The sequence below is a fragment of the Oryza glaberrima genome, chromosome 11 (assembly GCF_000147395.1).
Source record: "Oryza glaberrima chromosome 11, OglaRS2, whole genome shotgun sequence".
Classification (NCBI taxonomy): Eukaryota; Viridiplantae; Streptophyta; class Magnoliopsida; order Poales; family Poaceae; genus Oryza; species Oryza glaberrima.
In genome coordinates, this window is record NC_068336.1 from 19,437,862 (window position 1) to 19,578,096 (window position 140,235).

General features: G+C 43.1%; 13 protein-coding genes, 1 long non-coding RNA gene, 2 other non-coding genes and 6 pseudogenes across 21 annotated transcripts in view; 13 read left to right on the top strand and 9 right to left on the bottom strand.

Moving 5' to 3' along the window:
* The window catches only part of LOC127755953 (kinesin-like protein KIN-7L), a 5,431-nt gene extending 1,684 nt beyond the window's left edge, over positions 1–3,747 (bottom strand). Inside the window, exons 1-13 of the mRNA XM_052281558.1 lie at positions 3,480–3,747; positions 3,195–3,403; positions 2,980–3,093; positions 2,807–2,888; positions 2,636–2,703; positions 2,454–2,516; positions 2,225–2,367; positions 1,651–1,753; positions 1,472–1,552; positions 640–708; positions 501–560; positions 212–364; positions 1–65 (exon numbers count right to left, since the gene is read on the bottom strand). The exon at positions 1–65 is cut by the window's left edge and continues 166 nt beyond it. Coding sequence (XP_052137518.1) covers positions 1–65; positions 212–364; positions 501–560; positions 640–708; positions 1,472–1,552; positions 1,651–1,753; positions 2,225–2,367; positions 2,454–2,516; positions 2,636–2,703; positions 2,807–2,888; positions 2,980–3,093; positions 3,195–3,403; positions 3,480–3,651 — 1,382 coding nt within the window. The 5' untranslated portion in view covers positions 3,652–3,747. The remainder of the gene's footprint in view (positions 66–211; positions 365–500; positions 561–639; positions 709–1,471; positions 1,553–1,650; positions 1,754–2,224; positions 2,368–2,453; positions 2,517–2,635; positions 2,704–2,806; positions 2,889–2,979; positions 3,094–3,194; positions 3,404–3,479) is intronic.
* Positions 3,748–18,021: 14,274 nt separating this feature from the next.
* Positions 18,022–18,860, top strand: LOC127754142 (phytosulfokines 4-like). The gene is made up of 2 exons (XM_052279615.1): positions 18,022–18,372; positions 18,544–18,860. Exons 1-2 carry the CDS (start codon positions 18,229–18,231, stop codon positions 18,685–18,687), a joined length of 288 nt encoding a protein of 95 aa, XP_052135575.1. The 5' UTR covers positions 18,022–18,228; the 3' UTR covers positions 18,688–18,860.
* A 7,496-nt stretch (positions 18,861–26,356) lies between these two features.
* On the bottom strand, positions 26,357–31,018 carry LOC127755427 (uncharacterized). The gene is made up of 3 exons (XM_052281103.1): positions 30,458–31,018; positions 30,190–30,377; positions 26,357–27,378 (listed from the first exon to the last, which is right to left on the bottom strand). The coding sequence occupies exons 1-3, from the start codon at positions 30,921–30,923 to the stop codon at positions 26,740–26,742; spliced, it is 1,293 nt and encodes a 430-aa protein (XP_052137063.1). The 5' UTR covers positions 30,924–31,018; the 3' UTR covers positions 26,357–26,739.
* On the bottom strand, positions 27,387–30,183 carry LOC127755426 (uncharacterized; annotated as a pseudogene).
* Positions 31,019–33,050: 2,032 nt separating the features above from the next.
* On the top strand, positions 33,051–35,516 carry LOC127755035 (lysM domain receptor-like kinase 4). The gene has a single exon (XM_052280667.1). It carries the CDS (start codon positions 33,278–33,280, stop codon positions 35,333–35,335), a length of 2,058 nt encoding a protein of 685 aa, XP_052136627.1. The 5' UTR covers positions 33,051–33,277; the 3' UTR covers positions 35,336–35,516.
* A 1,358-nt stretch (positions 35,517–36,874) lies between these two features.
* TRNAE-UUC (transfer RNA glutamic acid (anticodon UUC)) lies at positions 36,875–36,948 on the top strand. Its single transcript has one exon. It is a non-coding gene; the product is annotated as a tRNA-Glu (tRNA).
* Positions 36,949–37,405: 457 nt separating this feature from the next.
* LOC127753703 (uncharacterized) lies at positions 37,406–41,636 on the top strand. Of its 3 annotated transcripts, XR_008012686.1 has the most exons (8): positions 37,406–37,665; positions 37,775–37,871; positions 38,010–38,151; positions 38,279–38,367; positions 38,783–38,917; positions 39,186–39,290; positions 39,459–39,779; positions 41,051–41,636. XR_008012686.1 is itself a non-coding variant. In XM_052279114.1 (7 exons), the coding sequence occupies exons 1-7, from the start codon at positions 37,610–37,612 to the stop codon at positions 39,582–39,584; spliced, it is 750 nt and encodes a 249-aa protein (XP_052135074.1). In that variant the 5' UTR covers positions 37,406–37,609; the 3' UTR covers positions 39,585–41,043. The 3 variants fall into 3 exon arrangements, 2 of the variants coding, with proteins under 2 accessions (XP_052135074.1, XP_052135075.1); XM_052279114.1 differs by lacking the exon at positions 41,051–41,636 and having other exon boundaries at positions 39,459–41,043; XM_052279115.1 differs by lacking the exon at positions 41,051–41,636 and having other exon boundaries at positions 37,413–37,665; positions 38,279–38,361; positions 39,459–41,043.
* Positions 41,637–46,324: 4,688 nt separating this feature from the next.
* On the top strand, positions 46,325–48,377 carry LOC127753987 (actin-related protein 2/3 complex subunit 5A). The gene is made up of 4 exons (XM_052279435.1): positions 46,325–46,521; positions 46,631–46,703; positions 46,787–46,887; positions 47,925–48,377. Exons 1-4 carry the CDS (start codon positions 46,418–46,420, stop codon positions 48,058–48,060), a joined length of 414 nt encoding a protein of 137 aa, XP_052135395.1. The 5' UTR covers positions 46,325–46,417; the 3' UTR covers positions 48,061–48,377.
* A 1,983-nt stretch (positions 48,378–50,360) lies between these two features.
* On the bottom strand, positions 50,361–51,126 carry LOC127754080 (uncharacterized). Its single transcript, XM_052279543.1, has 3 exons — positions 51,012–51,126; positions 50,849–50,917; positions 50,361–50,753 (listed from the first exon to the last, which is right to left on the bottom strand). The coding sequence occupies exons 1-3, from the start codon at positions 51,124–51,126 to the stop codon at positions 50,566–50,568; spliced, it is 372 nt and encodes a 123-aa protein (XP_052135503.1). The 3' UTR covers positions 50,361–50,565.
* Positions 51,127–51,909: 783 nt separating this feature from the next.
* Positions 51,910–54,510, bottom strand: LOC127754079 (transcription factor MYB60-like). The gene is made up of 3 exons (XM_052279542.1): positions 54,142–54,510; positions 53,821–53,950; positions 51,910–52,905 (listed from the first exon to the last, which is right to left on the bottom strand). The coding sequence occupies exons 1-3, from the start codon at positions 54,275–54,277 to the stop codon at positions 52,179–52,181; spliced, it is 993 nt and encodes a 330-aa protein (XP_052135502.1). The 5' UTR covers positions 54,278–54,510; the 3' UTR covers positions 51,910–52,178.
* Positions 54,511–60,529: 6,019 nt separating this feature from the next.
* LOC127754303 (probable CoA ligase CCL6) lies at positions 60,530–65,177 on the top strand. Of its 2 annotated transcripts, none has more exons than XM_052279782.1 (19): positions 60,530–60,810; positions 61,018–61,081; positions 61,221–61,310; positions 61,428–61,484; positions 61,574–61,622; positions 61,820–61,896; positions 62,113–62,152; positions 62,240–62,334; positions 62,434–62,598; positions 62,744–62,854; positions 62,942–63,029; positions 63,118–63,184; positions 63,291–63,366; positions 63,449–63,566; positions 63,825–64,070; positions 64,163–64,260; positions 64,388–64,570; positions 64,664–64,783; positions 64,942–65,177. In XM_052279782.1, exons 1-19 carry the CDS (start codon positions 60,662–60,664, stop codon positions 64,990–64,992), a joined length of 1,944 nt encoding a protein of 647 aa, XP_052135742.1. In that variant the 5' UTR covers positions 60,530–60,661; the 3' UTR covers positions 64,993–65,177. The 2 variants fall into 2 exon arrangements, with proteins under 2 accessions (XP_052135742.1, XP_052135741.1); XM_052279781.1 differs by having other exon boundaries at positions 60,531–60,810; positions 64,163–64,302.
* A 111-nt stretch (positions 65,178–65,288) lies between these two features.
* LOC127754302 (receptor-like protein EIX2) lies at positions 65,289–68,892 on the bottom strand (annotated as a pseudogene).
* Positions 68,893–71,632: 2,740 nt separating this feature from the next.
* Positions 71,633–72,164, top strand: LOC127754306 (uncharacterized). The gene is made up of 3 exons (XR_008012802.1): positions 71,633–71,838; positions 71,916–72,020; positions 72,108–72,164. It is a non-coding gene; the product is annotated as an uncharacterized LOC127754306 (long non-coding RNA).
* Positions 72,165–72,387: 223 nt separating this feature from the next.
* LOC127754305 (uncharacterized) lies at positions 72,388–76,326 on the top strand (annotated as a pseudogene).
* Positions 76,327–77,218: 892 nt separating this feature from the next.
* Positions 77,219–79,241, bottom strand: LOC127755406 (uncharacterized). The gene is made up of 3 exons (XM_052281081.1): positions 78,977–79,241; positions 78,599–78,801; positions 77,219–77,874 (listed from the first exon to the last, which is right to left on the bottom strand). Exons 1-3 carry the CDS (start codon positions 79,170–79,172, stop codon positions 77,254–77,256), a joined length of 1,020 nt encoding a protein of 339 aa, XP_052137041.1. The 5' UTR covers positions 79,173–79,241; the 3' UTR covers positions 77,219–77,253.
* A 6,735-nt stretch (positions 79,242–85,976) lies between these two features.
* LOC127756119 (small nucleolar RNA Z247) lies at positions 85,977–86,115 on the bottom strand. Its single transcript, XR_008013158.1, has one exon. It is a non-coding gene; the product is annotated as a small nucleolar RNA Z247 (small nucleolar RNA).
* Positions 86,116–87,100: 985 nt separating this feature from the next.
* LOC127755283 (disease resistance protein RPM1-like) lies at positions 87,101–89,986 on the bottom strand (annotated as a pseudogene).
* Positions 89,987–99,603: 9,617 nt separating this feature from the next.
* LOC127755284 (uncharacterized) lies at positions 99,604–101,763 on the top strand (annotated as a pseudogene).
* Positions 101,764–104,336: 2,573 nt separating this feature from the next.
* LOC127755768 (receptor-like protein EIX2) lies at positions 104,337–105,255 on the top strand (annotated as a pseudogene).
* Positions 105,256–108,433: 3,178 nt separating this feature from the next.
* Positions 108,434–109,489, top strand: LOC127755769 (receptor-like protein EIX1). Its single transcript, XM_052281423.1, has one exon. The coding sequence runs from the start codon at positions 108,434–108,436 to the stop codon at positions 109,487–109,489; it is 1,056 nt and encodes a 351-aa protein (XP_052137383.1).
* Positions 109,490–110,331: 842 nt separating this feature from the next.
* Positions 110,332–111,412, top strand: LOC127755486 (receptor-like protein EIX2). Its single transcript, XM_052281160.1, has one exon. The coding sequence runs from the start codon at positions 110,495–110,497 to the stop codon at positions 111,383–111,385; it is 891 nt and encodes a 296-aa protein (XP_052137120.1). The 5' UTR covers positions 110,332–110,494; the 3' UTR covers positions 111,386–111,412.
* Positions 111,413–137,396: 25,984 nt separating this feature from the next.
* The window catches only part of LOC127754440 (achilleol B synthase-like), a 17,268-nt gene continuing 14,429 nt past the window's right edge, over positions 137,397–140,235 (top strand). The window contains exons 1-5 of one of the 3 annotated variants that reach the window (XM_052279978.1): positions 137,397–137,639; positions 138,018–138,218; positions 138,310–138,399; positions 138,974–139,162; positions 139,855–139,939. In XM_052279978.1, coding sequence (XP_052135938.1) covers positions 137,442–137,639; positions 138,018–138,218; positions 138,310–138,399; positions 138,974–139,162; positions 139,855–139,939 — 763 coding nt within the window. In that variant the 5' untranslated portion in view covers positions 137,397–137,441. The remainder of the gene's footprint in view (positions 137,640–138,017; positions 138,219–138,309; positions 138,400–138,973; positions 139,163–139,854; positions 139,940–140,235) is intronic. The other 2 variants (XM_052279979.1, XM_052279977.1) reach the window with 2 other exon arrangements.

A 140,235-nucleotide genomic window follows, 5' to 3' on the forward strand; every position in this document is an offset into this window, starting at 1 on the left:
TTCGCACGACTTGCAACAAACTCAGCTGGTCTCTCTTTAGAAGTTGGAGTTTTTAATGATTCGAACTGCGACAGGCCAATAATGAAGGATCAGAAACAAAAAGTGAAAAATAGAGCAGAAGCTTTGAATGGTAGAGCCAACACATGGCATGAGATTGCACTTAGTGAATCTGATTGAAGTTGTTATGATGCTACTTCTCCAATAAACATACCTGGATAGAATCAGTGAACTGATCTGGTGATATGCTGGTATTGCTAATGCCATCTAACATTTTTTGTTGCTCAGCCAAACGGTGCTCTAGTGTTTCCCTTAACCTCCTTTCTTCGTCAAGTTCCATTGCTAGTCGATCACGCTCAAGTTCAGACTACATGAAAAGAATCCACGAAACTTTGAGTTAAGTAAAAAAAGATGGTTGTATGCAGTATCCACAAAAGGATGCTCATTCTTAAATGAGATATACATGTTCTACAGGAATTGTAGAACCTTTAATCTTTACCTACCTTGTGCATGTCATTGCGCTGCTTTAGTATAACCTGCTCCAACACTTCGGAATGAGAACCCTGCATTCAGAAAACAAAAAGGTTAAATAATGTTATCACACCTGGGTTTGAAGAGAAACCTAAAATAAACACAAATAACCTGCAACTTTTTGCGAAGTTCTTCTATTTCCTGCTTTTGCCTCTTCAGCAGAGCTGCATCTGTTAAAATCTGGCATGCCAGTGACTATTATTAGGTACTCAACGCTTGACATGCTAATAAATTTGAACTTAAAAAAAATAGTCATTTAATGTAGTAAGATAGACAGAGGGCAATATTTGGATGAATACTGAAAGAGCAATGACTGTTATTAAATATATTATACAAGTTATACCTCATCCTTAAGAGACGTAAAGAAACAAACACAAGACATCTTATAATAGTGAGACTTAATAAGCGGTAGGTTAATAGTGCTACAGGAATTAGTTCAGAACAATATACTTAGGGCCCCTTTGAATCGCAGGGTAGAAAAAACGGAGGAATAGGAAAAACACAGGATTCTGACAGGAATTGAAGTGTAAAACAGAGGATTGTAAAACACAGGAAAAACACAGGAATGATCATTTGATTGGAGCGCAGGAAAAACGCAGGAATCAGATGAGAGAGATAGACTCAAAGGAAATTTTCCAAGAGGTTGGAGCTCTTGCTAAATTTCCTCCAAAATCCACATGCAATGTGCCATTCCATAGGAATTTCATAGGATTTGGAAAGCTTCAATCCTTTGAATCAAAGGGCCAAATAGGAAAATTTTCTATAGGATTTGAATCCTATGAAATTCCTATATAAATCCTTTGATTCAAAGGGGCCCTTAATTTTGATGTTTTAGGGCCTAATGGGGTATAACTGAATAAAAAATAACATGAATTCATAGGTAATAGTTTGATTCATATAGGTGAACAAAATTCCATATTCCAAGCAATGCCTTAACACTTACCTCATTCACTTGAGCACAGTTGCTGACACATTTTGCTCTACTTGCAAATTGAAGAGTTCCTCTGGTTTCCTCAACATGAATCTGTAGGTTCATTTTTGTTGGGAGATGCAATAACAAAGAAAAGTAAGTACAAGAGATTTATTAGTACATGATTTAATTTGTAAGTACCTAGAGCATACCTCCTCAGAAGCAGCAGTGCAAATGATTGATGTTTTTGCATTGCCTCCAAGTGCAGGTTGTAAAATGCGCGTCAACTTACTATCACGATAGGGGATGTGCCCTCTGCATCAAAATAACTAACCACCTCTTTATCTAAAAAAAAATACCTAAGCAACTAAAACTACACAAGATCTTACAAAGTTTCAATATTCGTAGAATTTTTCTTCGATTCAGATAGAAACTACTCATTGGCGAATTTTTCTTTGGATTAGTAAAATGAAGGCAGAATTGGTTAAAGTTTATCTTTTCTTCAAAACTCCGAATGTTCAAAAAATTCGCAATAATTTCTGATTACAACATTCTTTGGTTATTAGACTGACTATTACAAGGCCTATGTTTGATTTGCAACCAAATCTGTGCTTTCCTCCTTGCAATAAAATTATAACTTCCATAGCAGTTTATTACTGTTTGGATAGCTATTGTATAATAAATCAGAGCTACACACAACTTGCAGATGTCATCACTCATAATTGCTATATGACTATGGGGGGAACCAAATGAGAAAGAAGTCCATGCCATACTCGATATGTGTACCTTTGCTTTCCATTCTCACTCAACTTATTGATGACATTCCCAAGAATCATCAAGCTTTTGTTAATATGCTTTCCCTCCTTGAGACGCACACCTCCAGCTCCGGTCTTGGCAATTCTTTCTGAACCAGCTAAATCCACCAAATTCTATAAGTAAGGCAACATTGATTAGTCATACAATTCTCAATAAATTTGTTTTTACTTAATACATGTATTGAGAGAGCAGTACATACCAAGACAGATACACGGATAGCATCTCCAGAATCCATGTGGTTCTTTGCGCTGCTTTCAATGACCTGCAACCAATACAATGATATGAAATCACAAAATTGGCATCATCTGGTATCTCAACTTTACTCCAACTATCTATGGACTTGAAATTGGTGGAATGACTAAAATATTGAGTATTCCATACCATTCTGAAAATAGTATGTGATCTGCTGCTCCGCACATTCATATTTGTCTCCCCAAAATGCCTATTTGCTATAAGAAAAGCCAGACCATGTTTCAAGAATAAAAAAAGCTTCTAAACTCGTGAAAACAGGTAGCTTGAACAGGTATAATGTTAACCTGTCGGAAATAGTACCTTCTCCAAGCTCCAAGAGCTTAAACACTTGCTCGGCACTGTTCACAATTTCCTCCCGTAGCCCAGACACATAGACACCACGCTATGGAAAAAAATAACAGAATTGTATAAATCTATATCGCAATTAGACGAAAACCCACCAAGCATTTTCATCAAAGAGAAGCCATTTCTACCTCTAAGCTCTCATGAATCGGCAGCTTCTCGCTCCCGAGCGTCAAGAGGTCATTGATTTCCTCGTTGTAAATCTCCATGTAGGAGACCCTGATGAGGAACTCGCGGTCCGAGACCTGCGCCGAGAGAGGTCAGCATCGAATCGAACCGACGACGGAAGCTTCAGCGTGGCCGCGACATCGGAGAGAGCGGCGAGAGTTTAACCGAATTAATTTACCTCGCGCGCGGTGTCGAAGACGTCGCGGACGGCGAGCGGGATGATGCCTGGGTGGTCGGCGGAGCCGTTCATGGTGAACGTCTTCCCGCTGCTGGTCTGGCCGTAGGCGAAGGCGGTGCCGTTGAACCCGTCGACCGCGGCGCGGATGAGGGAGCGCACCAGCACGCCGTAGATCCGCTCGTTCGTGGCCGCCCCGTCGAACACGTGGTCTGCATCGAAGGCGTGAGAACGCGCGAGGCCGAGGGCAACGAGGAGGGAGGGAGGGGGAGGGAGGGGGGAGCATACCGAAGGCGAAGGAGGCGCCGGGGACGGGGGCGCTGCGGTGGAGGAGGGTGATGCGGGTGTCGTCGTCGACGCGCCACTCGCGGTCGCCGCCGGTGGAGGAGGGGGACTGGTCCGCCGCTGGGGCGGCGGTTGTCGGCGGGCGGAAGCGGACTGCGACGGAGATCTTCTCCATCGTCGGCGGAGGAGGAGGAGGAGGACGGCGGCGAGGTGGGCGGCGGCGGCGGAGGATTTGAAATTTCGGGGAGGGATGGAGCGGGGAGGAAGACGAGGCGAAGACACGGGAAAAATATAAAATGTTTTGGTTTTTTTTTTTTTTTTTGGAAAGGTAAAGAGATGTGGGTTCCTGGACCCTGGGACTTAGGCCTTGGGCCTTATTGTTGGACAGGGGGAGCGGCCCATGTAGGCCCATAGATCAAAATCGGCCCATGTATAATTGGATGTGATCCAGCCCAATAGTTTATGAGGGAGTGCGGGCTTTAGGCCTACCACCTACCAGTGGTATGGACCTCGTAGGCCTGGTTGTGCACCACGGGAACGATAAATTTTTTTTTACATTTTTTATTAAAATATTTCAAAAAAAAATTTGGTTTAAAAATTTTACAAATCTAGACACCGCATGTCCTTTAGGGAATGCCTTTTTAGAAAATTACCTTTCTGCGAGCGGTCACACGTCCCAGGCAACACGCATCACACGGGGCCACCCGATAACACCCCGTGGTGTGCAGGGAGAGGCCGGGGGATGGGGACAAGTGTGACATTCATGTGTTTTCATATTCCAGCGTTTCCAAAATCCTAGGAGTATTTGTATTCCGAAGGAGCCCTAAATCCTACAATGGTGACATTCAAGAATGAGGAGGGAGAGAGGGGCAGGGTGGTGACCCAATCGCCTGTAATTGCACACGCGGGCCTAGCCGAGCAGCGAAGCTCAAATCGAGTGTTCTTGCTCAGACTGGCTCACGTGGCTTTTTTGCATCCACTCGGTCAGGTTGGGAGCTACGAGCAGGCAAACAAACGTCCACCCAGTGCATTCACGCATGCGAGCCAGGGACCATACAGGCAACCAAATACACCCTTATTGACAATAAAGTGTTGTATTGGATGTTACCTATTAGTGTGAAGTCCTTGTGGTGGTGTCTCCGTTGAATCAGGTTTGATGATAATGATGGGTTGTAAGATCTAGGCGATCGAATGACCAATCTACAACTCAGCTAACTTCCAATGTTTTCTTTTGATTTGGTTCGACATCAGTTTACCGACAGTGATGGGAGTGAAATTCGATCGACAAAGGATCAGAGCTGGTTTCAGATATGGTGTTTTTCTGGTTTGAGAAAGACAAGAAGTATGTACAACTTGTAAGCCATTGATAGAAATAACGGTTATGCATATTATAACCAATCATAGGATGGAGGCATATAAGTCTTTAGGTTAGTAATTGTTGCAGTTCTCTTTTTTGTTGCTCCAATCATCTCTCTACCGGTGGCGCTCATCTCCATGTACAGCTGATGGAACTTGTACATTTGTGTGGGTAGGGACTGCAGCAGCTCAGGCTTGACAAGCGGTTTACCGAGTTCGTACATGTATTTCACTTCCGCCTTTTTGATTGGTGCGACTCCTAGCAATTGATCCGTAGTTAGACCGGTGTCACTAATAAATTCTTCTATCGTCATTTCTTTACCGGTCACCAACAGCTCGATCTCCTAGTTTGGTTGCTCTCCAAGCTAAGGGACTGGTTTGGACTTTCCAGAAGATGCTTTCTTCAGTGTTCGCTCATAGTCCGATAGCTTAATGGCCTCCTTGGCAGGTGCAGACATACCCCTAAAGAAGTTCATGACACTCGGGTCTATAGGAATCTTCTTTTCTGGACTTCGAGGCTTGAATTGTCTCTTGACTTCTGATGCCACGTAAGCGTCAAGCTCCTCTTGCGTGCAATCGTACCCCAGGTCCTTGTTCTTGGCGGCGTCAATTTTCGCCTTCTTCGTTGCCCTTCTGTGGGCAGGCGGTGGAGCTTGGGGGGCCCTTGACTTTGAAGGTGCCGGAAGAGGAGCTTGCGGAGGAGTTGGTGTAGGAGACCGAGGAGGAGTCGGTGTAGGAGCCTGAGGAGGAGTCGGTGCAGGAGCCTGAGGTGGAGACGGTGCTGGAGCATGAGGAGGAGACGGTGCAGGATCCTGAAGAGGAGACGGTGCAGGATCCTGAGGAGGAGATGGCGGAGCTGGAGGAGATGGTGCACGAGACGCCGCTTGTCGCCCAGGGAGGATGATGTACCGCCTGCGCCATAGAATAATGGTATGGCTTGTGTCTCGTAGATGCGTCTCACCGTCTCCTCCAGGGTAATCCAGCTCGAGGTCCTCGTACGCGCCTTCGACCAACTCAACTTCGACCTTGGAGTATCCTGCTGGAATCGGCCTGTAGTGGCAAGTACCTGAAGGGTCCGTTGGGATGGCCATGCCCGACGCCATCTTCATGTGGTGAGAGGTTATTTATTAGTAATCAACATATATAAGCAGCAACTAGCGGAATGGGCAAATCAAAAATATATAAACTACGAGCTTACCTTTATTGATAAGTTCTTGAAAGGAATATGCAGCTCACATGGTGTCCGCTGAGTGATGTCATCAACGGGGCAGGTGGATTCGTCCTGGGTTTGCATGGCGTCCATGCTCTGTGATCCTACCTGCCCCGTTGAGGCGCAACTGCTACGGTTTCCTGACGGGCTCACCATTGCAGGAGGAATGGTCGACTGGGGATCATTGGACCGATGTGCGGCCATGCGTTCATCAACCTTCCTTGCCACCTCCTCTTGCATGCTGAGCTCGTAGCTCGATACCCTGAACTCAAGATCTGCAATCTTCGCCTCGGTATCTCTCTTGCTCCTCATCCGACTCCTGTACGTGTGGATGTCCTCCTTGAACCCAATCTTCCAAGGAATCACCCCTTTCCCTCGTGTTCATCCTGGATGCTCTGGAGTCTACAGGGCGAGTCACAGCTCGTCCCTCTCTCTGTCCAGTCGGAACGTGCCGTGAAAGGAGGCTTCCACTGCGTCTGTTAGTCAACGGGCAGTCTCTCGTATCTGATCGCCGAAGACCAGTGAGCCATCAGCTGGGTTGAGCGTTCCACCATGAGCATAGTACCAGAACTTCGATCGTTCTGGCCAATTAGCGGTGGCCGGTTCGATACCCCTCTCAAGCAAGCTAGCCTCCATCTCCTCCCACTTCGGCATCGCGACGCTATAGCCGCCTGACCCCAAGTGGTGATGGTACTTCTTCTTTGCGGCATTTTCTTTGTTTCTTTCCATCATCGCCTGCCCTTGTTCACCTGTCTTATATACAACGAACTCGTCCCAGTGATCCCTTAGCTTTGGGAATGTGTCAAAGTTCGGTGTTTGCCCCTTCAGGATATATTTCTTGTACAGCTCTCCCTTGAAGCTCTGAAACTGTTCTGCCATTTTCTTCAGAGTCCACCTTTTCACTTTGTCCTCTGTACCCGCGGGAAGGGTGAATGTCTCGAGCATTGTGGTCCACAGCATCTCTTTCTCCGAATCTGGGACAAAGCTCTCATGATCTCCGCATGCCCTTGTTCTTCGCCAGTACACCGTACTGACAGGCACGTTATCCAGCACAACCCAACCGCTGTGACGTACATAGTTCTTGGTGGCTTCTGCCGGGGCACTAGGTCGTCCATCTTCTTCCATTTCCGTTATGATGTGCCGACCCTCAAGCTTCTTCGCGGCACCTCGTTGCCCGCGTGCCCTCTTCTGTCCAACGGAGGGTTGACTTCCACTAGCCTCCTCCTCCTGGTTCCCCTCCACATCCCTTTCCACGTGCCCCTCCTGGTTCCCCTCCGCATCCCTCTCCACGTTCCCTTCCTCGTTCAAATACTGGTTTGGATCCTCGTTCCCCTCTTCTTCGTTCCAGTACTGGCTGCTTCCCTCCGCGATTGTATCGTACAATATCTATTCCTCATCGCGATCAGCCATCTGTTCATACAGGAAACATCTGCTAAGTCATGAGACATTTATGTTTTAACAATCTTATATTAAAACTCAAATAATCTTATATGCTAAGACTAAACGAACAGTCATGTATGCTAAGTGTAACTGTCGTATATTAGAACCCTACACAATCTTAGAAGCTAAGTCTAATTACAAATCTAATAATCTTATACTAAAACTCAAATAGTGATATATGCTAAGTCTAGGTGACGTATATTATAGGACCCTAGCTAGTCAATAATTATATACTAAGTCTAATTACAAATATAATAATCTTATATTAAAACTCAAATAATCTTATATGCTAAGACAAAAATAGCCATGTATGCTAAGTGTAACTGTCGTATATTAGAACCCTACACAATCTTACATGCTAAGTCTAATTACAAATCTAATAATCTTATACTAAAACTCAAATAGTGATGATATATGCTAAGACTAGGTGACGTATATTATAGGACCCTAGCTAGTCAATAATTATATACTAAGTCTAATTACAAATATAATAATCTTATATTAAAACTCAAATAATCTTATATGCTAAGAAAAAAATAGCCATGCATGCTAAGTGTAACTGTCGTATATTAGAACTCTACACAATCTTACATGCTAAGTCTAATTACAAATCTAATAATCTTATACTAAAACTCAAATAGTGATATATGCTAAGTCTAGGTGACGTATATTATAGGACCCTAGCTAGTCAATAATTATATACTAAGTCTAATTACAAATATAATAATCTTATATTAAAACTCCAATAATCTTATACTAAAACTCAAATAGTCATGTATTCTAAGTGTAACTGTCGTATATTAGAACACTACACAATCTTATATGCTAATTAAGTCTAATTACAAATCTAATAATCTTAATTGCATTACAAATATAACAATCATATATATATAATTACGTCACTTGCCTGGGCGAATTCCTTCGAGGGCTAGCTCTACCACTTCGGCTTGAGGGACGACTCCAACAACGTCTTTTCTGCAAGATACAAAAAGATGTATTAGGATAAACGCGAAGTAACATATATTGCATTTGACGTTCACGTTTCGTTCACGATATCGTTCACGTTCGCATTCTCGTTAAGGTCACGTTTCATTCACCTACGTTTGTTCGTTCACGTTCATTAACCTACCTATAATTGCATTTCACGTTCACGTTCGTTGGCTCGTTCAAGTTCGTCCGACAACGTTCTCGTTCACGTTTATTCACCTTGTTCTCGTTCATGTTCGTTCTCATTCACGTTAGTTGGCTCGTTCACGTTCGTTCGCTCGTTCTCGTTCACGTTCATTCACCTTGTTCTCGTTCACGTTCGTTTGCTCGTTCTCATTCACGTTCGTTGGCTCGTTCACGTTCGTTCGCTCGTTCTTGTTCACGTTCATTCACCTTGTTCTCGTTCACGTTCTCGGTGTGGCGGCAGCGAGATGGCGGTGTGGCGGCAACGGGGCGGCGCGGCGGTGGCGTTTCGCCGCGCACGGCATCGGGCCGGCGCGTGGCGCGGCGGCGTGGCGCCGCGCGCGGCATCGGCGTGGCGCGGTGGCGGCGTGCGGCGTCGTGGCATCTCGTGGCGCGGCGTCGTCGTAGCGCGGCGTCGTGTCGTGACGAGGTCGGCGTCGGCGTCTGAAACTCGGCGGCCGACGGCAACCGAGAGGGAGAGAGAGAGATCGAGATCGGAGAGAGAGATCGAGAGGGAGGCGGCGCGCGGCGGCTCTCACCCCAGAGATGCGGCGGCGGCGGAGGAGGCGGAGGCGGCGGCAACGACGACGAGCGCGAGACGACGGCGAGATACGGCGGCGGCGGCGGCGCGGGGATGCCCTAGGCAGTGGCGGCGAAGGAGAAGCCGAGAGAGATCGATCGGGCAAAAACTTCTAAGTGCTGGTGGAGAAGACGAGGGCGCGCATCGGGAATATATATAGCCCTAGATCTTTACTCCCGGTTGTTCTCAACAACCGGGAGTAAAGATATCTTTACTCCCGGTTGTTCTCCTCAATCGGGACTAAAGATCTTTTCCGCTATTTCCAAATTCTTTTTAAACCCGGTTAGGGTTAAGAACCTGGACTACTGATAAGCGCACTGAATATTATTTTCCATTACATATGTGTTTCTAAAATAGAAGATAATGCATTACAATTATTTAAAGTACAATGATTAATGACAATTACTTCGAAAAATTATTGTTGTCTGTAATAAATTAAGTGGATAAAACGTAATAAGCAAATATATGATTTAAAATTAATAAAAATTCTAATAATCATATATACTTAGCATATGAATGATATTATTAAATTGGTAAAAACTCTAATTAACATATGTATATACATAGGGCATGATTTAAAATTAATAAAAATTGTAATCATCATATATACTTAGCATAGGAATTATATTAAATTAAATTGTGAAAAACTCTAATTAACATATGTAAATGCCACATGCATGATTTAAAAATTTTAAAAATTCGAATAGTCATATATAATTAGCATATGAATGATAGTAAATTAAATTGTGAAAAACTCTAATTAACATATGTAAATGCCACATGCATGATTTGAAACTTTTAAAAATTCTCTAGTCAATTATAATTAGCATATGAATGATAGTAAATTAAATGTTAAAAACTCTAATTAACATATGAAATTGCCACCTGCGTGATTTAAAACTTTTAAAATTGTAAGTATCGCATATAACTAGCATATACATGATTTAAACTTGTTAAAACCTCTAATAATCGTGCGTAATTAACATATGCCATACATCAATTGATTTATATGGATAATCAATACATCCAAAATAGTTTACATCGTGTACACAATAATTACGGCAATACATCGGCGGTGACGGTTGACCGCACGTACTTTCTCCTCACTATTGTTCCCTCCTTGTGATCGCTACGTGAGTAAGGGTGTCTTCATTTGATAGGAGGATGCTAGGGTCAATCGTCACCGTGAAAGGGGGTTGCCCATCCAACTGATCGTAATCCTCGTCAGTCTTGTCCTCAACTCCGACGATTTTTCTTTTGCCTGGGAGAACCACGTGACGCTTAGGCTCGTCAGGCCCTCTGCCCTTCTTTCCTTTGCTAGACATGTCCTTCACGAAAAAGACTTGCGTTACATCATTGGCAAGGACAAAAGGTTCGTCTGAGTATCCAACCTTTTTAAGGTCAACCGTTGTCATCCCACTGTCATCAATCATTACGCCTCCACCAGTCAATCTAACCCATTGGCACCGGAACAGAGGGACCTTGAGAGGACCATAGTCAAGTTCCCATATGTCCTCGATGGCACCGTAATACGTGCCAGTTGTTCCATCGTGTCCCATGGCATCGACACGAACAACGCTGTTTTGGTTCGTGCTCATCATGTCTTGGGCTTTCGTGTAGAATGTGTACCCATTGATCTCATATCCCTGGAATGTCGCGATCGACCCAGACGGTCCCCTCGCCAGGAAGGCAAGTTGTTGTTGATCGACTCGTTACCCATGAGATGTTGTCGTAGCCACGCGTGGAAAGTATCAATGTAATGCCGTGTAATCCATGCATCGGACTTACCGATGTTCCTGGCGCGAACTAGAGCCAAGTGCTCCTCGATGTAAGGAGCTACCAATGAAGAGTGTTGAAGAACCGTGAAATGGGCTTTACAGAATAAATTGTTGTCTACCGTCATTATTGCTTTCCTTCCGAGAGTTCCCTTTCCCCGTAGTCTCCCTTCATGGCGTGATTCAGGTACCCCGATTGGCGAAGATCTTCGATAAATTCTACGCAAAATTCGATGACCTCCTCTGTTCCATAACCCTTGGTGATGCTTGCCTCTGGACGAGCACGATTACGAGCATACTTCTTCAGAACGCCCATGTACCTCTCGAAAGGAAACATGTTGTGTAGGTACACAGGCCCGAGAATACTGATCTCTTTCACAAGGTGACAAAGCAGATGCGTCATTATATTGAAAAATGAAGGTGGAAATATCAACTCAAAACTGACGAGACATTGCACCACATCATTCTGAAGGGCTTCTAATCTATCCGGATCGATGACCTTCTGCGAAATTGCGTTCATGAATGCACATAGCTTTGTTATTGTTGCCCGGACATTGTCTAGATGGATACCCCTTATTACAACTGGTAGCAATTGTGTCATCAACACGTGACAGTCATGAGACTTTAGGTTTGTGAACTTCTTCTCCTTCGTGCTTATTATTCGCTTGATATTCATGGAGTATCCAGACGGTACCTTTATGCTCTCCAAGCATTCAAACATACTTTCCTTCTCTGCCTTGCTAAGAGTGTAGCTGGCTGGACTCAAGTAATGGCTTCCTTTCTCCTTTGGTTCCGGGTAAAGGTCGCTGCGTTGTTCCATATGCTTCAGATCATTACGTGCTTCCAGTGTGTCTTTCGACTTTCCGTATACACCTAGGAAGCCAAAAAGTTTTACGCAAAGGTTCTTAGTGAGGTGCATCACGTCGATTGCGTGGCGTATGTCCAAGAATTCCCAATAGGGTAACTCCCAAAATATAGAGTTCTTTTTCCACATCACCGCGTGACCATCTTCGCTCTCTATAGGCTGGCTTCCAGGCCCCTTTCCAAACACTACTTTAAGATCTTTAACCATAGCAAACACTGTTTTCCCGTTGCGATGTTTAGGCTTTGTACGGTGGTCAGCCTTATGTTCGAAGTGCTTGCCTTTCTTCCGTACCGGGTGGTTTGCTGCAAGGAATCAACGATGACCCATGTATACAACCTTCCTACAGTGCTTAAGATACGTACATTCTGTTTCATCCATACAGTGAGTGCAAGCGTTGTACCCCTTGTTGGACTGTCCGGATAGGTTGCTAAGTGTAGGCCAATCGTTGATGGTTACGAACAGCAGCGCTCGTATGTTAAACTCCTCCTGTTTGTCCTCGTCCCACACGGGGACACCTTCCTTCTTCCACAACAGCTTAAGATCTTCGACCAGTGGTCTTAGGTACACATCGATGTCGTTACCAGGTTGCTTGGGGCCTTGAATAATAATTGGCATCATTATATACTTCCTCTTCATGCATAGCCAGGGGGGAGGTTGTAGATACACATCGTAATGGGCCAAGTGCTATGGCCGCTGCTCATCTCTCCAAAAGGATTCATGCCATCCGTACTCAAACCAAACCGTATGTTTCGTGCGTCCTTTCCAAATTCTTTAAATTTTCTGTCTAAGTTTCGCCACTGCGAACCATCGGCGGGGTGTCTCAGCATCCCGTCCTGTTGACGCTCTTCAGCGTGCCATCGCATCATTCTAGCATTCCCCTTGTTCCTAAACAAACGCCTTATCCATGGTATTATAGTGAAATACCATATCACCTTAGCAGGAATTCTCTTCTTTGTTAGCTGCCCGTCAACTTCTCCTGGATCGTCTCGTCTAATCTTGTATTGTAGTGCTTTGCAAATAGGGCATGCTTCTAGGTTCTCATACTCCTCACCGCGATATAGGATACAATCATTCGGACATGCGTGAATCTTCTGAACTTCCAGTCCTAGCGGGCAGACTATCTTCTTAGCCTCGTACGTTGTCTCGGGCAATTTGTTTCCCTCCGGAAGAATGTTCTTGACGAGTTTCAATAAATCGCCAAATGCCTTGTCACTAACCCCATTTTTTGCCTTCCATTGCAAGAACTCCAGAATGGTATCCAACTTTTTGTGTCCCTGCTCGCAACCTGGGTATAACGAAGTTCTGTGGTCCTCTAACATCTTGTCCAATTTATGGGCTCCCTTTTCACTTTTGCAGTCCTCCTTGGCGTCCTGCAACATCTGACCAAGATCATCCGCAACGTCGTTACCATCAGCATCCCTTTCCTCCTCGCCCGTTTGATTTCCTTCAAATCCAACGTACTGAGCAAAGTCCGGAATATTGTCGTCTTCCACTTCATCTTCTTCCATTTCAACACCTTGCTCTCCGTGGGATGTCCAACAGTTATAGCTTGGCATGAACCCCGACTCAAACAAGTGGAAATGAATAGTCCTGGATGCAGAATACTCCTTCTGATTCTTACACGTATTGCATGGACAACAAATAAAACCCCTTTGCCTGTTAGCTTCGGCCACTCTCAAAAAATAGTGCACGCCGTCAATAAACTCTTTGGACCACTGGTCAGCGTACATCCATTGCCGATCCATCTACATGAGTCGAAAAAAAATCGTACAAAAATAATTATTCTTACAATAATGACAGTCATACAATAATTATAAGATAATTACAAATTGTTTCAACAGTCATACAATAATGACATATCTTTATTCATACAAAAATCATAAAATATTACACCAAATAATTCTTATTTACTATTTCTAAAGTTTTAAACTAATTTTAATGTGTTTTACTTCTTTTAATTTTCATTTTAGTTTGTTTTCTAGTATTCAAGATTAACTTTCACTATAGTTTTCCTTCTCAACTATTTTATAAAACCTTCTTTAGCAAATCAACTAAATATCTATATATTCTTTCTTCCCCACACAAATTTTCTCCCTCATCAACTTACAACTAAATTTTGGAGACAAAAAAGTGTGCAAAACATAGCTGCAAATGTAATATGACAAAAAAAACATTGGAGGATGAAGTTGCAAACCTTTTAGGCACCTCCGATTTGTATGTAATCACCAAAATAAATTCACTACAAATTTTGGCATGACCTCCCCTCTTTTTTGAAGAAATTTTGAAGCTTGCTCAGGCAGCTGGAGGAGGAAGAAAACATATATATAGGGGTGAGACTTTAGTCCCGGTTGGTGTTACCAACCGGGGCTAAAGATCCCCGAGATCTTTAGTTACCAACCGGGACTAAAGTTACGATCTTTAGTTCCGGTTGGTGTTACTAACCGGGACTAAAGATCCGGGGGGGGGGGCCTGACAGGCCCTGACAGCATTTGAACCGGGACTAAAGATGATCTTTAGTCCCGGTTGGTGTTACCAACCGGGACTAAAAATTAAATATTCCCGTTACCCTTTTTAACCGGGACTAAAGATCATCTTTAGCCCCGGTTTTTATTGCATCCGGGACTATTGTGGAATTCGGCCGACCGACGAAAGATGGTTTCTCCACCAGTGATATACATCTGTTTACATCCCTCAACTATATGTTGAGTTTAATTCACATCCCGGCCTCAACTACAAAATCGGATGTGGACCATCCTCTAACTACCAAATTAGTGCAAATCAAGTCCCTCGGCAGTTGGGACAATGGTTTCGTGAAGCGGTGCAAACCCGGTTTTGTGGTTAGGGGACACCAATAAAACTCGACCTATATTTAATGTACATAAGAGTATCTCCAACGGTCTCTCTAAATCTGACTCTCAACATTTCTATTTGGCTAGTTTGTTAATTTAGAGAGCCAAATTTGCATTTTACTCTAACAGCCTCTCCATTAAACTATCCAATCTGATGCCCCATTACACTCTCCAATCTGAAAATGTGTCCCACATATCAGCCCCTCTTTACTTCATCCTCCTCCTCCCATATGCCATTCGCAGCCACCAGACCCTCCCTGTCTCGTCATTGTGCCGCCACCATGGCGTCCTCCCTCCCTCGCCACCGCACGCTCCCTAGCTCCTTCGCGTTGTTGATAGCGGCTCTCTCTTTCCACCCGCACCCAAATCTATGGCGTCGGCCCATCTTGAACTCCCGCACAACTGAGATGGTGCATGTACAGAGGCAGTGGAGGCCGCGGGTGTAGGAGCCGTGGAAGCAACCTAGTCCATGGCCATGGCCACAGTGGGCGATGAAGCAGAGGCCATCGACGGTGATGCACACCTTCTTCTCGGGCAGTCAGGCTTCCTTGCTGAGGCGGAGAAGCGATGAAGGAGGGCATCGGTCCAGGCGGCGGTGAGGATAGGATTGGTGGTGGTCTCGGGCGAAGCTCTTGGTCGAGCACTCCGATGGCGGCAGCGGTGGTGGTGGATTGAGAGGTCGCGGTGGGAGAGAGAGGGGGGACGTGGAGAGATGCATAGGCGACAAGGTGACCTTGCCATTGTCATCACCGAGTCGCTCATCGTCTTGCTATTTTTGTCGCCGAGCTGCTCATCCCCATCCACCCCACGGCCCCTACACCCATCACCGGACGATGAGCTCAATGTGGAAGACAGTGACAGTGACGGGGTCTAGAGGCTATGGGCAGCCGTGAATGGCTGTCGTTGGGATCTAGACGCCGGCGGAGCTCGGAGTGGAGAGAAGGGCGGAACCGTATGGAAGGGGGGGCAGCGCCAAGACGATGCACCGCTCTCCATAGAGCCATCAAGCGATGCAAGGATGGGGGAGGTGGTGGGATCCACTTTTGGCTAGTGGAGGAGGCTGGTAATATTTGACCATTCAAGAGACTTGTTTGGCCATCTAGATGGCTTGAAGAATTTGATGGGTAGTCTGTTAGAGCTTTTTTCCCCTATGATGGCCAAATTTTGGCTTGAAGAGTCAAAGGCCGAGTTTAGTTCTAAACTTTTTCTTCAAACTTCCAACTTTTCCATCACATCAAAACTTTCCTACACACATAAACTTCTAACTTTTCCGTTACATTGTTCCAATTTTAACCAAACTTCTAATTTTGACGTGAACTAAACACACCCAAAATAGATATTCTGTTGGTGAGACGCTCTAAAGTGGACTTTTTTCCAATAGGGATGGCAACAGGAAGCACATTAGCTGATTAGCAAGAGCATTGTAGCATAGCTGCATAGGCCCGTGGGCATGTCCTTAGCATATAGAAACTGTAAGCCGCGTGGTCCACCAAATTAACTAGCCCACTAAAAAAAGTAGAAAAAGAATGTTTATGGGCTCTTAAGGCTGGTGATCCCCGATTCAGCCCACTCAAATTTGGATGCAAATCGACCCAAAATATATCAGGAAATGTGGTGCATTCATCATTTTATCTCACCTCTGTTTGTGCCGCGCTTGAGCACATACAATTCACCTACAACGCTACAAGTGCACTTAAAAATTAAACTTCAAAGTTCCAAAAATTTCGGGTTATACTCCAAAGCACAACCAAACCAAGTAGTCTCTATAAGGCCATCTTATTAATTGCATTGTTCTCCTACAGTGATAAATTGACGCTACATCACTACTACGGAAAACCTAATGGGTGTTGGTTAGGAATACTATATAGGAGTTGGATTCCTAACGGCACCCCAAATAGCTACACTGATGAGGGACGTCGACACCTATATCATATTAAGACCCTACACTCATAAAGTTCCACAAGCCAAAAAAAAAAGAAGAAGAAAACCGACTTGATGAAACCGGTGTGATTCATCAAGCTGATGCGTCGAGTGATCCACAACATCCACATCTAAGAACAAGTCAAGAACACGTCACATCCACATACAAAAACACATCAGGTAACATTTAATAGACCTCCTCCTCCAACATCAAGAACAACTATATCATTACATCAACACACCAAGAACATAAGATACATGGATTGCACTTACTGCCACACCATGCTAGAGAGAGGGAGGGTGCAGTTACCATTGCCAGTTCCATGCACAAGAGCCACAGCCGCCACCGAATCTGCCCGCGAGAGCTTCCGCCATCGTGGTCAAGGATTAGGATATGCTGCCCTTGAGTACATCGACGGGGAAAAGGCCAGGCACCATTGAGACGGAAGAGGCCACAATGCTGCAGTGGTGGAGAGGAGAAGAGAATGGGCTATGGCGGTAGAGAGGAGAGGAGTAGGGGTTGCGGTGGAGATGGTGGCTTCGGTGAGGAGACAGGAGGACGAAGAGAGGAGATGGAACAGGGATGGACGACGAAAAGGATAAGGATGAGGGGAAAGGAAGCAAACGTGGAGAGAGGATAAGGAAGCAGGCGGTTTTTTTCTCCCACCTCACTCAGCTCGGTGTATCTGCTCGATATGTGTTAGTTTAATACAAAAAAGGCATCAATGATAATTTTATATGAGACAGATAACTTTAAAACAGGCATAAAAAACCGACACCAGAAGATGTTACAGGTGTCGGTTTTTAATTTTGAACTTATGTGAGGGGTTAGGAAAACATGAAAAGCCTCATATATATCACTTTTAGATGAACTGGCATCTATGAGTGTGTCTCCTATCAGGGGTTCTGTAATAGTGCGTCTTTTTCGTCTTCTATTAATGCTGCCAACCAAACACCCATTTTCAAGAATCGTTCGATCCTAACTAAAAGTATTAAATGCATACTAATGACAAAACACATTTCATAACCCCAGACTAATTCGCGAGACGAAACTATTGAGCCTAATTAATCCATGATCAGCCTATGGAATGCTACAGTAAACATGTGCTAATTATATATTAACTAAGCTTAAAAAATTTGTCTCACGAATTAGCTCTCATTTATGCAATTAGTTTTATTATTAGACTACGTTTAATACTTCTAATTAGTATTAAAAATCCGATGTGACAGGGACTAAAATTTAGTCCCTGGATCCAAACACCAACCTGCCCAAACCGCAGCAGTTGGAAAAGGAAGAAACAATCATCATGATAAGAATCCTTAGCCCACAGCAACAGCAAGTCATCAGCTACTATATAACTAGCAACATTTATGCTCCTCTACCTTCTCTCTGACTCTCTACTAGTAATACAGTACTATACTACTCTTCTTCTTCCTTCCAACCTCCTCAACTCCAAACCAACACCTCCCCCATAAATCCATCCATCCAACCCCATCACACAACCACCATCTTCTCCCTCTCGTTTTGTCAAACCAAACCAGACAAGCAGAAGCAGCAGAAGCTAGCTAGATATAGCTACTCCAGCCATGGCGCCGCCACGGTGCACCGCTCTACTGCTGCTGGCGTCTCTCCTCCTCTTCTTCCTCTGCATCTCAGCTACTGATGAGGCCGCAAGAACAGCATCAGGCCAACCGATCCAAGAACAAGAACAAGAACAGCATCATGGCAAGGTACGTGGCTGGCAGCAGGCCATGTCGCCGTCGACATTCGTTAGAACTAATCGACCACCGCATCGGTTCATGAAATCATGGAGATCGCTCGCTGCCGTCGAGGGCTGATCGAATTCTATGGCGATTTAGGTTTTCAATTACTCTTTGTATGCATATGTGTACTTTGTGTAGGTAGAGGAGGAGACGATGGCGGCGAGCTTCGCGGCGGTGGAAGAGCAGTGTGGGGGAGAAGGAGAAGGAGAAGAGGAGTGCTTGATGAGGAGGACGCTGGTGGCGCACACAGACTACATCTACACCCAGGGAAATCACAACTAGATTGTTAGTATAATCTACTATAGTAGCCTAGCTCATGCAGCAGCAAAACTGGATCAAATTCGATCGGATGAATTTATAATTCGCTTTGATTTCTGTTTGTTCCAATCAGTTCACTGTGATCGATTGATGTCATCTTATCTTATCGACTTATCCAATCATTAATTGCTGCTGCTGACTTCTCTCTGCATGATCAATGGATCAAAATGCGTGTCAACTTCAGGGGTTTTTTTTCCAGATAATGTCTCCTCAGTTATAGTATATCATATCACAGGTGTTCTTTCAATACTTCTTTTTTTCGGAATTGCTACAATCTTTCGATTTCTTGGCCCTTAGATGATGCTTTGAGATTCATAATAGGCATGATCTGAAATAAAAATCGCGTGGACGTGGGTGTGGGGATTAATTCAAACTGACAACCTGCTGGTTATGAAGTGTGCCACTGCCGAGTGAACTAGCCCCTCTCTGTGTTCTTACAAGTTACAAACAACTTACATACTAGTTGCATACCCATTACAGTTTAATTATACTATAGTTATATAATTGTTACATTTGATAGAGTTTTACATAAAAATCAGTCGAATGTTATATAGCTAGTCCTTTCTCTCTCTTTTTTTCTGAGTTGGGTGTTCAATTATGTAAAAGTTGGTGATCGATCTAGCAAACTTAGTTGTTGTTTGTCTGGTCCAGAGTCACTGTGTTTGGATTGAGTAGGAACACGGGGAAGGGGAAGGATCTGCTGCTTGTAGGTCATCTAGGACACATGGGATGTTGGTCTTTATAGCCATGATTGCTCAGCTTTCGAGGAGGGACACGTGTACACGACTCACTTGCTCGCATGAGTGATCTCTCTCCAACCAATATACATGTTGTCGATAGCCTATTCAATCTAAAAGCTTATGTTTTTGCATCTTTAGCTGGTAATAGTTAAACATAATGCTAAATTGATAGCTAGCATTATTAGGAACCGACCAAATAGATATGATTCATCATACAAAGTCCTCTTTCTGAAACACATGGCATATATTCACATGGTCAACTAAAATACTACCAGAGCATAGAAGTGTATGGATTATAAGCGTAATGCTTAATAGCCAAAAAAAATAACAATTTATAGGTGGCATTTTTATATAATTATGTTTTTAGTGGCTCAAAGGCTAATATAAAAAAAACTAGGATGAGACGGTAAATGTTGAGCATATGGTGTGTACATGAGACTGTGACCACGCCAGTGGGTTGTCAGTAGAAACAGATTAATTAGTTCAAAATCGATTCAAAACTTCACACAACCACACTTAAAATAAGGTTAACCCATACCTAATAATAATAGATCGATCAATCAACCGAACATGGACCTTGTTTGATGTTGTCATTCGCTAGCTTGTGAAGCTGCATCACAAGCTTGTGACCCTTGTCGCATGTGCCACAGTCTTTGTCATGTTCTTAAGAGTACAAGTTGACTTGCTTGCCACATGAAAATGGACAATGAGTCAGAGCCCAAGGCTGAAAGCACGAGGCTCACCTAATTCGTCTTCTTTCCAAATGTTAATTCAACTTGATCGCTAGATTGATGAGCATCTAATATGGAGCATATCTGCCAAACTACTAATCAAATCGTCTTCACCGGCCAAAGGTTTCAGCCGTACGGCTTTTAATCAGTTGTAAACTAGGAGGAAATGGCCCTTTCTGCCGACGAATCTGGCGCATTCTCTGCCAAATTTCAGTTTGTTGATGTATACTGAATTACTGATCAAGTCATTAAGTCAATCTTGGATTTGTATGCATGTATATTCTGATCTTAGACTGATCAACATAAAACAAGTCAATCTTGGATTTGTATCACTGAAAAAGAACACAAATTGAATTCCATCATTGGAGGATGGTGCACATTGATCAAATTCCTCAGATGATCTAGTCTAATAAACACTGTTCAACTGATAGTCCCAGCACTAGCTAGCACACTTCAGTAAAATGGGGGGTCTTTTGGCCAGAAGTTGCAAAACTAATGTTTAACAGAAATTTTATGGTCTTTGAAAAAGTATCTTGAAGTATCTAAATTTTACACTAAATTTTTTGATATCTGGAGGTATCAAATTTTATATTAGAAAGTGTACTACCTCCCGATACTTTTTTTAAGAATGATAAAGTTACCTAATTAATGTTTAATTACACTCACTCGTGTAGAGGTGAGAGGAGAGATGCCAATTGAGATACCGATGGCATATCTTAAACTTTGTAAAAGTACAATGGCATGGTTCCAATTTACCCTTTTGCAACAGCAGCAGCTGATGCACAGTAACCCATCAGGCCATATGTATACAGTCGAAAACTCAGCCAAAGCTCATTGTATTTTACCATGTCATGGAATCAGATCAAAATATCAGATGCAGCAAGAAACAGCTAGCTAAAGTGTCAAACCAGATAATGATGTCATGCCGTGGCGTCATCGATCTTGCTCCAGATCACTAGAAGACACATCTTCATCATCAGCTATCGGAATTCGTAATCGTCGTGCTTCATGTGCCACCGGTCTCCATTTTCAAGTTCCAACCATTCATCCAGGTCATCATTATCGTCGTCATTATTTGTCTTCTCTTTTTTTTTTCAGGTCATTATTTGTCTTCTGAAAGAGCGAGTTTAATAGTATAGCCCTACTAGCTCTAAATCATATATAGCCAATGTAATAGCCAATTTATATAATAGTTACCTACTATACTACAAATATTTAGTCCCACCTGTTATACACACATTACGTCTTGGAGCCCGTGCTGCAGCTAGCTACAGATCTGTAGCCCGTTGCTCTTCTCTCTCTTCCTTTATCTCTTTAAAATATGTTTATGTCTGACTTATAGCCTGCTATTGTACCTGCTCTCATAGCTCTTGATTAATTGCTCATCGATTGTGGCGGAGCTAGGAAATCTTCAAAACTCAAAAGCAGGCAAAACTTGCTTATACATCTTATATCTTCAAGGTTTCCACTAAATTTTGACAGAATCTAATAAATTTTGAGAGAATTTAATAGAAATTTTGGAGACAAGCATGGCTGCATGAGGTTTAGAATTATGTGAAAGTTAGATACAAGTTAAACTGTAATTACATAAAATAATTACATGTAAGTTATAATATAATTACACTATAATTATACCATATTATACTCAATATTTTTTAAAAAAAATTATCAAGAAATATATAGCAAAATCTTTTCCGACTCATCTGTGGCCATGGCCCATGGAAACGCGATGGGCTGGGCCGCTGTTGTCTAGGATCGGGAGGAGTAGCTGTGGCCTGTTCCCGCTGTTTGGCGGGCTGCTGGGCCTAATTTACGCTCACATATTTCATGGGCTTTGCATATTTCAAACAGCCGATCGATTGTTAACACAGGCAGGCAGGCAGGCAGGAAGGCACACAACTGCAGAAAATACAACATGAGCTGATAGGGGAGCTGGATTCATCTCAGCTCGCAGGAAATCGATCTGAACATTGCAATCACCAACGTGGAAAATGGGATGATTCACCCATTGATTCACTGTCTGCACAACACGTTAGAAGGGAAATGTTTCCTCATCTCTAATATATCATCCAAACAACTATAAACAATAAAAAGATATATTAATATGTACGATACTATATCAGTCCACATATATGTCAGTTCAAATAATATTTATACAAGCTGTAAATATGTCAGTTCAAATAAGATTTATACAAGCTGTAAAAAAACAAATATGATTATGAATATACTTGTCAGAGTTTAATTTATCTTTTTTTATAATTTATATAAGTCATATATGGATTTACATGTTTAGTGATATGTATATATTCAAATATGAACCTATCTCTTGTTAAAATTTTGCAATAACTATTGGCATATAGAATTTGAGGGAACATGCTCTCAGGAGTTTAGAATCTTTTTCCCAAGCTTCTGACTATCTGAGGTCGATCCAGGCATCCAGCGCATGCATGTTTGCTGATTAATTATCTGGCACAGACATGAACTCATTTCCCTGGACTTGAGGCCTTCATCTCCTGCATGATCCAACTTCCAATTCCAAGAAATGCCTTCCCCAGTCAGACTTGAGTTCGCTCCAAGAAATGACACGACTGTAGTATATATTCCCCTCAGGAAGAGAGTTGACCATACCGAGGAATGCATGCACCATCCAGTGGCGGAGCTAGGTTTGGAGGAGAGGGGGGGGGGGGGGCTCAGCCTTCCTCTTCCTCCTCCAGCCCCCTCTCCCCCCCCCCCCCCTCCTCCCTCACATTTCCGGAGTCCAGTGGGGTAGCGGGGGCTCGAGCCCCCCCCCCCCCCCCCCCCCCCCCCGCCCCCATGTTGGCTCTGCCGCTGGCACCATCCGACCATCCTGAAGGGCTTATCCTCCTCTGATTGCCTCGACGACTAGATCAGTGAGGCATTTATATAATTCATCTGTTTTTATATAATATACTATATCCGTATTTTAATGTAAGACGTCGTTGACCTTTTCATCAGCATTTAATCATTCGTCCTATTCAAAGTTTTTGTGCAAATATAAAAATATTCAATGATAAATCAAGTCACAATAAAATAAATGATAATTAAAAAAACTAAGAGGAATGGTCAAACATTGGTCAAAAAAGTCAAGGGCATAATACATTAAAATACAGAGGAATATTAGTTATATCATTTTTAACTAACTAACTTAAGTCAACGGCGTCATACATTAAAATATGGAGGAAGTATTAGTTGGATCTTTTTAAGTAACTAACTAACGTTATACTCCTATATTTAAAAATAGAGGTGATACGTGATACATTAATCTAGTGACCGATCCATACACAATCTGTGGTATCGGCTTACCCCACAGTTTTTTTTTAAAACACCCCTACAAACCTTAATTTTTATATATAAATTCTTAAAAATTGGAGGAATAATCCCACTTAAATACAAACCGGTAGTAATCGACCTCATAGGGTTAAATTCCTCGCTCCGCCTCTTAGTATATGTCTCAAACTAAGCCGAGCCAGCAATAGCTACTTCGATCTGTGACTTGCAGGTATCGATGTTCAGTCAATGTAAAGTATCTATTTTCTTTACCCACTCAATTTATATTCAGTCCCCCCCTCCCACCCCCCACCTCTCTCCTGCCAACACCCTCAACTCCAAACCAATGCAACACACCTCCCTATAAATAATCCAACCCCCCATCACAAAAAAATCATCATCTCATTCCCTCTCTCTCACTCACTTGATTGATTAAGCTGCAAAGCAAGCTAGCTTGCAATGGCGCCACCGCGGTACACCGCTCTACTAGTGGCGTCTCTCCTCCTCCTCCACCTCTGCGTCGCCCATGCAGCAGCTACCGAGGCCGCGAGATCGGCATCAGAACAACACACTGAGGTAAAATCAGGGTTCAAAATACCGAAATGAATTTCAAGAATTTTGGTATTTCGGACCCCCAATACGATATTATTTCGGTCGAAATTTTTAAATTTTTTTAGTTTTTTTTTTGTAAATTTTGTAATATTTTGTTTAAAATTTCAGAAATTTAGGACCGAAATTTCGGTATATCGGTGACCTCCGTCATTGCATGCTGTTTAATTTCCTGCATGCAAGATATATAGAAGAGTGATCACGGTCATTGTTCATGCAGATCACTAGAAGCTAGGAGTTTTGTACATATATACCAAGAATTAACTGATCGAGACTTGTATGGCAATATAATTAATTAGGTGGAGGATCTGGTGGCGGCGAGCTTCGAGGCGGTGGAAGAGCACTGCGGCGGCGGCAGCGCCGGAGGGGAAGACGAAGGAGAGGAGTGCTTGATGAGGAGGACGCTGATGGCGCACACCGACTACTACTACTACGAAAATCGCAACTAGCTAGATGTCCTAGCTAGCTAGCATGAAGCAGCTAGCAAATTTATAATCGAAGTTCAGTTCAGCTAGTAATATCAGTTTCTATGGCCGCCAACAACAACCAAATTAACGAACGGAAGAATTCGCTTAAATTAACTTTCTGTGTGCATTAATCAGTTTGCGGTGGTTGCTGTAACAACTTATAAAAGGAGAAAGAAGTTAAAAAGCTGTGATTTTGACAGCACCAAAATTCTGTTTCTCTCGCTGATTTGCTCGTTTTATAATTTTCTTTCTTCTTCCGAGTGTTTTTTTCAAGAGAAGGGTATCTTCTTATCCGGCCTCTACATCCAACCGAATATATGCATCCTTTTTAAATTAGAAACTTAGCCTATCAAACAGGGAACTTAGCCCTCAAATAACTTAATCTTAAATTCGCTCCTATAGAGATTTAAACTCAGGACCTTGAGGTACTACTCAGGTCACTGCAACCACTAAGCTACATGCCCTCGTGGTTGTTCGACAAAATAACAGCCCCATCGTTTGGCCTAAACAGCCAAAGAATAAGCCAAATTTTGAATTTTTGAAATTTTGAAGTTGATTTTGAAATGCTTTTAACGTAATTTTTGTTAATGTTGGCTTTTAAGTCGCTACGAACAAATCTACAAAAGTTTTACTTATAAATTAATTTTAACTTTTTAATAAGCCAAATAAGCCATTTTGGACAAAATGGGCAACCGATGGGAGCCTAAGAATGAGCGGGAGAGAGTATTTCCTGACAAAAATTAAACAAATTTCAATTTCATACTAGCTGGTTGTTTAAGCTATATATATCGTACAAATATTTGAGCTCTTTATACTGACCAACTCATCCCGAACCAAAAACTTGATTTCCCCGTATCATGTGCATATATATAATAATCGCTTAAACTACTCCCTCCATCCGATTTTTAGTATGACACAATTAATTTTAGAAATACGTTTGACCAAAAGTTGAAGCGTCATCTACTAAAACCCAGATGGTATTATCAGTGTTGAGTAGTATATATATGGTAGATGGGGTGGGTTCCCATTAGATTAATACTTCCGTCGAATTTCTATCATTTAGATCTTATACCAAAATATAGTGATTTTTAGCATTATTTACAGTATTATTTATCACATTAATCACCTCTTTTTCTCAAAATTCTTCCCATCTTTCCCCCACCCATCCCTTTGTTGAGGGTCACTAGAATGGTTATTTTTTTCTTAACTTTAATCTAAACAACCCAGAAATTTTTTTATATTTTACTCCAAAACGAAGGGACTATTTTGTAACCACAGCCGCTTGGGCATGTGGTAACCTGCAGGCCAGTGGGTTGTCAGTAGAACTCGAATCTCGGATTTGATTCAGAACTTAAATACAGTACTAAAATATAATCGAGTACAAGTTGACATGTTGCCACATGAAATGTATTCCCTTGTCCCAAAATAAATCAACCTAGAATGGGATGTGACTCATTCGACAGGTTTGTCCATATTCGTTGTTTTAAGATGGGTCATATCCTATCTTAGGTTAAGTTATTTTGGGACGGAGAGGGTACAATGAGTCTCATTCTGCTTAAGAAAAACTGGACTGCAAAGCCTTCGGTCTAAAAAAACAAATGGGCAATGAGTCATAGCCCAGCTGAAAGCACGAAGCTCACGCCATTCGTTTTCTTCCCAGTATTAGCTCAACAGTTCAACCTGATCACCAGGTTGAGATGAGCATCTGTTTCTGCTGAAGAATCTGCAGGCGCATTCTCTGCCAAATTTTCAGTTCGCCCCTATGTATTTAAGTCAACCTTGAGATTTTGATGATATGTATAATAATATAAACATGGACTGTATTTTTCTTTCACTGAAAGAGGACGAATTGAATTTCATCATCTTGATACACGTTGGAGGAATCAGATAATATTGATCAAATTCCTCAGATGATCTAGTCTCTACACACTGTACAACTGCTAATCACACCACTAGCTGGCTCACTTCAGTAACTTCCCCAAAAAAAGAGAAGAAAATGGGGTCTTGCATAGCAAGTTGCAAAGCTGATATTTGCATTCACTTCGTACAGAGAAGAGAGGAGGTAAATTTTGCAACAGCAGCATGTAGTCGAAAACTCAGCCAAGCCCATTGTATTTTGCCGTGTCATGGAACCAGAACATCAGATGCAGGAAGCTAGAGTATCCAAACCAGCTAACGTTGTCACGCTGTGGCATCATCTTCCTCCAGATCACTAAAAGACACGTCTTCATCATCTGCTATTGGAATCATCGTGTTCCCTGCACCACCAGTCTCCTCCTCTTCCAACCATTCATCCTCGTCATCATCATCGTCATCGTTACTGTTCTTCTGAATGGCAACTCTTGATTGCTCACTGAGGTTAGTGGTCGATGGCTGTTTCTGTCGTTCTTCAGAATTATCCTCTAGTTTTATCTCAGACAACTGTCCAGGCTCTTCATTTGCTACTGTATCTTGTGCAGTGAAATCTTGGATCCTTTCTTCCATCCTGGCTTGTGAGAACTCAGTAGCATCTTTCAATACTGGCACAAGTTGTACAGGTACACTGCTGGTGATGTCATCTGCGCAAAGACCTCCAGAGTCATTGAGTGTACCATCTGATTGCATTTCCAGAATTACTGGTTGAGGCGCGCCATAGTTGACGTTGCTGAAGGATGTGGCCCTTGCAGAATCATCTTCATTCTTTAATATGCCCACAACCTCTACAGGAGAAGGCACATTACCATCTATATTACTGGAAGAAGCAGCTACCATGTCTTCGTTGCTGTCTGGCTTTGACTCAGATTGCAAATTGCGTGATAGCTTCTTTCTAGCTTCCAAAATCTGTTTCAAGTCAATCAGCAGTAAGTAAGAGTAAGTATGGTACTATCAATCAATGAAATGGAATGGCAGCAACTGATTGTCTTGATTTGTGAGAAAGCAAAACCATCAAGCAACAGGGAAAGAAAAAGAATGAAAAAGCCCGTTACTTATTATCAAATAGCCACTAGGAATTTCCAGAGAAACCATTACAAAACTTTGTAATTAGGCCAAAAGTAATTCATCCAACAGCGGTAACAGTGAAATAGTCGCTAACTTTATTCATAACTTATAGCAGAACTCAGGATCGCACCATCAAAAAGAGGAAGAGAATATTGGAGGATGCATTTCTTGATAGACTTATATGAAATATAAGAGTTGATTAGCATAATGCAACACAGACTAGATAGGTGAGAAGTTCCACCTGGGCACGGACCTGCAAAGTTGGAACATATCATTTGTGCATTATATGATATTTCTACGATTAGACAATCATGGTTTGTGAGGATGCAATCATATTTTACAACTGCCTAAAAATCCCAGACTCGATATTTTGACAAGATTACACTATGCTTCTAGAGAACATCTTCTCAAAGCAGTAATACAGATTCAACTGAAGGGAAAAAGTACCTCACTGAATCTCACTCATTCATAACTCATTGAAAATGATGCAAAATTCCCATACATTTGGGACTACATTTTCCATGTCGTACAGCTACAATTCCCACATTAGCAAGAATGCCTACTCAGAACACTAACATAATCCCGCACCTAATAGTCTACCTTATCCATCTGGAGTCTGGACCATATCTATCCAGATTAATTGCCCCAAACTAGAGCCTGGACCTTCATGTATTCTCACGCAGTGACCAGTAAGCCCCAACGGGAGCGAATGGCAAGATCCACCTCCTCAGAGCTCCAGCGCAGGTTCAAGTGAACTCTCCCACTCCGAGCATAGACAAGGATACAACGCAGGCAGTTCCATGTGGCAAGGAAGGCGGCTCCTCCAAGCTCTGGCGCTGACAAAATCTGACCAAGGTGCAGACAAGGACACGAGGCAAGAGGTGAGGAAGGCGGCTCCAAGCAGCAAGCCAGCATGGTAGGCAGTGATGGATACAGCATACGAGGGGAGCTGCTTGCGCGCTTTAGCTCTCTTTCTTGATACGAACATTGAGGAGAGCAAACTTGCCTTCATCCCAGCCTTCAGACCTTTACCTTATCCATTAATCAACATTCATACCATCCACCATATTATGTACCATGCGGATTTTACACTCCTCCTTGCAAGAGGGTTCCAGCAACAACATCCTTGATCTTTTTCGGTTTCCCTTTATACCTGGAAGCATGTTCAGATATTCAGAGATCCCACTTTGCGTAAAGGCGTACCTTAAGGCGATCACTCTTTCCGCACTGAATTCAGCAACACCTTGTAATGTGCTGTTCCTCATGTCAATGGCAAGAACCCATGCTTTGTCATCTAAGTAGTTGACCTTAGTCATGAGGTAAACAATGTCATGGTCGTGCATGCTGAGAACAGGATGACCTGTGTGGAGCCGCACCATGGTTAGCTGAGGTATGCCTTGGTCGTCTAGCAGCTCAGGCAGCTTTTCATAATGCACTGGGTTATTTTCAAAAGAGACCTGAGAAGCATCAAGTTTACAGTTCTGGTGCCAATCCTCAAAAGGATTAGAGCTGATCCTGCTCCATGTGGCAACTGTCCAGCCATTGGAAATGTAGTTGCCTCGGGTAAACGAGCCTGGCTTGATGTGAATCTGCAGCTCAACATACCTGATAAGACCTTTGATGACACTAACGTCACGAGTATTTCTTGGGCAGCCTCGCAGCTTCCTGGTTGCCATGAGGGGGGGTGGGAGTGAGACATAGAGGAACACTGGGTTGTCCTTGAGCACGTCACAGAAGAGGATGCCCTTCCAGAGGTCAACCCAGCCTATGGTGCCAGCTTCTCCTCCAACAGTGATGACCTTGGCAAAACTGTGGTCGCCGCGAGACATTGAATGTGGACGTGGCAAGCCCCGTTTGCTGATCCAGCTCTCGGCATTCGAGTGTAATAGGTGGAGGTCGTAACGCCCAGGCACTGATCCGTTAGTGAGGGCGGCGATGACGTACAAGGCAGGATGGTCGATGTGGGGTTGGTAGCGTATGATGCCAACACTGTGGTCATCGAATAACGGGGCATAGGGATCATTAGGATCAAAGCAAGGGCCAGGGTGCGGGAGCAACTTGAGCGAAGGCCAGCCAGCCTGAACCTGGTAGAGGTAGTAGTTGCTCCTGCTGGGCCTGTAGATGGTGCCGCGAGGACCTAGCGCGATGCAGAGGACAAGGACGTCGCCCTGCGTGGCGACGACCTTGGCACACACATAAAGACGGTGTGATCGTAGCCAGGGCAATATACACAGACATGGGAGATGAGCGGCGGTGGCACGGCGCAGATGGTAACCTGCACCTCCATGCCGCAGCTGAGCCTGCAAGTGGCGGTGGTCGCGTTGCGGCAGTCGGCAATGTAGGTCAGCAAGTCAAGTAGGCACGTCGCCGGAAGGGCATCGTCATCGTCATCGTTGCGCCGTGGGTGTGTCGGTGGACACAGCCGCAGAAATTGCTCATCCTCCATGACTCTCATCTCCTTCTCCTCCTTCTCTTGCTATGTTTCTCCAACCCGGGCAAGCGAAGCCGTGAGGTTTATAGTTGGGAAGTGGGGATTTCAGTCGGCTACATGGACATGGATTCCCAATCGGATTGGAAGAGGAGGAATCCTTCCCGATTCGGATTCGTGGAGGCAATGTGGTGGTGGAGGAGGAGGAGGAGGGGAATGACTACCTGTGGGGTGGAGAGGAGGTCGGCGTCGTCCTTGCTGAGCTTGGGATGGAGCAGCAAGAAGTAGATCTTCCAGAAGCATCCCTCGCTCATGTGGCTCGGGCAGAGCTCGATCCGCAGATCGGCCAGCTCCGGCGCCACGCTCTCGACGGCGAGCGCGTGGTCCTGCTGCGCATCGGTCATGTCGAAATCTGCGATTCCCCACATCCATGGATCAATGCAAACGCCATTAACAAGGCGGAGCGAGCGAGTGGAGCACGATGGCACGAACCGTCGTCGTCGTCGGGGAGGAGGGGGAAGTCGAGCCAGAGCTCGGGCCGCGTGGCGGCGTCCCGCGCGAAGGCGACCGCCTCCTCGGTGAACCCGGCCGCCTCGGCCTCCGCCGCCTCGGGGGGAAGAAGCGAGGAGGCGATCTTGGCGAGATCCGCGACGGCCTGACGCCCGGGGAGCCGCGCGAGGCCGGCGCGGAACCGGCCGGCGATCTCGGCCGGGTCAGGCGCGCGCGGGATCCCTCTCCCGCCTCCGGCGTGGGGCGGCGGCGCGAGGAAGGAGGCGAGGCCATGGAAGCGGTTGGCGAGGGCGTCGGTGAGCTCCGAGAGGTCCTCGCGGACGCCGCGAGGCGGGGACGCGGATGCCGAGGCGGAGGCGGAGGCGGCGGACGGGGGGAGGTCTTCGCCGTCGTCCGGCTCCTCGGGAGCGAGGAGGGAGTTGGCGATAGAGCGCGCGAGCCACGCCATTGCCGGCGGCGAGGCGGCGGCGGCGGCGGCGGCGAAGGGGGAATTGGTTTGCTTGTGTGTTTTGCTTGGCGTGTGCGTTCTGCGTTGTCTAGTCACTGTCTGGTGGGGCCGGTAGTTGGGGGAGGTTTAGCCAAATCGCAGTATAAGCGCTAATTACGTGGATACGTATTCCATGAAGGAATACGTAAAATTCGATAATACGTCTTCGGGGTTGCAAAGCCGCACGATTAGAGCTGATTTGACATGTAGCTTTGATGCCTTTCACGTTAAAATACCTTGATTGTCTAACATTTACATGTAACCTTAACTGCCTTTTTCTACCAAGAGTTTGGCGTAATTTTTTTTAACATCATGATAGCTCCGTTTGATTCACACTTATGCAAAAAAAAAAAAAGATTTATTTATATATATATGTTTGGTGGCTGCATATCGGCCTTTGGATTTTAATCCAATGATCTGAGATTTGCAAAAGTTTAGCTTTCTGATAGATAACTTAGGAAGCTCCTAGACCTTGCGATTTAAAAAAGAAGTCCTAGATTTTCTTTTAAAATAACTTCTGAATTTTATAATAAATAATTCATTCATTCTTACCATGAAATCTTATTATAATATATAAGATAATCTATACTTCGTTCATCCATTCAGACCTTTCACATTGGGGGCTCATATCCCGCATGTGCGCATCGCGAGATTAAATCGCGCGCGGGATCGACGGTGCGGAGTCGCCTTTCTCTTTTTTTTTCTTTTTTATGTTTTCTTTTTGCTTTTTTTCTAGGAAAAAATAACCTCCCACACATTTTATTTCTTATTTTAAGACGCGGAAAATTTTGATAGGTACAGAGAGTTAACTACAATAAACTTTTAAAAATTTAAGATTTAAAACTTTTAACTCAAGATTTCAAACTTTCGACGTAGGTTTGAAAACTTTTAAGTCAAGATTTGAAACTTTCAACTCAAGATTTTTTTTTTTGAAATTTTCACTTAGATTTGAAAACTTTCAGGTTAAGATTTAAAAATTTTCAACTTGGATTTGAAAACTTTCAGTTCAGACTTGAAAACTTTCAAATCGGATTTGAAAAATTTCAAATCACGATTTGAAACTTTTAACTCGGATTCGAAAACTTTCAACTGAAGATTTGAAACTTTCAACACAAATTTAAAAAAAAATCAAGTCAAGCTTTGAAAACTTTTAACTTAAATTTAAAAATTTTCACTCAAAATTCAAAATATTCAATTTAAATTTGAAAAATTTCATCTCAAAATCCAAAACATTCAACTTAAATTTAAAAAACTTTCAACTCAAATTCAAAACTCTCAAGTCTCAACTGATATTTAAGGTGAAAGATTCAATTTATAAAATATCACAAAAAAAACCATGCACGTGTGTGGAGAAAAGAAAGGGAGCAATTTCCATGAAAAAAAAGGGAAAAAGAGAGAAACTAGCCGATTTCTCTCTCAAAAAAAAGAGAAATTAGCGCCGTGGCCGTTGGCATCACAGACGCTGCTAACACTTACGCGCTAATTAGCAAATTTGTTCACATTGGTCATAGACCCCAAATTTCTTATATGCATGAGGCAGTCAATATTTTTTTCCTTTGCAAAATTTCAAACGCGTGTTGATGTGTCGCTGTTTGAGTTTGACTGTGAGTCTCTGACTGCTTTAGAGGAAGGCGTTTCCTGCCAAACGGGAAAGCACATCCTAGTCGACATATCCTTTTTTAATTTGATGTTGTCCACGTTCAAATATCTTGACACTGATATGTCTAAACCTTATATACCTTTATTCCAGCAGAGTTTGGCATGATTTTTCTGTTAATAACTAGAGTACTTCAATATGAAAGCTCCTATTGGTTCACACTTACGCAAATCAAGCATCTCTTCAAGACTTCAAGACAATAACTTGACTAGTCGGCTACTTAATTAGCCATCCTCTCATCATCCACACATTCAACCATTTTCAGAGATAAGTTGTCTCTGAGAATGGTTGAATAAGATGGCCACGGTTGGGAAATGTGCAAGAGAAGATCAGTTGAAAAGTACAGCACTGAATTATTGACTTCTTATAATAATCCTGCACAGTGGAGTCCAGCTCTACACCAAGATATCTAATCCCCTAGTAGTGATGATTAAGCACTAAACATTATTGGTTAACAAATCTTCCAACATTGACACTATCTTCCTTGCTGTTACCAAGTCAAAGACCCCATCATCCCCTTAGTGTTCTTATTCCAAGCTTCATTAATATTCCTTGGAAAAGAAATTATTTGAGCTTCTCATTTTCTCAATCAATTCCATTTCAGCTAGCCTGCAGCTACCATGCAATTGCTTCCAAGCTGAAGCCAAGAACAGCAGCGATGGCGCAATGGCGTTCACACGCCATGGCCGCGTTCGCCTTCGTCGTCGTCTTCCTCCTCTCCGGCGCGCCGGGAGCCCGGTCGCAGCAGCCGTACGGCTCGCAGGTGGCCGACTGCCCCAACAAGCACAACGACACCGGCCTCCTGGGCTACTTCTGCAGCAGCGGTGGCGGCGGCGGCGGCGCGCCGTCGTCGTCGTCGTCGTCGTGCCAGACCTACCTCACCTTCCACGCCACGCCGCGCTACCCCGACCTCGCCGCCATCGCGTCGCTACTCGGCGCCGACGCGTCCAGCCTCGCCGCCGCGAACTCCGCGGCGTCGCCCACCGCGGCGCTCGCGCCGGGCGCCAAGGTGCTCGTCCCGGCGACCTGCTCCTGCACGGGCGCCGCCTACTACCAGCGGAACGCGACGTACGTGGCGGTCGCCGGCGACACGCTGCTGGTGATCGCGAACGACACGTTCCAGGGCCTGTCCACGTGCCAGGCGGTGCAGGAGCAGGCCCTCGGCGACGCGCCGGCGAGGTCGCTCCTGGCGGGGCAGCGCGTCACCGTGCCGCTCCGGTGCGCGTGCCCGAGCGCCGCCCAGGCCGCCGCCGGCGTGAGGTACCTGGTGACGTACCTGGTCGACGAGTTCGACGAGGTGGGCGCCATCGCTGCGAGGTTCGGCGTCGACGCCGGGAACATCTCGGCGGCCAACGAGATGGCCATTACTGACACCATATACCCTTTCACGACGCTGCTCATCCCCGTCAAGTCCAAGCCCGACGTGTCGCAGCTCCGGTCGCCGCCGCCGCCGCCGCCTCCTCCGCCGCCGGCGGCGCCTGCTCCGACCACGAACCGCAAGAACCACACCGGAGTCTACGTCGGCATCGGTGCGGCCGCCGTGGCTGTTCTCGCCGTGGTCACCGCTGTTGTGGCTGCCCTTGCTGTGAGGGCGAGGAGGCGGCGACGGCGAGCCACCGCCGCTGTCGCCGCCGCCGGAGGCAAGGGCGGTAAAGGCAACGACAAGGCGTCGCCGGCGTTCACCGGCGGCGAGGTGTCCGTGTCGATCAGCGAGGCGTTCTCGGGCCTCTCCGACATCAAGTCCTCCCTGAAGGTGTTCACCTATGCGGAGCTCGCGGCGGCGACCGACGGCTTCAGCCCGGACCGCCGCGTCGGCGGGTCGGTGTACCGCGCCGTGTTCAACGGCGACGCGGCCGCCGTGGAGGTCGTGGACCGGGACGTGTCGGCGGAGGTGGAGATCATGAGGAAGATCAACCACCTCAACCTTGTCAGGCTCATCGGCCTCTGCCACCACCGCGGCCGGTGGTACCTCGTCTCGGAGTACGCCGAGCACGGCACGCTCCGCGACCGCCTCCTCGCCGGCGGCGGCGCGCCGCCGCTGAGCTGGTCGCAGCGCGTGCAGGTGGCCCTCGACGTCGCCGAGGGGCTCCGCTACCTGCACGGGTACACGCGGCCGCCGTACGTGCACATGGACGTCAGCAGCGACAGCGTCCTCCTCGCCGGCGGCGCCGACCTCCGCGGCAAGCTCCGCAACTTCGGCGGCGCCAGGGTCATCCGCGGCGGCGGCGGCGAGGCGTTCACGATGACGAGCAACATCGCCGGGACGCGCGGGTACACGGCGCCGGAGTACCTGGAGCACGGCGTCGTGTCGCCCAAGGCCGACGTGTACTCCCTCGGCGTCGTGCTCCTGGAGCTCGTCACCGGCAAGGGCGTCGACGAGCTGGAGGCCGACGGCGCCGGCGACCCGTTCGCCGGCATGAACGCGCTGGCCGGAGACCTCGATGGCGGCAGCGAAGACGACGCGGCGGTGACGAGGAGAATGGAGGAGTTCTTGGACCCGGCGATGGCGGCGACCGGGAGCAGCTGCCCGCGCGAGGCCGTGGCGATGATGGTGAAGCTGATCGAGAGGTGCGTCCGCCGCGACGCGGCGGCGCGGCCGGGAATGGGGGAGGTGGCGCAGCATCTGCTGATGTTGCACGGCGTCTCCGGCGACGGCTGGCACAGCTCGCTGGAGCACTACCGGAGCTCCGGCGGCGACGGCGGCGAACAGCCATAGTTCATAGCGGTGGCTAAGCATCAGAGACGATTAAAGATACTTATTAGTAGGATTTTAATTTTTTTTGAGATGAGAAGATACATAGGATGCAATTAGTTCAGTTCATATTATCAAAGATGATTTCACCGTCATTTCAATTTTTCAGCCGGTATAAAAAACAGCAAATGTATTTAAGTGCTCCTATACTTATTTGAAAAAGAATGAAGCGTATTTACATTCTACTATGGGTATTATGGCTCCCATCGTTTCGCTTATTGGTACAAACGAAAAACAATTTTCAATTTGTGAATAAAACTTTTATATACACGTTCTTAGCGATCTAAAAGCAAAGCTGAAAAATAAACTTCGATGAAAAAAACCTCAAAATCAACTCCAAATTTAAGGATGAAAATTCAAATTTTAGCTGATAAGCATGAGCATAAGCGAACTGATGGCCGCCTATGTCGTCTGTGTCACTGTGTGCTCCCCCATATTTAAAATTCTAAAATCACACAACCTAACATAGGATCAACATGACTAAAATGTTTTTTTATGTAGTATCGTATCATATGAGTTGATTTTATGGATTAGTTTGTACAACAACTATCAAAATGTTCTTCGTAAAAAATAAATTAGAGTGCACTTGTATTGAATATATTATAATATGTAATGGCAAGCAATTACTCCATTTATCAAAAAAAAGTCAAATCATGTTATCCCCAAATTTGATTTTTTATGGAACAGAGAGATTATATATTATTGTTGGGATAACCTCGACGGTTGATTTAATGGGATCCCCTATGTCGTGAGTCTTGGAATGCACTTCATTATTCCTATGCCACAGTCCGTCCCTAAATTCCCTAACAGCATACTCCTTTCATTTCAAAATAAGATCATCTTTTCTCATTTATTTGTTCTTGAATAAGTTCATCTTTAAGCAATCATTGTATTAGTATTTGTGAAAGTAAGTAGAGAAAATGGAGGGCAGTTGCATTGCGATTTGATAAATTAAGGGTAATATAGTCTTTTTATTTTTTTTATTGATATGTGTAGGACGGTTGAAAAATAAACTTTTTTTTTTGGATGAAGTTTTACTCCTGGCCATTTCAAAAATCTGATGGCTCCGTCATCAAACGCCGCTTAAAAATTTAATTCCCTCTAAATTCTACATCTATACTATTTATAAAGTTACAACCCATTACATTCTAAAATTTAACATGTAAAGTTATCACATCATCATCCATTAGTAATTATTACCACATCAATTTAAATGGTTTATAGCCTTTTCCAATGATCGATTGAAAATATAAATTCTATACATTTACGTCGTCTAGTTATATTACACGTTACTTTTATTATAATCATATTAAATTTTTACAGTAACACACAGGTTCTCATCTAGTTAAGTAGATGTTCATGTCAGTTAGTTGGTGCCTAATTTTTACTAGCAATTTTAGCTTGCTTATAGGGAGGGGGTTACGGGTTTTGTGGACTCACTGGTTGAGATTAAATCGACCTGTTGTTGAGCAGAATAAAATCACTACAACAACTGAACAGAAATCCATTGTCGTCTAGTCCGGTTAGGATACCTGGCTTTCACCCAGGCGACCCGGGTTCAAATCCCGGCAATGGAAGCTCTTTTTATTTTTTTATTTTTAGTTTTTTGCCTTTTTGGCATTTGTTGCGTTTCTGTTTCACCTAACACTCTGACTGTGAGCATACTGAATTTTTTAGCACAAATTTGTTCATCTTATTAATGTATATGTGTTGCTGATTCAACTTTAAATGCCTATTTGGCATGGCTCCAGCGCCAGCTAGAGCTAAAATGAAAGTGGAGCTAGATAAAGTACTCTCATAAAATGAAATAAAAAGATAGAGCTGGGTTTCGGTAGTTCGGCTGCTCCGCAACTACATATCCAACTCCTGAGTTAAATTTTATGAGTTGAAACTCTATCAAATGGACCCTAAGATTGTGTTCAGGAGTGAGGATTGGGAACGTGATGCAAAGAAAGCAGCCTAAATGTTTCCTTAAACATTATCATAAAAAAGAAAAAAATATCACCAAAGATGTACAAATTTCGATGAGAATTTTCATCTTTTTTTGTCACTGTTTGTCTAATATTGCAATTTTCATCTCGGCCGTCCAATCTCCGATCCGACGACCACCGCTCACCGTTGTAGGGTTCAACGCCGCCGCCGCCGCCGCCGCCGTCTGCACCCGCGTCAGCGCTCCACAAAGCAACCCGGCTGCGGCGGCGGCGCCACCCACCTGCTTCATTGCTCACTCCGGCGGCGATGGCCGACGACGTCGCGCCGCGCACCGCCTCCGCCTACCTCGACCCCTCCTACTGGTTTGGTTCCCCTTTTTTCTTTTTCCTTCTCTTCTCTGCTCGCGGCTCGCCGGCGCGGCAGCGGATGGGTCTCGCTGATGTGATGGCTGGCCTGTGTGCGCGCGCGCAGGGACGAGCGGTTCGGGAAGGAGGAGCACTATGAGTGGTTCAAGGATTTCTCCCACTTCCGCCACCTCCTCGCCCCGCTCCTCTCCCCTTCCATCTCGGTTCGTCTCGCCTCCTCTCTTCCCCCCACGAATCCCTTCTGATATCATCTTTGGGTGGGGGGAATTTGTTTTTTGTGGGTTCTTGAAATTTGAAGTCTGGGGGTGAAATGAAATCATCTCGAATTCGTGTTGCGCTAGGTTCTTGAGGTTGGGTGTGGCAACTCGCGGCTCGGGGAGGAGCTGCTGCGGGAGGGCGTCGCCGGCGGCATCACCTGCGTCGACCTCTCGCCCGTCGCCGTCCAGCGGATGCGTGACCGCCTCGCGGAGCAGGGCACCGAGGGTAACTTTTTCACTGGTTTATAGTCGTTATGAATCACTAAAATCTGAAGAAATTGTTTGTGGTCCTTACCAATGGCACTGCCATTTGGGATTTTGGGGGTGAAATGTTGGCCTTCTGCTTCTTGCAGGTGTGGAGGTTGTGGTGGCGGACATGCTTGATCTGCCGTTCGATCGTGAGAGCTTCGATCTCGTGATTGAGAAAGGCACCATGGTATTGGTACTGCTGAGTTTGATGTTGCCATAAGAAATGAAGATTCAGCGTTCATGAATGCGAAAGGAAAAAAAAAACTTAGCATTGAACTTAAACACTAAGATTTATAGGAGTCAGGCATCCAATATATGACCTGAAAAATCACTGATAGACCATGGTGTGTGCTGTGTTGATTGCAATTCAAAGAAAACAAATTAACTATAAACCTTACTTTATATATAAGTTAACATAAAAAATGTTTACTTTTGGATATTTTGGAAATGCACATACAGGGAAAGGGGACTGGTCCAACACTCATGCTTATAAATATTTCGTCCTTTAGAACAACTCAATGAGATGCTTTCTGTGCTCACTTCATTCTGAGACCCTTGTCCATCATATAATTCAAATGTTGTGAACCAATGCTGTATCTTTTTGTCAGGACGTATTATTTGTGGACAGTGGTGATCCTTGGAACCCAAATCCTACAACAGTGGATAATGTGATGAAAATGCTTGAAGGTATCCACAAGGTTTTGAAGCCTGAAGGCATATTTGTATCAATTACCTTTGGACAGGTTATTGAGATTCCGATTCATTATGTCTGTTATCTGTATTTGATTTCTGGTTTTTCAGTATGATATTTGTGCATGCTACAGAAATTCTGCAAATATGTAAATACCCATTATGTATAATTACATATATATGACTATATTAAAAAATGATAGTTGCCAAAGAATGTTTCCAGAGGATTATGGAACTAATGTAACTTACCTCACTTTATGGCTTATTCGTTCATCTAATCTTCTCTTTCTAATATTCTGTTTATCTAATCTTATCTGGCAGCCACATTTCCGTCGTCGATTTTTTGAAGCACCTGGGTTTACATGGTCTGTTGAGTGGAGCACCTTTGGTGATGGCTTCCATTATTTCTTCTATATTCTTAAAAAGGTTTAATTGAAAAGCATTCCTTTGATTTCTTGGTGCTCATCAATTCGGTTAAGAGTTTTGCACTGTAGATGTTATGACTCCATTAAAAGTTTTGCGCTGTAGAACCTAACTCTAGATGAAAGTTGCCCTCCTCCTCATGGGAAAGTTTATCTTTTGATTAATCTCCAGGGCAAGAGGTTGTTGGATTCCAACAGTAACCAACATACACAGCCTGCTGCTCCAAGCATTAATATGTTCCATGAAGAGCTTGAGAGTGAGGACTACATATTCCGAACAAATGTTGATGAGTTGTAACTGGCAATTTAACAAGTGCATCATCGGCTTGGGTGGGAGTTTTGATGAAGCTACTACACATCAAGAGAGACGTCCCGTCCAGCATCAACTTGGTAGATGAATGATCTTGGACAGATGCATGGAAAGATCTTGCTTGGTGCTGTACCATTGCCCTGGTTAGGGATTTCTGTGCCAGCTGAATTGACTAGAAAACAGGTACCTTTATCATTGTTCCCAGATTTTTAGTAAACCTTCCAAAGAAGTTCCCTTTTGTTTCCAAACAATGCACTTCTTTGCTACTCCCTCCGTTTCATATTATAATTCGTTTGACTTTTTTAAATTCTATTTTTTTAAGTTTGACCAAATTTGTAGAAAAATATAGTAACATTTTTAACCCAAAACAAACATATTATTAAAATATATTCAATGTTAAATTTAATGAAACTAATTTGGTGTTGTTAATGTTGCTAGTTTTTTTTTATAAACTTGGCCAAACCTTAAGAACTTTGACCAAGTAAAAAGTCAAACGATTTATATGAAACGGAGGGAGTACTAAAGTAGCAATTATGTTATCCGATGCTGCAAATATGCCTTCTGACGGTGTCAACTGTGGCCTAGTTTGGCACGTCCAAAATCCTGGTCTATCCCATGGGGTGAGTAATTTGGTTCAATTTCCTGGGCATTTGCAAGCTAGGCCTTCAGTTTCATGTTAGGACTTGTCTGGAATTCATGGAAAATTTTATGGGAACCTTGCTTTGTTCTATACTCCCCACTACTAATGACCTACTTTGTGGAGTTCCTAAAAAATTATGACAGATGCCTTAATCAATGCTCCATTTATTTCAAAATATAAGGCAGATGTTTCATAATATAAGGCGTGCATGCATGTATTATGTTCCTAGAATACAAATTACTCGGTTACACTAAACACCCCTAAATCCATCATTGTTTTTGCATTAAAAAAATTATAATAGTCCCAAATTGTCTGCTCCAAATCACTAACTATTGCCGTTTTTATGAAAGAAAGAAATGACTGGTAAATTACTTCCATCCAGTGAAACTGGCACTATTTCATAGCATAAATCAAAACCTTTCGGGGAAAAAAAACATTTTAATAGCCAATAGTAATTTGCCTTGCTTTCAACTGTAGGATCGAACACAAAGAATATGTAGAAAACAGCGACATTTATTCACCAAACAGCGACATGTTTTGTTATATTATATTGAATAAGTAAAACAAAATATGTAGAAAAAAATAATACTAAAAAAGGTCCCAAATACTACCCATCAAGTATAACATGTGAATGATTATTCAGACGATTAAATGGGATATGGCCAATTATTAGCTAAAAATGGAGTTTTGATTCGGGCGATCACGTTAACAGAACGGACCGTTTTCCATGGCCTTAAGGCTTACTCTCTCTTCCAAAAAAAATCAAATTGTGAAGATATAAAACTGAACAAACATTATGTCTATATATTTTCAGGATTAAGTTTTTAATGGACGGAGGAAGTACTCCAGTAATTGCGAGGAATGCACCAGTCCTGGCCATGTGCTGGATCCATTTCCGGCCAGTACTGGCACACGTAGTTGTCCGGGTCGCAGCAATTGGTCCGTTCGAACGGCCAGCCGCAGTTGCTGCAGCAAACATTGTAGTTAGGGATGCAGTCGCCGCCGTCCTGAAGGAGCCTCCTTATCCCCACCTTCGACGCCAGGTCGTCGTCGGCGGCGGAGATACTGCTGCCGGTAAGGGCGGCTCCGACGACTTCGCCGCCGCCGCCGCCGCCGTTGCCAGCAACTGCACCATGATCGCCACTGCCATCCTATTTGTCGCCATCTCTCGACCTCTCTCTGTGATGGTATTTGCTTTGGTTTGCATCTCCCCTCTTACCATATTGCGTCTTATATAGCCGTAGGATATATCCGAAAATATAACCATTTTTATAATGGTGACAAGTCAAATATTCTTATCTTTAATTATTAATATTAATTTTTTTAAAAAGATCAATCATGTAAAATTGATGTTACTGTATTTATCATTAATCATAATATGTAACTTTTTTTATTTAAAATATTATATTGTTGTTCAAAGTAACATCTCGAAGATCGTGTCAAAATCCAAAAATACTTATATTTTAGGACGGAAGGATTATATCTTAAACAACTGCTAAAAAGTCATAACCGAGAGATATCATCAATCGATCTGATTATAATGTATTATAAGGCTATTTGGACAAGTGGCCATGACCCGATCATTGATACAGCTAGTGGCCTTGTCCTTTTTTTTTTTTCTCTCTTTTTCTTTTTTCTTCTGAGGGAATCAATCGATGGAAGCTTGTTAATTAGCTATATAGCTGGTAGACCTAACCCAACCATATGTGACTGACCTGTCAGTTTTATATGAGAACGTTCAGATCAACACATGCAATCCCTAAGAAGTCAGCAAGTCAATTTTGAGCAAATATTTTTACGAACTAATCTCTATCTCTTCTCTATCTCTACTATTATAAAAATTAAAGATGTTTTCACGGTCTGTCATCCGTGTTTGAGTCGGTTTTAATTTTATGTTTTGGTTTTAATCTATATATACCTAATAAATAAATAAAATAAATATTATAAATAAAAAACGTCGACTCCCCCCCCCCCCCCCAAAATAAAAAAACGTCCGACTCACTTCTGGTTTGTAAAATAAAAGTGAAAAAAGGCGAGAAAAATCCTTCTGTCAACCAAAAACCAAAAAAAGGTCCGACTCCCCCCCCCCGGGCAAAAAAAAACGTCTGACTCACTTCTGGTTCGTAAAAAAAAAGTGGTCCCGTAAAAAAAAAAGAAGAAAAAACATCTGACTCAGTCCGTAAAAAGAAAAAGAACGTCCACCTCAAAATCTATATACATAATAAAATGTCTACCCATACATTTTATCCTCTAACTAATTGCAAAAATCGATTCTCTATCCCTTCCCACATGATTTCTCCAATCAATTTAGCTTTAATTCACCGGATTTAATCTCCGAACAGTTGTCAATGATGGCGCGCCCGACGATTTTTCCCCCTTTTTATCCCAAGTATTGCGGATTCGCTCCGATTTTGAGAAAAATGAAAGGAGTAGATCAAATGGATCAAATGCCCTCAATAAATTTTCCAGAGATCGAGTATATTTGATAGGGATGATCGGCTTTGTCATCATACGGACACAACTGTATTCCGTAAGCTAGAAGAGGAAGGCCGAGCAAAAGGAGATAGAACACAACGCTTCTTCAATTTATTCCTCAACTTCGGAAAAATCACCGAACTCAACACGGGGAGAAAAATCGTCGGTTATAAAAATACCGATTTAAAAAAACGTCCGACTCAACGTGAGATAAAAATCATTGTATATAAAAAACAGATAAAAAAAGTCCTAATCCACACGAGAAAAAGCGGATCGAAAAAACTGTCTGACTCCACGTAAGAAAAAAACATCGTTTATAAGAAAATTGCTCCAAGAAAACTGTTTGACCCAACACGAAAAAAAAAACGTGCTTATAAAAAAGTCCGGTTTGGCACTGTGCAATGCGAAAAAAAAACTATCTAATTTCAGGAAAAAAAAAACATCCAATTCCATGAAAAATAATATCGTTTGTATTGTCCATCATCTACTGCGTCGGTTTGGTTTTTCCAAAACGTTCGTGGAATGTTCTGATGTGAATTCTTGTTTGGGCTTTTATTATCGGAACGAGATCAAATTGATCGAGGCTTGGGTCGGATAGGATCATCGATATGTTCCATCTCCTACACGCCCTGTGTTCCATGATCCATTCTCTTGTATTGGAGGTGCAGGAGAATAGATCATGCAATTATCAGACTACTGTTAAGTATAGCTAATATTCTTGATAGGTATCATATAAAAATAATTATATATTAAGAGAATAGTTCACGGTGGCTCTGTTTTGTCTAGACTTGACCATGCGAGATAGTGTAGGATTTGATTAATCCTATTATTTGTTGTAAGAATGAGACTGAAATAGTATTTCAGATTATATGTGTACAACCACATCAATAATCAAATTCTTTTGGGTAAAGGAGGCATAGGTAATGTTGCCATCGTCGAGGTTGGGCTATTACATTGAAGATGTTTTAAATTTTTTTATGATATGTCTTAACTGTAACGATCGATACAAACATTATCATTGACATGGTTATGCATGTGAAATGCATATTGTCATTGAAAATTTTTCACCCGTTGCAACGCATAGGTATTTTTGCTAGTATATTAATAAATAAATCTGAAGCAAACCGCCCAACAAATAAAATATCGACTAGAGCAAAGAGGGACTCCCATTGGTAATAGATAGGAGATATTTGATGCACTAAAAATTGGAAAACGCTAGAGTTGACTTCAACTTTAATTTGAAAAGGAGCGGTCGTTCGAGTACAATTTGACAACAACCAAGAGTTGTTCAGTAGATTGGCTGTTTACCATTTAAAAATAGGGTTGAGTTCGGTTTACACTCCTCAATCATCGCAAAAGTCCGATTTACTACTTAATACCGGGCATCTTACATCCTCCATTTTTTTTAAACTGGAGTAATTTTTACATCTTAAATACCTAATTCTCGGTGCAAGATCTTGCATCCTATTGGGCCACATGGCGCCCTATAAATCAGGCAAAGCCCATTCCAAAATCTGCCACGTGTCTAATGAGATGCTATAGTATAGTACATCTGTGAATGTTTAGGGAAAAAAGTTCAATTAGATTAGCCCGCCCTCTGAATTCGCTAGAAAGGTAGAGAGATTATCAAGAGAAGATGAAGGTGAACGCGTAGTGATGTAGCCTAGGAGGGGGGAGGGGTGAATAGGCTTTCCTGAAAAAATTACTCAAACAATCGCAGTGGTCAAATTCAATAGGGCCCGGAACTTCCTAGTGATAAACACCGGAACTTCCGGGTAGGTATATGTGGCCCGGAACTTTCGGAGTTCTTTAGCCAGGAACTTCCGAGTGACAGGAAAGAACAAAAACGACAGGGCATTTAAATCCTAGCAAAGTAACCTCAAGCACATAGATGCACATGATGTTGAATGCAGAATAAAAGCAGGCACAATCACAGCACAAGAGAGACAAGGACGATTTTTTCATAAAGTTCGGATCACAAGGATCCTACTCTCCGTTGAGGTGCTCCACAGAGCCAGGTCTCGATTAATCCCTTGCCTCACCTGTGCAAAGATCCAGAAGAGGTTCATAGCCTTCAACTCAATACCTCTAGGTCATTTTCTAGAATTGAGTGACCACCAAGATCCAACTCAAAATTCCTTTTAGAAAAGACCACAAGTGCAAGTTGCTCTATCTAGGACAACCTCTGAGAACTCAGCACAAGAATCCTTACTCACCTACCTCGTTTCCTTGCGGAGGTGAGGAATACCTTCACAAACTTTCCCAGGACATCCACAAGATCTTTGGAAGCTCGCGGGCGACATCTAATCGTATAGGAGAAGATCTCCAAGAGTATTAAGCTCAAGTGACAACCCTCAAGGTATCCAAAGTGCTCAACCAAACCTAATCTTCACACCTTCTCCAAATCACTTCTACACTCTCATCTAATCTCTCAATATCACAAGATAGGCTTTATATTTGAGTGGAGGAAGCAAAGGCACCTCGGGAGAGGCTAGAAAACCCTAGGAAGTGAAAGAACTAAAGTGGAATGGCAAAAAGGGTGAGCTGGGGATGAAATCCATATATATAACGGCTAGATGATGTCACTAGCCGTTACTCACAAGTTTGAACTGGAAAGCTGTCCGGAGGCTTCGAGCCAAAGTGCCAGAAACTTCCGAGCAGCACTTAGGAAAAATTCTCGCTACACCTAGGGGCCCGGAAGATCCGGACAGAACCTCCGGGTGGGACTTTCTGTCCCGGGGGAGAAAAATCATTTTCCAAAAATGATTCCAAAAATAATTTGACTCATAATAAAATAAATAATATTTATATATTTTTAGTAGAATGGATGGTCTAACATCATATCAAAAGGCAATGGCATCATCTTTTAAAAAAAAATTGAAAATGGAGGGAATACTAGTTTGTTGTCTATATAGATAGTGATATAAGGGAGTATCGCATTGCACTTTACTTCATGGTCATATTTGGTTTCGTTAGATTTACTTATATTGCAATGGCATTAAGAAAATTAACCCTTGCCATTAGTACCCATTTTTTTAACATGACTGAACGAAGACTCGGCCATTCAATTTCATCATGAATAATTAAGATGCAACCATGATATGCCACGCAAGTTTTTGTAAAAAGTTTGTAACAATTTTTTTAGCGTGTATCATTTTCCTTCTAACAGGTATAATTAGTTGTTTATTGAAAATCTGTTTTGTGGTGATAGAATTGGGTACCGATGAAATTTTTTTATTTTTTATTTTATTTATTACAATATTTTTTTTAAAAAAATATTTGAAAAATTTACAAAAGTAGTCGCCCATCGCTCTCTGGGAGGGCAATTTTGCTGATGTGACAGACGGCCGTTGGCTCTTCCATAACGGCTGGCCACCGAGGGTGCCGAAATTTTGCAGGTAACCCTCTTACCGCTCTTTGTTCTTTCTGCTTTTTGAGAGGACGATTTTTTACTGTGCGGGGGTCGCCTGCAAAAGCGCTCGGAAGGTGGCCTGGCATTTTTATGGGTGGCCCTCGCCGCCGGGAAAAATGCCACCCCTTCCTGACATCAAGGCCCATCCACGTAGTTGGGCCGGGCTCAAGGCCCATTTAAGAGCTATCCCCACGAACAGAGCACACGCAGCTTGAGAGAGAGAAGGCGGCTCCACCTACCAGGGCCAACACACACCCAGACGCAAAATCGCCCTCCTCGTCGCCTGCCGGCGAGATGGCTTCGTCGGCGGCGGCCTACCTCGACGCCGACGAGAACCTCGAGGCCATCATCTCCCGCATCGAGCAGAAGTCCCGCAAGATCGAGACCCTCCTCAAGCAGTAAGCGCCCCCGATTCGTCTTCTCCTTTCTTGATCTTTTTGATTTGCTGGGTTGGAGGGTGACCCATCTGTGCGCGTCGCGGCGCGGCGGCGGCGGCGGCGGCGGCAGGTCGAAGCCGGTGGAGGCCCTCAAGACGGCGCTCGAGGGGACGCCCCTCAAGACCCGCGACGAGCGATGCAAGGTATGGGATTTGGTTTCCGCCATGGATTCTCTGAAGAGGCGCTGAATTTGGTTGAGATGGATGGATTTTGCTTTGCGGCGCAGTCGGCGAACTGGATCGTGGTGCACCGCGCGATGATGGCGATCAGGGACGTCGACGGCATGTTCAACTCGCTGGATCCCGAATACTACGACATCCTGATGAAGTGAGCCGCGCATCCTGCCTTTTTTTTTTCTCTCTATGACATTTCCATTTTTTCATTCAAGATCCAACTGTATTGATCTGCCCGGAGTAAATTGCTGTGTGCGAAAATGTCAGGGTAGGGTTAGTTGTTTGGAATATGGGTGTTGGTGATGATCAATTTTGTTACTTTAAATTCAACATGTGGCATTGTAGCTTACAATTCTGTTCTAATCTTCGTTGGCATTGTAGCAGGTTTTTTTCTTGATATTTGATCTGCATATTAATTTCATGTTAACACAATTTATCTACTGTGGAAAACTGCGGTGTGCTATTTTGCTCCGCCGTTACTGTTTATATTTGCCAATTTGTTCGGGAACTGTGGAGTTTACAGGCCCCCCTGGCCCCCCCCCCCCCCCATCTCAAGACTGCAGAAATTGCTTTCCTATAAATTGAATTACTCTTGTTGTTGAGTTGCTAAAGTGTTTCAATCTGGTCTGCTTTCTTGATGTGTGTCGCTTATATACGATAGTTAAGGATGCAAGGAAACTTTGAGAGAACTGCAACAGTTCTACAAATTATGTTCTGCAGTATATGCATCAACAATGCACTTTACAATTGAACAATTATGGCCATTTGCACAAAGACTTGATGAGTAGTTAAACAATTTGGTTTTAGATCTAGTAAAGCACTACTTGTGTGCACTTTATGTTTTCATGCTTGAACAGTGAAATCAATACTGAATAGATATCTGTACTCCCATCTGCATTGCCACTTCACTCATCTCCATTTTTTCTGATGTTCGATTGAAAATTGCAGCAGCATTCTTCATATTAGCCATGTGGCATTTTTCTTATTTATTTTTACTTTATTTATTTCTAATGGGAGTTATGTTGTCCCTGTGTGAACTGCGAAACGATATAGATTGTGAGGATTTCCTTATTTGCCCCTTGCCTTCAAACTCTACTGCAAAAGCAATGTGTTTCTGATATTCAGTCTGAAGATGATCTCCTTTTAATGATATACATTAATTGTTCTGCTCTGAACTTTGATATGCTGCAGGTACCTGTACAGAGGTTTGTCAACAGGGGATCGGCCAACATGTGACCAGTGCCTCAAAATTCATGAAAAACTCACCGAGAAAGCAGGCTTAGGATGTATATTGCGCTCACTTGCTGATACCGTAAACACCGTGTGAGTTTCATCTCTGTGGAGGGTGGGCAACACAAGGTTTTTTCTCCCAGCTGCCCCATGATATGAAAATATCTCATTAGGGCCAATTAGTTGTATGGAAAATTGTTGTCTAGATGATGTTGATTGTTATCCTCTTCCCTTTCCATTTGGCAGCTAGCTTCTGATAGAGAGCTTCCTTGTACTCTAGTACTAGAGTTGCTGAACTGCTGTACTACTAGTATATATATATTGTTGTTTCCAACACGTTATGTGGCATGAACTATGATAATGAAAATGTTGTGGTTTTCAAGTGAATTTATGTACAACCAGAATTGGCTGGAACTTGTTTCCCACTGTTCACCTTCCAACTGTTTTTCATGTATTACTGATGCAGAATGTGTACAGTTCTTAGTAGTGGTTACTCAGTATAATGTATCTGTAACCAATACTCCCTCCATACCCACAAAACAAGTCGTTTTGGGCTCTTATCCGTTTTCACAAAACAAGTCGTCGTTCCTCAGTGGGGTTTAGTTTGGACGCGTATGCCCCTGACGCGAGAGCCGAGCAACGAGCGGCGAGGCAAGAAACGAGGCGACGTGATTAATGCCGCCTTAAGCTGAATGGACGGGATTAATGGTGCTCGATCTTTCCTCTTCGTCTCCCGCATGCAGCACACGCTCGTCGCTTGCCGCTCGCACACGCGCGTCTCTCTTCCTCGCCGCCCGGCTGTAGTTAGGGTTTAGAGCTTGGTCGTGCCATGGAGTACGTCGAGTCGCTGAAGTCCGTCGAGGTGCCGGACTCTGTCGATGCCCTGGACATCGTCAACGCGCTGGACTCCGTCAAGGGGCTAGAATCGGAGATGGCGTTGGACTCCGTCGAGGTGGCGCCGGACTCCGTCGAGGTGGTGCAGTGTCCTCGCTGCGGCACATTCCATGCTGGCGGCGTCTTCGGAGAAGCATGCTTCCAAGCTTGCCGCCGTGCTCGCAGGTGTGCCCGTTGTGGCCTTTTACATGAAGACTACGACCTCATAGCAAGGTTTTTTGCATAACATGGAAAAGTTTGATTGTGAGTTATACATTCCTGATGTGGAGAAACTTCAAATGGATGGTGAAACCATACTTCTTCCTGAGCACGTTATCAAAAAGTTGGACGAGATCTACAGTATGAAGGAGTTGGAAGATGCAAAGATGAAGCAAGAACAATAAGTTACATGTCTCATTCAATCGACCTAACATGCAAGCAAAAACTAATTTGCTGCTAATATTCTTGCTTCGGGTAGCATCTGCAAAGACTAACATGCTTGCATCATCTAATATTCTACTTCTAATTTGCTGCAGGGAGACTAGCAATGCATTCAGCAAGCAAGGATGCTTCAGATGAGATTTGCAATGGCAGCCGATCTTCTCTCTCTAGTTTTTCCTTTTGCATGTGAGGAATTTTGATCTTGTTGCCACCTTTTACTTTCATGGCTTCCTTCAAAACAGTTTGTAGTGTTACAAACATTCTGTTTGCTTTCCATGGAGAGTACTCTAAGAATGCCTACAAAACATGTGTGGAATAAATCTTTCACCGAGTACTCTAATTGTTGAACAAAACAATGAAACAAGTGAACAATGGATCCATTTACCTGTTCCACGGCTGGAACTAGATATTTTATTGTCTTTGCCTCCTTTTTGTATTGAATTGCTTGAATAGCTCGAAAAAACCCCAAGTCTAGAATGTTAAAATCCGGAGAATTGGGTGGTTGACAAACTAGGCGAATGTCAAACCCTTCTTCCCTAGCAGCCTCACAAAAAACAGGATCATCTAATTTCAAATGGGAAGGTGCATTATCTTGTTGTATAAAAATTGGTTTGTTCACATCTTCTCTTGGCCATTTGGCTCGAATGGCAGGCAACACTTTGTTTACCATGAAATCTCTAATCACATCTCTTGTTATTGAAGTTATTGGCTTGATTACTAGTTCTCCACGAAGACGATTCTGACTACTTCTCACAGCATGTTCATAAGTGACAAGTGGAAAACAACCAATTTTACCATCAAAAACACGTTCTCCATTCCTAAACCTTGGCCGAGCACAAACACATAAGAACATGAGCCTAGGGATGTAATTCTTGTTCTTACAAGTGCGATGTGGTTCATCTTCCTCGGGTAACAAGTAATACTTCTCAGATTTTTGAGAGAGGTAGAACCATTTTTCATCAATGAACACATAGTCAAAAAAATCCTTAAATCTTGGATCACCAACCAAATCACACCACTTCAACCTAATCTTCTTGTTAGCATCTGTGAGGTATGGTTTGATGCTACTAGAGTGCCGTCTAAGCAAACCTTTTTTCAAATACCTTTGTATCCTAGATTTGGAAATACCAAGTTTACTAGACACATCTTCTATGGTCATTCTTTTCTTGAGAGGAATGTTGCGCAATTGTTCCAAATCAAGAGGGATTGCCTTACGACTAGATCTACCCTTCTTGTGACTAGCAACCACAACCGGAATGTTATGAGCAAGTTGGATTTTACCTCGCTTTCATAAGCGCTGAACTGATCGAATGTGCACTCCAAATTGATCAGCAACCCTTCTTTTATCTTTCTTGCCTAGTTTCCCATTCTTGCTGTCCTTCAACAATGCTTTGTACACTTGTTTTGTGACTTCTTCTGTCATGTTCTTCCTTCGATGCTGTCCTTCAACAGGAGCTTGGTTATGTACAGCATGTTCTAGTCAAAGAAAAAAAACAAGCACATTCAAAAAAAATAGCCACTGCTTTAATAAAAAAATGAAAAAGGAAAGAACAAACTGAGATCAAGATTACCAGCGTGGTTTTGTAAAAAATTTAAATCAACTACACCAAATTCATCTAGTGGCATGTTCAAATCAAATCCTGTCAGAAAAAGGAAAGAAAAAACTTAGAATAGAAACTTAGTTGATGTTGTTGCTGTGAATATAAAAAAAAAAAGAAAGAACAAACACATTACCATTAACGTTGTGATCCTCCAATATTGGCTCGTTGAGATGGAAGGGAACATTGCCGTCCTTATCTTCTTCTAGGCGGACATTCAAATCAAAGCCAACAACAGCTGGAACAGCCATTGCATGCAGTAGATGGAAACTCTCGCGGACTAAAAGTGAGCAGGTTAAGCATAGTAATGGAAAGAGAAGAAGCCGTTTAAATAGGCATGGTGAAACTGAAACGGCATCTACCCGTGAAAAGAACGAAAATTACGCGCCCAAATGAAAAATACGCGCCCAAAAAACACCCGCGAGAGCGCCATGCAAAATCAGAAAAAAAAAAAACGGAGTGCCCAGACGAAAAAACGAAAAATACGCACGCAAGCGCCATGCAAAATCAGCAAAAAAAAAGTAATGAGCCCACCAAGTATCTAACCCAAGCACTCAGCCTTCAAACCTCGCTGCACTAGCCATTTGAGCTCTGTTTGCTTCTCAAATGAATGCACCCGCACCCTCATTTAATAGGGGAAGACATGGAAGAATAGCCTCAAATTAATCACTCATTGGTAAGCACAATCTTGTCCTAAACGACTTGTTTTGTGGGTATGGAGGGAGTATATATTTGCAGCTCATTGCTGGCAACTCATCTTTGTTTTCCAAATGTATTAAGGTGTACTCCTGTATTGATTAACACTATGAAGCACACATATATATACCTTTCAAATTTTCAATACCTTTCAATGGCTGGAGAAAAAAATCGAAATGGATTTCTGCATGTGCTAGCATGCATATATCAGATATATGGATTCAGAAGTTTCTTGAAAATCAAACAGCATCCAGGAAAGAAATCAAGGCCATTCATCTCAAACCAAGAAAACGATTAATTCCATCTCCAAAAACAACAAGAACATTGCATATCAGGCAACGAATTATGGCAGCTTTAATCCTTTTATTACATCCTTGAGAACTGACAATATTTCTCCAAACCAACCAGATTATTTCCAGGTGGATTGCTTTTTCTTGAGGAAATTAAACCAACGGTTTATTACCGGAAACACAAGATCATCGAGAGAGAGAGAGCATCAAACAGCTAGTACAAGTGCAAATTAACTCAGTGAAATTAAGAAACCTATAGCAAAGAGAGACTCATATGGGAAATTAAGGCTGAGATGATCATCAGAAGTTCAGAAAGTTCAGAACATGATAGGGTCTGCACAGCAGTATCCAGCAGAGATCTCCAAGAACCCATCCATGGCGGCGCTCATGGCCGCCTGCCCCGTCATGTCGTCGAGCAGCCAGTTCTCGAGCAGCGAGAAGGTCGTCGTGGCCGCCTCGCCGTGGCCGGCCATTGCCGCAGCCGTCATCATCTCCGACGACGACGACTTGTCATCACCACTGATCACAGCACACATGTGATAATCCTGGTCCTTGGAGACGCCATCAATGGAAGAAGCCATTGCAGCAGCAGCAGCAGAGCCCTCTTGCTCCTCTTGGAGCTCCTGCATGGCCATGGCCTGCTTGTAGCAGCTACCTGCAGCAGCTGTTGCTGCTGATGATGTTGTTGCTGGTGATGGCTTCATCCATGTCTGGAACTGGAAGAGCTTGGGGATGGTGGTGGCCTCATTGCTAGGTGCAGTGGCCATGGATTGCATGGATTCAAGATTGTGGTTGTTGTTATGGAGGTAATTGCTGCTGTTGCTGTTGCTGTTGTTAGGGTTGTAGTAGTTTGGGCTGGTTGTTGCTACTGCTGCTGCATTGGAGGAAGAAGGGGTGGTTTGGAAGGAATGGTGGTGATGATGATCAGGGTGTGATTGTTGTTGTTGTTGCAGCCTCTTCACCTTCTTCTTGAGGTGTGTGTTCCAGTAGTTCTTGATGTCGTTGTCTGTTCTTTGGGGGAGGTAGGAGGCTATTGCTGCCCACCTGCATGCACAATAGATAAATATTTAGGCACTACTCCCTCCGTCCCATAAAAATGCCAATCCTAACATCCCAAGACAAAAATAGTGGAGATGAAGATTGACTAAAATACCCATAATCATTGAAAAAAATAGTAAGAGGAATAGATAGGTAAAGGGTATTGAAGGGATAAAACTTCTCGTTTTACGTACTGAGAGTAGGTAGGATGATAGAAATTGTTTTTTTTAGACAAAATTCAATCTCTATAAGTTGAGTTTTTTGGGACGGAGGGCGTATGTTATAACCTGTCATGTAATATATGCAAAAGTAAAGCATGATTAAGGTAAAGACAATATGATTTTGAAAAAGTTCAGATGATCATCAGAAAGTCAGGGTTTGCTTGAGTTATCATAAAACTAAGCTTAAACTATAAACAATATATAGGAGTGCATAGAGGTTTTCTTTCATTCTTGGACTAGAGTTCAGAGGTATATAAGATCTGTGAAGTGATGTACCAAAACCAATATCATAACAAATGAGAGTAGGATTGGAAGTTCACCTATATATTTGTTGGCGTTTTCTTCAATCTTTAAGAGGTATGAGTATTAGTTTGGAGGTATGTACCTTACGTGTAAAACTATGAGGTTATATGCTCCCTCCGTTATAAAATAAGTCTATTTTTTAAATGGATCTGGACATAGTCTACATCTAGATTCACATATAAAAGTAAACATTTTATTCATCCCAAGAACCAGGAAAATTCTAACAATGTCAATTCTAATCAGTTCAACTGATTTACATTTTTTTTTATCTCAGAGTGGTACGGATGTATATATACCTCTTCAAGGATAGAAAATAAACTAAAAACATCCCATTAGATTTTGATGCTCATGTATATGATACAACAATTTATTTAAATTGAGTTATGTACGTGATTACTTGTTGCCAAGCAATGCCTGGAGGTGGATGATGATCCCCTCCTCATGAGGGGTGAAGTTGCCACGCTTGATCCCCGGTCTCAAGTAGTTCGTCCACCGCAGCCTGCAGCTCTTGCTGCACCTCATCAATCCTAAACACATACAAACAACACAACAGAAACAAACTTATCATCAACTCCTAAACAACAACAGAAGCATAACTAAAACAGCTTCTGATATCAACCATGCAAAAATCAAACACATGCAATATCGATCATTCGACGACGAATGGATCGAAAACGCGAGAGCCAGGGGGAGGGGGGGGGGGGGGGGGGGGGCTAACCGGTGTTCTCGGGCACGGAGCGCCAGTTCCCGGGGCCATGCTGCTGGATGTAGGAGACGAGGATGATGTCCTCCTCTGGCGTCCATGGCCCTTTCTTGACGCCGACGCCATTGTCGCAGCATGGAGGTCTCCCCATGTCTGCCTATAGGCTAGTAGCTACCTAATAGTAATATCTATAGCCTACCACAGCTAAGCCTATAGCTCTCCCTTAGCAGCAGCAGCAGCTAGTTGCTTCTTAAGTTGATGGGCAACATGTCTGTCTATCTAGCCACCTTGAGAGCCATGGCAGCATACAGCCACTGACTCCTCTCTCTGAAACTGAAACTAAGACCCAAGGCCTCTACTGGTGGTCTCCTTTTATATTTCTAAGATGACACCAGTGCAGTGCAGCAATGCAACCCTAGCTAATTAAGCAAGCTGGTGCTTTCCTACCTGTCCCCTTACAGGTGCCCTAGCTCTGCATGTGAGTGCTTATATACTACATGACCTCATCAGAAGCTTGCCCCTGTGCTTTTAATTGCTTTCCAATGCAAAAAGTCAGCCAGGTGAACACAGCCAATGCAATCTCTCTTTTTCTCCTCTCTCTGTCTTTTCTCTCCTTGGTGTGATGTATGGGATCACATGAATGATCATCTCCTCGGTGATCTTTTTTCTCTCCTCGCTTTTCCTTTCCCAACACGAACATAAGGTTGACGTCTTGCGTATTCGTCGAGGACTTTAGATCGATTGATGGATGGATGGAGTGAAGTCTAGCAGCCTCATCTTTTCACTTATGTTTATGCTTATAAACCAAAATTTAAATTTTCAACCTTAAATTTAAAGTTGATTTTGGGGTTTTTTTTATCGAAGTTTATTTTTCAATCTTTGCTTTTAAATCTCTAAGAACAAGCATATAAAAGTTTTATTCGTAAATTATTTTTCATTTGTAAATATGTCGTTTGGCTTATTCCGTTAATAAGCTAAAGGATGGGTACGCTGGGTTCTCTCTTTTTTGCTGTGGCGCTCATGAAAACAGTTATTGCATGCATGCATGTGTTTGTTTGTTTGTTAGTGTTAATTTAATTTACTCTATCTCTCTCCTGATTTCTTGGGGGCATTGATGGGATCGGCCGTGTGCATGATCTGGCAAAAGCACGGGTTGCCCTGCAATTCTACCTCTTCTACCTTCGATCGATGCATTCATGAACGTGATTAATTTCACATATCTTTTTCGACAATGAAAATCAATCATATAGTATATATTTAATTTATACCTCTACAATGGGATATATTCAGCCATTTTCGTTGATCCTTTTTAATTTCACCTTTTTCTACATCATCATCGATCATCCATCTGGCCTCTTATCAGTTAATTTATGTCTTAAATTAACATGGACGAATGGACGCACGGGATGTGGCGCGTTCGAGCCGTCGCATCGCATCACGCACGTCGATTTCGACACCCAAGTCCCAAGCTCAGCTCGTGAGAGGATTTAAAGCTATACGGCCTGAGAGCATGTACACATGGACGCTAGCTAGCTCGCATATATATATGGATCGTCGTTGCGTGGGGACGAGCTGACGAATTCGGTAAAATGTCAATGTTTCTTTAGTTTCTACATCAATATTACGGCCGGATACATGCATGCACTCACACTGGCACACGGTTTAGGGCAGATGGGAAGTCAAATGTGTGCTTGCTACTTGCTAGTCAAAACCAGGGGCGGAGTTAGAAACAAAACCAGATTACGACATCTAGGGTTTGTTTGGTTCGATGTCACACTTTACCATGTAAACATATTTAGTCACATCACAGTTTCTTAATTATGCAAGTGTTTGGTTCAATATTTTCACAATAGTGGTTAATTTTTACACTTTTACCCCACCTATCATGATTTTTTCTCTCAAACATTGCCATAAGTGTGGCCATCAAATAGTATATACTTAATCGGCCACCAACAAGGTGATCTTAGGGGAATTCCGTATGTATTCAACCCCCCTCCAATCCCCCCACTCCCCCACGCGCGTGCACGTGTACAGATCAAAGGAGATGCGATGCCGGGTGTGTACCTTCTTCATCCCAGTGATCATGGACGGATCATAAGCCTTCTGACCAGCAACCGCTGGGTGAGTTTTTGACGCCTTTTTCTTTAGTGTTTGCAGATCGGAGTTCTTCAGATCTACATGTGAAGAGGTCACGCCAACCGTTCTACTCTTCTTCAATGAGTAGGTACACAAGAACGATGTTCTTCTCTTGGACATCGACATCAGATCTTCAAGGGGCAACTGTGGTTTACTTTGTTTGGCCAAAGTGGTGGCATCGATTGGGTATGCTCCTTGGTTCTATCTCTTGCAAGCGTTCATGGTATCATCCTCTCCATCGCTGTAGACACAAGTTGGATTGTTGGTTCCGTCATTCTGTAGAAGAAGCAGAAAAAGGACCTAATTGCCTCTTCATTTTCTTAGATGTCCTCTTCGCAAATTCCAGCATGTATTGTTAATTCGCCTGATTTTGAGGGGGTCTTTATGTGAACGGGATGTACTCACAGTTGCTCCACAACAAAATACTTGTGGCGCTTTATCCTCAGTTTACCCTTTTTTTTTTTAAAAAAAAGACAGTTTTGGACGGAGACGATGCTCTCGCTACATCTAATTTCTTGGTGATATGTAGATGGCTAGGAATTGTAGTGTTTCCTCAACTAGTGGTGAAGGAAGTAGATAGCATCTCCTTAAATGTGGTTATGAAACAAGGGATAGCTAAGCAAGAGATAGTGTCGATATGTCGATGCAACAAGTTACTATCTCGAACAACAACGAGAAGAAGGTTGGCCCCTTCAACCAAGCCATCTTGTTAGTAGGGAGCATCGACATACTTTATCCATCTTAAAATATAAAAACCTAACACATATTAAACATAAACCTAGCTAGTATACTACAAATTTGAACATATTTATTGTATGTAAAAGGTTTACCCATATGATGCGGATAAATCTCAAACATCTTTTTTTATCTCACGGTAGTTTTCAGGTTTAGGGTTACATAATTTCCCATATATTGCTCATAGAACCCTGTCACTGACCTCACTCAGTCACAAAATTGGTGACCTGATCAACTTGATTGACTCCAGCTAGCTAGTGCGTGCACACTCTTTGTTTCTTCCCGTGATTAATTCCGGCCATTAAGGACTCTATTAAACATCCAGTAAGCTTAGTTAGCTCCCAATCTGATCATGTGAGGTAGTAACTGATTAACCGTATGTACAAATTAACCATTTCGTCTTTAAATACAGTAAGTATAACTCGATAAGCATAAGTAATTACTCCACCTATTTTTTAATATATGATATTGTTAACTTTTTAAAGATATGTTTGACCATTCGTATTATTAAAAAGATTATATAACCATTATTTGTTTTGTTGGATTTGATTTATCGTCAATTGTCCTTGAAGTATGACATACTCCCTCTGTCCTCTAATATAAGGGATTTTGATTTTTTTTCTTGCACTGTTTGACTATTCGCCTTATTCAAAAAATTTTGAAATTATTATTATCTTTTACTTACTTTATTATCCAAAGTACTTTAAGCGCAATCTTTCATTTTTTATATTTGCACAATTTTTTTGAATAAGACGAGTGGTCAAACAGTACAAGCAAAATATCAAATTCTTTTATATTAGGGGACAGAGGGAATACATTTTATTATATTTATATAAGTTTTTTGAATAAGATAAATAAATCAAAAGTTTGTTAAAAAATTAACGGTGTGGTATATTAAAAAACTGAGCGAGTAATTAGCTTGAAATTAGTCACGACCTATCGATCCATCTTACGCACGCGCGGGGGACACGTAATTTAATCCTCCCACGTGTAGTCGTCGCACGTACAGCGTCACGGATTTCTCTGAGGCCTCAAAAAAAAAATTTGTGTTGAAAAAAATGAAAGTTAATGATGCCCATGGGCAGATTTCTCCACTTACAAACCACTTACGAGTAAACGTGCAGTGCCAAATTAAATAGAGCTATATGCCCATGGGAGTATCTCTGAATAACATTTTTTTTATGTTTCTTAAAGAAGTAATCAATGTTAGGACAAGATTTAATCAATTTTTTTAAAAAAAAACTTTGGCAATCAGTAATTTCTTAAATATTGGTGCACGCACACATTTAACAAAATTACAATAGATTTATCTCAACAAGTACTCCATCTGTCCCAAAACAAAACAGTTGTCACTTTGTAAAATGAGCATAGCTAAACTGATCAGATTTCCTATGGTGGAGCCAATCTATTCAGATTTAAGTTATAGACTTCACATGAGTGTTCGTATTTATAACTAACTATTCTTTCAGTGGTAAGCAACATACCCATTGATCACGAGGGACATTCGTGATTACTTCGTCAATCTCAAGATATTTCAGACCAATCTGCCGGAGGTGCTCATACGGATAAGGTGTGTATGTGTTCGTTCATAGGGGTGAGTGCGCATGCATTGTGAGCATATGCGTTTGTAGTGTACGTATTTCTAAAAATAATAGCTGTCGCTTTAGGATTTAAAATTTATCTAAAAAATTGTCACTTTGGAGTACTTCTTGTCACATCAATTTAAAATTAATTTTCTCTATTTTATCCCCAACTACCCACTCACTCCTAACCATATATCTTTTAATAGAGGATATTATCATTTCTTTCTTAACCTTAATCTTTCCTGCTGAATAACCTAAAACGACAATGATTTAGGAATGGAGGTCTATAATACAATATTATAAAGTTATTAGATATAAGTGATATTTACGATCATTAACAAGTACTATCAGGTATTATGGTACCTCTCGATACATCTTATGTCTTCAGAGTTTGTTAAAGAAGGCATACTTGCATTTGTATAAGTATATACATGTTTGTGTCTCACATAATTAAAAAAATGTATTTTTTATTTTCATCTTGTTTGGTGATTTTTTTCCCCCTCAAAATGATCAGGTATTGTGAGTGAGTTGGTCAGCAAAAATTGACAATATGCAATAGCTAAAGGATGGTTTCAATTAAATTAAAGAAGCACGCGTAAATGCTGCACAAAGTGGTTAGATCCTTGCACCTGCATTTTCCACTGCTAGCCAGCCAGGAAGCAATGGGGATTCAATTGCCGCCATTTTCTACTCACCTGCCAACGCCTGCAGATCTGCTAGTAGTATTTGGTAGCGTCTCCTTTTTGTTTCAATTTGCACTCCGGCAATCAATAATGTTGCTGTCTTTGTTTTTCTCGCGAATAAAAAGTATTATTAATCCCTAATATTAGTTCATTGTTGTGAAAGCAAGTTACCCCTAATTCATGAGCTAACCATACTGTTATATTTCTTTTAACAGTTTTCTTTAACTCTGCCTTATGATGTCTGAAAAAGGTCAGGAGCTACATCTATATCCTAGTCAAGTAAATTAGCCTACACAAATTTCAGGCTTTCATTGCTTGCTGGTTGGCTTACCAGCCGCAGCTAAAATTTTAATTTTAAAATTTATTTTGAGATTTTTACAAAGTTTATTTTACAATCTTATTTTTTAAACTGCTAACAATATAGATATAAAAATTTGAGTGCATTATGTTTTGTTCATCTTTTATTACTAAAGTTTCGGTTTAGACCATATTTTGCCTAACCTTTCCACTTTGAACGAGATAACTTTACTATTATGGCACTTTAGACCACCCCCAACTTGATCTTTTGTCCATCTATTTCAAACTTCTACTCGACCTTAAAAGTGGTCTTGTACAGATTTATGTTCATCAACATGTGGGAGTCGATGTACTCAAGATTGATGATATGCTTAAGAAGGGATGCAGATCCTCTGCAGTACTGCTGATGTAATAGCAGTGGATGACATGTAGGTCCGGCCCCACACATCAATGTCTATTTCTGCATTAGCAGTACTGCAGACAATTCTCACTAGCTTAAGAAGAGAATCGGGTGGTCCAAAGTGCAATAATGGTAAATTAACTAGTCAAAGTGAAAGTGTTTAGTAAAAGGTGACCAAAGCAAAACTTTGGTAATAAAAGGTGATAAAAACTAAAATTTACTCTAAAATTTTATTCATAAATTATTTTTGAGCATTTTGTTCACTTTCTACTGCTTACCAGTTACCAGTCGTAGCTTAACTGATCAGAAATCAGATGGAACACCTACTCGAGTCATACATGCCATGAAGATGCTGTAATTAACTAATCAAGAAGCAAAATCTTCAGATACCAGACCTAAAATCTTCAGATATGGACCTTCAGATTTCAGTTCATGTCAGATTAACAAATTAACACCTCAAGCCCCATTAGCCCAACCAGCATGTAGTAACCAGTACCAGCATTGCATTTGCACATTTGTACTGCCACAAGCTTTAAATTGCTCACCAACCTTCAGACCAGAGCCATAACTGCCTCACATCTCACTGGCTACTCCACTCCAATGCAATAACCTCCTCATCTTCAAGCTCTCATCAGCTAGCAATCCATATTCTCAGCAGAGAAAAAGATCTGCATTTTCACTGTGCTTTGCAGAGAAAAAGGATGGAGGAGACGTACACCGTGAAGGTGGGTGAAGCAACTCCGGCCGCCGGCGGCAAGCCGTCGGCCGGGCCAGTCTACCGGAGCATCTACTCCAAGGATGGCCTCATGAAGCTCCCTGAAGATATCCTGTCCCCTTGGGACTTCTTCAGGTTGGTTTCTTGGCATGGTGCCGGTCAATTTGACAATGCATTATTCAATTTGCTTTCATCAAGATTGTGCTAATTTTCTAGTGAGAAGCTTGTATTTCAGTTTATAAGGTTTGAGATTTGAGAGTTATTATGTAAAAAAAAAGATAGATTTGAGAGATTATGATGATTTTTTTTTTCATATTTTTTGGCTTGTTTCTGTTCTTGAAGTGGAGCAGTCAAGCAGTACCCCAAGAACAAGATGCTGGGCCAGCGCAAAGTTTCAGATGGCAAGGTATGTCAAATCTGCATATGTGATAAGAGGCATTCAGATTCTTAGTGATTAAGATTTTTTTTAAAAAAAACTTATGATTCAATGTGTTTTGATTTTATTTTGAGATGGTGCATTTTTTTTAAAAAAAAACAATTGTTAGGCTGGTGACTATGTGTGGCTAACATATGAAGAAGTGTACCAGAAGGTCATTAAGATTGGATCAGCCATCAGAAGCTTAGGTGTCAAGCCTGTGAGCAAACGATGTTGATATCTCTGTACATATATGTTGGGATTTTCTTCTGATAATGTTGATCTCTGTACATATATGTAAGTACTTACTGAAGATAATGTTGATCTGTGTGGTTAGGGTGGTCACTGTGGCATATATGGATCAAACTGTCCAGAATGGGTTATGGCTATGCAGGTGAATTCATCATTTTTTTGGTGTGTGTAAGAATTGTTTTGAAAGAGTAACCTGATGTTGGGTTTACTTTAATTTCATTGTTTGTTCAGGCTTGCAACAGCCAAGGAATATGCTATGTTCCACTGTATGACACCCTTGGTAGGTTCTCCATGCCACAAATACCGACTCACTAACAAAAACAGCTATGTGAATGCACATAATTTAAGAATAAAGCATGAAGTAAAAAAATACATCTTTATAAAAATGCTCAGATAAAACAAGCATTATCCGTGGTATCTGTTAGTGTACTTTATAATGTAGCACTGACTGGTTCAGTGCCTTCAAATAAATTGCAGGTGCAAATGCAGTTGAATTCATAATGGATCATGCTGAGATCTCTATAGCATTTGTGCAGGAAAGCAAGATACAATCAGTAAGCAAAGAAATGATCCTTGAAAAATATTCTGTTCTGCACTGTATTAACTGGCATGCCAAATGCGCCTCAAATTTAAAGCTGATGATATGATGATTGATTAATAGTTACTCAGTACCTGATACAGTAGAAGCAGAACTTGTAACCAGTTGAAAAGATCAGTTCTACAAATCATTTTATCTTACATCTAACAAGTAGTTGAATTGCAATCTTCAGGTATTATCTGTAGTCAAGAAGTGCAGAGCCCACATCAAAGGTTAGTTATCTGGACCCTGGCACGGACCTATCAGGATGCCTATATGTAGTTTTATATAATTCATTTCTTTCATTTGTGCAATTTCAGCAATAGTTAGTTTTGGAGATGTGACAAGTGAACTGAAAAGAGAAGCTGAACAGTTAGGAGTATCTTGCTTTTCTTGGGAAGAATTTTCTTCAATGGTTAGTCTGAATTCCTATTTTGCTACTTATTCCAAGCCAAAATATTTACTTCATTACAGGATCATAGGTGTTTTTACAAGTGGTAAGTTATTTTCTCAGGGAAAGCAAAACTATGAACTTCCCAAGAAACAAAAGGATGACATTTGCACAATCATGTATACAAGTGGAACAACTGGAGACCCGAAGGGTGTGATAATCACAAACAGAGCTCTAATTGCCGGTGTTATGACCACAGAACATCTTCTGAAAGTGACAGACAAAGTGGTAAGCCTCTTAAATCAAACACCTGCAGGCTGCAGTTCTCAATAACTAATGAAGAATTGATCATAGCTTGTCCATTAAATATCAATATCTTTATATATTTCCTGAGATGTTATTCTGACCATAGTTAATACTAATATTTATGCAGGTGGCTGAAGATGATTCCTACTTTTCCTATCTCCCATTAGCTCACATATTTGATCAAGTAATTGGAAACTACTGCATTTCTAAAGGAGCCTCCATTGGATTCTGGCAAGCGGTATGAGCAGCACAATGAAGGATGAATAATTCTGTAGACTCTCTTCTTTGACCATCTGGCAGGTGACACAAACCACTTTCTTACCAGGACATTAGGTATCTCATGGAGGATGTGCAAATGATGAAACCAACGGTATTTTGTGGTGTCCCTCGTGTTTATGATCGTATATACACAGGTAAAATGCACAAAAAAAGTCAAATAATTGTCTCAATTGCAACCACATTTTGTGATTAGCGGTAATATGGGAATATCATGAATTGAAGGTATTAATCAGAAAATTCAGTCTGGAGGGATGATAGCCAAAAGCCTTTTCCAGTATGCATACAACTAGTAAGTACTGCTTATAAAAAACATTGAAAATACATGTATCACTTAATCCTGTCCAACTTTACAGTTCTCGTATAACTAAATCTGTCACATTGTCATCACTCATCAGCAAACTTGGAAATTTGCGGAAAGGGTTGAAACAGGATGAAGCCTCGCCATTTTTTGACAAAATAGTTTTCAGTAAAGTACGTGCAGATTTTAAGACAACTTTTCATTTTCCCCCTTAGTTAGAACATCTATGAAATAATTTTATCATTTATGTTACAGATAAAAGAAGGGCTTGGAGGCCGGATACGACTCCTTCTATCAGGAGCAGCACCTTTGCCAAGACACGTCGAAGAATTCATGCGGGTTACCAGCTGCAGTGTACTTGTACAAGGATATGGTGAGTTCCAAAATTCATGTGGAAAATGTAGACTTTAACCTGGACCCATCATAACCATATAGCAACTTAGCATGGTTAGTTAGTTGGTCCTGATTCAGTTCAGTAATTGACCTGTTATGGACTTAAAAGATGTTAAATGCTTGTATTTCTTTAATTTCCAAATTAGCATTAGTAATCTTAATCATAAACTCATAGCATAAATATACCTACTTGTACAATCCCGAGAAGCATATCACTCACCATGCTCTTGGTATGCAGGGCTAACAGAGAGTTGCTCAGGATGCTTCACATCAATCGCCAATGTTTTCTCAATGATTGGATCAGTTGGTCCTCCTGTGACGACAATCGAGGCACGGTTAGAATCCATTCCAGAAATGGGGTATGACGCACTCTCAAATGTGCCTAGGGGTGAGATCTGCTTGAGGGGTCACACCTTGTTCTCTGGGTACTACAAGCGCCCTGACCTCACCGAGGAAGTATTCTCAGATGGTTGGTTCCATACAGGTAAAGTCATTTACCCTCAGTTTCACGCCTTACTGAATGATCTGAAAGTGGAGATAAATTGTCTCAAATTAGCAATCATCTTATGTATGAAGGTGATATCGGTGAGTGGCAACCAGACGGCACGATGAAGATCATCGACAGAAAGAAGAACATTTTCAAGCTGTCCCAAGGGGAGTATGTAGCAGTGGAGGTCCTGGAAAGCGCATACGTGCAGTCTCCTCTCATTACATCAGTATGACAACTGAAACAAAAACTAAGTCAAAGTAGTAACACATTTTTTTTGAGGTTCAACTTACCAAGAATCATCTTTGAATCAGGTTTGGGTCTATGGAAACAGCTTTGAGTCCTTCCTTGTTGCTGTGGTTGTCCCTGAGAAGCAGGCCATTGAGGATTGGGCTGCACAAAACAACAAGACTGGTAACTTTGCAGAATTGTGCAACGATCCGAAGGCAAGAATGTACATACAGGATGAGCTAAACAAAACTGGCAAAAGACTAGGGGTATGCCGATAACCGTCATGGAAATTATTATTTAAGTTAACTTCTATTCATGATTAATGACAATTCATAAGACATTATTCTTGTGCCATGCAGTTGAGAGGATTTGAGATGCTAAAGGCAATTCACCTAGAGACAACGCCATTCAGCATAGAGAAGGACCTGGTGACTCCAACTTTTAAGCTCAAGAGACCCCAGCTGCTCAAATATTACAAGGTTAGAGAGAACAAACTCTATAACCATGATTTCCTGGTTTTGTTCTTATGATTTATTTTACGGATGCAAACATGTGAATGAAGTTCTTCATGACATTATTCTGGTGATCTTTATAAGACTAAGCATGTGGATAATGGTAGCACATTTTTTTAATGCAGGATTGCATTGATCAGCTGTACAAGGATGCCAAGGTGGGAAATAAACAGTGATGGTAAAACAGAACCAAGTGGTTATTGAATTTCATGATTATTCAGAAGGAATCATGTACATATCAATAATCATGATTCAAGAGTTAAAGGCCTATCTTTTTAAGATAAAGAGTTAAAGCCTATCTGTTGTGTCTCTAGATGTAAGAACTAATATACATATATATACTATTCTGTCATTCAGGGCCTGAGTTTGACACATAATATTCTGCATTCAGAAGAACACAAATATATAAATGAGTGCTGTAAAACTTCAAGGAGAAAATTCATATCCTAATCTGAACTGAAAAGCTTAATGTTTGATTTACTCTTACTGTGCAAAATCTGCATTTATGCAAAGTTGCAAACTGGCATTAGCACTATTCACCTTTGTTACATAACAGAGGTGCTGATGCGATTTTCATTAGATATAAAATGTGGATAGAATGTGAAATACTAATTCTCTGTCTTCAGAAATACATTCATTTAAGAGGAGTGCAAAAATTATTATTTTCAAACCAAGAGCTATATACAATTAGACATAGTCTGATATTCTTGACAGTTGCTTCAATGGATCAAAAATAGCAGAGTAAGATGCTGCTATATGCTTCTTCAGTATCATGTCTTCAAGTTCAAGTGTCAACAACTTCATAATGCTTTGCTTTTAACCCTACATAACAGATCACCCTCTGCCAAATCTTTTACATGTAAGAACTAAAAAGACATATATCTGATCGTATATTCTGTCAATGAAGCAGAAATAACAAAGCCTCCAAGATTTCTTGAACAATAGGACGCAGAACACAACCCATAGACCGAACACGAACCCCAAACAGTGTCCAAAACCAAAGGACATTGGATCAAAGTCACGCTCAGCTATTTCCTGTCCATCTAGCTTTGATGCATCATTTGCTGAACAATTTTCTCGAAGAGGCGGCCCGCAGAGGCCGCTATTGCCACCGTACATATATGGATGCTCCTCATAGAGGGTGTCAAGTTGCGATCCTGACGGTATTCTTCCTGTAAGATTGTTGTCAGCCAAATCCAAGAAGCTTAGATATGTCAGATTTGACAAGCTTGAAGGGATTTCTCCGGAGAGCATGTTTCTCGATAGGTCAAGCGATTCCAACGACCGAATGGTCCCAATCTTTTCTGGAATTTTGCCACTCAAGCGATTCCATGATAGATTCAAGTTTAATAACGCATCAAGAGAAATCATTTCTTCTGGAATTATCCCAGTCAAGTCATTGAGTGATAAGTCAATGCTTACCATATCCAAAATTCCAACACCATAGTTGAGTTCTTGGGCCTTGGTGACCACAGACAAGCTATTTCCAGGCTCACCAACTACACTTGCATACCCTTGGTAAGGGAATGAATGAACTATTCCTTTTGTTTGTGTCATAGCAGTTAAATTCGACAAACCCCGAGGTATGGTTCCTGATATATTATTTCCTTCAAGATTCAAATGATGGAGGAGTTTGAGCTTTGTTAAGATGTTTGGAATATTACCGGAGAACATGTTATAGCTTAACCGCAGAAATTGTAGCTGCACCAAGTCCCCAATCCACATTGGCAGTGTTCCAGAGAAGCTATTCCATCCAAGATCCAGGAAACCCAAACTTGTGCAGCTTTGCACAAATTGTGGGAATTCACCAGAGAAGCTATTGTTACTAAAAAGCAGGTACCTCATGGTTCCCATCGAATCGCATCGGGGTAGTTCTCCAACTAAAAGATTGTTCGCCAAGTCTAAGATAAACAAGTCCTGCGATTCGCAGATGGATTCAGGAATTGTACCTGTGATGTGATTTGAGAACAGAATTAGCGATAGCAATTTCGGAGACTGAATCTTTGGCAAAGGCCCTGACAATGAGTTTATGGAGATGTCCAAGATGGTGATATTCCTTGGTAGCTTTGGTATGTGCCCAGTAAGTTGGTTTGAACTGAGATAGAGTTCTTGAATTGACATGGCCTCCAAATTTGCCGGCAACCCGCCATATATCGAGTTCTCGGAGATATCCAAAACTGCCATCTTTGGAAATGCAGTGCTGAGCCAATCCGGAAGCGTATCATTTATACCTGTGCTTGAGATATCAAGGCAGGAGAAATCCACCTGCCACTGAAGCCATGCAGGAAACAAAGGACCCATTGCGCAATGCGAAAAATTCGCTTTCTCGAGACTGAAGGGAGGCTTCCACTCTGAACCCACCTCAATCTTGAGGGGATTCAGAGACAAGTCTATCGTCGTTAACCTCGCCAATCTAGCAAAGTGCTCTTCAGTGATCACACCATCAAGATCATTTCTACTGATGTCAAGGTAAGTCAAATTAGCAAGCTTACCGATCTCGGAAGGAACATGTCCACTGAGGTGGTTACCATAGAGGTCTAGTGTGGTTAAGCTACCAAGATACCCAATTTCTTCAGGGATTTGTCCAGTGAGGAAATTTTCAGACAACACAAGGGTGCTCAAACCTGCAAAACACCCTTCTCCTGCCGGTATCAATCCGGTGAGGTTATTGAAAGACAGATCAAGAATGTCCAAACCTGACAAATTCCCCATCGACCACGGTATCGGACCAGTGAGATTGTTATAAGAGAGATCAAGAACGCGCAACCCGGTCAGATGCATCAGTTTGTCATAATCCGACAAGGTTCCTGTCATACCATTGTTTGGCAGGTACAATTCCTGCAACATGTTTGATGATGAACACTGCTGCGGCAGCCTCTGCATCAGCTCGCCGATGTCGCCGCCGTCGAGGGCCGAATCGAGATCTAGCACCCTCAGATTGCAGAGGCCTCTCAGGCTTCTTGGCATGGTGGCCCTGTTGCCATTGTAGGAGAGATCAAGAACCTGGAGGGATGCCATGGCGTCCAGCTCGTCGGGGATCTGGCCGTGCAGGTGGGTCCCCATCAGGTTCAGGTCGGTGAGGCTCGTGATGTTCCAGATCCAGGCGAGCTCGGCTCGGTGGTCGAGGTGGTTCATGGAGAGGTCGAGCACCTTGAGGTTGGTGAGGTTGCGAGGAGGAAGCCGCCGCCATTGTTGCGTGCTCGAGCTCGGGAGCGAGCAGGAGGAGAGGTGGAGGGCTGTGAGGGATGGGAGCATGGCGATGGCGAGAGCCAGTCTCGCGCGCTGCTCAGGTCGACCGAGCTCAAGCTCAGGTGGCGCAGCGATGGCATGCGGGCGAGCCATGAGAGCTCCGACGAGCGCGCGAGCTGCGGGGAGAAATCGGTGGAGAGGTCGAGGTAGCGGAGGCTCGAGAGGTTCCCGAGGTGGGGTGGGACCTCGCCGGAGAAGTAGATGCCGGAGAGGTTGAGGTAGCGGAGGCTCGCGAGCCCGCCCAGGAACGCCGGCGGCGGGCCCGGCGGCGAGCCCTGGAGGTAGTTACGGCTGAGGTCGAGGTGGCGCAGCCGGCGGAGGGAGAGGAGCGCCGGGCTGATCGCGCCGACGAGCGCCGCGCCGACGGCGTAGTACCCTCGGTCGTCGAGCTCCGCGCCGCCGCCGCCTGCGGCGGCGGCGGCGTCGTTGCGGAGGCGGAGCGCCACCACGTGCCCGTTCGTCCGGTTGCTGCACCGGACGCCACGCCACCGGCAGCAGTCGCCGCCTCCTCCCCGACGCCGCCACGTGGCGAGGCGCCCCGCGGGGTCGCCGGTGACGCCGTCCCTGAACGCCAGCAGCGCGTCGCGCTCCTCCGGCACGCATGCCAGCGACAGGGTGGCGGCGGCGGCGGCGGCGGCGAGCAAGAACGTCGCGGCGAGGCGGCGCGCGGACATGGCGGCCCCCGGCCGTGGACTAGCATGGACGGCGACGGCGACCGGTTCGTTCGTCTATGTAGGCGGCTGCAATCACTGACCAGCCCGCCCCCACCACCATGGATGATGGATGTGAGCCTCGCCGCCATTGATGATGGATGTGAAGGTCTAGTCGTTGTCCGTTGATTGATCGTTGATCGGATGTATCATCGAGGCGCGCGAGGTAGACGAACCCGAACTCCGTGGAAAATCGGCACAGTTTTCGGCTACTTTTTGACGGATTCTTTTTTCGAAAATATATATTCTTTTCACATTTTCAGGGCTTCTATAGCTTTCGGTGGAAAAACAAAAGATTTGGATTTCTAAGGATCAATTTATATGAGTGTTAATGAAGTATAGAAAAACCAAAAGAAAATATCATTTTCTAAAAGTTGTATATTCCAGTGAATTAATGTGTACAAACATTATGGTCCCATCATTTTCCTTATTCAGGGAATAAGCGAAACAACATATTTATAAATAAAAATAATTTATGAATAAAACTTTCATATACGTGTTCTTAATGATATATAAGCAAATACTGAAAAAGTTTAATAAACTTTGATGAAAAAACTTTAAAATCAACTTTAAATTTAAAGTTAAAATTTAAATTTTAACGGATAAGCAGGAGTATAGAAAGAAAAAAAGATGAGCCTTACTACCTTACCTTAATTTTCTATTCCAATGAATACAAATTCCTCCGAAAATGCTCTACTCCGGCGACCGGCCACACACCCCTCCCACGTGCGTATCTGCTAGACCCACCTACTTCTCCCTCCCTTTTTTACACAAAAGATGTTTTATCTAGTATATTTACAATGTTTCACTATTTATAGATTTAATAATGCAGTGAATTAAAATATTCTTTTGCAAAAAAACCCCATATTTTGGAAACTCTCTATTAAGGAAATTTAGTTTATTTTTTGTTCCAACCTAGTGTACTCACAATGTTTCACTATATATATATCTAATGTTGCAATGAACGAAACATTCTATTGCAACAAAAAACCCACATATTTTGGAAACCTCCTATTAAAGGAATTTGGTTTATTTTTTGTTCCACCGAAAAATGTTTTACATAGTGTACTCATAATATTTTACTATTATGTAAAGAACTGAAACATTCTTTCGCTATTTGCTGAAACATTGTTTTTATATATGGTGAAATAACACCCGATTTAAACGAGTGAAACATTTTCGATCTACTTAGTGAAACAATTCCGATATACCTGGTAGAAGATCGTGCAATATTTAAAAATAATTCAATAATAAGCTATTTTTTTTCATCGGAATATATCCATGTGTAGTTTTGTTATGAAGATTTAATTGCAACGAATTTAATGGTGCAATCAGATCATGATTTAAATAAGTAATTTAAAAGATAAATCAGTTTAAAGTAATTTTGCACGTAAATCGAGCGCTGACGTCATGTTAATGTCAGCGCCCGATTTTACCCCCTCCCAATCGGACGCCCGACAGGAGTCATCTCCGAATTCCTCCGAACATTAAAAAAAACCCTTACAGGAATATACTAAATGACAAAAATATACCATCGTTGCAGTTACAGTTTTGCTCTACAAACTCGTGGCAGCATGCGCATGATGCGAACTCGCTGCCGGGCTGCCGGCGCCGGCTGACGAGTTCGCTTGGTCCGCTTGGATGCCCAGCGAAGTGACTGGCATAGGCTAATGCCATAATTAATCATCATGATTATTTGTTAATTAACTTGCTAATGACACCAATGAAAGAAAGAATGATTAATTATTTAATAAATAATGACATTAATTAATTAATTAGTCGTGTGAGTTGCTACACAACGATTCGAGCTTGCCGTGAGTTCACATTTTTCCACGCGAAGTTGAACACTCGCCACGAGCTCGTGATGATGTCACCGACACGTCACGAGTTTGCGCAGTCTTCGTGCGACACACGCGGACCATGCGAACTTGTGATGATGTCATGGGCACTCCACGAGTTCGCGCCCTCTCGGTGTGAACTTTGGCCTCAAAGGCAGACTTTGCCCTTGCTTCTATCTTAGCCATCCATTCAGCAATTAATGGACCTATCAAAGTAATTAATTCAGCAACCAACCAACCGACATTAAAAAAGGAAAACTATCTACTAGTCGGATAAGAGCTGCAACATGATCTTTGATTTCACGTTTTTTCAGGACTTTCGACAGTATATTTACTCGATATTTATGGGTCACTTTTTTTCTTTCAAAAACAATTAATTTTTTAACGGTAAACTATATACATTTACACGTTAATTATACTATCACTTTAAAACGAGGATAAAAGCAAATGATTACACTGTCGCTATGTTTAGTTTCAAAATAATTCTTCAAACTTTCAATTTTTCCATCACATCAAAACTTTTCTACACACAAACTTTCAGCTTTTCCGTCACATCGTTCTAATTTCAACCAAACTTTCAAATTTGGTGTGAACTAAACATAGCCTATATTCGGCACCCCTTTTCCTAACATTTCTCTCTTTTTTACGCGCATGTTTCCAAAATGCTAAACGATACCTTTTTTTAAAATGTATCTATACGTAAAGTTGCTTAAAAAATCAAATTAATTTATTTTTTTAGAAAATAGCTACTTTCTCCGTTTTACAATGCAAGTTATTCTAGCATTCTCCATATTCATATTAATATTAATAAATCTAGATAGATATATATGTCTAGATTCATTACCACTAATATAAATGTGGGAAATGCTAAAATAACATAATGTTGTAAAATGGAGGGAGTACTAATTAATTAATTACATGATAATGAACCGTTCCGTTTTCACCGCGTACGGTTGCCGTTGGGGAACGTCGACTAGCGAACACAGCTCACATAAGGGCATTTTGGCCTGACAGCCACAGCTCCCGCTCACAGAGGAGGGAGGCGGGGCACCTCGCTTCGCGGCGGCTTCATCTTCTTCCCGCGAGAGGAAACCCTCGTCGTCGCCTCCTCCCCCAATCCCCTCCCTAGCTCTTGCCCCGATCGTCGATCCTCGCCTCGCCGGAGAATCCCCGAGCCGCGCCGCCCCTTCCTTCCTTCCTTCCTCCTCGCCCGCGCCGTACCCAGGTATGTCGCGCCGATCGTCGATCGATCCATGCCCCCGCCGTTCCTCCCGAAGACCTAACCCTAACGCTTCCGCATAGATCATCCCCGAGCTCAGATCCCGCTCCTCCACTCCACATCGATCGGTCATGGCCGCCGCACCAGCACCAGCGCTAGCCCCCGACGCCGCCGCACTCCAGCTGCAGGTACGATCTAACTACGACTCTCCCCTCCCTGAATCGACTTCGTTTTTGCGAGATGATGAGACTAATTTTTTGAGTTTTATAGTGCAGAATCCGGACAAAATTTACAAAGTGCTACCGAGATCCTGTCTGTCTCGATCCCTGGTGTTTGGATTTGGTTGTTCCTCGCTATTGCATTTTGGTTCCTTGTTCATATATGCGTATATGTGTGCTCGGAAATTCGTGGATATGCATATGCTGTAAGGTGTTGCACCCCTTGGTGCTTGGATCAGAATGTCGTGCATATGCATATATGCATATGCATATGCTGGAAGGTGTTGGTCCCCTTGGTGCTTGGATCAGGATGTGGTTTGGTTATTCGCCGCAGTTGGTTTTCTTGTTAATATGTATTCGGAATTCGTGGCTATATCGGAAGGTGTTGTCGCCGGATCTGTGGTTCACTCAGAATGAATTGGTGATTTTGAGGTACAATCTGTCATTTGGCCATGAATTCGTGGCATTATCGGAAGGTTTGCATTTGTTTTCGTTACACATTTGATGGTAATAGTTGTTGTACGGTTCTGTGGCAAAATCTATTCAAGGTAGTTAGATTAAATTTATTCAAGGTTTGCCATGATGTTGAGTACTTCACACGGAAGGTAATTTCTGAAGATATTCATTTTCCTTTCCCTGAACAACCAACAAAAACTGCTAGTCACTAAAGAACAGTGGTTAAAATATTTACATATATTTATTTCCCCAAAGGTTAGGCTGATTAATAGGAAATTACCACATGATAGATCTATAACATGATATGGTAACAACATATGAGTCCTTTTTATAATTTATTTACTCTTCTTTCTCCTCAAAAGGTTCTTTGACGCTTGGTAATATTGTCTTTAATTATTGCTACCTGCTTTGAACCAAGTGTGCAAAAACTCTGCGGTTGCATTTGAAATGTTCTAGATGTGTTAATTGTGGCACACAAGTCATCTTACTGCTGGTTGCCTTTTGGTTATTTGGCTACACCATTCAATGATGGTGTTTTGTGGCAACGTTTAGATCCAGAAATCATCTGCAGGTTTGACCATCGAGCTATGCTTGCCCAGGTGTTCCTTGCAACATCAAAATTAATTCAACTGTGTACCACCATCTATTGTGCTTGCCAGAATAGTTGGCCTGTTCTCGTGTGAGACTTATTCTTGCAGCGTGATCATGTCCATCAATATGCCATGCAAAAAACTATGTCATTGCTGTACTTGCTATCCACACCTTAGGTGATTTTAAGATTTAAGTCGCTAATGATTCATAGAACTTTCCTCAAGTATGCTGACTATTGGCAAATAGTGGCCATCCCTATACCAACACGTTGCCATCTGGGATCACTCCCAGCTTTATCTGCTGAAATTGATAAATTCTTGTAGTTCTTTGGCTTTGAAAACTCAATCTATCACTCTCATCTGCCATTGCCTTTTTTTTTTCTCATGATAATCTTGCTTTTCCTCCTGACGAAATCAAATAGCTTCTGGCAGTGGTCTTAGGTTGCTATCTGCTTAACCACCTCAAAAGCTACTGCTTTTATTTATATTGTGATTTTGGTCAGAGTTCCAATAGCCAATAGGCATTCTGTCACCTTTGTCCCAAGGAACCTCTTTACGTGTCCACAATCAATTGAGTTCCATGTATACAACCAAAGCCATTATAACTGTTGCACTAATAAAGAAGATATTGGTAATCAATTCTAAGATTTTTCTTGGAACTAAAGCTCAAGTAAGAAAGCATTTCACATCCAGAGTTAAACTGTAGCTACCTATACATTCTAGATTTCTAGTGAAACTATAGCTACTGATATATTCTAACTCCATCAGCACATTTTTTGGCTCGAATGTGTAGTTTAGCTTCTTTGTCATTCACCATTTGACTCACTTCATAAGGAAATAAATCTTAACCTCTGATTAATGAATGACCATTTTCGCATACTTAATACTAACCTTCAGATGCTACTTGTTTTTTCTTACTATTAAGTTGATTCAATATGCCTTCCTGCTGCTAGGTTCACCGCACATTATATTGTTCAGATTCCATTATTTTAGAAGTCCTTTTGCAAAAACAAATAAACGAATATAGAAACATTAATGAAATATAGAATTGTTGTTCAAAAATAAGCAAAACTTTATCTTTTTGAATATTAAGATATTAAATGTGAAAATCCATACTCTGGCTGATTTTTTTTGTGACACTTGATAGGCAAGAAAAATTAAAAGAAATGCACTTGATGCCAAAAAAAAAGAAAGAAATGAAGATCCTGCAGGACTGGGGTAGGCTAGTCTGATAGTTTAGATGGTTTCAGTATATTTGTTGTGCTGTTGGCTTTATACCTTTTGGGAACCTGTAACCTGTGGTTTCATTTTGTCTCCCTCAAATGACTGGTGGTTAGGAAGTTTACTTGAGTTCCGAGTACTATAATCAATAGTGCTCAATATGTTGGGTCTTTGTTTGATCGCAACCTAAATTATAAGCAGGCATCCACAGCAAACATATCTTATGTTTGCTTTCTTAAAATCAGGGCCCTCGAGCCTTTTCTCTTGAAGACAACTTGATAGTAATAAATCAAAATGCAACTCCTTATTTAACTGCATTTTGGTTCTTTTTATGTATTCTTTTACCTTTGGAAAGAACATATTTGCAATCTACATTATTGTGCAATAAGGACATTGTGCAATAAGAGCAATGTTAGCAATGTTTTCCTGAAACTGCTCTTATGTGTTTTTCCTACCTTTGCAGGCTATAAGGACATTTATTATTGATATTGAGCATGTAGGTGACAGGACCTATCACACTTTAATGAGAAGCATTCATGAGTACAATTTGCAGAACTCTCCATTCACGTGCCTCAATGCTGCGGTAACACCAGCTGGTGGATATCATATGATCTTATTGTACAAGGGACAAAAGTCTGTTAGGCTGCTCTTCAGGGATTCGGACGGATATCTTGTTGCTGTTGAAGATGACTTGGGTTCTTGGTACAGGTTCAAAGACATACCAGAGCTACCATTCATTAATTCAGCTGAAATGAAAATGGAATCAGGCTATGGAGACATGGAGACGAGTGAATGGTAAGGATATCAAAACTCTGTTTCCTCTAGCGTGTTACAATCATATTTCATCTGTTCCACATGTTCTTTTCTAGATTCAGGGCCCCTTTGAATCGCAGGGTAGAAAAAACAGAGGACTAGGAAAAACATAGGATTCTGACAGGAATTGAAGTGTAAAACAGAGGATTGCAAAACACAGGAAAAACACAGGAATGGTCGTTTGATTGGAGCGCAGGAAAAACGCAGGAATCGGATGAGAGAGATAGACTCAAAGGAAATTTTCCAAGAGGTTGGAGCTCTTGCTAAATTTCCTCCAAAATCCACATGCAATGTGCCATTCCATAGGAATTTCATAGGATTTGGAACGCCCCAATCCTTTGAATCAAATGGCCAAATAGGAAAAATTCCTATAGGATTTGAATCCTATGAAATTCCTGCATAAATCCCTTGATTCAAAAGGGCCCTCAAGTTGCAATCCTATCCTGAAGCTCATTACCTCTATTGTGTATTTCAGACCAGTCACCGTGGGCCCGAAAGCTTTGAATGATCTCTTCTATCGTCTTTTGAAGTATGACAACAATGCAACCCTTGGCAGTCAGACTCTTGAATTGCAAATGAAAGCACTGTACCGAGCATGCTTAATGTTTGGTGAGGGTCCGAGAATCCGTCATGTAAGAAGGTTTGCACAAACAATCCATCTGAATATGATTATCTTGAATAGCAATTATGGCATACTGATATTGTTACTATTGCCTCTTGTATTGCTTGATAGGTTTGTGTCGAAAAGATTCAAGGTATTCATGGATCTGGAGTTTCCAAGTGATCTGTGGAAGCTTGTCCACAACTGGGGCCTTGTGTCTAACTAAGTACATCATCTTCTGCTACGACAACAACATGCTAGAGGCAAATTAATCATTCGCTCGGGCTTCATTGTTGCACAAATTGTGTAACCACAGATGTTCTGAACTAGAGTTGCTTGTTTTAGATGGTTTGGATGTAAAGTGCACCACTTGCTATGTTCTACCACGTTAGTGTAGCACCAGTCCAGTGATATGGATCATCAATGTTTGATCCTGCTCCCTCTAAACCAAATTGGTGTTTGACCATGTTTGATTTTTCACATCACTGTTACTTTGTGGAGTATTCACTACCACGACCTGCGTAAATTGTCAGGTTTACTCAGGCATTGTATGATGCAACGAATAATGGTATTCTTGTGCCCTCCTTGCTCGTCGAGTTGAGGTTATAATCCGATACTGTTAACAATTGATGGTGTCTTCGTTCATATCGCTTGTTAGCAACCACACTAACAGTGTCAGTCGACTGGCTTTGCAAGTTTCTGAAAAAGAAGAATATCATCTAAAAAGGTAACAGAACAATAATACCAGAGATTTTTTTACAGTAGATAGGATCTAAGGGCTGGCATTTCTCGATACCTAACATTGCCATGCCAAACCTTGGGTATGCCACAATTTGTTAGTATATTGTTTAGTTGGTTAGTGCACTTGCATCATATCTCACTTTGCTAATCTTCGGGCCTACGCATCATAGACTCATCAAATTCTTACCAAACTTAGTTATACATATGGCTAACAAATTGCTAACATCACTTTGTATGGTATGACATACACATGCTTGTGACACAGTGAGGTGTGGCGGCCATTAACCAAACAACCCATTGTGATAGGGTGATGGTACTGCATTGTGATAGGATGGTGGAAGGGTAATAATGTTTTGTTTTTCATTATAAATTTCCCCATGGTTGGATGAGGCAGGCAAAGCAGAAGAAAGGAACTGCCATAGGCGGCAAACGCTAGTTTCCTATCTCCTCTCTACTGACGCCACTGCTTTCATGGCGACTTGTTGCAGTGTCATTCCCCCTTCTTCTGCACGTGCGACGCTTACGTATAGCAAAAAAAATATTATATTTGAGACGGACATAGTACTCTTTCCGTCATATAATATAAGAGATTTTGGTGGGACATACATCCCAGTACTATAAATTTAGACAGACTCTATGTCTAAATTCATAGCGATAGAATGTGTTCCTTCCCACCAAAATCTCTTATATTTTGGGACGGAGGGAGTAGTTTACAAGTAACTAACTCAAGGTAAAGATGTCTATTTGTCAGCATTCATGAAATCATTCTTTTAAGGTGATACTAAATCAAAGGAATCATGGACCAGGAGACAGTTGCCAGCATCTTACAGAAGCCAAGATCAAGTGTTCTACAAGAACTTTCAAATCTTTGAGCAGCGAACTCGGCGTGATCTTCAGCAGCAACACCAACCCCATCATCCCCACTACTACTACTATCATTCCGAGCGATGATCGCATGAATCTTCAGCACCCCTGTACTTTCGACGACGGCGACACTCCGGGTAAGCTTGATCACTCCATCATCAGCAACAGCTAGTACAGAACCATCGTTACTGGAATCAACAAGCACCACATCGTCGTCGTAACCATCGGTCCTCGCGACGAATCTTCCGCAAAAACCGCTTGATCCTTGAACAACTCTAACCTCGATCGCCGCCTCCACCGCCCCCGCGAGGTGGGCGAAGGTGACCTCTACCGAGCAACGCTTGCCTGGCCTTGCCTTCGACCTAACCCACCCAACCATGCAATTTGGCCCCATTGTTTCATACACAATGTATCTGGCACTCAACACCTTATCCCTATCAGATTGCGTTTTCCCCCTAACCTTGAGATCGACTTCGAATTCGATACGCTGGGAGCAGTTGATTGCACGGATAGGTCCTGTCAAGACGAAAGACGGGTCCTGCAAATTAAACATCCAGGTTATTTGGTTTAAAACTAGTAGCAAACATATATTGTTGTAGCAAATATTGTTTCATTCACAAGCAATATCGACATGATATATTCGCTGAAGTAAACCATTTAGAACTTCGATCAGCAACCCAAGCAATCGATGTTATAGAGAATGTAGCATCGATGGTTAAAATCTAGGTGAAATTTCATCTATAGATCGATATCTGAAATACTCAAGTATCCATTAAAAAAGAAGTGATCAAAATAGGCCCTTTTTTAATTTTATTCTTCAGCAACAATGGCATGAAATATTTAACTACAATGAACCACTTGCAAATAGCATATGCAAGATCAACAGCAGGACATATATGTAGTTTCAGTTCAGTTAGATTATAACCTCTTATGTGTTGTTGAATCCGTATCAATTGTCAATGTTTCGGTCCGGAAAAGATTGTTTTCCTCCCCACTTCGAAATCTCAATTCACCACAAACAAAGTCGGTGTTCAATATCGCAAATTTTATTATTAAAAAGTTTCGGATGGACCGACCCATAGATCGACACAAAATTTTGAAGTACCCTCCCTGAGTAGTTACAAATTTGAGCATATTTTCGCCCATATCCAAAGAAATATTCCCTATCACGAGGGACTGAAAATAATGAAATTTCACTCTGAGACGTAGTGAACCCTACATTTTCACAATTTATTATAAGTATATATTCATATATAGTATACCTCCGCGGTGAGCGTCTGGGCATCGCCCCTCGGGCGATTGAAGATGTAGTTGCGCTTGCGGTCGAGCCCATCGCGCGCCGCGACGAAGCCGAAGACGTCGATCGGCCACTCCAATCCGCCCGTGAGGTCGATCACCCTGCACGAGTACACCTCCACGCAGGGGGATATCCGCGCCCCCGGCGTGCGGAACGTCGGGCCCCTAGCTGCAGCAAATTGCAAAAGAAAAAAAAGAGATCAAATTAGAGAGATTATTATATCGATCGTGTTTTGACCTTCTTCTCCCCTGGATTATTTATATATATTCGATTATGATCCAGATCGAATTAATTAATTGTTGCTAAGATTTCAGGAATTAACAGAAAAATTAATACTACTTACTGACGTCGTCGATCTTGCAGCCGTAGTAGTCCCACAACCACTCGAAGAATACGCGGTACTCGTACGGGTTGGGTTCGGAGTCGTCGTCGTCGTCGTCGTCGACGGCGACGAGCTGCCTCTTCGCCTCGCCGTCGCCGGCAACGGCGACGTCGAGGATCGCCGCCGCCGCCTCCGAAACGCACGTCTCCGCGGGCATTATTGTTGCAGATCGATCGACAGACGAGTGGACGACAGGCTCGGTCGCTCGAGTCGGTTCGTTGATCGGTCCGTTTTTTTTTTCTCCTTTATCTTTAGAAAAAAAATAGTATCAGAGTTTCCTTTTACTAAAACTAACACCGAGTTTCCTTTTACTAAAACTAACACCCGTGCATTGCAACGTGATGTTCAAATAATATGGGAGTGGATTCTAATCCATCGAGGGGATATCCCCTCGTATACCTTTTTCTTTCAAATTCGATGCAAATAGTTGTGAAAAATTCTGAAAAAAATTGACAATATAGAGTATAATGATACCTACTAGTCTACCAAAATTCATGTTCAAATTCGATCTACACATCGAGAAACAAAAAAGACAAATTTAGATATAAACAGTACGCTACTATTCATACGCTGAATTTGTCTTTTTTATATCTCGACGTGTGAGTTGAGTTTGGACTTAAGATTTTGTGGAGTTGCATATATACATTGTATGAATGTTGTCAAATTTTTCTAGAATTTTTCAAGACTTAAATAAAGAGATAAATTAAATGTTTGATTAGAAGGAGTCATCTAAATACTCATTCGTTGCATGCTTGTATTTACTCATTGATTTTGTAACATCCAAAATGATTTAATTTCTTCTTGGTCTTAGTGACAAAAATAATAGGTTACAACTTTTGTGGATGGAGGAAGTATAATATTTTTATTCTTTGCTTCTTCTTTTTCTCATGTATATATGTGGCAGCAGAAGCAAAATATGATTATTAGCATTCTTCTTCTATGGTGAATTCACCTACTAGAGCTTATTATTTATTTATGCAATAAGTTCACCTGATGTCCCTTAATTTGCCAACGAATCCGATTTTCATCCTTTAACCAGAAAACCAGATGCAACGGGTTCCTCAACTGTCAAAACCGGTGTAATATGGGTCCCATTGCGGTTTGAACAACGGTTTTAGCTTACGTGACGCCTACGTGGCAAAATTGACCCGGTCTTCATCTGACGTGGCATTGATGTGGCAATTTGATTTGGAAATTAATAAAAAAGACTGACCCCACATGTCAGTTACACCAAAATAATTAATTAAAAAATGGTGGACCCCACGTGGGCCCCACATGTCATTCACTTTCCTCCTCTTCTTCTTCCTCTCTCCCCATCTCCCCTCTCTTCATCTCTCTCCCCTCTCCTCTATCCATCTCCAAGAGCCGGCGGTTCGGCGACGCAGCCGGCCGGTGGCAGCGGCGGAGCAAGGGATGACCTCGGGGACGAGGACGCCGGGAAGCTGCGCCTTGACGGGGACGCTGACAATGAGCGCCTGGGTGTAGACGATGAGGAAGGCAAAGAGGAGGTTGGTGGCGACGCCGGCAGAGACGACGAGGAGGCGGTCAGGCGGGAAGCTGGGCCATCGTCGGGGAAGCCGACGTACCCCCCAAGCGGGATGGCACGGAGCGCGTATTCGACGGGGCTGAGGTGGAAGCGCGCGAGGGCCTGGCCGAAGCCGACGAAGAACTGGAAGACGTGGATGCCGCCGGAGGTGGCGGCGACGAAGTGGACCAACTCGTGGACGAGGACGATGGTGGCGAGGACGGAGACGGCGGAGGCGACTGACTTGACATGGCTAGGACGTCGGATGGGGGGTCGCCGCCGTATCGCTGGCCGCCGAACCTCCCGTGACACCGCATCGCTGAACCTCCGCGTCACCTCAACGTCTTGTTCTTGAGTGTGCTCCTCTACCACAACCCGGGAAGAAGTCAATTTAGAAGCATCTATTTTGCTGCATGTTTTCAAAAAAGAGATGCAGTATCTCCATCTTTCTTTATGTTACAACAATCAGCAATATACAACATAGTTAAAATATCACAATGCACAGTACACATTGCACAAGTGTTAAATTTTAAAACTGAAAATTGAAAAAGGTAGAAGACCTAAAATTGAAAAATCGAAGTCGCGCCCGTCGGCCGTCGCGGTCTCACGGAATGTCGGAACGGAGAGAATCGGAGATGGGGCTGGCCAGGCACATGGCCGTGGTGTGGACAGTGGAGAGCGGCCGAAGGCAGGCGGCTACTATCGGCGGGACGCGGGCGCCGGGCGGCGGCAGCGGCGATCGGTACTCGTGGAGTTACTAGCCAAGCCACGCAGGGCAGCAGCCGGGCGGTGTCGGCGCTCGCGGTTGTCGCGGAGTCGGCATCGGCGCGTCACGCTTGTGTCCCTGTGATGGACTGCTGGCCGCGCAGGGATGGCCGAACGCGCCGGATGGGGGTGGGGCTAGGGTGGCACCTAGGGCTGTCAACGAGCCGAGCCTATTGCACCTTCGAGCTTTTAGGCAAGCTTGGTTCGAGCTCGAGCTCGGCCATAAGTAGTATAATATATATTTTAATGATAATCTCTGGATAAGTATAACTATTTTCTAGTTAATCACACTAATAAAAGAGTAGATAATGATTAAAATAAATATATTGTGCTAACACATGCTAATTTATTTTGTAAATAGATAGTAATATATATATATTTATCTATTAGTTTATTATATTAATAAGGTGAACATGGAACATAAACTATACACAGTCAAGCTCGGTGAAGCTCAAGCTCGGCTCGGTAAAGCCCGCGAGCTTTTACTCAGGCTCGGGTTCGGCTCGTTTGGAGCTCGAGCCGAGCTCGAATCGAGCCTAGGACGAGTTAAGCTCGAGCTGCTCGCGAGCCTCGAGCTTCTTTGATAGCCCTAGTGGCACCGCGGTTGCGTGGCAGATGGCAGAGACCATACACGCACGCTAGACGGTGAGGTGGGCAGGCAGATGGCGATGGCCGCGACGGTGTTGCGAGCAGGAGGCGGCAAGCTAGGAGCGAGCTGCGAGCAGGGTCGGGTCGGCTGTCGTCCGCCGCTAGGCTCCGGCGGGCGGCGGCTAGAGCAGCGTCGTGCCTGTGCGGGACTGCGGATAGCGAGACGCGCCCGGCGTGCTGAGTCATGGCCGTCACGGAGACGAAGCGTTGGTGGCACGCGACGGTACCAAGGCATCGCGTGCGAGTAGCGAGATGCGGTGAGTCCGTGATTCCCTGAAAAATCACGGACTGTTCCCGGAGCTCTCGGGGTTTTTTCAAGAAGTTGATATATCTCAACCTTCTATATATCCAGGATTCTGTTCTCCGGTGAGGTTCCTCCTTAGCTTGGTAATCTCTCAAAGCTGCACTACCTTGATAACTCACTGTGCGACAATCTGTATTCCGCTGATGTCTCTGTTTTTTTAGAGAAGGATATTTTTTACCCGCTGATCTCTCATGGTTAGCATGTCTACCTTTTCATTTTATTTTTAGATAATAGCACGTCTACCTTTGATGCGATTCCTCAGTATGGAGTCGGTAAACCTTAGCACCATAGGCCATAGCTGATTGGCCTCATGTGTTGAACACCATTGCTTCATTAAGGGTCCTAGATCTTTCCAATTGGAGGTGGTTTTTCTACACCTAGGTTAGCTATCGTGTGGATGCTAGCCTAGGTGCCGCAGCACCTAGGTGCTAAAAGGACTTTCCGCTTTCCAATTGCTCTGTTACAAGTACAAACCAGTCATTGTCACACCTTAATTTCACTAATCTTGAGGAGATTGGCCTCTCCTTCAACTACTTTGACCTGACATGCTTGAAGGTGAAATCCCTTCAAGCATGCCAAAATTAACATACTTCGTCGGCGAGTAGCGTGCATGTATGGTCTCTGCCATCTGCCGCCACTACTAGAAAAAGCATTTTCGCCAGCGAGTAGCGACGTGCGAGTATCAATGGCGCGTGCCTCCTCACCTCATGGAAGCGAGACGACCATGACTGCTGCCGGTGGAGAGGCGTCCCGTGCAGCAACCTCACCGGCCATGTCGTCAAGCTTTCGCCTTCGCAACAATCATGCCGATGATTTATCGTTTGATTTATCAGACAATGTACTGATGGATCTCTCTTCGGCAAGATAAAGTCCTTCCTTGCTCTACTTGCATCATCTGACGTTCCAGGGGCCTGACGGCCCTGTCCCGGAGCTCTTGGGGTTCTTTCAAGAAGTTGAGATATCTCAACCTATCCGGGATTCTGTTCTCCGGTGAGGTTCCTCCTCAGCTTGGTAATCTCTCGAAGCTGCACTACCTTGATAACTCACTGTGCGACAATCCACTACTGGAAAAACCATCTTTGGTCGGTCAACCAAATTCCACAATAGTCCCAGTTGTAATAAAAACTGAGACTAAAGAACATCTTTAGTCCCGGTTCAAAAGGTTAGAAAAGATCATTTTTAGTCCCGGTTCAAAAACGGCAAGTGGTGTCAGCTTGCAAAAAAGCATTTTGCACATCTAATTGTCTGAGTGACCATCCTCTAGAGACTGCAATGCCAAGGACTAGTCTAACTGTAGCAATTTTTACTACTGGACTAAATGTATCTTCATAGTATATTCCATACCTTTGCCTGAACCCCTTAGCTACTAGCCTTGCCTTGTATCTGTCTATTGTTCCATCTGCTTTTCTCTTAATTTTATATACCCACTTGCAATCTATTATATTCTTACCTTGTGGCATTTCCACTAAATGCCAGGTCTTGTTTTTAACAAGTGCATTATACTCCTCATCCATGGCTTGCTTCCAGCGTGAGTTTCCCAATGCCTCTTGTACATCAGCTGGTTCACCTGTAGAGCAAGCCAAAGAATACTTAACTGTTCCATCAACATCTAACCTGGGCTTAGTTATCCCACTCTGCAAGCGAGTTCGTGGCCTGACGGGTTCAGACTGCTGCACAGAAGATCCTGAACCAGCCATGTCATCCACAGCTGATCCTGTCGGGTTCCCATGTGTCGATGAAGTGGTCGCAGACGATCCTGACGACAATGCTGAATCCGGTCCTGATTGGCCAGACCCCGGGGTTGAATGCTCCTGGGATCTAGTACCTGTGCTTGGTGTAGACTGTGCATGACTGTGACTGCCCTCGGATCCGCTGCTGCTGTCAGCCATCAAATCATCCTCGTGCCCAGCACCGCTTGCTTCAGGCACCATGATTTTCATGTGAGTTTTGCACCAGATTTTCACCATTTTGTGCCGAATTTTCGCCAACGACCTGTGCTCCTGTTGCTTGATCACCACAAGAGGGATTAGTAGAACATGTTAGCATATGATCATTAGTAATTTCTCCCCTTTGATCAGTGACGGGAAGCAGTCGAGTGGGAAGCAAGGAGATTTCCCATCGCAGGCGGGCACCCGCGTTGGGATGTAAGGCAGCAAAAGGGAAAACTGTTTCATCAAAGACAACGTCGCGAGAGATGTACACACGGCCTGTAGAGATCTCAAGACATTTATATCCTTTGTGAAGGGGGCTATAGCCAAGGAAGGCGCAATGGATGGATCGGAAAGATAGCTTGTGAGCGTTGTATGGTCTCAGGTTCAGCCAGCAGGCACACCCGAAGATACGAAGATGACTGAACTCAGGATTTTCAGAAAAAAGTTGCTCATAGGGAGTTTTAAAGGAGATAACTGAACTAGGTAGCCTATTGATGAGATACGTAGCAGTAAGAAATGCTTCATCCCAAAACTTCAAGGGAACCGAAGCTTGGGATAGGAGGGCAAGTCCTTTCTCAACGATATCCCTATGTTTGCGTTCTGCAGATCCGTTCTGCTGATGTGCATGAGGACATGAGACATGATGAACTATGCCTATTTTCTGAAAAAAGGAGTTCAGTTTTTCGTACTCACCACCCCAATCAGTTTGGACAGTGAGTATTTTGGTGTTAAATTGTCGCTCTACATACTGTTGGAAATTAAGAAAGGCTTGAAACACATTGGATTTCTTTTTCAATAGATAGATCCATGTGTATTTGCTAAAATCATCTATAAAGCTCACATAGTAATCATGTTTTCCAATAGAGGTAGGCGCCGGACCCCACACATCAGAGAATACGAGAGCAAATGGAACATTGGATAAACTCATAGACTTAGGGTACGGCAATTGATGGCTCTTGGCCCTTTGACAAGAATCACAAATGTGTTCGACATTATTGGACTCACTAGAACAAGGAAGCTTAAAACTTTTGACAACTCGATTAACAATCTGAAAAGACGGATGAGGTAAACGATAATGCCACCTAATGGAAGATGGCTTGACAATGCTCAAGGCACTTTTATTCAGACTTGGGCTTCGACCACCGGGTTCTGGAGCCAAAGGATAGAGCCGTCCCTTACTTCTGCCGTGATGTAGCAGCTTCTTCGTTGCCTGATCCTTTATATTAAAGAATTTGGGGTAAATTTCAACAAAAACATCATTATCAAAGGCTAAGCGATTCGCAGAGACAAGATTTTTGTTGGCAGTAGGAACGTAAAGGATATTCTTTAGATGAAGATCTTTATTTGGGGTAGAAATTACTGAATGACCAATATGACTAATGTTCATACTTGAGCCATTTGCTGCATGCACCTGATCCGGACCATTGTACTTCTCTCGAACGGAGAGTTTGTCGAGTTCCCCGGTGATATGATCTGTGGCACCACAGTCGACATACCAGTTGGTATCGACCCCGTAGGCGGAGTTTGTTGCCGCAGCTGCAACCTTCTCTTCAGGCTGGTAGGCTTGATCAAACCTATACCAACACTTGATCATCGTGTGGCCAGTTTTGCCACAAAGTTGGCAGACCGGATGCGGTCCTTGCTGGCCGCCACCGCGCCCACCGTTTCCACGGCCACAGCCTCCATTGCCGCGACCACGGAAATTGTTGTTGTTGTTGCCGCGACCACGGGAAGCAGCATTTGTAGAAGATTGGATCTGCCCTCCGCCTTGAAGATGATCCATGCAGTTGTCGTAGCTAACCATCTAGGAGTACAAATCACTCAGAGAAATTGGATCAGATCTGCCTACCACAGTAGAGACCAGCGGGTTGTAGTCGATGTCGAGGCCCACCAGGATGTACGAGACCAGCTCGTCGTCGTCGATGGGTTTGCCAGCTGACGCCAGATCGTCAGCTAGGCCCTTCATCTTGGAGAAGTAGGCGGCAGTTGTTGTGGATCCTTTCTTGGAGTTGGCTAGGCTGATCCTGAGGTTGGTGATGCGTGCTCGAGATTGGGAGGCGTACATGTTGGTGATGGCCGCCCAAACTTCAGCAGATGTGTTCAGTGTCGCTACTTGCTGTAGCACATCTTTGGAGAGCGAATTGAGTAGATAGGCCAGGACTTGCTGGTCCTGGGCCATCCACTTCGCGTACTCCGAGTTGTTGCTGACGATCTCCTTGTCGTTCTTGTCGACAGTCGTCCTTGTCTTGGCCGGTTCTTCTGCCGTGCTGTCGAGGTAGTTGGTGAGGAGCGCTCCGCGAAGCGCCGGGAGAACTTGTGCACGCCACAGGACATAGTTGTCCCTCGTCAGCTTCACAGTCACCGGAGGACCAAGCGCAGTAGGCGTGGCGGATGAGGAAGATGAGCTTGCCATGGGGAGGAAATGATCTAGGGTTTTTGGAAGGGTAGATGAGGCGGGCTCTGATACCACGTAAAGATGGAAGCGTTCTCACCTCCCGGAGGAGGCCGCACCTTTGTATTTATATGTGTCAAGAAGAGCCCTTGACGTGGCTTACAAACAATGTGATAAGATTTGTTACATCGTATGTTATCCAACTCAACTACCCTATTATCTAGCTAGATCAACTAACTAGAAGATAAGATAAGATATACATTGTTTTACACAGGTAACTAAAATTTCCTCTCTCTTTTCTTCTAAAGCTAATTCATACTTATCTTAGGAGCATAACAAGACCAATGAAAATACTTAAGCATGCACTGATTGTGTACATAGAAAAGCAGAATGATTTACATTTCACTTTGACACATTTTTTTTTTCTGGGGACGATTCCACAACTCATTGAGAACACAAAGGGAGAATTCTTGTGAAAAAAATGTCGATGTATGTCCTAAATAGTTTACATTAGGTGCTGTAGGCTTGTATCTAGCTAGGCAAATCAACCAACTGCAGCTATAGTCTGCCAACCTCATTCCATCTCTCCTATATTGATGCCTCTTGAGTCCTATCCTCTCCAAGTAGTGTGTACCACCACTGGATACCGCAATTAATTCTAGAGCATTGGCGCAACGCAGCGAGGAATTGTCGGGTGATCTCCGCGAAGCCCAGAGATTTGAGAGTTGACATGAGGAACTCGATGCCAAGCGGGACCTCCATCATGCTATTGAGGTTGACTAGATATAGTTGCTGCAGGCTTGCCATGGAACCTTGCTGAATCTCCAACCGTTTTAGGCGAGGCATGTCTCCTATGTATAGCTCCTTGAGGGCAGGAAACCACCCATGGTGGAAGACGAGCTCATCTCCAATGTACGCTCTGTTCAACAAAAGGTCCGTCAGATTCGACCACCGAGACAGAGATGGCAGTGGGTCATCTACCAGCTGGGACCAAGATAGATGTATCAAATACAAGTGGTTCTGACCCCTGCTGCACCCAACAGCATGTTTGCTTGTGCCAATCTCCCGCGCAATCTTAGCTTTTCAAGGTTTGGAGGCAGTGGGTTCAAACTACTCAAATTGAGGATATCATTCTCATCACTTGCTGCAATGCTTAAGTAGGATAGAAATTCCATGTGACGCAATGACGCGCAGAGGCATTCGCAGCAGCTTCCCTTCACGTCCCATATCTTTATGCTTCTCATCTGCCTCAGCTCCCCCAACCAGCTCAAAGGCTCATCCTGAGCTTGCAGTGCTTGCAATGTCTGTAGCTCTCTCAGATTCTCTAGTCCCCTGGGGATGCATACACCAGTGCGACACCGGAGTTGTCGCCCAGACCGATCGTTCGCTTTCTCAGCAAACAAGTGCCTAAGCTTTTTAGCTTAATGATCCCTCTGGGCAGCTCATGTATTTCCGATGTACAGAGGTCCAATGTTAGCAAGTTGGAGAGCTTCTCGATAGAATTTGGGAGGAGCTTCACATTGGAATCCCGCAGGCCAAGATGTCGGAGGTTGAATAGATCACCTATGGCATCTGGAACATTGTCGATGGGTAGCCCACTTAACTCAAGTACTGACATATATCTACACTTCTCGGATAGCAGAGGTAGCAGAGTGGATGATGGCATGGCTTTATCCAATGCGATGAAAGATCGAAGGCGGCATTCACTTGAAATTACTTGATTAATATCCTTGTCTAATCTGTGTATTACCATCCGTCGTTCATCATTCTCCTCAAGAAACTCGAAACGCTTATTCTCACAACTGTATGAAACACCAAAACATTCTCTCCGGCACAAATCAACTGCCAACTCGTGTACGATATCATGCATTCTGAATGCTTTTATCCTGCCAAATGAGTTCCTTTCAACAAGCTGTAGCATGTTCATGTGAACCAATTCCTTGAGATACCCTTCTGCCACTTCCTCCATTGTGCTTCCACCCCTCTTCTCTACAAACCCTTCTGCTATCCACCACCTTACAAGCTTCTTTCTTGTAAAAAGATAGTCGTCTGGAAACAAGCTGCAATAGAGGAAGCAACTTTTTAGTTGTGTTGGAAGGTAGATGTAGCTTAGGTAAAGGATATTCCTAACATGTTCCATGCTCGGGTTGTTGATGAGCTCCCAGTCAAGTTGGTTATGTATGTGCCTGAATTCCTCTTCAGTCTTGTCACGCCCAAAGAGGAGTCTGCCGACAGAGACAATTGCAAGAGGTACACCTTTGCACTTGCTTGCTATTTGATATGCTAGCTGTGTTACTTCTGTGGGGCACTCAAGTTTCTTCTCTCTTGGAAAAGCCGCCTTATAGAAGAGTTCCCATGAGTCGTTTTGTGATAGAGGTTCTAGCCTAATCCTCTTGTTTGGGAAAGCAAGGTGAGTTACCTCATCAATGCGTGTTGTGACAAGTACTCTACTCCCCCTGAGATTAGAAACAAGTGCTCCAAACAAGTTACCGATGGCTTCTGGTGCCCAAACATCATCTAATATGACCAAATACTTCCGGTCCCTTAGGAATGCCTTCAATTCATCTTGAAGGCCTTCAGCTTTCATGTCCCCAAGGTTTACCGGAGGATTTTGTTTGGCATTTCTGAAAAGTTCAGTGATCAGAGATTTCAGAATGTTCTTGATGGAATATGTTTGAGAGATGGAGACCCAGGCATGGCATTCAAACTTCTCTCTCTCGTTCCTATACACATTTGCTGCCAAGGTTGTTTTGCTGAGACCTCCCATCCCATGCAGCACTATCACCTCATGTTCCAATTCATCACCTGCCAGCCACTCGCGGAGTCTTTTTCTGTTTTCATCCACCCCTACAAGATCTTCTTCACTGAGGGAGCATGAAATGCTAGCTAGATGACGTGACGCCTCAACAATGTAACATGAGCTTTCACCACTAGTCTCATCGGCAACCATCTGAACCCATCGCTCTTTTGCCTGAAACAGGTGCACTAGATTGGCCTCTGCTTCCTTAACAGACGGAGCTATCCTGTTTAAAGAGAGCAGAGCATTTGGTCCCTTCATTCTCTTGAATCCTTTCTTTAGATAGGTAGTCCATCCAGTGTCATCATGTTTGTCCTTGTAGCTAACAAGATGCAAGTAGTCATCCACGATGTCCTCGATCTGATGTGCTAACATTCTCACATCCTCCACCCAGATTTCATATATCTTGTTGTTGCGATTGCGGATATCCATTTGGGACAGAAACTCGTGCATCAGCCTGAGCTCCCTCCTGATGCGCCCCATGCTACCTTGAAGCTCTGTCAGTTGTGTGACGTACTTCTGAAAATATGAAGTGGCTTGGTTGATTGCCTCATTCCCTAGGGCAACACCAATCTTCTTCACAACTAGAAGAATCACAGCCTCAGACATTAGGTTCTTGTCGAGTCTGATTGCTCACCTGACCAGGGTGGCCTGAGTATATCTCTCTACCACAAAACCTAGAAAGGAAGAAGAAAGGTAAAATACAATAAGCTGTATTGATATGTTATATCTAAAAAGGAAGGAAAAAAAGATGTAGAACATGATAAGTACCATATTGACAGGTTACATATAACAAAAGGGAACTTCGCCATGATAATCTGTTTATTTTTGTTTTTTTCTCTATCTGACCTCTTTAGTGCTTAAGAAGACATATCTCTTCCCTTGTTGTAGATAACATTTCCTAACATCTGTTTTATGGCCCATGATAATTAAATCTGACCATAAGTTAGCTATGACCACTTGCATATTGAAAATTCTAAAGTTTTCTTTAAACAAAAGGAAATAAATCGACTTGCACCATTTAGGGACATTATATTTTTGTTATCGTAGACAAGTTGGTTACATTCGTATGTGTGATAAGGTCAATGGTGACAACATTAAATCAAGGATAATTCTTTACAGTACACCACTTTTATGTGAGTTTTTGTTTCTTTTGATCTTAGACAAGACAAGATGATTACAGTACAACACTTTCTTATTGATGTTAATTTGATCTTCTAAAGATTATTGTTGTATTTGCATAATGCATAAGTGAAAGGTGTTAATTAGAGTTAATATTTTTCTTCATACAGAAATTGCATGCATGCACAGTGAAAAAATATTAATTTTGATCTCTTTATGCATGTGATGCACTGAAAAAAATTGTAAACATAAAGCTGTCACTCTGAAAAATATGTGAACATATGTCCATTTATATTTCATATTAGTCCGGAGTATACTTGTCTAGACAACAAAATTAAAGGGGAACACTATTGTTTTGCAAATTACATTTCTACTACACAAATTGCGCAAATGGAAGAACAATATGCAAGAGGTTGAATGTCTCTTTAATTTACCTGTTCTGTGTCTAGTTAAAATAATGAAATGTATGCAAATTGATAACAGGATCAAACGTGGTTCAGCAAGAAGTTAGTACTTCATATATCCTCGCATGTCCACATCCGTCATGGGTAGAGGCAAATATTATATCAGTGTAAAATACTACTGTATAATAATTGCCAATTACTTATGCTTGTTTAATGGAGAACTGAAATTTGAATGTGGCGAGATGATATTTGTGGTGCTGAAATTTCGTACATATATCATTTGATGCATCAAGCACTCATGGTGGGTTAACATCACATTCCACTGAGTATTCCATCCTTCCATCATGCATTGGTTGCTATGATGGTCTCGTGAGGGCAATAACTTTTTTTATGCGCATGCATTTACTTGGACTGAAAAAATCAATTCTTTTGTTAGAGCAATGGATGGAGTTCACGCATATGTGAACTATCACATCTATGAAAACGACTATGGTATTGTGATAATTATTATTCATTGGATCTCTTTTGGTTATATATGTATATGCTTGTTTTATTAATGGGTATAAAATTTGTGTTCTAATTTGTACTACTCCGTCCAAAAAAAAAAGAGACAAACTCTAGCTACAAATCTGGACAGGTAGAGTTTGTCTCTTTTTAGGACAGAGGGGGTACCTTTTGAGATTATTTTCTACACTTGCATAACATATTTCCTTGCAGGTTGTTATCCTCAAATATAGCTGTAGCACGTTTTGGGGGAACTTAGGTAGATGCATGCACACGAAGAGCCTTGGGTTTTTTTATTTAGTTTCATAAGAGCATTTCCTATTCTTTTATTTAAACAAGTAGACTTGGTCTTAAGCTTTTATGCAAATAATTTATAATCATTTTCTTGTTATTGTTAGCTTTTATGCAAATAATTTATAATCATTTTCTTGTTATTGTTTTTTCATTCAGTAGTGGCAATTTGGATACAACATTGGCAAAAATTAGAAAAATCAAAATTCATATATGGCTTGAATAAAAAAGGTATCGCTTTTTCAAAAACGATACTTGGTTGGTCGGGAATATCCGCCGCTTTTACAGAAATGTTGGGTTACCTAACTTTTTCCTTTGATACTGAAGATTTAAGGACTTCGTCGAACAGAATTGCATTGAATCTTTATCATGTATCAACTGTTATTTTGCAAAAGTTTAGGATAGTAATGATTGTGTAGGTGACATTTCGGATAGTATGGAGACCCAACAAGTATGCTTATATTATTTGCTAATCTTATACTCGGTAAAAGTATTAAAGTAACCCCAGTTAATTTGTCTTAGATCTAAACCAGCTCTTCCTGCAGAGTTGCAAGACAAGATGGAGTAACTTAATTTAAAAGCTCCAAGAACAGAGGAGGTATTGCAAGGATATGTGCAATGTCTGATGTATACATACCATGCAGATCTCACGAATCATCATGCTGGCTGCTGCCTTCTTCCCCAGTCCCCAAGCCAAGACCCTGTTACTAAACCCCCAAAAGAACAAAGAAAAAATTTTAAAAAAATCTGCACCATTGGAAGATAGTAGCAAAGTGCACCATATTGAGATTCTTAATTAAAAGAATTTTGCTGATTCAGAAAAGAAAACCGGAGTTAAGTGCTGTGTTAAGATTCAAGTGTGTACATACCTGTTGTCGATGATCACAAATTCACAATGGTGAGGACTCGATGGATAAAACCTCTTCTTCACTCTTGCATTGCAATTCCATGTTCTTTTATGGGTTTCTGAACCTTGAACCGCCGTGTGGAGTGAGTTTGCTCCGTCTTCTTCTGTACATAGTCTTCAATTTAGGTATAGTGCCAAGATATGAATGGAAGTGACCAGGACTAGTAGTTGGCAAGGAGACCAGCTGGTACAAATTGTCAGTGTTAATTTGCGCCTACCCTCTGCAGTTAAAATTACATGACTTCGAGGTGCAACTTTTGACCATAACTTTTTTTTCCATTAAAACAAGTCTGTAAAATCTACTATCTCCGTCCAAAAAAAGACAAACCCTGGTTTCCGTGTACAACGTTTGACCGTCCGTTTTATTTGAAAAATTATGAAAAAAATTTAAAAGACAAGTCACGCATAAAATATTAATCATGTTTTATCATCTACACAACAATGAAAATACGAATTATAAAAAAATTTCATATAAGACGGACAGTCAAAGTTGGACACGAAAACCCAGGGTTTGGCTTTTTTTTGGGACGGAGGGAGTATGATGTTTACGAGATCACGAAATTACGTTTCAGGATAAATTTAGATATACAATTTCTACATTATCAAACTGGTGTCTGATAGTTGTTAATCATTAAGATCTCAAAAGTTTGACCGGACTATATACTGCCTTCGTCCAAAACATAGCAACACATACCAACCTAGTGCTTAAATTTATAATATTAGATTATGTCTTATCCTATCCTAGTTGCTATATTTTAGGACGTTTCCATCCGTAATCCAATTTTACTAAGACTATAAGTATTCCTATACTACTATGTACTTAATTATCACATGAATCACCTCTCAACCTTAAATACGCTAAACAACTACAAAATGCTTAAATTGTTTGGATGGGTTGAGCATACAGTATTACATGTTATGATCAGAGAGCGAATATTACATGCTGATATCTAAATGCTACTCTCACCGTCTCAAAATACCCAAAATACTAAAAATATAAGAATCTAGAATTGGATGGGACATTTCCCAATAAATCAAGACAGATCTATCTAGATTCGTTATACTATAAAATATTTCATTCGATTTTAGATTTTTATATTTCGGGACGGAGGTCGAATAAAGAGTGTGAGGAACGGCACGGCACTGACTTGGAGTCAACCAAGACTCGCTCCTTGTGGGCCAAGATGACTTGGAGTCAGCGATGGAACTCCGGTCAAATTTTTGGTAAGAAAGGTTGACTATAAGGTACAGTGGCATAAGAACAAATTTATTGACGCAACGCAACAGCCGTAAGCTAGGTGGCTCAGCTGCTTTCAGTTTACTTACCGGATGGTTAAAACGGATTGTTGCTCCAAGCTTCAAGAAACATATTTTATCACAAAGTTTTCTTCTGTTGTACATCTCTTGCTTTAATTTATTTGTTAAGTTTTGTTTATTAGAATATTTTAGACGAATATTTAATTAGATCATACTTTAATCAAGTAGATAATCCACAACAACAATTTGTTTAATAATTTTTTTAATAATTTTTTCAGCTAGTCAAGTTCCCTATTCCTTTTTTGGAAACAGTTCCCTATTCCTCAATAGCTCCCAAATGCGTCGTCAGCGACAGTGGCACGGAGGTGGTTAATTAATTTTCACCCTCAAGGGGACACCCCCTCCCCTTGTTTTATGCACATAATCTGAAAGGTAATAAATATATTTGTAATATCGATTCACAAATAAATAGAAACAAATATAACTATAAACATTGTACAATGTTGGTATATCTATTTTCATAACTTGCATAGGTCGAATGTGAATTTGTGTATTTACATAGTGATAGATATTACATATTGATCTATCTTATTATTTTTTTATGATTTTTTAATGACACTAGTATTATAAGTAGAGTAAATTACATTTTGGACCATAAATTCTTGCCAAAGTTTTACTTTGGGTCACCTTACAATGTCTTTTTCACTTTGAAATATATATTATTGTCAAATATTGCACTTTGGACCGGGTGACCCACATTTAAGTGACACGTGAACAATAGAGGTGGTTAGTCTGATTGATATGTGGACCACCCAATCTAAAGTGCAACATTGGAAAAAATACATGGTCCAAAGTAAAAAAAAACATGGTTCAAAATGAAACTTTGGTAATAATTTGTGACCCAAAATGTATTTTATTCTTATAAGCATATGTTTTTTAAAGTAAACCGACACATATATGTGGTATGAGTTTTTTTTAAGAAAAACAACACTTTTAGTATGGAACCGAGTCAATGACAAGAGAGCCCACACCAAATTGTCTGCGTTCGGCACCAGGTGAGAGAGAAGATTTATTTAGTTTTCCGCATACACGCTCTCTAAAACTACTAAACGGTGTGTTTTTTGTAAAAAAAATATAGGAAACTTACCTTAAAAAATCATATTAATCTATTTTTAAAATATAAAATTATTAATATTTAATTAATTATACGCTAATGGCTCACCTCGTTTTATCTCTTATCAACCTTCTCTTTTCCTTGACACTCTCTCACCCTCAGTGACGCCACGCGTCCGTCTCCCTCTCCATCGCAGCAGCTGCCTGTCATCCTCCTCACCTGCAATGTCTCCTCGTCTCCGCTGCCGCCGCCACCGGGTTAGATATCCTCTCATGAGCAACCAGAATAGGCCCTATATGTACTCCCTCCGTCCCTAAATATTTGACGCTGTTGACTTTTTTAAATATGTTTGACCTTTCGTCTTATTCAAAAACTATTGTGAAATAGGTAAAACTATATATATACATAAAAGTATATTTAACAATGAATCAAATGATAGGAAAAAAAGTAATAATTACTTTAATTATTAAGTTACTAATAATTACATGAAGAAGAATACATTACTTAAATTAGGCGAGAGAGAAGTGGAGGGGGAGGAGGAGCAGCGGAGGGGGAGAGGCGCCGCCGCCATTGTTTTGAGAGAGAGAGAGGGGGGGGGGAGGGGAAATGATTTTAGAGTTACGGTTTGGACTGTTATATAGGTCGGGATCAGGTTGGGATCAATCAGGATTGTCCATCAGATCGAACGGCCCCAACTTCTCCCGCGTCGGGTCGGGCGTCGTTCCCATGCCACCCACACTATTGGGCCGCGTGTAATCTTCTCACAGAATAAGTTCACTTTATGTCCCTAAAGTTATCCCCCCACTATTGGCTGCCTCACGGGCCTGTATGCTCCGCATGGAATAAGTACACTTGTGGTCCCTTAAGTTGAACTTTTTTTTATTTCATTAGGAATATATTTTCTTAAAGAGCTCATATAATGTGAAACTAAACCCTAATCATCTAATATTTTTATATTTGGTATATAACAAGAAAAAAAGCCCGTGCGTTGCAACGGGTGAAGGCTATTTTAATTATATTATTGTTATGCTAGAAAAATGCGCGTGCTTCATTACAGGTAAAAACAGTTAAATACTATAAAGTCTAGAGTTAACATGTATATAGTAATGTTTCCAGATAGATAAATTATTTATTAGGCTAATGATAATCACGACGGATAAAAAAACACGCTCTTTCTCTCCCTCAACCCTTGTGTGACAAACTGTGATATCATTTCTAAAATCGAACACATACTCACGTAGAGATGGATCGTGTCAGGACTCACGCGTGGACGATAGAATAAAATACCAGTGCATTGCATTGGGTAATGGTTAGGTGGATGAAATTTGACCTCAATGATTTACTGAAGCACCTAAGTATGGTCATAAATACCGGCGATAATTCATAGTTGTCACAAATGCATATTTGTGCTTGGAAAATTAATCCGCTCTACGCGTGCAGGATGTGAATGATGTCCCTAACACATGGTCCTGATGATTGTAGCATTGGAGAAACGGATGTCCGAGCAACGCATCTTCACGTATAAGCCAATAATGAATTTTTTGGGAGGTCATTAATTATTTTAAACTACATTTTTATGACACTTTTATAATCTTTTTTCATAATTGATGATTGCTATAACATTGCATTGATTATAAGCACAATGCAACAGTACAGTGCTAAGCTCTAACCGACGAAACGTGAACAGTGCCAGCCGTATCATACCATTCCTTTTTCTTTTGTAGAAAACCTCGTAGTGCATGATTAATTGAGTTTTATTGTTACAAAATGAAGAAAAGTTATCTAGTATTTTATATCAACTTGTATATAGAAAGTTTTAAAAACGCGCTAACAAAAATCGAGATAAAAGGAACGGAGCCATGGTGTGAAGTTTCATGCCATGCACATATTCAATTTTCATGTTTTAAAAAAATACCGGTTGGTTCACGTATTTATACTGATTTTTTTATATAATATAATTATCTTTAATTTTTGAATTAAAAATTGGTGCATTATAAGATTTCATAATCACTAAAAGTCTGTTGAAGAAAGCGGTGCAAAACTTTTGATTTTTCAGCCATCGGATGTGTATGGTCCATGCTAGTGGTTGAGAGAAAAAAATTTTACGCGCAAATATGATTTGAGAGGAGGGAGGGAAAGTAAACTTATTCTAGGGCCTAGGTAAACATATATTTATATTGATTTTGGTGTATATAATTTATTTATCTTTAATTTTTGAATTAAAAACTAATTCATTATAAAATTTCATAATCAATAAAAATCTGTTGAAAAAAGAGGTGCAAAACTTCTGATTTTCCAGCCATCGCACATGCATGGTCTGTGCAAGTGGTGGAGAGAATTTGAAGGCAAATATGATTTGACACGAGGGAGACAAAGTAGACTTATGTTAAGAAAGGCCTATAGACTTAATCAATAAAAATCTGTTGAAAAAAACGGTGCAAAACATCTGATTTTTCAGCCATTGCACATGCATGGTCTGTGCAAGTGGTGGAGAGAATTTGAAGGCAAATATGATTTGACACGAGGGAGGCAAAGTAGACTTATTTTAAGAGAGGCAAGTGGAGACAAAGTAGACTTATTTTAAGAGAGGCAAGTGGTAGAGAGAAATTTTGAAGGCAAATATGATTTGACACGAGGGAGGCAAAGTAGACTTATTTTAAGAGAGGCTTATAGATACAGTGCAAGTAATAATAGGTGGAAGAGGAAAGGGAAAAGTACACCGAAGGTCCAACTTGGCACCGAGATATAAAAACGTCCTCGAACCACAAAACCAAATATACAAAACCGGTCACCCAAGGTCCTACGGCAGTATTGATGCCGGATTTGTCCTACGTGGCTGCTGAGTCAACGCGGGACCCATGTGAGTCCCACATATCAAGATGCCACGTAATCTTTCTTTCCCCCCTCTCTCTCTCTCTGATCCTCTGGTGGCCGTCGCGTTTGTTGGTGACGAGCGGACGACGACGGCGTAGGACATGGCGTGCGTCCGGAGGAGGTTTGTGGCGACGTCGACGCCGATGGTGCCCACGGCGCAGCTCACGCCCCTGTACTTGGAGTTTCCCCGGGGGAACCCCGTGCTCTGCCGCCGGAGCACGTGGACGAACTCCTCCTCATGGTCAGATTGCTCATCCGCAATGATCTCGTTAATCTTGCTCTCACCTGCTTCAGATCATCCTCGTAATCCTCCAAGCTGAAATTGATGTCGGCCTCCACGCCACGGAACTTGATCGTACGCCCTGCAATTGGGAAAGGAACAGAAAAAACAAAGGTAAAAGGAGCAGAAGCAAGAAATGCCCACAACAAGACGAATCCAATACTATACCCGTCCATGCTGCTCGTCTTTTGCTCCCCTTGCCTCTCTCTCCTCCTTCCTCCTTCGTTGAGCTCTCGAAAATGGAAAGAACGAGCAGGAGACGAGGAGGCTTACCATATGTGCGATTCCCATCGCCCGGTGCGGCGGTAGAACGTGACGTTGCGGTACTGCGAGCTGCGCGACCGCGGCCCGCGTCGGATTGGGCGTCGCATCGCCCGCCTGCGCCCGGCCCGCCGCCACCGCGTCACCACGCCATCCCGCCGCCCTTTCCTGCCTCGCCCCACCGGCACGAAGGGGGCGGGGAGGCCGGCGAGCTCGCGCCTAACCACACCTCCTCCTCCTCATCCGCCTCAACACCCCCAGCTCCCTCCCTCCCTCCTCACCACCATGCCCCACCGCGGCGCGGCGTGGGCGAGCGCTGCGCAGTACGGCCGGCGTCGGAAAAAGGCGCCGACGACCACCATGCCCGCCGCTAGGGGGCCGCCACCTCCTCTCCGCGCCTCCGCTGGCTGCCGCGCGTGCGCCCGCCTGCCGCCACCGCCGCTCCGCGCCTCCACTTCGCCGGCCAGCCTGTGAGAGAAGAGTGAGAGAGAGAGGGGAGGAAGGAAGAAAAGAGGGGGAGAGGGGAGTTGACGTGGCAGCTGACATGTGGGGCCCACGTGGGTCCCACGCGCCACATAGGCCAAAACCGGGTCAAAACCACCGAAGTCCTTCGGGTGACCGGTTTTATATAGTTAAGGGACCCCGCATATCTGGTTGGTTTTGGGGTTTAAGGACGTTTTTTATCCGGACGACAAGTTGAGGGACCTTCGGTGTACTTTTTCCAAGAGGAAACTGGGAGTCGAACCCAGGTGGCTGAAATGAAAACTTTCACCCTTAACCAAGTAGGCAGACACATACGCGTGACAGGAGGTTACATAGAAGATACATATACCATATCAAACGCGGTTTTGGAGTGGATAAAAAAAGGGCCGATTGGACTGTTTACCGGATTAAATCCGGATTTTAGCGAAGCGCTGGTGTGACAGACGAAAAAAAACACCCGGAAACCTTACCTATTTTTTAATTAGGTATAGATATAGATTTTAGTTTACCCGTTGCAACGTACCGGTATTTTTTCTAGTGCATGAAAAAAAAGAAGCAGCAAATAGTAAAAATATAAAGTACATATTATTTGAATATCATGTTGCAAAATGCACGGGCTGACGGGCATCGTGTTAGTTTTAGAAAAAGAAAACTCTGATACTATTTTTCTTATAAAAGATAAGGGGAAAAAAAACGAACCGACTCGAGCCTGTCGATCGATCTGCAACAATGGCAGCGGAGACGTGCGTTTCGGTGTCGCCTGCAGAGGTGGCCGAGGCGGCGGCGATCCTCGACGTCGCCGGCGACGGCGACGGCGAGGCGAAAGGGCAGATCGTCGTCGTCGACTCCGACTCCGACTCCGAACCCAACCCGTACGAGTACCGCGTATTCTTCGAGTGGTTGTGGGACGACTACTGCAAGATCGACGACGTCAGTAAGTAGTATTAATTTTTCTGTTAATTCCTGAAATCTTAGCACCAACAATATTAATTCGATCTGGATCATAATCGAATATATATATATCCAGGAGAAGAAGATCAAAACACGATTGATATAGGTGGTGTTTGGATCCAGAGACTAACTTTGAGTCCCTGTCACGTCGGATGTTTGCACACTAATTAGAATTATTAAATATAGACTAATAATAAAACTGATTGCATAAATGAGAGCTAATTTATGAGATAAATTTTTTAAGCCTAATTAATCCATAATTAGCACATGTCTACTGTAGATCACATAGGCTAATTATGGACTAATTAGGCTCAGTAGATTCATCTAGTGAATTAGTCCAGGCTTATGGAATGTGTTTTATCATTAGTCTACGTTTAATATTTTTAATTAGTGTCCAAACATCCGATATAACACGGACTAAAATTTAATCCCTGGATCTAAACAGGACCATAATAATCTCTCTAATTTGATCTTTTTTGCAATTTGCTGCAGCTAGGGGCCCCACGCTCCGAACGCCCAGGGCACGGATATTCCCCTGCGTGGAGGTGTGCTCGTGCAGGGTGATTGACCTCACGGGCGGATTGGAGTGGCCGATCAACGTCTTCGGCTTCGTCGCGGCGCGTGATGGGCTCGACCGCAAGCGCAACTACATCTTCAATCGCCCGAGGGGCGACGCCCAGACACTCACCACGGAGGTATATTATATATACTTATAAATTGTGAAAATATAGGTTCATTATATCTCGGACTAAAATTTCAGGATTTTTAGTTCCCCGTGTTAGGGAATATTTTTTTCAGATGTGGTTGAAATATGTTTAAATTTGGAACTATTCAGAAAGGAGCTTCTTTCAAAATTTGGGTCGATCTATGGGCCGGTCAACCCATCCGATACTTTTTAGTAATATAAAATTTGCGATATTGAACCCCGACTTGTTTGTGGTGAATTTAATTATATGTTAGCTTAGAAGGATTACCAGTTAATAACTACCGCAATGTTCTAGCTTATTATGCATTGACATCACATTGCTATGATTATATATTTTTTTAGACAAGTCAATTGGAGGGGAGAGATTTCTCACCTGAATTTCACTATTCAAAAGATGTAGGCAGTACATGTTTGAGATTGGATTGAATTGAGATTTCGAAGTGGGGAGGAAAACAATCTTTTCCAGACCAAAACATTGACAGTTGGTACGGATTTCAACAACATAAATAAGATGTTATAATCTAACTGAACTGATGAAACTCCATATATGTCCAGCTGTTGATCTTGCATAAGCTATTTTCAAGTGTGGTTCATTGTAGCTAAATATTTCATGCCATTGTTGCTGAAAAATAAAATTTTAAAAAAGACCTATTTGATCACTTTTTTTATGGATACTTGATTAATTCAGATATCTATAGATGAAATTTCACCTAGATTTTAACCATCGATGCTACATTCTCTATAACATCGATTGCTTGGGTTACTGATCAAAGTTCTAAATGGTTTACTTCAGCGAATATATCATGTCAATATTGCTTGTGAATGAAACAATATTTGGTACAATAATATATGTTTGCTATTGTTTTTGCTCGGGAGTTTTCTTAGTATGGTTCTACCAGCTTTATAAAAATAACTAGTTTTTACCCAAATAACCTGGATATGTTTGCAGGACCCATCTTTCATCTTGACAGGGCCTATCCGTGCAACCAACTGCTCTCAGCGTATCGAATTCGAAATCGATCTCAAGGTTAGGGGGAAAACACAATCCGATAAGGATAAGGTGTTGAGTGCCAGATATATTGTGTATGAAACTATGGGGCCAAATAGTATAGTTGGGCAGGTTAGATCAAAGGCAAGGCCAGGCAAGCGTTGCTCGGTAGAGGTCACCTTCGCCCATCTCGCGGGGGCGGTGGAGGCGGCGATCGAGGTTAGAGTTGTTCAAGGATCAATAAGCGGTTTTCGTGGAAGATTCGTCACGAGAACCGATGGTTACGACGACGATGTGGTGCTTCTTGATTCCAGTAAAGATGGTTCTGTACTAGCTGTTGCTGATGATGGTGTGATCAAGCTTGCTCGGAGTGTCGCCATCGTCGAAAGTACAGGGGTGCTGAACCTTCATGCGATCATCACTCGAAATGATGGTAGTAGTAGTGGGGATGATGGGGTTGGTGTTGCTGCTGAAGATCATGCCGTGTTCGCTGCTCAAAGATCTGAAAGTTCTTGTAGAACACTTGATCTTGGGTTCTGTAAGATGCTGGCAACTGTCTCCTGGTCAATGATTCCTTTGATTTAGTGTCGATCTCCCTAAAGAATGATCTCATGAACGATGACAATGTCAATGTGCATAGCTCAAGAGTTCATCCTTCTATCTGACTTGAGTGCAGTTAATTGTAAGCTATACGTTATCTTCCGTTTCCAGCCTAAATTGATCAACTAATGGTGTTCAGAGAATTAATTCTGACCAGCCTGACTGAGAATGTACAATCTCACTTAGAGTCAATGCGAGTACATGATGATTTGTCGTTCGATTTATCAGACGATGTACATGATGGATCTCTCTTTGACCAGATAAGTCCTTTCCTTGCTCTCCTTGCATCATCTGAAGCACCTTGACCTCGCATGGAACCAGCTCCAGGGGCCCCGATGGCCGTGTCCCGGAGTTCTTGGGTTCTTTCAAGAAGTTGAGAGATATCTCAACCTCTCCGGGATTCCGTTCTCCGGTGAGGTTCCTCCTCAGCTTGGTAATCTCTCGAAGCTGCACTACCTTGATCTCTCACTGTCTGACAATCTGTATTCCACTTATCTCTCATGGTTAGCACGCCTACCTTTGCTGCGATTCCTTAGTATGGAGTCGGTAAACCTTAGCACCATAGGTGATTGGCCTCATGTGGTGAACACCATTCCTTCACTAAGGGTCCTAGATCTTTCCAATTGCTCTCTTACAAGTGCAAACCAGTCATTGTCACGCCTTAATTTCACAAATCTTGAGGAGATTGATCTCTTCTTCAACTACTTTGACCACCCAATTGCAACCTGTTGGTTTTGGAACCTAACAAGTCTGAAGAGGCTTGACCTTCTTGATACCGGCATGCATGGAGAATTTCCTGATGCATTGACAAGACTGGCATCCCTGAAAATATTTGTATTGGGAGGAATCAGAAAATCATCAAATAAAATCAGCTTGAACACGGCGGCAACGAACTTGACGAACCTATGCAACCTGAAGATCCTGGTGCTCATTAGGTGCTTTTCGCACGGAAACATAACGGAAATAATGGACAGCTGGCTGCCAGAATGTTCATCAAGCAAATTGAAGAAAATTAGAAGGGGAACAATTTGGTTGGAGTTCTGCCTAATTGGATGGGGCACCTGACCGGGTTGCGCATGCTGCGCATCTCTGAGAATAACATCACTGGGCATCTGACAACATCTATAAGAGCAGGTACAATAGGAGGCTATAAGCCAGTTGCAAACATATATTTTAAGTAGATAAATGAGGAGAGAGAAGAGCAGCGGGCTACAGATTTGTAGCCAGCTGTAACACAGACTCCAAGACACAGTGTGTGTATGACAGGTGGTACCATATATTAATAATGTAGTATGTAACTATTGTATGAATGAGCTATTAAATTGTCTATGGATGAATTGGAGTTAGTAGTTGGCTATACTATTAAACTTGCTCTAAGGCATCTTAAAAGTTTATGGTTCCTTGACCTCTCTGACAACCACCTTATTATAGGACATGTGCCTCTGGAAATCAGTACACTCACTAAGTTGGCTTGGTTGGATCTAAGCTACAATGACTTGGATGGTCTGATCACAGAACTTTTTGATGGATTGAAAAGCTTGAAGAATATTGGCTTATCTGACAATCGATTGAAGATTGTTGTAGGTTCAGACTGGATTCCTCCCTTTCGACTGAAAGTAGCTAATTTAGCATCTTGCCACATAGGTCCTTTGTTTCCTTCATGGTTTAAGTGGCAGATGGGCATTTCACACATTAATATTTCACGCGGTAATATAATTGATAGGCTTCCAGACTGGTTCAGTAATTCATTGTCAAATGTCGAAGTGTTGGATATTTCGGGTAATCAAATCATTGGAGCATTGCCAACAAACATGGAGACCATGTCTTTGAGTAAACTCCTCCTGAGTTCAAACAATATAACAGGTCAAATACCTTTATTGCCAAGAGAACTATATTACTTGGATATCTCAAGAAACTTTTTATCAGGACCTCTTCCATTGAATCTTGGAGCTCCAAGAATTGAATACCTCATTCTACGTTCCAATAATTTCACCGGTCAAATTCCAGTGTCATTTTGTGAATTTGATGAGTTGTATATATTGGATTTATCCAACAATAATTTTGAAGGGGAGCTTCCTAGATGTTTCAAAATGGAACACCTGAGCTTTCTTTTGTAGTAAAAATGGTTTATCTGGCAAATTCCCACCTTCTCTACAGAGCTGCACAAGTATAACTTTTCTAGATCTTTCATGGAATAGATTATCCCGGAAATTGCCAATGTGGATCAGTAACTTGGTTAGACTGCGATTTCTAAAATTGAGCTACAATAAGTTTGATGGTCATATTCCAACCAATATCACTGATCTTTCACAACTTTACCATTTGAATCTTGCAGCCAACAGCCTATCCGGTGTTATACCTTGGCAGCTATCAAATCTTGAAGCTATGACAAAAAGGAAGTCTATGCTACGTAAGCTCCCAAACAATTATTCACGGGGAGTTGACCGTTATCTTTCGAGGTTCAAACATATGGTTGGTGAACTATCAGTCACTACCAAGAGGCAAGATCTTAAATATCAAGGCTTTGCACTTTTGGGAATAGTGACTATTGACTTATCATCCAACTACTTGACTGGTGAAATTCCAGAGGAGATAACATATCTTGATGCATTAACTGAACTTGAACTTATCTTTGAATCACTTGAGCGGACATATTCCTGACAAGATTGGCGCCTTGATTTCATTAGAGTCGCTTGATCTCTCAGAGAACAAGCTTTCAGGTGAAATCCCTTCAAGCATATCAAAATTAACATACTTAAGTACATTGAACTTGTCCTACAACAATCTTATAGGAAGAATACCATCAGGAGGTCAACTTGACACACTCTACAACAATAATCCGTCTATGTACGATGGCAACGCCGGTCTCTGTGGGGATATTCTTAAGAAGAAATGCCCTGGGAACGACGCATCAAATGACTACGGGAGTTACAAAGACCACTATGAGTTATTGTATCTCTGCTTTGGACTTGTCATAGGATTTGTACTTGGCCTCTGGGTGGTGTTTTTGACCCTTCTATTCAAGAAATCTTGGAGGATTGCTTATTTTCGTCTTTTCGACAAGGTATATGACAAAGCATATGTGTTTCTGGTTGTTACCTGGAACAGTCTAGCAAGCAAGGAGGCCACCAAATAATCAGTGCTGGCGATGCTGCCTCCATGACTGAGTGATTATAGATTTGTAGTGTACTATCTGTGTTAGATTGTGTGTTTTTTTTTGTCATTCTTAAGTTGAAAATAATGTTGACTGTTGTCTTGTTCAGATAATGTACTGATTGTTGTCTTCTGTTTTGTGATTCTTTACTGTCTCTGTTGTCATGATAAATACAACAATTTGGTCATTTTCGGTTAAATCCAGTTCCACTCATGGCAGTGCCTGACAACCACAAAGATATCAAACGGAATCTGGTTCAGATATTCCTATTGTCCAACCAAGATATTATTATGTGAAAGAAACTACCCCATTATCATCATCTCTCTGCAGCTCTAAGCTTTGAAGGGTGGATAGGGGACACAGCCTTGAGCCAATATCCTGCCAGTCCAGCCTATTTTGGCCTATTGAACTTAGTATGCATGGTGAAAATTAATTTGAGTTATAGACCTTTAGGCCCATGGAGATCCGCACTTGTCAAGATGCGTCACTAGTATAGAAGACCAATTCAATGCCAGTTTCAAAACAACCATTAGTGCTGGACTTAGAACCGACACCTCTATACCAGTACTGATGAGGTAAGCTTATCGATGTCGAATTGAGAGGCAGCACTGATTGGGAATGAACAACTAAAAATAAAAGCACAGAGATCGGCTCAATTCATCGAGCCGATGTTTCGAGCCATGATCAATATCACAAATTCAGAAATTAAATCTCAAAATCATCACAAATCCAACCAAAATGAAGCAGAATATATCATCACATAAACATTACAGACTGATAACATTCATCACAAATCTGAATTACAAATAAAATACATTAAGCCACCACTGTCATCGGAGGCCAAAGCCACTGCCGCCGTCGCTCACCGAAGGCCGAGGCTCACCGTCAACGGAGATGGCAGCAGATCTTGTGGTCCGGACAAACAGGTGGAGCATGTCACCACCAGCGACCGGTCGAAAGTGCTTATAAGGAGCACTCCGGTGATGGGTGGAGCGTCGCCCTAGAGAGATCCAAGGAACAATAGGCACCATGCCGACACAGCTCCTCTTCCACCCCTTCTTGCCTCGGTGGAGTTTGAAGCTAAGGGCTTAGGTTGCTGACTTGTCCTAGGGGCTCCCTCTCAGGCAGGTCGATCCAGCCGCGGGCGCACAAAATCGAACGCCTGAGAGCTGCACCTGAGTCAGGTGAGATTTCCAGGACATGAAGTAAACAGGCCCTAAGTCCCACCACTAGGCCACATGCGGAAGGGTTAGCATAAACCATGTACTGTCTATAGGCTGCGTTCGTTCGCTCTCCTTCCCAACACGAACAGTGCGCACGGAAAATGGTGCGGTCCATTAGCACGTGATTAATTAAGTATTAGCTATTTTTTTAAAAAAATAGATCAATATGATTTTTTAAGGTAACTTTCGTATATAAACTTTTTTTTAAAACAAACATACTCCATCCGTCCTAAAATATAAGCATTTTTAGCATAGGGACAAGTCAAATATTTCTAACTTTGGCAATTAATAGTAAAAAAAAAGATCAATCATGTTAAATTGATGTTACTAGATTTATTATTAAACAAACTATCATAATATTTATTATTAAACAAACTATCATAATATGCAACTATTTTTATTTAAAATATTTTATTTTGATAGATATTGTTGGTCAAAGTAACATATCGGAGACCGTGTCAGAGTAAAAAAATGCTTATATTTTGAGACAGGAGAGTACTATTTAGCAGCTTGAAAAGCGTGCGCGCGAAAAACGAGAGGGGAGCTGAACTGCCTGGAACGAGAACGCACCTAAGTTTCAGGACTGGAGTAAAAAAAAAACTATTTTGCTCCATGTAGGACAAATATATGGTGTCGTGTCAAGTTACAATCAAGACTGAGTAAACGAAACAATGTACTCATCATTCGAGGTACATCGATCTCTCAGCTACAAGTCTTTTGTCAAAGCGACTTATCAACTGAACGCAAGTGATACCCCCAAAGAGAAGTCGTCGTTGATCTCGTCTGCTATATGACACTAGAATAAAGTGCTATACTAGGTGAAGTGAGTTGGTGACTCAAGAATCAAGATACCCTTTAGGAGATTTTTCCTTCAAAATATCTGGATTCTCTGATAATTACATTCTTCATGGATTTCTTTTTAAAGATAATGAAAATATTTTACTTCTCCGGTCTTCTTTCCCAATGGACAGTTGGACACAGCCAAAAGTATTTTTCCCCGAAAAAGAAAAGACAAGACATAGAGTGGTGGGATAAGTCTACTCTACTGTCATGTAAACATTTAAACTTTAAGTATGAATATTTTTCCCAATTATTTAGGTTAAATACAGTAAGATATATATATTCTTGATGCAACTAGATTCCAATTTTCTCCTATGTAACAGTGCATGCACTATGATGATTTAATGATATAGTATAACAAATGGACAGCTTGCGTACATAATGCATGCATAATGACTTCTTCCTGGTCAAGCCAACTTGCCAGGAAGTAGGAAACTAAATGGATTGTAATCCCCATAGGATATCCACTCCTGTCATCCAAATACTTTTTTTAAAAAAAGATAAATTAATATGCGATATAATACTCCACAGCAAGTTAAAATTCAATCACCAAAAGTCGTAAAAAATACAAATTTAACTCTAACTATAGTATATTCGTGCTCTCACAACCATATTTATTGTTTTATTATATGTTTGTAAAGTGATATATCATGTATTAATTTATCTTGATAATTTTTTTAATTTTTCATAACTATTTAAATGAAATGCAAGAAGCGAGAGTACATCATTATTTGAGATTTTTTTTAGAAAAAAAAATTAAAAAACATAAGTCACGCATAAAGTACTCATATTTTATCATCTAATAACAACAAAAATACGAATCATAAATTTTTTTTTCAAATGAGACGAACAATTAAAGTAGAACACGAAAAACTCATGGCTGCGTTTAAAATGGAATGGAAGGAAGGAGTACATAAGTTGGTCACTGTTGGAGAGGTACAGTGACTTTGGCCTAGCTTTCTTGAAATGGCTTTTTAACCACCATGGAGAGTCACTTTTGCTGATGGATAATAACACAAGCATCCATCAAGCCACTTGCTATACCAAAACACACAGTGAACCAGCATCTCACACTGCAGCTAATCAATCACTTAGCCATGCTCATGCGTCATCCGACCATCGCCGCCGCTGCCGCCGCCGCCGCCGCCTCCTTCCTCCTCCTCATGATCGCCGCCGATGGCCAGGCGGCGACGCCGCCACCACCTGCAGCCATCGGCAACTACTGCGAACCGCGCCAGAGAGACGCGCTGCTGGCGTTCAAGGAAGGCGTCACCGACGACCCTGCAGGCCTCCTCGCCTCATGGCGACGAGGTGGCGGTCAGCTGCAGGAGGATTGCTGCCAATGGCGAGGCGTCCGGTGCAGCAACCTCACCGGCCATGTCGTCAAGCTCCGCCTCCGCAACGACCACGCCAGAACAGCGCTGGCCGGCGAGATAGGCCAGTCTCTGATCTCGCTGGAGCATCTCAGGTACCTTGATCTCAGCATGAACAACCTTGCAGGTTCCACTGGACATGTCCCTGAGTTCTTGGGCTCTTTCAAAAGCCTGAGATATCTGAATCTATCTGGGATAGTGTTCTCCGGCATGGTGCCGCCTCAGCTCGGTAACCTTTCGAACTTGCGATATCTCGATCTTTCTGGGATAAGATTATCTGGCATGGCTTCATTTCTGTACATTAATGATGGTTCATGGTTAGCACACTTGTCCAATTTGCAATATCTGAACCTTGATGGGGTAAACCTTAGCACAGTAGTTGATTGGCCACATGTTCTGAACATGATCCCTTCTCTGAAGATTGTTAGCCTTTCTTCTTGCTCACTTCAGAGTGCAAACCAGTCTCTCCCAGAGCTTAGTTTCAAGGAACTCGAGAAGCTTGATCTTTCCAACAATGACTTTAACCACCCAGCTGAATCTAGTTGGATTTGGAACTTGACATCTCTCAAGTATCTCAATCTTAGCTCGACTAGTTTGTACGGTGATATTCCGCAAGCGCTAGGAAACATGCTGTCCCTCCAAGTTCTTGATTTCTCATTTGATGATCATAAGGATAGCATGGGCATGAGCGTGTCGAAAAATGGCAATATGGGCACCATGAAAGCAAACTTGAAGAATCTATGCAATTTGGAAGTTCTAGACCTTGATTGTAGGCTATAATATGGAAACATTACGGATATATTTCAGAGTTTACCACAGTGTTAACCCAGCAAACTGAAGGAAGTTCATTTGGCTGGCAACAGTTTAACCGGGATGCTACCAAATTGGATTGGAAGGCTAACAAGCTTAGTCACTCTTGACCTCTTCAATAACAGCATCACTGGACAGGTGCCTTCTGAAATAGGTATGCTCACAAATCTGAGGAATTTGTACCTACATTTCAATAACATGAGTGGTACCATCACAGAGAAGCACTTTGCGCACCTGACGAGCTTGAAGTCGATATATTTGTGTTACAATCATTTGAAGATTGTGATGGATCCTCAGTGGTTACCTCCCTTCAAATTAGAGAAGGCTTACTTTGCATCTATTACGATGGGCCCCTCATTTCCTAGATGGCTTCAATCACAGGTTGATATTGTCGCACTTGCTATGAATGATGCAGGCATAAATGATACATTCCCAGACTGGTTCTCTACAACCTTTTCAAAGGCCAAGTTGTTGGAATTTCCCGGTAATCAAATCAGTGGTGGATTGCCAACAAATATGGAAAACATGTCATTGGAAAAATTATATCTGAAATCGAACCAAATAGCGGGTCTGATTCCTCGCATGCCGAGAAATCTCACTATATTAGATTTATCAAACAACTCATTGTCAGGACCTCTGCCATTAAATATTGGATCTCCAAAACTAGCTGAGTTGAATCTGTTATCCAACCGTATCACCGGGACTGTTCCACAATCTATTTGTGAACTGCAGAATTTACATGGCCTAGACTTATCCAATAATCTGCTCCATGGAGAGTTTCCTCAATGTTCTGGGATGAGCATGATGTCGTTTTTTCGTCTGAGTAACAATAGCTTCTCTGGCAACTTCCCATCTTTTCTTCAGGGTTGGACAGAGTTAAGCTTCCTTGATCTATCATGGAATAAATTCTCTGGGAATTTGCCTACATGGATTGGAAATTTCAGCAAGCTAGAAATTCTGCGGCTTAAGCATAACATGTTCTCTGGAAATATTCCTGCCAGCATCACCAAACTTGGAAATCTTTCTCATTTGGATCTTGCTAGCAATAGTATATCAGGTCCCCTGCCTCAGTATTTGGCAAATTTGACAGGAATGGTTCCGAAGCAATATTATACGAACGAGCATGAAGAGAGACTATCTGGATGTGACTACAAATCTCTTGTGACCATGAAGGGGCTGGAACTTGAGTATGATGAAGAAAATGTAACTGTGGTGACCATTGATTTGTCCTCAAATCTATTGACCGGTGTGATTCCTGAAGACATTACTTATCTTCATAGATTGATAAATCTGAATCTATCGAGTAACTATTTGAGTGGAAAAATTCCATATTCGATCAGGGACATGCAGTCATTGGAATCGCTCGATCTCTCGAAGAACATGCTCTATGGTGAAATCCCACAAAGTTTGTCTGATTTATCGTCTTTAAGTTTTCTGAACCTATCTTATAACAATCTCATGGGAAGAATACCATTAGGGACACAACTTGGCACCCTCTATGACCAAAACCATCATCTGTATGATGGCAATGATGGTCTTTGTGGGCCTCCTCTCCCAAAAAGCTGTTATAAAAGCGATGCATCAGAGCAAGGTCACCTGATGAGAAGTAAACAAGGTTTTGACATAGGGCCATTTTCCATTGGAGTTGCAATGGGATTTATGGCAGGTCTCTGGATTGTCTTCTATGCCCTTTTGTTCATGAAAACTTGGAGGGTTGCTTACTTCTGTCTCTTGGACAAGGTGTATGATGAGGTTTGTGTGATTGCGGTTTTTGGTTGGGCAAGATTGACAGGAAGAACAGATGCAAGACTGCTGATGTCACAGGTCGCATGGTCATCCATCGACTCCGACGAATCCTATGAATAGTCCTGAAGATGAAAAGGCTGAAGCAGGTGAACGACACGATTTGTTGGGTTGTATATTTGTCATGTATGGAACTTATTAGAGCAAGTGCCATAAATGCATATGATGCATAGATCTACAATGATGTATATATATCTGTTTGTACTGGTACAGTTGTGTAGTGTGTCAGAAATCATCCTTCAGACTAAATCCTGAACTCACTCTTTCTATCGGAGCTCTGTTCTGAATGTTGTCGAACAGCTACAGTACCTGAAGAAAAATGAAAACAGAGCATGCAGAGCTGGGACAGAGGTTTTGCGCTGCAAACTTCATCAGCTTTTCTGGGCTTATATTCTCCCCTAATCTGCGTACAAAATAAGCAACTACGATTGGCTGAAAAAAATTCTAAATCAGCTAGTCCATGAAAGACTAAACATTCTAATTACTTCCTGTTGAACTGGGCTTACAAACTGAATAAATAGTAACTGAAATGAGACTAAATCAGAGAGAAAATGCAATGAAGTCCACTGGCATATCGAGGATTATAGATATGGGTGATCCAACTTACATAAATTTTTTTAAATACCACAAATATAACAAGACGATATTCAATAGAAATATAAAATTGATCAAACGCACATCAGGATATATTAATGATGTTTTTTCCCCTTTTCCCAAGAGTTTTATTCTTTTTTTTACTTACATGGGCTTTTGGCTATGTATTTTTTTCCGTTTCATGTTATAAGAAGCTTTGACTTTTTTTTCTAGTCAAACTTATTAAGTTTATAGAAAAATGTAGCAACGTTGTCAACACAAAAGAAACATACTATCAAAATATAATCAATGTATTCAATGAAACTAATTTGGTGTTGTGGATATTTCTAAATTTTATACAAACTTGGTCAAACCTAAAGAACTTTTATTATGAAAGAAAATCAAAATATCTTATAGATGGGAGTAGTTTGTAAAATTTTAAGAAGACTGGTTGTCTCCCGGAGCTAATTTTTTATATTTTAATCCTTTTTAAAGAACTTATTTTACAAATAGACCATTGGAAAAGAGTCTATTCCTAAAATAAGTTTTTCCAAAGGACTATTTGTAAAACAAGTTTATTTGTAAAAACTTATTTGGTCTATTTGGTCGGCACCGACACCCTCGCCCTCCTGTAGAAGCCAAGTCACTGATGTGAAGGGGTCCGGTGCCAATGACACTGGTGTCGAGGACCCATTTGTAAATAGAAATCTAAAAAGGGTTAAAATGTAATTTTTTAAAAAAAATAAGCCCTCAGGACTAGTATCATTGGCTCCTAAAAAAGTTTCATTCCTGAGATAATTTTTTTAGACAAGTTTTTTAAAAGGATTAAAATGTAAAAAAAAATCCAGCCTATCGCAGGATACCGTGCTGCAGCCCATTGGACCAACGTTACTGAACTACAGGCCACTAGCCTTTCCGGCCGCCATCTAGGATTTTTAATGGAAAAGGCAGTAACCCGCACTTGTATGTGTCGACGTTTTAGATCACGACTATGGTATTTGCATGGTATGGGGATCGTTGGTACCAGAGTATATGCGAGATTGAAGTAAAAAGAGACAGAGAAAATGATTTTTATACAGGTTCGGCCCCTTATCATCAGAATCAGGTAATAGCCCTACTCCTGTTGGCCGAAGCCGGTGTTGCTCTTATTCATCAATATCACACAGGTACAATGATTGGGATAACCTATCTAGTCATCGTCGACTTGGTGGCAAGGAAAACCAACACGTAGTCGACGACAGGGGTAGTCTTCCTCCTCGAATACGTACTCGGCGAGATAAGAGATAGCGCTAGATCCCTCTTGATGGCCTCCGATGGTACCAGATTGGGTATACCTAGGCTAATCTCCGATGTCGGTGTTTGGTGGCGTGTATTGGTTTGTTCTGGCTTGTCTTGGTTTGTGTATCCCTCTCTCCTCCTAGGGGGTCTTGTATTTATTTCCATAGATGTTTCCCGTCCAAGTATAACTAGCGATATAAATATGGATACGATTCGAGTAGTCCTTGTCGTTTCCAACTTGAACTCTATTTGTCCTTCTTTATCTGGAACTCCTTATATATACGAGGTATGATTTCGTATAAGACTTGGTATATGGTGGGCCTCACCGAGCTTAGTCGATTACTATTGGGTATGTGTTATTCATAAGCCTAATAGTATGTATCTGATAAAATAATAATAGCATAGCCCACTTGATACTTCCGGCTACTCCGGCAAATGCCTAGGCTTGTAGGCAAACACACAATAAAATTTTGTTGCTAGTGCAGCGTTTTGAAGATAATTCTTTAAAGCAAATATTCAAGGTAGGTAGTTTTAGGCAAAATTTGCTACTGAATATCCAAACTTTACGCTATTTTCTGCCGGATGTTGCAAGAATGTTTATCTCCTAGAGGGCACCGTAAAAAAAATGATAATTGGTTGCTGGACACCAATGGCATTATTTTATTATACGTGCTACAAATGGAAAGAGAAACAATGGCAAACTCCTAATCTGCCCCTGTCTCCATTGGTTTTGATGCCATGGCGGAAGGTGAGGACGAGGTCAAAGTCCAATGTGATGTGCGTGTATGGGTGCCACGCCTGCTCCTCCACCGCCTCCGCCACAAACCTCTCTAGCTTGAACTCCTCCAGCTCCAGGAACTACACAGCATACCCTAGGTGCCAACCACAGGGCGGCGGCGAGGTGGTGGTACCTTTGGGAGGAGGTGGACAGGAAGCTCGTGGCTCGTTAGCTTGCTCAGCTCATTTAAATTTTGTAACGAGCCGAGCTGGTTTTAAAGCTCGTTAGAGATAACGAGCTCGCTCGCGAGCCTTAACGAGGTAGCACTCTAAGGCCTAAGCCCAACAGACAGCACAAGTTACACAACGGGCCAAGCCCAACTGGCTTCGCTGGCTGAGAGGAAAACCCTAGAGTCCTACTCCCGGTCAACCCGTCTCCAGCACCCTGCTGTCCTTGCGCTGCATCTCTCATTCTCTCTCACTCGATCCCCTTTCACACCGCCGCGTGCTGCCGCAATGCGCCGCCCCGCCGCCGCCAGCCGCCACGCCGCAATGCGTCGTGCTACCGCCGCCAGCCCGCCACTGCTGCTCGCTCTCCTCTCCTCACGCGTTAGTGACGCCGGCGTCACCTCTCGCCGCCAGTCACCGCCCGCATCCGACCGTCTTCACTCCTTAGCCACCAAAGGAGCGCCGCGCCGCCGCCTACCCCGGCCCCGCCGGCCACCCAGAAGCCCACCGACGGCCGTGTGGTGAGTGCGATGGAGGAAGAACGAGAGGTGCAATAGCCTCAGGTTGCAAGTGTTGCTGAGCTGAGGGGTTGAGTGCTGGCCGCCTAGCTGCCTGGATGGTTTGGCTCGTGAGCCTAACAAGCTAGCTCGAGCTTTCAAATGAGGCGAGTCGAGCTGGGTTTCTAGCTCGTTACGATAATGAGCTGAGCCGAGCCAGCTTGTTATCCTAACGAGCTTGACCGAGCCGAGCTGGCTCGCTATCCACCCCTTGCAGCCCATCTTCGCCGTGACGTCTTTGCGGTCCCGCCGCCGGCCAGCGATGATGGCGTCGATGCAGCGACACAGCAGGCGCTCGTTCTGGTCCATCTTGTAGTCCGCCTTGCTGATCACATGGCGCAAACAGCCGCTTGCACAGCATCTGCACGCACGAGTGGAAGAGCCCCAGGATGGTGGACAGCGAGCTTGACAGGTCCATCTTGAGAGAAGGGCAAATTCGTACTTTCATCATTGCTTCTCTCTCCATTTATAGCAGAAATAATAAAATAATATCACCGATGTCCAACAGTCAATTACTACTTTTTACAGTGTCCTTCAACAAATACGCGTTTATTTGGTGCCATGTAGCAAATTTTGCCTTTGCTATATGCATGCAAATATAGGGTAGATGGAACACATAGACAGATAAAAACAAAAGTGTTTTATGAGAGCCAAAACCGAACCGAATTTTGAACTGCAAGAGTTCTTAGTTTAGATTAGAAGATATTAAATCATGAGTAGTTACGAGAAAAGACCAGCCGCTAGTATGGCCGATAGGTTTCCTCCCCGAATAGTTATCAACCTAATATTTTCAGTTATTTTCTTTTTCATTTTTATCAACACCGATCAAACACCGATCATTTTTATCCTTGGGCCTGCAGGTTCACGCGCATCGACACCGATCAAATGGAGTAATTGGAGCGTGTAAGGGTGGGGTAGGAGACGGCGCCGCTCTCCTTGACCAGGCACTGCACGACGAGTTATCGGCCGCGTTGCCGTGGAGGCAACGGCTAGTGCTGCCGCCCGGTGCGCCGAGGGGTATGCGATTGCCCGCCGGCGGGAGCCGACATCACGCTCTGATACCAATTGTCAGCCGCGCTCGCAACTTCCCAACTCAACCAAGAACTCACACACGCGAAAATCAGTAGAACATAGGAAGTTTTGGTGCTGCGCAAAGCTTGCAGCTTTCCTGACCTTATCTCTGAAACTTAAATAGCAGTATTTACATGCAGACTCAAAAACTGAAACTCGGAGATCCTGTTGGGTTTAGTCCCACATCGGTAATTGATGATGGAGGAACATGATTTAAAAGGTAGGGGCGGTTCTCATTCATCAGACTAGTCTTTTGGGTTGTGTAGGCCCAGGGCCTAAAGTTGTGGCTCTGGTTGGGCCTGTGGTGGAGCAGGCCAAATATGACCTGTGTGGCCCACGGTTGGTGGGCCGGGCTGCGCACTCTAACAAGTGGTATCAGAGCCCAAGGTTTGAAACCCGGAACAATTTCCATGGGTCACATGGTGGGGAGGCCGAGTAACAAGTCTTCGGGGTCACATGCCAAACCCAGAACAATTTCCATGGGTCACATGGTGGGGAGACCGAGTAACAAGTCTTCAGGGTCACATGGCATGCCGGAACAATTTTCGTGGGTCACATGGTGGGGAGGCCGAGTAACAAGTCTTCGGAGTCACATGGGTTAATGTGGGTTTAGTCCCCATATCGGTAATTGATGATCCATGGGTCACATGGTGGGGAGGCCGAGTAACAAGTCTTCGGGGTCACATGGCATACCGGAACAATTTTCATGGGTCACATGGTGGGGAGGCTGAGTAACAAGTCTTCGGAGTCACATGGGTTGATGTGGGTTTAGTCCCCATATCGGTAATTGATGATGGGGGAGATCACATGGGTTGATGTGGGTTTAGTCCCACATCGGTAATTGATGATGGGGGAGCATGACTTAAAAGGTGAGGGTGGTCCTCACCTATCAGACTAGTCTTTTGGGTTGTGTAAGCCCAGGACCTAAAGTTGTGGCTCTGATTGGGCCTGTGGTGGAGCAGGCCCAATGTGACCTAGGTGGCCCACAGTTGGTGGGCCGGGCTGCGTATTCTAACAAGTAGTTCGTTTGTTTACTTTGCATATTTACACGCTTGATTCGTCGCATTCGGGGTCACATGGGTTGATGTGGGTTTAGTCCCGACATCGGTAATTGATGATGGGGGAGATCACATGAGTTGATGTGGGTTTAGTCCCACATCGGTAATTGATGATGGGGGAGTATGACTTAAAAGGTGGGGGCGGTCCTCACCCATCAGACTAGTCTTTTGGGTTGTGTAGGCCCAGGATCTAAAGTTGTGGCTCTGGTTGGGCCTGTGGTGGAGCAGGCCCAATGTGACCTGGGTGGCCCACGGTTGGTGGGCCAGGCTGCACACTCTAACAAGTAGTTCGTTTGTTTACTTTGCATATTTACACGCTTGATTCGTCCCATGCATCTCATGTGCGTGTGTAGCACGTACTCCATACGTGCTGTCCGTACCCACGTATGCACCGTAGTCGCAGCACTCGTGTTCACCGTCCACGACCCCGTCGTCATCGGCCCTGCACGTCTGCCGCGCCGCGCCACGCTCGTCGGCTTCGCCCTTCCGCCGCTAGCGTCCCTGCCGCCACGGATCCACGATAACCGCGTGCGTCGGGCGGCCATCCATGGCGCTATTCCTCCGATCTCTCCGGTCTCCTTCGGCCACGCCCGGCCTCGATTTCCGGTCACGTTCCGCCATCGCCGGTCTGATCGTGAGTGAGGTCGTCGCCTCCGCAACGTCCTCGTTGTACACTGATCTTATCGCCACGACTGACGATCTTCTAGTGATGCATGATCTCCACCTCATGTTTCCTCATCCACATGTCTTCTTGATCCAATGCTGAAACCTTCTACTATGATATCACTTGTTATAAAAGTTAGTCGATATAGCGGAACGACGACTAACCTTCTCGATCACTTCAGTCATTGATCACCCAAGACATGCTAGATGACGACACATGAACACACGATATTTGTTAATAAGGTTCAGCCGAAGCCTACATCCCTGGGGCTCTGATTATGGGCGCTCCTCCCCAACCAATATAGCTCCTAGCCGCTACGAGTCCATGGCCTCGCCGCCATCCTTTCCCTGCGTGTCTACGCTACATTGTAGTCGCCATGGTTACATTGTGATGCCCCCCTCTCTATTTAAGAGAGTTGCCGGGTTACAGAGTTCGACTCTAACTCTACCCCCTAACATCTATTACAACTCCAAGTCCAACCGTAACCAAATAGAACTAGTATATTCAACACCTATTCTAACACTACAGGCTGCATGCAAATTAATTGGTGTATTGGGCATGTGCTTGGTCAAAAGTATTGCACCTCTGGATTGGCTTGGGTGCAGTACGCATGCAAGCACAAGCTGATACGGACTAGCATACAGCAAGGCTGAACCGTAGATGGGTGAGACTTTGCATCGAGGAGACATCACAGAGATTAAATACTGCGCAAAAGTTTATGAGTCAGACTTGATGGCGAAACAAGATTTCGGCAATACTAAAAGAGGTGGCTATCAAGCTGAAAAAGTAGATGGGTTCAGAGACAAGGAATTTTATACAGGTTCAGGCCTTCTTAACCAAGAAGTAATACCCTACTCCTGTCCGGGGATTGATCCGCCGAGTGTATTATTGATCGTATGATCTGGGAGAAAAATCGTGTCCCTAAAGGCACCCGGACCCCTTCCCATCTTAACCAAGAAGTAATACCCTACTCCTGTCCGGGGATTGATCCGCCGAGTGTATTATTGATCGTATGATCTGGGAGAAAAATCGTGTCCCTAAAGGCACCCGGACCCCTCCTTATATAGGGGAAGGGGTTCGTATTACAAAGTACAGACCATATCCCTAACGGAATAGGTAATTACAGATAAAATACAATCGTAACCGGCTAGGATCCTGGGTGTTTCCTTGACATACAAGTTTGGTATTTAACCCAAGTCCTCTTAAAGATATTCTATCCATACATGGCACCCCATACCCAGTCGGACTATACATGCTGTGTAGGTATGTGGTATCCATAATCTCCACAGTAGTCCCTGAGACCTTTATAGTCGACGAAACAGCCTTCTCTCGGAACGTAAAGTGATAATCCGAGTGCTTCAATTTCTTCCGTACTGATCTCCCGAGTACCAAAATCAAAGACTGGGAAGGGCTGAAAGTAAATAATTAGGTGCATCGACTAGATGCACCTAATTAGGTGTAGCCTCCGACTATGTGAGTAGCTAAAAGCTAAACATATTGTCAAAGTGCATCAAAACGTCCATCCGAGTGGTTTTTAACCAAATATCCCAAGGCCAAGAATATGCAGCATCTGATAAACCTCCCGCCGACTGCTTTAATGTGCCAAAGAAATATAAAGAAAAACCCGAGTGAGAAGCACTCCAAAGGTTTATAAATCAACACAGGTGATAAAAGTCCGAGTAAAAACTTTCAAAAGACCTATCAAATGTGGCATAAAATTTGATAAAAGACGAGTCTAAATAGCCTAGGCTATGACTTACGCCATAATCAAAATAAGCATATAACATGCCGAGTGGATGACTGTATTAAAACCAGTCATCTCAAGAAAACCCAAACAACCTTTGCAGCCTAAAAAGGCCTACAAAATTAGCATCAATCTCCCATTCATTCCCAGCCGCAGTTCAGACCAAAAAAAATATCCAGTTCACATCCATGGCGGAAGAGAGAGAAAGCTTTGAGAGCCAGTGGGCGCCCTCCGATGTTACGGAGGAGAACCTGAAGGAGATGGTGGCGCACGGCGTTATTCCGGCGAAAGAAATCATCGGGTGGCGTCCAGCATTCCGCGAAGCATTTCCAACCCCCGACACACACGAGGTCGTAGTATTCTCTCATTTCTTCTATGGCGGGTTTTCCCTTCCGACCTCAAGCTTCTTCCGAGGAATTTTGGATTTCTATGGGATCAGTTTGCATCACCTAAACCCCAATTCCATAGTCCACATCACCAATTTTATCCACGCTTGCGAAGCTTTCCTGGGGATTAGGCCATATTTCGCTCTATTCCGCCGCATCTTCTTCCTCAAGCCCTAGCCAAACAAAAGCAAACCATGTGTAGTTGGGGGAGCCGGATTTCAACTGAGGGGGACCTTGAGCCAAAAATACTTCTCCATGCCATTCAAGACCTCGAACAAAGGTTGGCACGCAAACTGGTTCTATGTGCAAAACCCTGAGCCAGCACTTCCCGGATACTCCTGTCTTCCCCCAATATATCGCGACACCTGGAACTCAATGCCTATGGGAGAAGAGGCCACCCAAGCACTCAACTTGTTGGATCGCATGCTAAAGCTAAAAGAACAGGGTCTGTAGGGGGCGCAAATCACCCGGCATTTCATCAAGAGCCGACTGGCACCAATCAAAGAAAGATCCAGAACAGCCTTTGAGTTTGATGGCAAGCATGACCCGAATCGTGAAGATCCAGACTCTCTTGATTTTAAGGTTATGAAGGAGAGAATGTACAAAATCTTCTCGAATGCCATCGTGGTCTGCTATTCACACTTACTGCCAGTTGTGCCATACAATGCCTTCAACCCCCCTCCACCGGTAAGCGTTATACAACTCAGCTTTTCTCAATGCATGCTTTTATCTTCTGTAAAGTCGACTGAAAACTTGGAATACCATGCCTAGGAGTTTGCTTTGATGAAGTCCGATACTCCAATTGCTCAACGCCGCTCACCTCGCCGGCACACCTGCCAAGCCAGTGTTGGGCCGAAGATTCAGTCGGATGTCCAACCCAACACTTCAAGATCAACTAACCAGCCAGATTCTCGTAAGAGGAAATCGGTGCTGACCGACGATGAGGGCCATGACGCCAAAAAACCCAGCAACCAAAAGGAAGGAGCCGAGAGACAGCCAAAGCAAGCTAACTTAAAGAAGAAAACATCCAGTCGTCCAACGCTAAAAATAAGGAAGCCAGCCAGGTATGTGTCATATCACAGTTGCCGTCATCCATCATTCTTCATTGTAGCAGAGCTGAGAACATATATCGAATTTGCAGAAAGCCATCTGACATAGATCCTTCTGGAAAAGAACCCAAGCCGACTGGCTCGGAGACTGGTCCTTCAGCGGAAACTGGGCAGCTCCCGAAGACTGCCCAGATAATAATCAACCGGCGACCGGCAATGTAGATACCAGCAATGAGCCCCTGACTGGAAACCAGTCGGCAGAAGCTAAAGCCGGCGCTGATCAGGAGCCTCCGACTAGAAACCAGTCGGGTGCAGAACATAATGAAGATATTCCTGAAGTAGAAGCTCAAGCTGACAGCCCTCCTAAAAAGGATGCAAGCGTCGATCCAGGGTCCAGCTCTCCTGTTAAAGTACAAGGGCCCGCTCATCCCCGACCGGAAATAATCATAGGTAAACACATCCTCCGAACCCATCTTGATCTGACAGACTTTTTTCAATTGTTTCACTTTTATTCATAAATGCCTAAGGCCCAATGATCGGCAATGAAGAAGAAGTCCTCCGGATATAGTCAGCTGAGGATTCTCGCCCACCCATTTTAGTCAAGTGGTGGAATGACGACATGCAACCTCAAGGAATCGTGATAAACAAGCAAAAAGAAGATGAGGAAGTATGCTTGCTGAAAAAGGCACTCAGCCAGGCTACTTGCATCGTGAATGTAAGTCTCCTTATTCACAGCTTCAACTATCCTGTTTCCCACTTTGCTCAAATGTCGACAAATTCGCATTGCAGAGAATCCATCTCAGGAACGAGGCGAAGACCGCGACTCTTGAGAAGTTAGTTCCTCATCTTGGAACCCTTGAAGCCACCAGAAACCAGCTGCACGAGGCTAAGGAGCTTGCCAGGAAAACTGAGCATGATCTGAGGGATCGGATCGCCGAGCTTCAAGAATCCAACTTTGAACTGAGCGGTTCGTCAAAAGGTAAATACAATCTCTGTCTAACTTACTTATGCTGCCATCCTTGTAATTTCAATTAACAAGAAGCAATACAGTGCAAGCCGCCAAGATATCTGAACTAGAAAAGCAGATCCAAACTCTGGAGAACGACAAGGCTGAATTGGCGAGACAGATGAACTCGGCTCTGAAAGATGTTGAAGGTACTGGTGACTAATACCTCTTATCTTTATGACCACTCGTTGATATAAATCTATTTATGCAGATCGCAAAATCAAGTCTCAGGCTCAATTCGATATCTTGGTCAATAAAATCAAAAGGCTTGAAGGGGCTAGGGATGAAGTCGCCAACGCTGCTACCCCACTCGTCCAAGCCATGTTCTTCAATAATAATGGTCCGAGTACATTTGATGCCTCCGAAATCTTCGACAAGCTGAGGATCGCTCCAGACACATACTTTAAGAATATCAAGGACGCTGGAAATATGGGAGCAAGCCTGGCGTTGGCAATGTCCAAGTCTTTATACCCGAAGATTGACATTGACGCCATTGATGGATTTGCAGACGGGACGAGCGAAGAAGCCACCCTTGACCTCATCAACGATGCGCAGAAAGCAGCCGACAAGATAGCCGTTGATGTAGTTGAGAGATTCCAGGACAACGACCTCCGGCCGACTGGATCTAATAATTCCGATGATGAGAAAACTGATACTGATTGATGTTATATTGTAACAATAACTCTGATGGTAATGATGATGGAGGCACAATTTGTACAATACTGACGAATTTATGCTGTGCTTGATATTTCAAACTTAGCTCCTGATTTCTTAAAAGTTTTTGTCAAACCTTTTTGAGCCTAAAACCCACAAAAGTTGTTAAAAAACTTTCAGTCCTCATTGACTAAGCCAGAAAATAAAACAAGGCAATGATAAATCAAGTAAGCAAATTGAATTGATAAAAATCACACTCCATTATTATTATAGTAGCCTCTGACTGATAACTCAAGGAAAAGTTTGATGTTAGCAGTCAAAGAGGAAGATACAAAAGTAATGCCTAAGCATAAAAACGACGAAGATGTTCAATATTCCAAGAGTTGTCGATAGTAATACCGTCTTCACGCTTGAGTCGGTAAGAACCTGGCCGAGTGACTTCGGAAATGATGAATTGTCCTTCCCACAGGAGAGATAACTTGTGCCGATCCCATGTAGTTTGAATTTTTCTCAGAACCAGGTCGCCGACTAAAAAGGCTCGTGATCGAACGTTGCGATTATGATATCGGCGCAACCCTTGCAAGTACCGAGCCGACTGAATTAAGGCTGCTTCACGAGCTTCTTCCAGTCGGTTAAGATCATCTATCGGTTGTCTCCGTAGCGCTCCTCGTTGAAGTTACGAAAACGTAAAGATTCAAATTCCACCTCACTGGGCAACATTGCTTCTACTCCATAGACTAGGAAAAACGACGACTGGCCCGTAGCCCGACTAGGAGCGGTGCGCAAGGACCAAAGTACAGACGGCAGCTGCTCTACCTACTTGCCGGCATAGGGATTCAGTCGGTCGAAAACTCGTGCTTTTATTCCTTGAAGTACCATACCATTAGCACGTTCGACCTGTCCATTGCTCATGGGGTGCGCTACGGAGGCATAACAAATTTTAATGCCGAAGTCCCCACAAAAACTTTAAATACTCCGCCTGTGAATTGAGTGCCGTTATCAGTGATGATTCGATTGGGTACGCCGAACCGGTGTACAATGTTGATGAAGAAATCTCTAGCCTTGTATGTCGTGATCGTAATGACCGGTTTAGCTTCAATTTACTTGGAAAATTTGTCAACAGCCACGAAGAGGTGAGCATAACCACCGACTGCCTTTTTGAACGGGCCGACCATGTCAAGCCCCCAAACCGCAAACGGCCAAGACAACGGGATGGTTTGCAACTCCTGAGCTGGTAGATGAGTTTGTCGGGTGAAAAATTGACAACCCTCACATGTTCGCACAATTTTGTCGGCGTCGGACACAGCTGTGGGCCAGAAAAAACCCTGTCGATAAGCCTTGCCAACGATGGTTCGTGCAGCAGCGTGATTACCATAGATGCCTGAATGTATATCTTTTAGCAATTGCCTTCCCTCCTCCATAGACACACAGCGTTGCAGGATTCCCGATGGACTTTTCTTGTACAACTCGGTCTCATGAATAACAGAGTCTGCTGCGCCTGGAAATCCGCTCGGCTTCATCTTTATCTTGAGGGAGTTCTAGTTTGGTCAAAAATCTTATGAGGGGCTCTCTCCAGTCGGCTTCAATCATGCTTACGTCTTGGGTGTCCGTGGCTTCAATTGTTTCTTTCCTTGGCACGGTTGGTTCGTAAAGATGTTCAACGAACACGTCGGAAGGAGCTGCTTCTCGTTTTGAACCAAAATTAGCCAGTCTGTCGGCTGCCTCATTATTGTGTCGAAGGACATGGGTGAGTTCAAGTCCATCGAATTTGTCTTCCAACTTGCGTATCTCCTGCCAATAAGCAGTCATGTTATCATCAAGGCAGGACCACTCTTTCATGACTTGATTAACAACCAACTGAGAATCTCCACGAACGATCAGACGCCGAATGCCTAAGGAGATCGCAATCCTTAATCCATGAAGCAGCGCCTCATATTCTGCCACGTTATGGGACGCAGAAAAATGTATCCGCAATACGTAGCTCAATCTTTCTCCAGTCGGGGAGATTAAAACAACCCCGGCTCCAGTGCCTGAAAGCCTCTTCGACCCGTCAAAATGCATGGTCCAATACTCCATCTTCTCCTCGGGCATGTCTTCTTGGCACACAGTCCACTCGGCGACAAAGTCAGCTAAAGCTTGGGACTTGATCGAAGTTCGCGGCTTGAAGGATATATCCAAGGACATCAATTCTAAGGCCCACTTTGCGATTCGTCCATTTGCTTCGCGATTATGAAGTATGTCCCCGAGTGGAAACGATGTGACCACCGTGACCGAGTGACCTTGGAAGCAGTGAGATAGTTTCCTGACGGTAATTAAAACACCATATAATAGATTTTGAACCTGAGGATATCTTGTCTTGGAATCAGCCAAAACCTCGCTAACGAAGTAGATTGATCATTGGACTTTTTGAACATGGCCTTCTTCTTCACGCTCAACAACCAGGACTGTGCTTACAACCTGGGAAGTCGCCGACACGTATAACAACAGCGGCTCTTGCGGATGTGGTGAAGCTAGGACTGGTGGAGTAGTGAGAAGTTTTTCGAAGTCTTCAAAGGCTTTCTGTGCTTTGGGTTCCTACTGGAAATTGTCTGTTTTCTTCAACAGCTTGAAGAAGGGCATCCCCGCTCGCCGAGTCGCGAAACAAACCGGCTGAGCGCCGCCATGCAACCAGTCAGCTTTTGGACATCTTTCTGGGAGCTCGGCGGTTTCATGTTGAGGATGGCGTTGACTTTCTCCGGGTTGGCCTGTATGCCTCTATGGGACACCATAAATCCAAGCAGCTTCCCTGACGGTACTCCGAAGATGCACTTTTCAGGGTTTAGTTTCCTCCTGAAGGCGAGGATGCTTGCAAAGATCTCTTTTAGATCCGTAATCAAATCATCCTTCTGCTTGGTCTTGATGACTACATCATCCACATAAGCTTCAACATTGCGGCCGATCTGAGTTGAAAAACATCTCTGGATCATGCATTGATAAGTTGCTCCTGCGTTCTTCAATCCAAAGGGCATGGTGATGTAGCAGTAGGCCCCGAAGGGCATAATGAATGCAGTCTTCAAGCAGTCGGATTCTTTTAGTCGGATCTGATGATATCCTGAGTAGCAATCCAAAAAACTGAGTAGCTCGCAGCCGGCCGTTGAGTCAACTACCTGGTCAATGCGAGGTAACCCAAAGGGATCTTTGGGACAAGATTTGTTGAGGTCGATGTAATCAACATACATGCGCCATTGTCCCGTCTTCTTCCGAACTAGGACTGGGTTAGCCAGCCAGTCGGGATGAAGGACTTCCTTGATAAAGCCTGCTGCTAACAGCTTGGTCAATTCCTCCTTGATCGCATCCTTCCTATCCTGTGCAAAGCGGCAGAGTCGTTGCTTGATTGGTTTAGCGTCTTCCTTAACATGTAAAGAGTGCTCAATCACCTCTCTAGGAATACCGGGCATATCAGATGGTTTCCACGCAAAAATATCTTTATTATTTTGAAGAAAGGTGATGAGCGTGTTTTCCTATTCACAATCTAACTCAGCGCCTATTACAGCAGTCTTAGTAGGATCAGAGGGATCTAGAGGAATTTTCTTGGTCTTGGCGTCGCTTTCTCCGCTCTTTGGCATCTTGGTTGCAGGCACTTCTCCTTCGCTTGCTGTGGACATGGCCAGTCGGACTTCTTCTCGGGCGAGGGTGATCTCGTGGGTCTGGGCCATCTCGCAGCTTTCCTTGTCGCATGTGACGGCTTGTTTGATGTCGCTCCGCAGGGATATGACTCCTCGAGGACCAGGCATCTTCATCATCATGTAGGTATAGTGCGGGACAGCCATAAACTTGGCTAACGCCGGGTGTCCGAGTATAGCATGATATGCTGTCTCGAAATCAGCAACTTTGAAGCAAACGTTTTCTGTGCGGAAATTCTCCCGAGTGCCGAAAGTGACCGGAAGAGTGATCTGGCCGAGTGGTGTAGCAGATAGCCCTGGGATGACTCCGTGAAAGGGCGCATTACTCGGTTTTAATTCCGTGCGAGGAATCTGCATGTCGTCCAGAGTCTTGGCGAAAAGGATGTTGAGTGCACTGCCACCATCGATGAGGGATCTGCGAAGCTTGACGTTACGAACCACTGGGTCTAGTACCAGGGGGTACCGCCCCGGGTGGACCACTCGGTCAGGATGATCCGAGCGGTCAAACTTGATTGTTGTCTCTGACCACCGAAGATATTGGGGCATGTCGGGCTGGACAGCATTGATCTCCCGTTCAGTCAGCTTTTGCTTTCTCTTGGATTCATAAGCCAGGGGTCCGCCAAAGATGTGGTTGAGTTCCTTGCGATGGTCTTGAAAACCAGTCGGGTCATCATCTTCGTCATCCTTCTTCTTTGACGTGCATTGATCTCCATCAGTATTCTTGCATGCGTTCTTGGCGTATTGTTCTGCAAACTGTTTGTAGACGAAGCAATCTTTGGCCGCGTGACTGGAATTTGGATGATGCGGACATTGGGAGTTCATGATCTTGTCAAAAGTGTTGACGCGGGAACGTTTGTCGGGAGGATAGTGTAGTAGTTGCCACAAGTTCCTCGGGCTTACGCTTGCGATCCTTGTGATTGGTACTTCCACTCCCCCCTGTAGTCGGCGTATCTTTCTTCGGCTTCCAAGTGGTGCCCGACTGCTTGGACGCGGTAATAGCATCTTCGGCTTTGGCATACTCATTGGCTTTTTCGAACATCTGCTTGACCGTCCTGGGAGGCTTGCGCCCGAACTTGCCGACTAGGTCTTCATGGCGAATGCCCTTGGTGAAGGCGGCAATGATGACGTCGTCGGTGATGTCGGAGATTTTGTTGCGTTGCTCAGAAAAGCGTCGGATGTAATCTCGGAGGGATTTTCCGGGCTTCTGGATAACGTTGTAGAGATCAAATTGGGTGCCAGGACGTTCAAAGGTGCCTTGAAAGTTGGCGATGAAGTGTTCGCGTAGTTCTGCCCATGATCCGATTGTGCCACGGGGTAGCCCGTGAAGCCAGGACCAGGCAAAATCCGCTAGGGCCACGGGCAGATAGTTTGCCATGGCCTTGCTGTCTCCTCCTGCTGCCCGGATGGTGAGATCGTAGACGGTGAGCCAAGACTTAGGGTTAGTGCTGCCGTCATATTTCTCGATTCCAGTCGGCTTGAAGCCAGCCGGCCAATCCACTCGACGTAGGTCACTTGTGAAGGCAGCTACTCCGTCCACGTCGTCGTCGTAGCGGTTTGGTGAATGGTGGGGAGCATAGCCTCTTGCCGCGCGGCACTGGTTGATAGTATCGCGAAGATCGACGGGGCGCCTGCGATGTGGGGAGCGAGGTCGTTCAACTCGACGCTCCCTGTGTCGTTCGGGAGGCGAATGGACAGATCGCTCACCGTGACCCCTGCTCCTGCGACTGGATCCCGCGCCGGCGATGCTGAGGCTTGGTTGGTGATAGTCTTGAGATCGAAGAGGGGGAACTCGGCTGCCAGTCGGCGTGCGGGTGCTTGCGGAGTTAGCCGGGACCGAGGCGGCAATCATGGTCTTCGTTTGGTTCAAGATGTTGACGACGTGCTGATTGAGCGCGTCTTCCTTGAGGAGGCTGTCGAGGAGGGTGATCGCTGCAACCGCGTTCTGTTGGGGGGTGCGAAAAACCGTCGTCCCATCGACGTCTTGTTGCCCAATGAGGTCTCGTGCTCGTCGCCCAGATTCCAAGGCGCGCTGTCGTCGATCCTCAACCTCCTTTGCAGCCCGTTCACGATCTTGTTGTTCACGCTGTAGTCGTTCTCGCTCTTGTCATTGTTGTTCTTCCTCCAGTCGGCGACGTTCAGCTTCTTCCGCTTCTCGGGCTCGGCGCTGTTCTGCCGTCTCGTTGTCGGCCATGAATACGCCGAAAAAGAGAGGCGTGTAGTCGTCCTCGTAGCTGTCGTCGAAGTCGTTGAAGTTATCGTAATCGTAGCGATAGTCGAAGTCGTCGTACTCGAGGATCTCCGTTGGTCGAGAACTGACGTCGGGGGAACTGAGGTAGCCATCCAATTCTTCCGTCGAGACCGTCCCGAGAGGTTGGAGTATAACGCCGACCTCCCTAGAGCTAGATTGGATTGGAGCCGAAGCCGGATCCCATCTAGGTCTTCGGGTGGGAGACGCCTTGGTCGTGAAGACAGCAGCCAGATCATCGAGAAGTCTCATCAGGATTGGGGGATAGGACCCGTCATCTTGATCTGGTCGTGTTTGAGTAGATTGGATCTCGTCCGAGTGGTTTGAAGCCAACTCGGTAGAGATGATCTTGGGGTAGACCTCGGCCGAGTTCGGGATACCGAACGGAGCGGAGATCTGGCCTCTTCCCGACTGGTTCGAATCCGAGTCGAGGAGAGAAATCTTGCCGAAGTCGAGGCTGCAAAACCGGAACGCCTGCCTGGGAGGGAATACGAAGTCGTCGATGCCGGAGACGGAACCAATCGCACTAGTCGGCGAAGAACTTGACGCTACCCCTACCTGGTGCGCCAACTGCCGAAACAAGATTTCGGCAATACTAAAAGGGGATGGCTATCAAGCTGGAAAAGTGGATGGGTTCAGAGACAAGGAATTTTATACAGGTTCAGGCCTTCTTAACCAAGAAGTAATACCCTACTCCTGTCCGGGGATTGATCCGCCGAGTGTATTATTGATCGTATGATCTGGGAGAAAAATTGTGTCCCTAAAGGCACCCGGACCCCTCCTTATATAGGGGAAGGGGTCCGTATTACAAAGTACAGACCATATCCCTAACGGAATAGGTAATTACAGATAAAATACAATCGTAACCGACTAGGATCCTGGGTGTTTCCTTGACATACAAGTTTGGTACTTAACCCGAGTCCTCTTAAAGATATTCTATCCATACATGGCACCCCATACCCAGTCGGACTATACATGCCGTGTAGGTATGGGGTATGCATAATCTCCACACTTGAGTTGGGTGCTGTTTGGAGAGGGAGTTCGTAACAGACTCTTCATCGTAGTACACGATCCGAGGTGATGAGGGAGAAGTCGGCTGCATATATATTCAATTCGGATTTTGGACGTCGAAGGATCAAAGGAAACGAGACAGCGCACAACCGCAAGGGCACTCAACGTCGGCATGCAAGCTAAAATCATAGTGTTGGTCATCGAGACAGAAGGCTTGGTTGAAGCGTGCAAGAGAGGTGCGTGTAAATCGGTTAAGTCGGGCCAGCAGGGTGATCAGATCGACGAACTGGTTAGACTGCGGAGTTTGGACGGTTAGACCGGGTTCAACGGACGTGTGGTTCGTTACAGGAACTTGTTAACAGATCCAAAAGAAGGACAAGAAGGTTCTACAGATGGATAGTTTGCAAGTGTGAAGGACGAGTAGACTGGTGGCGACAGGCTGGTCAGGTCGCATATAAAAATATCTGGCGGAAACAAGATATATCTAGGATTCGACGAGGAGTTGAGATATATGGAGTTAAGCCAGAACTGAAGAAAAGTTCCGGGCAACAGCGGGTCAAATATCGTTGATGGGGTCGACAATACTGTTTGGCAGTACAGGATATATCCAGGATATGCAGGTCGGCATGATGGGGATATATGGAAATCTGCGTCACTGAAGAGGAAGAGCGAAGGCTATCGTGGTAATTCTTCAAGTGATTCAAGGAAACGGTGAATTTTCTCAATTTATCATGGAGCTCAGTCTACGGATGCGGAAAAGCGTGGATGTTGGATTTATTAGCTCGGTTCATAAGTCGACAAGGAAGAAAGGGTTCTCTTCAAGTCTGGTGAGTTTGATTTATTTATTTGGTGATGACGTGGGTTATCTGGCCATGGATTAGATCGAATCAAATCAAAGACGGAAGATGGAGTTGAACATGGTCTTCGAGGAGTTTATGATGTGACAGCTAAGGAAGAATCCAATTTCACTTGGCAAGACGACTGAGATGATAGGTGAGAAGGTGGAGCACTGTTGCAGGTGGAGTCTAAGAGGAAGAAATTACAGGGATAGCAGAGTCTCTTGAAGGCGGTGGGTCTGGCGCAGACTCGCCCGGCAGCTTGCGGTAAAGCTACAAAGAAGATAACCCAAGTCTGGAGGACAGGTGGATCGACATGGTGATTCTACTACTTCTAGGTGGTGTATATTCGCCAAGGTGGAGTTTGTTAGAATAGGTGTCGAATATACTAGTCCTATTTGGTTACGGTTGGACTTGGAGTTGTAATAGGTGTTAGGGGGTGGAGTTAGAGTCGAACTCTGTAACCCGGCAACTCTCTTAAATAGAGAGGGGGGCACCACAATGTAACCATGGCGACTACAATGTAGCGTAGACACGCAGGGAGAGGATGGTAGCAAGGCCATGGACTCGTAGCGGCTAGGAGCTATATTGGTTGGGGAGGAGCGCCCATAATCAGAGCCCCGAGGATGTAGGCTTCGGCTGAACCTCGTTAACAAATATCGTGTGTTCCTGTGTCGTCATCTGGCATGTCTTGGGTGATCAATGACTGAAGCGATCGAGAAGGTTAGTCGTCGTTTCGCTATATCGACTAACTTTTATAACAGATACGAAAGGGACTCCGCAGTGCGTGCCACCACTCCTTGTGACGTGTGCCATCCCCCACGTCGAAGCTTAGGCATGCACACTAGTACACTACTTCTACAGACTCGCTAGATCACTGGAACACGACGCCCACATCGCGCGCAGGCGAGTGTGCACGACAGACTCGACAAAAGAGAATAAACAGTGTGCGAGAAAAGAAATGAAACGCCACAGATAGCTTCCTAGGATAACTTTGAGACACAGGCACTGGATTACTTCAAGTCTAACAGTCGAGGCTGAACACACCGAGGAGCTTCACCTTCTCGGAGAGCTAGCTCCTCCAAGAACTCGTCACGGCTCTCGAACCTCTCCCCAATCATGATGCGTGCGTACCATGGAGATAGAGACGACTGCTGCGATCCGCTCGGTGAAAGAAATTGACGTACCGCATCCCTGGATGAAGCGACAGTGGCGAGCGCGCCCCTCCTCCTCCCTGACGCGGCGTGCCCTGAGCAGCTCGACAACGCAGATCTTTCCGACCTGCCACCACGCTCGTCGTACGGCACGACCCTTGCTGCCGATCGTTCGTTCAGAGGCGCCCCATCAATATCGGTTGGTCTTCACAAAGGCGTTCGGCGCTAAGTACCAGCATCAGATCCTTCAGCTGATTCTACACCAAGCCATCGGCTATCGTCTATCGGCTGGTACATGCTTTTGGCACACTTGAGACTCGAGCCTGCAATCGTCATCAACGTCCGGGTCTCCAATTCTCCAACAGCCGATTGGTTAACCTATCGGTTAATCGCTGCTACATCGATATCTTGTCAGTTGCAGGATCAGACTGACTGGCACACACGCACTTCATCAAAATTTAGGACATGCACTAGAGCTAAGCATATTTCCGCCTTCATATTGTTTATCACGTCAACAGACTTCTAATAGGAAAAAACATGCATTTGAATCATTAGGAAAACCTGCGTATACAGAACTGCTGGTGTTTCTAAAACTTATTTTGAGCTTTTATACGTCACAGCCGGTAGCCATTAGCGATGAAAAAAAAAAAGCTCAGAGATCTAGAAATGTGTAACATCCTCAAATTTTAAATTAAAATTTGACTGCAGCATGCTGGCTTTTGATTAATTTAGTGTGTTTTAAAAATTTATTTGATTTTATAATTGGTTCAAGTATTACTTCCTTAGAGCCCTACTAATTTACCATAATTATTCCCTTTATTCCAAACTTTAGTGAATTTGAACAAATTCTCTCAAATCTCAAACTATAGAATATTTCCTTAGTTTACTCTAATATTAGTGAGGATTTGCTATACTTCAAACCCTAGTGAAACTCTTCCAAATTCATAGATTAAATTCATTCCTTTCTAGGAAAATATTCAAAAATTCCTGAAAACACTGTTCATTGCACTGAAGGTGCTCAACAAAATGCCCAGCCCAGCTAGAGCAGCCCAATTACCACCCAATCTTGTGCAAAGTCTATGTTGGATCCTTGGGGACCACATCCCACTCAAAAACCGTGGTTTAGTTGACCTTCTCCTCCCCTTGCGTGCGCCGCCCTGGCGTCCGACTTCGCCGCACGCTGAGCCGCCGCGCGTCAGCCTCGGGGCCGCTTGCGCGTGCCCGATCGTCTTGGCGCGCTGTCACCCGTCCAACGCCTTCAAGTCGCCGTTGCCGCACCAATCTTGACGACGACAAAGCCGGGACGACCTCCGCCGCAAGGAATCGCCACTCGACGCCGTGCGCTCCCGTCCAAGCCGCCGCCGAGTGCGATTTCATTTCTATCCGGGGTGAATCGCGCCAATTTTTGCCGGACGGTTGAATTGAAGATAGACGGTGGTTTCCCCTCTCACAATTCAAACCATTCACCCCTGAGCCGGCCGTTTTCACCCTCGCCGCCGCCGCGCGTCGCGCCTGGATTGGCGCCAACACGTCGCCAGCCGATTTCAACCGCGGTCAAGCCAATCCTTCGCCGGTAAGTATTCGAACGTGGCCTCTCGCCACTCAAATTGATCTTGCCCACCCTCTCACAGCCTCTACCGCCCCAGCCGTATCCAAAGTTTGAGCTCATCCATGGCGATGACGGTGTCCGAGCTCATCCGCTCCTCCTAGCCCTATAAATAGGACCCCAATCCCTTCCTTGTCCATCATCGATCATCAACAACCATAACCCCACAACTCCGAAGCTCTGCTTCGCCAATCAATCCCATTAACCACCATCGCCCGTCGGTCGAACACTTTGTGCGCGATCGACTCCACACCTCTCCACCCATTCTCCGCCCTAAATAACCCTTAGAACACCTTATATCAACCATGTTCTAGCATAGTGAGCCCTAATCGAAGCCCTGCGTCGAGTTTTACCTCGCCGCACCAAGCCAAGCACCGCCGCCCCCGCGTTGTTCTGTTCCTCGCCGCCGCGAAGTTTTTCCGGCCGCAATCCGCCGTTTCAACCGATCTCGGTGAGTTCTTCCGTTTCAACCATCTACATACTACCTAGAGTCCATTTTTGCAATCGGTTTACATTATCATGCCACCCTCTGGGCTGCCGATGTGAGCACGGCCGCCGCCAATGGAGGCGCTTGTCGGCAAGTATTCTCCGCGCCTTGCCAAAGGTCGGCAAGCTGTCGGAATCCATCTAGGCACCTCATAGATGCTCTAGAATCCCTCCCCTAACCATGTCTAACTCTCGTCACCTCGATCACCATCACGGCCTAACCGTGCCACCGCCGCCCTAGCCGCTAGGCCGTCCACGCATCAAATTAGCTCCTCCGCCGCCGCTCGCCATCGCCAGAGATCCCTAGCTCCCTCTAGCACCACTGCAATCCCAAACCCTAACGCCGCCGACCGATTTTTGGGAACGGCCGGAGGTTGAAGAAGAGAAGAGAGAGAGAGAGACTGACAGGTGGGACCCACACACAGTGCCATTTCGCTTTTATTTGATTTTCAAAATATAGATCCAATTCCAGTGAAACTTGGACCAATATTCTTCTAAAATCATTCTCTATCTATTGAGCCCCTTTTTGCTATTTTTGTATTTTATTTTATTTTCTCCATTTTTGGATTTTATTTGAATTCCTTTTGAATTTGAATTTTATATGTTTAACCCTAGGTCTTGAGGATTCTTCTGACTCACTAGATAATATTAATCAATCTCAGGACATCGAGCAAGGCAAAGTTACTATATACCTTTTGATCATTTAAGCCTATATTTTATAAATTATTTATTTATAGCCTTCTGTTCAATATTCTATTTTATATGCATAATTCAATCATAGAAACCCAGATAATTTAGTATTGCTTATTTTGCTTACAATCTGGTTAAAATACCTTATACTTAGGTTGGGACAGTACGTAAGATTTGGTTGATTTCCGGGTGGCTAGTACTGTCTCGATCGATATAAGTTTTGCTAGGTACTTATGTCGAACGAACGGGTACGACCGCAGTTTCTAGAATGGGGACAGACCTAGTTATTATGTTAATTAGCAATATGGCACCTCTGTATAGTGGTTCTTATTTTTAAGTCCTCGCGCAGGAGGCAACTATAGCCGCGAAGGGCAACTTTTAACCATTACCATGTACAGGTAAATGGTTTGTGATACTCGAGTATAAACTATATGGTATAATTCTAAACCCTGATCGAGATGACGTGGTGTCATACGATCAGTTTCCCCTTAAATACCTCGAGAACGCCACAACTCCTCTTGCTATTGTTAACATTACATTCAGGGCATATGAGGATACAAGTTCATGGAACAGGTGCCACAATTGTTAATAACTTAATACTGGGCCTTGACTAAAGTCGATGATTATCAGCAAGTCGTGGACTGCGGGTAAAGCGTACATCTGCTGCAGTAGAATATCTTTGAAACTATTCGAATAGCCGTACTCATGGAGTTGAGTACCGGGACTCATATGGTACCCTGGTTAGAAATCTAAAATCTATATGTTTATAAATTCTTGCTATAACTCTTCCAGAATGTTTATTATTGCTTTTTGCAAAGAACCCTGCTATATGCTAATGCATAACATATTTCCATGATAACTTGCTGAGTATTGTGAATACTCATTCTTGCTCCCATAACTCCTTTTCAGATTTGGGTCAAGAGGAGGACCCCTATGACTATTACTACGATGACCACGATAATTTAGAGAATCCCTAAAGGTTTTACCTCCCTAGTCAGAATGTATAAAAACTTCCGCTGTATATTAATTCTAGTTAATCAAATAGGTGAGTACCTATTATTGTAAAACCCTTAGTATTGTAAAACTTTAACGTATGCAACGAAGAACTAGTTATATTGTATGTATCAACATCTACTGATCCAGGGATTGATACATTAATTTTAGTCGGATCAAGTTGTTAGTTTTGGACTTCGACAAAATGATATCCACGGTATATTCTTCTGTTTATAGAAATAAGTGATCAAGCATACATGTGTTTCTTTGTTTTGCTGTTTTATTAGAGTTTCACTAACTCGACCCACAAGTATCTTTCAGAGCACGGCAGCACATGTGTGGCCATTTTTTTTTCAAAGTTTAGCATCAGTATTTTTATGATGCCTAGACTGAATTTATGAAGACAGTACATGTAGATTTGTTGTGAAAAGTACTTCATCTATTATAAATTTAGTAATTATCTTTCAGATCGTAACCATAATTCAATTAACAATCATTGGGGTACCATTCAAGAGTAAGTTCACAAGTTCTATGGGTATTATGAGCAAATTCTTAATAGACCTCAAAGTAGAATGACTGTTCAAGATTATGTAATCATTTAATTGAGTTAGCGTCTAGCTTTCTTAAAGAATATTTTTTTTAAGATTATGTGAATTAAGAGAAGTGGCACACAAAACGGGACCAACCAAAATATGTAGATTAATTGCATACCTTCATTGGAATAAGACTGGGTTGTACGTAGGATGCTCCGAGAAGTAGTTGTGGTGCAGCCTATCATATGGCCCGCTCGACGATCATGACGAACAACCTGACGACCAGGAACAGCAAAACCATGTCGTGGAGCATTCGAATGCTCATATTCATCTTGTGTAACTATTGCTGCTGCAGCGATGAGTTCATCGTCAGATGACGATGACTCATCCAACAGAAGATGTCTTAAAATGAAGCTCATTGATTGATGGAAGAAGGATTCACAACAATGTGAATGGAGAAAAAGATAGCAAGCAATGCAGCGGTATATGTAGGGCTGAAATTTTACATGTTGCATGGTCGTTGGACACAATTTGAATGAGCTAGCCGTTGGAAAGCTAGCTGTTGAACACATCAAATTGAAATAAAAATATTTCATTCATTGCAAATATATCAATTAAAAAACTACTAATTAAAAATATATCTGTTAAAATTTACTTATTTTGAAATATTAACGCAATAAATAACACCATTAAAAATTTAGTCGTTCAAAATATAGTCCTTACAAAATAATATAAATGTATGGTTAGTTGAAAGATATTACTAAAATATAGAAGGGTGTGATATGGATGATATAATATGGATGATCTGTTTAATAAGTGAAAATGGATACGAAGGAGTAATCCTTTTAAACGGCCATCTATTTGTGTATATGGATGATCAAATTTGGATGAACTGTTGGGGTGCTCTAATACATATCCGGGACCGTTGGACACAACCACCTCAATACTTGCTATAATTAATACCGGTAGTCCAATCACTAGATATATTGTGTCTTTTTATTAGTGTCACGTCTGAAATTCACAACCACTAGTGATAACGGGAAATCTGGACTACATGTCTGGGACCGTTGGACACAACCACCTCAATATATAGTACTCCCTCCGTCCCAAAATAAGTACAGTTTTGCACTATTCACGTTTAACGTTTGACCGTCCGTCTTATTTGAAATTTTTTTATAATTAGTATTTTTATTGCTATTAGATGATAAAACATGAATAGTACTTTATGTGTGACTAAATGTTTTTAATTTTTTCATAAATTTTTCAAATAAGACGGACGGTCAAACGTTGAATGTGAATAGTGCAAAACTGCACTTATTTTGGGACGGAGGTAGTAGTACGAAGTATTTGCTAGTAATTAATACCGATAGTCCAACTGCTAGAGATAGAGATATTAGTGTAACGTCAGAAATTAAAAACCACTAGACAACCGTTGGGCATGCAAGGGCGCCAACGCCAAGCGGCTATGATGAGACCTTTCGCGTAACTAGCCCAGTGCAACGAACACCCACAGAGGTCGGGTGTGGGCGTGTGGCCAATGGGCGATCGATCGCTTCGATCCCCATCCCCCCTATAGGCTCTCTCTTCCCTTTCTCCTCCCCTTTTTCTCTTCCTACTACACCGTAAATTTTTTTTTAAAAAATAAAAAACAAAGTTAGAAAAAGTTATGTATAAAAAATTTAAGAAATAGTCTTATCTCTCCCGTCTGCTAAATATGTAACAACAAATCCAAAAGTGTTATTTGAAGAGTGGCACAGTTTGGTATTGTAATAAATACTGTAGTTAAGCCCCCCACAGTAGCTCTAATAAAAAGGCAGCCAGTATATATGCTGGATATAGCTGGTCGTCGTCTTTGCATTGTCTCCTTGTCCGGTACGTTGGTTGGCTCTAGCTTAGCTGGTGCTCGATCGCGAACATCATGTGGAGGCTGAAGGTGGCCCAGGGCGGCGGCGCTTTGTTGCGGTCGACGAACGGCTTCGCCGGGCGAGCGGTGTGGGAGTTCGACCCCGACCACGGCACGCCGGAGGACCGAGCCAACGTCGAGAGGGTGCGCCGCGACTTCACCAACCACCGCCTCCGCCGCCCGGAGTCCGCCGATCTCCTCATGCACATGCAGGTATGTGTTGTGTGCTCCCTCCGGGTTGATAATAATTGTCACTTTGGAGAAGGACACAGTCATATACAGAAAACAATTTTGACCAAATAATTCGCATTATAATATGTATAAAAGTGTTAACAAATATATGATTTTATTAAAGTACTTTTCACCGTACTTGAAAAATAAATATTTTAAAAATAATTCATAATCAAATATTCTAAAGTTTAATCTCACTCTGGTTTAAAACGATAAGTATTATCAGCCCGGAGGGAGTATATAGTTAATAGTGTTAATTTGAACTGAAATTTATGTAATTTGAAACAGGATCACTGTTAGCTAGCTTCATTTGATCGATTCGATGTTAGTTTGACCATCTGAGATATGATCTTGTTGCAGTTTGCAAGAGAAAACAATCACCAACGCCGTGGTGATCGTATTCCACCGGCCGTCAATAAGCTTGGCGAGAAGGAGCAGGTGACTGAAGAAACTGTGATGGCTTCCTTGAGGCGAGCTCTCGATGAGTTCTCCTCTCTGCAAGCAGATGATGGCCACTGGCCTGGCGACCTCAGTGGTGCTATATTCATCATGCCTGTCTTGGTATTAATTTGATTTTTTTGGCTAATTAATATTAATATTCATGTTCAATTATTTCGAGATTAATTTCTAGTGACCTAGTTTCTGTATGCAGATATTTTCTTTGTATGCCACTGGATCACTGGACACTGTCATATCATCAGAACACCGGAGGGAGATATGTCGCTACATCTATAACCATCAGGTTTTTATTTATTTATATATATAGGTCCATCATCTTTAAAAAAAAATGCTATATATATATAGGCGGACTCAGAAATATACCCATGCGCATGCCTTCATGGCTTTAATAGATTTTTATTAGAAAAGAAAGTTCTAGCTCCCTCCATCCAGATATTGCTATAGTTTGGAACGACAGTTATACTTAATTTACTTAATTCTACACATGCAGAAAGTGCTAATTGATCAACTCACGAATAATTTGCTCAAACAAAACAATATGCACATATAGTTTTGATGTATCCCTCTAGGCATAAATGTTTGACGCATAGGACAAGTTTCGATCAAAAACTTTTGAAACTTAATTTGACTACCAGTTTTATGTTAAAACGAGTTTATAAAATATAATAAATTTATGATATTGTGGTATAATTTTCTAGGTCAATCTACTCATATAATTTTTTTTAAACTAAGTATTTGAGAAATTATTGTAGTCAGTTCGACCAGATCTTATTAATATTAAATATTTATGATTGGAAGGAGTAATAATTAAATATTGTTGTACAGAAACATTGCATTTTTTATATTTACATGTGCAGAACAAGGACGGGGGATGGGGCATGCTAATCTTGGGATCAAGCACGATGTTTGCCACATGCTTAAACTATGTCACCCTGAGGCTTATCGGCGAGGAGCCAAGCAATGAGCAATTAGCTAGAGGACACGCCTGGATCATATCACATGGTGGCGCCACCCTTGTTCCGCAATGGGGAAAGATATGTCTGTCGGTCTGTATGTTAGATTAATTATCAATATATCTTGCCAACCAATTAAGGTTCTTATCATTTGCCTATATAAAATTAGCCGCCGTTAAAATTCAAATTTTAAAACTAGATTTTGAAATTGATTTTGAAGTTTTTTTATTAAAGTTTATTTTTAGATATACTTTTACATCACTAATGACATATATATATATATAAGTTTTACCTATAAATTATTAATTTTTTAGCTAATACGCTATACGGCTTATTATATATCAGTATTGGTACCTAATATTTAACAAAACTTTCAGGGCATGCTAAGGCACAATTCGATCCAGCATTTTGATTGGAGCTGTTCGTGGATTGGAAAACGGGACAGATTATTAACGCATGATTAATTATGTATTAACTATTATAAATTTAAAATTTAGATTTATTTGATTTAGAAGATTCTATATAGAAATTTTAACATAAAACATATCGTTTAACTCTTCGGAAAGCATATTAACGAAAAATGAGGAAGTTGACGAAAAGAAGTAAGCCAAAGTCAGTTGGGTGCCAGCATAGCTCTACAACTATTTACTACAGTTGCGTAGCACGGCGGTAGCCAGTTCAAACCGTTCAGAGCATTATATATATAGAAACCGTGGCATCTTCTGAGTATGTAGTAGTAAGAAGTTAAATTAATTTTGATCAACTTAAGTTTGGATTCATCGCAGATAATTGGAGTGTATGAGTGGTCAGGAAACAACCCCATCTTCCCCGAGTTATGGCTTGCTCCACAATTCCTTCCGTTTCATCCAGGCATGTATTGCACAGTTGTACTACATTTATTTTTAAATATATAACGTTAACAACTTTTAAATATAATATTTAATCTTTAAATATGATATTTAACCATTCATATTTTTGAAAACTATATGTATTATTTACTTTGTTGGAATTTATTTTATCATTAGAGGTACTCTAAGCATGACCTATTTTTTTTATATTTACACAATTTTTAAGAAGTGAATAATTAAATATTATATTAAAGGTGAGCAACGTCATATTTTAAAAAATTGAAGGAAGCACTATACCAAACACAGCAGCATATACAA

Bases quoted from the DNA above. Each gene is read 5' to 3' on its own strand.
- LOC127754142 (XM_052279615.1), top strand. From the start codon at position 18,229: ATGGCGCCGCCACGGTGCACCGCTCTACTGCTGCTGGCGTCTCTCCTC. The intron at 18,373-18,543 runs GTACGTGGCTGG...TACTTTGTGTAG, and splicing joins AAGAACAGCATCATGGCAAG to GTAGAGGAGGAGACGATGGC.
- LOC127755427 (XM_052281103.1), bottom strand. From the start codon at position 30,923: ATGGCGTGGCTCGCGCGCTCTATCGCCAACTCCCTCCTCGCTCCCGAG. The intron at 30,378-30,457 runs GTTCGTGCCATC...GGGGAATCGCAG, and splicing joins CCTCCCCGACGACGACGACG to ATTTCGACATGACCGATGCG. The intron at 27,379-30,189 runs GTAGTCATTCCC...GACTTGAAACAG, and splicing joins ACCTCCTCTCCACCCCACAG to ATTTTGGAAGCTAGAAAGAA.
- LOC127755035 (XM_052280667.1), top strand. From the start codon at position 33,278: ATGGCGCAATGGCGTTCACACGCCATGGCCGCGTTCGCCTTCGTCGTC.
- LOC127753703 (XM_052279114.1), top strand. From the start codon at position 37,610: ATGGCCGACGACGTCGCGCCGCGCACCGCCTCCGCCTACCTCGACCCC. The intron at 37,666-37,774 runs GTTTGGTTCCCC...GCGCGCGCGCAG, and splicing joins TACCTCGACCCCTCCTACTG to GGACGAGCGGTTCGGGAAGG. The intron at 38,152-38,278 runs GTAACTTTTTCA...TGCTTCTTGCAG, and splicing joins CGCGGAGCAGGGCACCGAGG to GTGTGGAGGTTGTGGTGGCG.
- LOC127753987 (XM_052279435.1), top strand. From the start codon at position 46,418: ATGGCTTCGTCGGCGGCGGCCTACCTCGACGCCGACGAGAACCTCGAG. The intron at 46,704-46,786 runs GTATGGGATTTG...TTTGCGGCGCAG, and splicing joins CCCGCGACGAGCGATGCAAG to TCGGCGAACTGGATCGTGGT. The intron at 46,888-47,924 runs GTGAGCCGCGCA...GATATGCTGCAG, and splicing joins TACTACGACATCCTGATGAA to GTACCTGTACAGAGGTTTGT.
- LOC127754080 (XM_052279543.1), bottom strand. From the start codon at position 51,126: ATGGCTGTTCCAGCTGTTGTTGGCTTTGATTTGAATGTCCGCCTAGAA. The intron at 50,918-51,011 runs GTAATGTGTTTG...TTTTTCTGACAG, and splicing joins GGAGGATCACAACGTTAATG to GATTTGATTTGAACATGCCA. The intron at 50,754-50,848 runs GTAATCTTGATC...TTCTTTGACTAG, and splicing joins TTTTTTACAAAACCACGCTG to AACATGCTGTACATAACCAA.
- LOC127754079 (XM_052279542.1), bottom strand. From the start codon at position 54,277: ATGGGGAGACCTCCATGCTGCGACAATGGCGTCGGCGTCAAGAAAGGG. The intron at 53,951-54,141 runs GTTAGCCCCCCC...GTATGTGTTTAG, and splicing joins CTCCGTGCCCGAGAACACCG to GATTGATGAGGTGCAGCAAG. The intron at 52,906-53,820 runs GTAATCACGTAC...TTGTGCATGCAG, and splicing joins CAGGCATTGCTTGGCAACAA to GTGGGCAGCAATAGCCTCCT.
- LOC127754303 (XM_052279781.1), top strand. From the start codon at position 60,662: ATGGAGGAGACGTACACCGTGAAGGTGGGTGAAGCAACTCCGGCCGCC. The intron at 63,030-63,117 runs GTAAAATGCACA...CATGAATTGAAG, and splicing joins TTATGATCGTATATACACAG to GTATTAATCAGAAAATTCAG. The intron at 64,303-64,387 runs GTATGACAACTG...TCTTTGAATCAG, and splicing joins AGTCTCCTCTCATTACATCA to GTTTGGGTCTATGGAAACAG.
- LOC127755406 (XM_052281081.1), bottom strand. From the start codon at position 79,172: ATGCCCGCGGAGACGTGCGTTTCGGAGGCGGCGGCGGCGATCCTCGAC. The intron at 78,802-78,976 runs GTAAGTAGTATT...AATTTGCTGCAG, and splicing joins CTGCAAGATCGACGACGTCA to CTAGGGGCCCGACGTTCCGC. The intron at 77,875-78,598 runs GTATACTATATA...TTTAATTTGCAG, and splicing joins CCCAGACGCTCACCGCGGAG to GACCCGTCTTTCGTCTTGAC.
- LOC127755769 (XM_052281423.1), top strand. From the start codon at position 108,434: ATGCTCATGCGTCATCCGACCATCGCCGCCGCTGCCGCCGCCGCCGCC.
- LOC127755486 (XM_052281160.1), top strand. From the start codon at position 110,495: ATGTTCTCTGGAAATATTCCTGCCAGCATCACCAAACTTGGAAATCTT.